This window comes from Lissotriton helveticus, chromosome 2_1 (genome assembly GCF_964261635.1).
Source record: "Lissotriton helveticus chromosome 2_1, aLisHel1.1, whole genome shotgun sequence".
Classification (NCBI taxonomy): Eukaryota; Metazoa; Chordata; class Amphibia; order Caudata; family Salamandridae; genus Lissotriton; species Lissotriton helveticus.
This window is the reverse complement of record NC_136059.1, coordinates 1,670,891,318-1,671,013,213: the sequence shown is the minus strand read 5'-3', so window position 1 is coordinate 1,671,013,213 and position 121,896 is coordinate 1,670,891,318. Positions and strand designations below refer to the sequence as shown.

Genomic DNA, 121,896 nt, shown 5'->3' with positions numbered 1-121,896 from the left:
TACAATGCCAATAGCTCCAACTATTTTCTTTTTTATAAACACACAAATCTGATGCTTAGCTCCTACCTATTTGTTCTTTTCTGTCACCAAAAACGCAAAGCTATACACAGTTCCATGCCACACAATTCCGCTCCACACGTTTCCAGTTCACACCACATAATTTAACACCAAATCACATAATACAACTCAACAACATAATTACACAACACACCACATACATCCATTCCACACCATACAATTCCACATTGTGCCACAAAATTCAACAGCACAACACATAATTAAATTGAACTACTTACCACTCCACAACACACAATCCCACTCTACATAATGCCACTACACTGAATGCCACTTAATTGCTAACCATATATTTCCCCAGCACACCATGCCACCTACTGCCACTACACAAATATACTCCACACGATTCCACACCACACATTTACACAACTAACTAATCCAATCCAACCCATATAGTTACACTACACACCACATACATATACTCCATAACACATAACAAAAATACATTGCCATTTACAAAGCCAATAGCTCCAACTCAAAGAAATGCGAATCTGGTTGCATTTCCAATGCTTGTTTTATACATATAGCTCACCCCTAAGGTTGCCCCAGACAAATCAGGGGGCAAGGTGAACTGCATTTAAAAGGCTTGACAAGTACTTATAGGTTTTACATGTCCTGGTAGTGAAAAACTTTCAAAGACGTATTTCACTACCGCAAGGCCTACATCTCCGATAGAATCACATTGTGATTAATTTATGACATTTTTATAAGAGTAATTACCAAATGGGAAATTATAAATGAATCCAGTTTGGTGTCTCTGGAATCACAATTTAAAATCCTAACATGTGGTTAAGTCGGATTTAAATTGCAATTCTGAAGATGCCACTTTTAGAAAGTTGCAACACAAAAAGATGGACGAAATTCAGAACATTGTCATGCATTCACCCCCAGTCACAGATCTGGGGCTAAATCCATCTGTTTTTTTGCTCTCACCCCATTCCAGTTTGAACCCAGCCTTATGCATATCAGTCTTGACCCTACTCCCCAAGCAAACAGGCCAGACCAAACTGCCAGGCCAAGACTTGCCCAGACCAGACAACAAGCATTCTGGGACAAGTTACAGGGTACCATTCCTCATCAGCTAGGCTAGCTTGAATCCAGTGGTGTAGCAAGCACTGGACCAACATCTGGCCATACTCATCCAACTTAGGGTGAAAGGTACAACACAAAAAACTGAAGGATAGAATGCTGAACATTGTCAAATGTTCATACACAGTCATAGATCTGGACCTAAATCCATTGTTTTTTTTTTTGTGCTTGCCACGCCATTCCAGTTTGGACCCAGCCATATGCAAATCAGTCTTGACCCTGTTACCCATGGGAACAGTCCAGCCAGAACTCCCAGGCCAGGTCGACCGCAGACCGGAAAACAAGCATCCTGGAGCTGGTCTGGGGTATCACTCCTCACCTGTCAGGCTAGCTTGAATCCCATGGCGTTTCGCTATATGCAGATGATGTCATGCTATATGTTCAAATCCTGGAAGAAAACCTTTCACCCATAATCCAAGATGTCATTAATTTCAGTGAACACTCTGGCCTCTGCAACAATTGGTCCAAATCAGAAATATTCCCACTCTCTGACTGCATTGAAAAAAATTGTTGCAGTGGAGCCCGGACATGGTCAGATGCCTGGGGATCCGCTTGATGCACGATTACGATGAGCTGATTAGAGCCAATTTTAGGGTGGTATTGGATAAATTATAAACACAAGTTTATAAGGGGCTGTGCCTGTCTCCCTCTAGGATGGACTGCATCTCCCTGATGAAAATGGTGGTATTCCGAAGCTCATTTCTATTCGCCAACATTCCAGCTGAGCTCCTGCAATGTTTTGTAGGCAGCTGCGCCACATTCTCCTTAGGTTTAAATGGGGGGATCACCAGCCTAGGATAAGGTGGGAGATCCTTTGTAAACCACTGTGGGTGAAAGGACTGGCACTCCTGACTTCTACCTTTACTATCTAGTTGCATAGGCACACTACTGGTGCTATTGGACCCCTTCTGCAGCCCCTGCAGCACATGCTCGAGTAGAGCGGGCAGAGGCTATATCTCGGGATGTAATGAGCAGGGTGTACCTCCAGCCACATGTGGTGCGGGCAGATGGTGATGTGCAGTATGGTCCGAGCCTAGAGCTTCTGGAGGGGAGGCTCGAACTAGATAGCCCATGCTCTCCTCCTATCCCCTGCTGGATAATCCTTGGTTGCTACCAACCTATGAACATGCAATCAAATCTTTACTACAAAGAATTAAGTTGACAAAGCTTGGTGACCTCTTTGAAAATGGTAGCTTCTTATCCCTGGACAGTTTTAAAGCCCCCAGAGATGATTCCGCCTTGGAGATATTAGCTTACCATAGATTGTGTTCTGCTGTTAAGGCGGGCTCTTCTACTTAATGTTAATGTTAATGTTAGGCTACATTTATAAAGCGCACTGACACCGGAGGTTTCCTGGCGCTGATATTGAAGTTGGGGCAGGAGGGGGAGCTAATGAGAGGTTGAGAAGAGCCAGGTCTTTAAGCCCTTTCTAAAGCTCAGCAAGGTGTCAGAGGTTTTAATGTGTAGGGGGAAGGAGTTCCACAACTTGGGTGCCAGGAAGCTGAATCTCCGGCCGCCCAATTTTTTTAACTTGATCACTGGGGAGGTGAGAAGATGAAGGTGGGCCGAGCGGAGATTACGAGTCGGACGGTGTGGGTTGATGAGGGATTTCAGGAAGGACGGGCATTTAGTATGCAGTGCTTTGTAGATTAGGCATCCAATTTTGAAGGCAGCCCTTTGTTCGATGGGCAGCCAGTGCAGCTTGGCCAGGAGAGGTCTAGCAGATTGCCATTTGGGGACTTTACAAATAAGTCTTGCTGCCTGGTTCTGCACCATCTGGAGACGGTGGAGCAGGGACCTGGAAAGGCCCCAGTAAAGGGAGTTGGAGAAGTCGAGACGGGAGAGAACGAGGGAGATGACAATTTGCACCAAGGCCTCGTGAGAGAGCAAATGAGTGATTTTCCGGATTTTGCGAAGCTGGAACATGCTAGCAGAGATAATGGCTCCGACGTGGGTTTTCAGGGAGAGGTCTTTGTCAATGGTGACGCCCAGACTTTTTACTGAATTCGAAGGAGTGGGGGCAATGCCCAGTTCAGCTGGCCAGAATTGGGGTCCCCAGTGAGTAGAACTAGAGCAAGGCAGAAGGAGTTCCGTTTTTTCCGGATTCAGTTTAAGCTGATTAGATATCATCCATTGTTGGATGTGCAACATTACAGCCTGGAAATTGGATATCGCATCCGCGATGTCTAAGGGAAAGATGATCTGCATATCATCTGCATAGTTGAGGACAGTGCAGTTCCAGTTGCTAAGTGACTGAATTAGTGGACGAAGATACAGATTAAAAAGTAGAGGTGACAGGGAGGATCCCTGAGGGACTCCGCAGGTGGTGGGTACCTGGGTTGCAGTGAAGGGGCCTAGATGGACTGTCTGCACTCTGCACGAAAGGAAGGACTTAATCCAGTCCTGTGCAGGGCCCTGGATGCCTGCTTGTCCGACACGGTGGAGAAGGATGTCATGGTCCACCGTGTCGAACGCGGCCGAGAGGTCCAAGAGAATTAGTGCCTGGGAGGACCCTCTATCGGCATTCTCCCGAAGAGTATCAAAGACTTTGAGGATGACTGCCTCGGTAGAGTGGGCAGGCCTAAACCCTGCCTGGTTGGGATCCAAGAAGCCGGAGCTCTCAATGAACGCGGACAGACAGGTTGTAACATGGGCCTCCAATAGTTTGGAAGAATAAGGTAAAAGAGAAATAGGCCTGTAATTGGCTGGGTTGGCAGGGTCAGCTCCAGCTTTTTTTAGGAGAGGAACCAATATGGCCTGTTTGAACGCAGAGGGAACCGTGCCAGTGCTTAGGGAAGTGTTTAAGAGAGGGAGAATACTGTTTAGTAGAGCAGAGAAGACTGCCCTGAGGACCGATGGGGGACAGCAGTCCTCGGGCGAACCAGATTTAATGCGGGTTGTGAGCTCAGTGAGAGTGCTGGGAGTAATAGCTGGGAACTGGGTGAAAGTGATAGGGTTGAGAGGGGAAGAGTCAGAGGAACTAGGGGGGATGGATAAGGAGATGGCGTTCTTGATATCAGCGATTTTCTGAACGAAATAGGTGTTGAGCGTATTACAAGTGTCTTGGGTTGGAACCTGGGTGGGAAGAATTCTTTGGTCAGAGGAGAAGTCATTCATGATTTTAAAGATTTCTTTAGATTTGTTAGGAGCTGAGTTGATTCTTTCGGAGATATGTGAGGCCTTGGCTTTTATGATAGCACTTTTGTATTCATTACGGGCTTTCACATACTCCGCACGGTTCTCCGTGGAGTAGCCCCGTCTCCATTTGCGTTAACATTGCAGAATTAGCCAAAATATTGCTTCTTACTGTGTATATCAAGAACAGGGATGAGGGTCATTCCATATCCTTTCTGTAGGCTGCTTTCATGGCTGTGGATGAAGATTCCCTGAGGGAGGACAGGGCGAAGTGGAAAGCCACCCTGGGATGTACACTTTCAGATAAAACATGGGTCTACTGTTGTATGCGGGTAAAAGATACCCCTGTTAAGTATAAACACAAACTGATACACTATAGGTTTTTTCATCAATATTATTATACACCTGCACGCTTAATCAGATTCAGGGGTATTGGACACAATGCATTCAAAAGGTGTGGGAAGGAGGATGCTGACTTTTAACTCTTGTGCTGGAGCTGTGTGAGTATTCGCCAATACTGGCAAGATATATTCCAAGTACTGAATTAAGTTATTGGAACTGAAATGGATCCCTCTTCCCAGGTTGCTTTGTTGGGGGGTATGTAAAGTCCGCTTATACGCTGAAGGATGCTGCAAACCTCATGTTTTTTTACAAGCTTAAAGTGTACGTCTGGTACAAAGGGAGCACAGAGACTAACTGTCAAAGAAGAGCATGAAACCCACCTACATCACACACATCCTATTGATGTCAGTGCGTTCCATGCTCCTCCAGTGAAGGCTATCTCTTTTAATCAGCTGGCAATACGGCAAAACACGCAGGAGGAGTGCACGCGCTCCTAAGGATGCCATTCACGTGCTTCTTAGAATGCCGCTTAATCCACTAAGAAATGACATGCTGAGGAAATCGTTTCTCATGTTTGTATTTTCACACAATTAAAAAGCCATTTACTTTATTTTCCCCGCTGTCTCTTACTCGCACACAACACGATTCATGTAACGTCTCTGTGCCCCTGATAAAGTTTAAATTCTGTGAACTTCACCAAGTATCTCCAACTGTACTCACGAAGGGGCATATTATCAAGCACGGCGTTAAAATTATCACCGGTTTAGCGGCAGAAAACTGCAGCTAAAGCGGCGATAATGGGTATGATAATATGCCCTGGAGAATTCCCATAGAAGCCCATGTTCACACCAGAACATGGACTTCTATTGGAATTCTCAAGGGCATATTATCAAGCCCATTATCGCATCTTTAGCAGCAGTTTAGCGGCGATAATTTTAACTCTGTTTCTTGATAATATGCCCCGAAATTTTTGCAAAATTCAATCTTCTTGATGCTAAAGCTGGAACTTCTTCATTTATTTTCGTTGCTAACTTTGCAAAGACTGCGCTGCGCTGAAGGATGCTTCATTCATTTATTGTTCAAGCATAATGACACACCTGGTACAAAAGGTGCACAGAGAATAACTTTCAGAACAGGGCATGGACCACACCTAATCACACACATCCCATTGATGTCTCTGAGTCCCATTCTACTCTAGTGACATCCCCACAGGATACTTGTCCGCATCTGCGAAAGTCAGGGTCCTCACATGCCTTTTACTAGCCCTAGCTAAGAGGGAGGTGGCTAGGTGGCTATGATGCAGTGGCGTAGCAAAGAAAGGGGGGGGAGTTTGCCCCGAGCAGCAGGAGTTTTGGGGTCTGCGACCTCCAAACACCCTACCCCACCAACACTTATGGCTGCAGCAGGGCACAAAGGCTTGGACCGCCACGGGCTAGTAGCTAAAATGTTACTATTGCTGCACCTCTCATATTGCTGGTAATTATAACTGTGCTCCTGCTTAGGTGCCTTTGCTACCGTATACTGTCTATGTACTCCTGAACTGCAATACCTGACACCGGTATATGCTGATTATCTGAGGAATTGCTGTGTTCTGTTTGGGATGCATATTATTCACTAAAATCGAATACAAAAAAGAATTAGTATTTCTGGAACAGATAAATTAGGTATAAGCATGGGCGTAAAATCCGCTCCGCTCGCGGATTTTTCGGATTTTCGGCAAATCCGCAATCCGCGAACGCTCGCGAATTTGTCGAAAATCCGTGAATCCGCTCGCGGCGGATTTTTTGCTTGGTTGCGGCGCGCGGCGTGGTGCACGGCGTTCACTTTCCGTCATTTTAGCGTTTGCCGAGTTGTTTTTCTTTGCGAGTGACGCGCCATTTTAGATCTTGCTGCGTGTTCCCGCGGGAGTTTGTCGCCCGCGAATACGTACTCGCGGCTTGCCACCTTGCACAGCACACCTCGCGAGAGTTCGCAATTGCGAACATGTAGTTGCGGCGGAAAGGAACAATCTCGCACTTGCGAAATAGAGATTTTGCAATTTCGCACAAGAAAATCACCAGCAAACAGGATAAACCTTCAGAAAATTATGATTTTTATCAGAATCACTCCTCAGGTTGACATTTGCATGGCCTTTTTTTTTGCAAGGAGTCCATTTTGGGGGGGGGGGGGGAAGGAAGGAAGTGCCCCACAGTCTCCAACTTCCTGTTCCTGTCCAGCAGGCTCCTCCCAGTGCTTTGTCCATCTCCTGGTCACTTTCATTTGGATCTGGAGCTGGAAGGATTACTTTTTGTGGGTGCTGCTGGATATTTGGATTTGAGGCCTTTTTGACTGTCTTTGGATCACTTTTGGATTAGAAATCAACTTTCACAAGTAAGTTTGTTTGGGGCATTACAGTTGCTGCAAGTACAATTTTGGAACTTTTTCAGAAAATTAAATAAATTATATTGTGGGTAGCCACAGTATCCAGTAGGACCAGGGTTGGTTATGGGTGCATGATACAACTGTTTTGTTGAATTTAAACACCATTGAGGCCATGGATGGGCTGGGATTGTGCAGATTTTATTGTTTTTTGTCGTTTTTTTGGGCCTGCTGGTGTGGCCCTTTGCCCAGGGGTGGTGAGTGTTGCATGGGCCTAGTCTTTCTGTGGGGTGTCTTCTTGAATTTAAACATAATTGAGGCCATGGATGGGCTGGGATTGTGCTTATTTTATTGTTTTTTGTCGTTTTTGGGGGGCTGCTGGTGTGGCCTTTTGCTTGCCCAGGGGTGGTGGTGGTGCATGGACTGAGTGTGCCTGTGGTGTTGTCTCACTCTCTTTGATGTAAACATCATGGATGGCATTGGATTGTGGTGATTTCTGGCTGTTTTTCTGTTTTTTGGGGGTGTACTGTTGATGTGGTCTGGCCATGTGGGTGGTGGTGGTGGCCATCTTGAGTGCTGGCTGGTACAGGCAACATGTGCTTGGGGTGTAAGGGGGCCATTTTGAGGAGAGGCAGTGTCTGAGGCCTGCACTTATTTTGCCTACTTTTCATCCCTTATGCCCAGGGGTAGTGAGTGTTGCATGGGCCTAGTGTTTCTGAGGGGTGTCTTCTTGAATTTAAACACCATTGAGGCCATGGATGGGCTGGGATTGTGCAGATTTTATTGTTTTTTGTCGTTTTTTTGGGCCTGCTGGTGTGGCCCTTTGCCCAGGGGTGGTGAGTGTTGCATGGGCCTAGTCTTTCTGTGGGGTGTCTTCTTGAATTTAAACACCATTGAGGCCATGGATGGGCTGGGATTGTGCAGATATTATTGTTTTTTGTCGTTTTTTTGGGCCTGCTGGTGTGGCCCTTTGCCCAGGGGTGGTGAGTGTTGCATGGGCCTAGTCTTTCTGTGGGGTGTCTTCTTGAATTTAAACATAATTGAGGCCATGGATGGGCTGGGATTGTGCTTATTTTATTGTTTTTTGTCGTTTTTGGGGGGCTGCTGGTGTGGCCTTTTGCTTGCCCAGGGGTGGTGGTGGTGCATGGACTGAGTGTGCCTGTGGTGTTGTCTCACTCTCTTTGATGTAAACATCATGGATGGCATTGGATTGTGGTGATTTCTGGCTGTTTTTCTGTTTTTTGGGGGTGTACTGTTGATGTGGACTGGCCATGTGGGTGGTGGTGGTGGTGGCCATCTTGAGTGCTGGCTGGTACAGGCAACATGTGCTTGGGGTGTAAGGGGGCCATTTTGAGGAGAGGCAGTGTCTGAGGCCTGCACTTATTTTGCCTACTTTTCATCCCTTATGCCCAGGGGTAGTGAGTGTTGCATGGGCCTAGTGTTTCTGAGGGGTGTCTTCTTGAATTTAAACACCATTGAGGCCATGGATGGGCTGGGATTGTGCAGATTTTATTGTTTTTTGTCGTTTTTTTGGGCCTGCTGGTGTGGCCCTTTGCCCAGGGGTGGTGAGTGTTGCATGGGCCTAGTCTTTCTGTGGGGTGTCTTCTTGAATTTAAACACCATTGAGGCCATAGATGGGCTGGGATTGTGCAGATTTTATTGTTTTTTGTCGTTTTTTTGGGCCTGCTGGTGTGGCCCTTTGCCCAGGGGTGGTGAGTGTTGCATGGGCCTAGTCTTTCTGTGGGGTGTCTTCTTGAATTTAAACACCATTGAGGCCATGGATGGGCTGGGATTGTGCAGATTTTATTGTTTTTTGTCGTTTTTTTGGGCCTGCTGGTGTGGCCCTTTGCCCAGGGGTGGTGAGTGTTGCATGGGCCTAGTCTTTCTGTGGGGTGTCTTCTTGAATTTAAACATAATTGAGGCCATGGATGGGCTGGGATTGTGCTTATTTTATTGTTTTTTGTCGTTTTTGGGGGGCTGCTGGTGTGGCCTTTTGCTTGCCCAGGGGTGGTGGTGGTGCATGGACTGAGTGTGCCTGTGGTGTTGTCTCACTCTTTTTGATGTAAACATCATGGATGGCATTGGATTGTGGTGATTTCTGGCAGTTTTTCTGTTTTTTGGGGGTGTACTGTTGATGTGGACTGGCCATGTGGGTGGTGGTGGTGGCCATCTTGAGTGCTGGCTGGTACAGGCAACATGTGCTTGGGGTGTAAGGGGGCCATTTTGAGGAGAGGCAGTGTCTGAGGCCTGCACTTATTTTGCCTACTTTTCATCCCTTATGCCCAGGGGTAGTGAGTGTTGCATGGGCCTAGTGTTTCTGAGGGGTGTCTTCTTGAATTTAAACACCATTGAGGTCATGGATGGACTGGGAATGTGCAGATTTTATTGGTTTTTGTCGTTTTTTTGGGCCTGCTGGTGTGGCCCTTTGCCCAGGGGTGGTGAGTGTTGCATGGGCCTAGTCTTTCTGTGGGGTGTCTTCTTGAATTTAAACACCATTGAGGCCATGGATGGGCTGGGATTGTGCAGATTTTATTGTTTTTTGTCGTTTTTTTGGGCCTGCTGGTGTGGCCCTTTGCCCAGGGGTGGTGAGTGTTGCATGGGCCTAGTCTTTCTGTGGGGTGTCTTCTTGAATTTAAACATAATTGAGGCCATGGATGGGCTGGGATTGTGCTTATTTTATTGTTTTTTGTCGTTTTTGGGGGGCTGCTGGTGTGGCCTTTTGCTTGCCCAGGGGTGGTGGTGGTGCATGGACTGAGTGTGCCTGTGGTGTTGTCTCACTCTCTTTGATGTAAACATCATGGATGGCATTGGATTGTGGTGATTTCTGGCTGTTTTTCTGTTTTTTGGGGGTGTACTGTTGATGTGGACTGGCCATGTGGGTGGTGGTGGTGGCCATCTTGAGTGCTGGCTGGTACAGGCAACATGTGCTTGGGGTGTAAGGGGGCCATTTTGAGGAGAGGCAGTGTCTGAGGCCTGCGCTTATTTTGCCTACTTTTCATCCCTTATGCCCAGGGGTAGTGAGTGTTGCATACTTGCATGTCCCTAGTCTTTCTGTGGGGTGTCTTCAATGTAAACATCATGGATGGCATGGGATTGTGCTCATTTTTCTGTGTTTTGTCGATTTTTTGGGGTGTATAACTGAACTGATGTTCCTCTGTCTTCCATTGCTTTTAGGTGCACAAGAAGACTCAATAGAACCACCAGTGCCAGGAAGAAGTCCTGCAGCGGTGTGTGCAGCATAACGTCACGCGACGTCACGTCTGGACACAGAACCCTCTGCAACTCGTGCAACTGCTGCCTGCTGACCTGCTCTGAAGAAGATGGCCCCAAAAAAAGTAACCCGTAGCTCCTCTAGCAAGAAAGGTGCCAGTAAGGAGCAGAAGAAGCAAGTTACCAAGGACACTGGTGTGCCGCCCGCCCCTTTTTTTGTGAGTAAAAAAAAAAGTATGCCTGCAGCAGCTGCAGCGGGATCTGCTGGGGACCAAGCTGGCAGCAGCACCCCCGCTCCATTGGGCTCAGTGCCACCACCACCACCACGCCAACTTAAGTCCAAGCCCTTGAGTGCTGCAGAGGCAGCCAGTATACTTCTTCAATCACCATCGACCAGTGATGTTGGCTCATCGCAAGAAAGCAGCAGCAATGTCCCTCAATCAACACAGGTTGTTGTAGCTCATCTGACGAGTGTTGAACAACCACAGCGGCAACAACAATCACATGTGCAAGTACAAGCCCAAGTACATGTGGAAGGAGAGGCAGCGCAAGGAGATGCGCATGCAGAGGTGCATGGAGGGTCACAACAAGTGCCCACAATAGTTGTTCCTCCCGAAGTAGGGGCACATCAGGAAATCGACAATCAAGGCGAGGTATCATTTGAGGAAGCCACTCCTCCTGATGATCCTTCATTGTCTTCCACAACCCTAGCAAGGAAGAGATCAAGGGTGGTGTCTACATCCTCTTCAAGCACACCTCCTTCTGATGATACGGATCAAACTTGGGAACCAGCACCACAGCCGTCTGAGAGTGAGGCACACCATGATCCAACAAAGGTACTTAAGCGTAAAAGGAAGCTCGTCCAAAGTCTCAGACTTATGGAGTGTGATGAGGCTCAACAAGAAGTGGCGGATACTGCTGCTGATGAAGACTCTGCCAACGACGACCCAGTCATCATAAAGGTCACTGCAGCCCCAGCGGGCATGCAGCAAACAGACATTTTGACCCTAGCCCGAAGAGCTGCTGCGCGTGATGATGATGATGATGATGTTGTCGATGAGGAGGCAGTGGAAACACCACAATCATTGGAGTTAAGTAGTACACCAACTCGTCCCGCTTCCATATTTCTTTCTGGCAAGAAGAGACCTGCGTCAACCTCGACCTTAATTAGTGGCGGTGAAAGTGGAAAACGTACAAAAGTTGGCCAATCCAGATCCTCCACTTCATCTGGCATTAGCTTCATGACCACCACCACCACCAGTATCGCCGCCTCCTCCAGGTCCCACAGACACTTCAAGTCCCCAGTTTGGGACTTCTTTACTGTTTGTCCCAAAAATCCAAGGTTTGCCATTTGTACCCTTTGTAAGCTTGCAGTTAGTCGTGGTAAGCCAGGTAGCAACTATGGTACCGGCGGCCAGAGTGGTCATCTTGACAGAAAGCACGGTGTCCAATGGTTTGCGCACCTAGCTGCGATCAAGAAAGGCCAAAATCAAGGAAACGTTGATGTTTCATCTGATGTTGACGAGCAGGAAGAAGACGTGTCAAACACTTCCCTTACACCCAGTACCCCTCTCAGCAGCACACCCAATGTGAGGCACACTAAGAGTGTTGGAGCGAGTGAGACACCAACGCACAAAAGTTCACCAGCGAGCAAAATTGGGTCAACGAAGTCATTATCAGCCCGTAAATGCTTGGTCCAGGCCAACATTAGAACAATGCTTACTTCAGACGTGCCATATGAACGCAACCACCCACTGACGCGTCTGTATAACACTAAGCTGGCTAAAATGCTAGCTGTGGACCTTCTACCTTTTTCTTTTGTAGAAGCGGTAGGTTTTCTTGAATTAGTTGCAACGCTCTGCCCTAAATGGAAGGTTCCGAGCCGGTTCTATTTTGCCAGAGTTGCGGTTCCAGCACTACATGAAGATGTGCTGCAGGCGATTGGGGCAGCTTTGCAGAAGAGTGCTGTTCACACAATACATCTGACAACAGACATGTGGACCAGTGGCCCAGGCGATGATTACATGTGCATCACTGCACACTGGGTCTCTTTTTCAGGTGTTATAGCAAAGCTAAACGCAGGTGTTGACCCGGACCAAGTTTTCAAAGCTGCTCGGAAACATGCAACACTAGCCATGTTTGCCTTGGAGAAAAGTCACACAGCAGAAAACCTTTTGGAAGAGTTTGACAAAAAGGTGTTGTCAATGCTATCCCCCCTAAAACGCAAGATTGGTTATGTTTCCACGGATAATGGCGCCAATGTAGTTAAGGCCATGTCACAGGGTCACCATGTTAGAGTGCCGTGTTTGGCGCACTGTATCAACCTGGTAGTTCAAAAATTCTTGAGTGATAAAGAGAGTCCAGCGTTCGAGGTAATGGCCACCTGCCGCAAAATGTGCAACCATTTCAGCCATTCTTTTAAGGCCCGGAAGCATCTGCGGAGACTGCTACTTCAACGTGGAATGCCAGTGAAAGCACTCATCCAGGAGGTGGCAACACGTTGGAACTCAACCTTCTACATGCTTGAGCGTCTGCATGAGCAGTATACGGTACTCGATCACTATTTCTTGACAGAGGCTACATCTCAGAAGGAGGACCTGCGGATGAGTAAGGCGCAATGGGCCATAGTTAAAAGCCTGACAGACATGCTTCGTCCTTTTGAGTTCTTCACGCGTGCAGTCAGCCAGGAGGACTGTAATTTGGGAAAAGCTATCCCATTGTTGTGCATACTGGAGCACCAACTGATGGCGGTTTCTTCTGAGTTTGAAAAAGATGAAAAAAAAAAAAAACATTTCATTTTGTCTGAGAAATTATTACATCGCCTACGTGGTGATGAACGTCTTAAAAACATCAACTCAGATCAGCATTACATTTGTGCTACTATTCTGGATCCACGCTACAAAAAGGCGCTGGCAGACAACGCATTCTTTCCTTTCGCTGATGCAGATGTTCAAAAGTACAAACATTGGTTAGCCTGGTCAGCCAAGAGGTTTGAAAAAGAACGGCAGGTTATTGAAGGAGAAGCCAGTACATCAGCATCAGCATCAGCAGGCCATCCGCAGTCACAAGAATCCACTTCTGCACCTGTGGCTGGGGCACAAGTGACCTCTCAGCCGTTAAAGACACCGGCAACTGGATCATCTGCACCACACACAATGACAACACTAACAGTGGCTGGGGAGGAGGATTGGCTAAGTTTGATGGGGTATGGTTCTCTAAAAAATGTCACAGGCACAGCAAAAAGTAAGCAAAGTGGAGGAACAGTTGATGACCTTGAGTCGATGGTGCAGGACTATCTGAATGACTCAACAGTGGTCTTTCTTAATGAGGAGCCATTGCAGTATTGGCATGGCAAAAAACAATTGTGGCCACAGCTCTACAACCTGGCTATAAACTATTTGTCTTGCCCACTCGCAAGTGTGTCTTCTGAACGTGTTTTCAGTGCTGCTGGTGGCATTGTAACTGCCAAACGGAGCCGCCTATCGCCCAAAAATGTGGAGCGGCTGACAATGATCAAGATGAATCAGCACCTCATACCACCAGATTACAAAGTGCGAGAAAGCACGCCACATGAAGACGATGAGGACAGCAACGTAGATGAGGGGATTTTTTCTCTGTTCGGTGCCACTGACCTCATCCAGCCTGAATTCGCAGAGTATGATGACGAAATCTTGTTCTTATTCCCTGACACCGAGCCCTGAAAATGAGACAATCAATCAAGAACTTTCTTTTTCGTCCTTATTCACTTTTATTCCTGTGTGCTTTGTGTCTCTCTTTCTTTGTTTTGCACAGTTAATTTAATTCAAACTTTAATCACCTAATCCCAAAAACAAGACCATCATCAGAACTGTCTTCACTTGTTTGCTTATTGATTTGAAGGTGCCGCAGTCTACATTCCTCAGGTTCACAAGTTCTGAAGAACATGCTCCTCTATCCTCCTCCTCCAGACTGCGATTTCCCTCCAAGCAGAGTGCTGGATTACGCACAATGAAGAAAGACTCAGCACTTGTGGGGGTGTTGTACTTCTTTGCGGGTGAGTTGACGGTTTTGGGCCCATTGCTGTGAAGCTCTAATAATGGACAAAAGTGTTTTGGACCAAATATGAGGTGGAAATTTCTTGCCGTTTTTGCTGACTTGCTTGCCTTTGAGGTGCTCTTTGGCGGGGTTCCGGGGGTTTGTGTGTAATTTTTGGTGTCTGTCGAAGCACTGCTGCGACAGTCTAATCTTGATTGCATTTGCTTTTCAGGAAATCCGTGGTGGAAAACAGGAGTTATGATGATTGATGATGACCTAGCTGCACAGCGCGTTACTTTGGACCGAAGGCCGAGAGATATTGTAAGTATGAGATTTAGCTTTTTCGCTGTTTGGGGGTGTTGTCGGGTGTTTTTTTGCGGGTGGGTTGGCGCCGGCGGGTCTTGCCTGGGGCATTCCTGGGAAGGTCTAATACCGGATACAAGTGTTTTGGACAAAATCCATAAGGAACAGCCTTTTTTTTGCCATTTCTTCAGACATCTTGCTCAATGTAGCCTTTTGGGGGGCTTCCTGCTGTTCGTGGGTGGGTTGCGGCCGGGGTCTCTGTCGAAGCACTGCTGCGACAGTCTAATCTTGATTGCATTTGCTTTTCAGGAAATCCGTGGTGGAAAACAGGAGTTATGATGATTGATGATGATGACGACCTAGCTGCACAGCGCCGCGTTTGGACCGAAGGCCGAGAGACATTGTAAGTATGAGATTTAGCTTTTTCGCTGTTTGGTGGTGTTGTGTCGCGTGTTTTTTTGCGGGTGGGTTGGCGCCGGCGGGTCTTGCCTGGGGCATTCCTGGGAAGGTCTAATACCGGATACAAGTGTTTTGGACAAAATCCATAAGGAACAGCCTTTTTTTTGCCATTTCTTCAGACATCTTGCTCAATGTAGCCTTTTGGGGGGCTTCCTGCTGTTCGTGGGTGGGTTGCGGCCGGGGTCTCTGTCGAAGCACTGCTGCGACAGTCTAATCTTGATTGCATTTGCTTTTCAGGAAATCCGTGGTGGAAAACAGGAGTTATGATGATTGATGATGATGATGACGACCTAGCTGCACAGCGCCGCGTTTGGACCGAAGGCCGAGAGACATTGTAAGTATGAGATTTAGCTTTTTCGCTGTTTGGTGGTGTTGTGTCGGGTGTTTTTTTGCGGGTGGGTTGGCGGGTCTTGCCTGGGGCATTCCTGGGAAGGTCTAATACCGGCTAGAAGTTAGTTGGACAAAATCCATAAGGAAACACCAGTTTTGGCACTTTTTGTAAGTTAGGGTTCGTTAGGGTTAGCCCTAGCAGCAGGATTGCATGTGTTTAGGGGGGTTCTATTGCAACGCGGTTCTGTTGTTGTAGAGCACTGTTGGAGCGATGCTGGCTATGGATACTTTTGCTTGCAGGCAAGTGGTTTGAATACAATCCACGGTCTGTATTTGGGTCTACTGTTACTTTCAAAGTACGTTTTGTAACCATTTTTCTGCTAGGCATCGTTTTTGGAGATATGATTGGGTTCTTCTACATTTTTGCGACTGGCTTTAGTAAGGGTCTTGGTGGGAGCATTGCTGGGAAGGTCAAATTTTGTTCTAAAACACAGTAGTACACCCACCTTGAGGGGAAAGATCCGCTATAATATTTTGGCCATACTTATTGATCCTTAAAAAGGTGACTCAGACAGAGCACGCAATTTCAAAAATATTGTACTGTCTATTAGGGAAATCAAAGTGTGACTTTTTGAACCACACAGCGTACATACCTTTTATTTATTTATCAGTGGTATTGTAATAGCACTTCCTGTTTTCCGTTCAATAATTACAGGCCGGGTTTCAGTCAACATCCGCCAGGCAGGCAGTGGACAGGGTGTCTCTTCTGTCAGTGGTCACCACCACATTGATGGACGAAGCGTCAGCTGGAATGGAGGAGTGCCGCCAATAAGAGGAATTGTTTGCTGCATGCAACTTACTTACCAATTTCAACAGGACAACTCCAACAACATACGCAATACAGATACAGTATCCATTGTTGTCTTTTATTCTATGAGTGTGACTGCATGTGCTTACCTTTACTTTGTAACCAAAGATTGTCTGTAAACTCTGTATCTTCAATTATTGTTTGTCCATGCTCTGCTTTTTTTTTCTTCTCTCAACAAAACCTACCCAAAAAGAAACCCCCATTCCCATCCATTTTACAAACCCTAACCCTCTTCCCCCGGGCTGTGTTGTTTTGCTTGATGTCTGACTAAAATGACATCAATAATTCCACACACTTGCTGGGGAGGATAAGGTGATAGCAGCAACAGGCTGGTGAAGGAATACGAGGATATCTTCTAGACTTACTCAGCTTCAGTACTATATCTTCTAGTAGTAGTAGCCAATGTCAAATAAATTCAACGCAAGTACTAGTTATACTTGCAATACTTTACCATTTGTTAGGCTACATTATGGCACTGTTCTAGTGTACTGTCACCTGCTATTTTCTCGATCGTACCGTAACCGTTGTAATGCTACAGTAAGGAGTACAAACAAGGTTTCGTTTTCTTTTTTTCCATAGGCATGCAACTGCCACTGTGTCACACCACTAGTAACACCGCAATGAGGAAATGTCACCCGCCCAGGAATGACAACGTTAATCCCCATTTCACCTGGAGCCAGCCCTGGGCCTAGCCCTAATTTCTAACACAAATTACAGGTAAGATAAGCGTTTGGTGGGAGGTAGTATAATGGAGTATTATTTCGGAGTAGACAAGAGTTTGACGGTTGTACTACTAAAGTCCTACGACTGTTCAGGAAAACAAAGTTACTGTTACACCCCCGCCCCCCACCCACCAGACTGAAAAGCAGTAAAAAACAGGTATGGTCAGATAAAGTAGTTGAAAAATATATTTATTTATCCCTAACAAAATAATCTCCCTCACCCACCCTAACCCCAACGATTGTCTCTGAAACGTCCCAAAACGATCCCAACTCCCAAATCCCACCCCCCAAAAGTCTATAAAAAAAGGGCAAGGGACACTCCACTACTGGAGGGTGCTGGTGCTGGTGCATGATGCGGCATGGGCATCATACTCCTTGCGGAGGGTGGCAAGCTCGGAGCGGAGGCCCTTAACCAAGGTCTTATACCTCAGGACCTCCTGCTCCAGGTTGGACATGCGGACTCGTAGGCGGTGTTGGCGTTCCTTGCAGCTCCTGTGGGGGGCAGCTGGTGTTTCGGGTGCTTGGCGGTGGCGGTCGGCTTTCTTAGCCCGGCTCGGTCCCGCTGGTTTAGTCACGGAGGAGGATGCAGTGGTCACAGTCGAAGATGTTGCCCCGCTCGACTGCGTGTCCTCCTCCTCCTCCAGGGCCACCAGCCGCCGATACTCGGCGACTGTGGCCTCCAGCCTCCGTTGCCGGGCCAATCTAGCCTGCTCCCTCCTTGTTGTTGATTTGGAAGGAGCAACTATATGAAGAAAGAAAGACATAGTCTGTAACCAATGCTCCTTATTAATAACACAAAGTGATTGAGCCGAAAGTTGGGTCACAGAGTACAAGTAGCAAATTGAAAGCACAGTACATAACTATTGAGGACAGTATCTATGTAACCCTCCCACTTCTGCATCCTTGCTCTAACAGTAGTGGTAGTTTAATGAACTAATTCTACGACCACTATGGACTTCCATTACAGTCGACTATGACAGTACACCAGTCTTATTCTTCTTCTTCTCTCTTGTTTAGGGAAATGGGTACGTTATCTTATGCAAGCCGGCAGAATGACATGGACACAGCACAGTGAAGTTGCACCCGAGAAAAAAAGTTGCACACCATGATGATGGAGACAGACTTGCGTTACTGTACCGGTCCAGTACATGCAGGTGGTGAAGCTATTACTTTTCTATTACGGGTGGCACTGAGAATACTCTGTTACAAGGGCTACTGCTTAATTAATTTACCTTTCACCCTACAGTGCAAATGAGTACTAGAAAAGGAAACTGAAGAAGCTAACTAATTTGATTATCTATCACTTCACATGGGACGTATTTAATGACAGATGAGATGACTTTAGGTGCTTTGCTTAATATTGAGTGAACACAGTGATACACCCACACATGAATGACGTACTACAAGTAAACTAAAGTTATTAAGAGAGGTACGGAGTGTCCACCGTAATAACCAGATATATGCTGTGAATGCAAACGCAATACAAAGTACTGCTACTATTCATGGTAGTATTGGACACATTTACAATTTCTTTTCCTTGCCTTCCCTGCACTGGGACGGACGTGCGGGTGCGGTGGTACATGCTCTTCAAGGTAACACTTACTTCACCTGGCGACCATCTACTCTCTCTAGATACACATTTGCTATGTAAGAGTCAGAGAATACCATGCTCCAGGCATCCATTCATTCAAAGTATACGCACACATACAGTTTCTGTTTCACCCACCCAGGCTGCTGTCCTTCCACCCATCCTTGCTTCATCATTGACCCAGCCATGCACCATACCATATTCTTTCCTTCCCAGCCACCTCTGGGTCCAAGCAAACACATATCGTTCTTCTTTGCCAGCCATCATACAAGTTCGCGTCCCACTTACTTACACCCTTCTTTCGCTTTTCGTTCATCCCATCCATCACGTTCGTCTAAGAACTTATTGGGATTCTTCTCACCAAAAACTTCACAGCTAAGTCGAAGTACATTTCGAGGAGGCTACTACCTGGTTGATTTGTAATTGTAATACACCCGTGCAGAAAGCACACTATGCAGTCTTCAATCTCAATAAGTAAGGAATATATAGCTTACCTGTTTCCGCCACCACCGTTTGATCCCCCACAGGAACGGCCACCAGCTCTTCTACCGCCGCATCCTCCCCAGAAGCCTCCGAGTCCAAGTCCAACACATCAGCCACCTCCGCGCTGGCCCCGTCACCAGATGTTACACCTACAAAGTACATTTAAGAAAGTTAGAATACACCACTCACTACTATATAATATTTGGTCTAGGAGAAATGTTAAAAAAACAGAATACAATGTAATAATTTGTGACTGTCTACTCCATAGTAAAAATGTCCCATTTTCCAGGGAAGGCTGTTGTCTTGCTGCACTTTTATGCACAACTGATGAATGCTTGCTTTTGATTTTTAACACGCACCACTTTTTCTCCTAACAGACAGAAGCTTGACTCCTGAGTCCTAAGAACACGACCAGGATCAAGTTCAAAGTAGGTGAGAGTACGGCTCGACCACAAGAAATGTGTCCAATTAATCGTCAGCACTAACCACTTTTCCGTTTACAGTTAAATAGTTTTATGACAAAGTAGATTTCAATAAATGTGTTTACTTTTAATAAAGCTTTTACACTTAAATAGACTCTGTGGTTTTTGTTCCTCTAGACTAGAGTGGATGAGCTAAAGGTTTTGGAATTTTTGCAAGCATGAGTGCCTCTGACACTTCTTGACTGTGCTGTGACTCCGTACTACTCTCTTGTCCTGCGTACGATAATCTAGAGATCATTGGGGATCTATAATCGGTGACTTCGGGAGCTGAATGACTCTGCCACACTATCTAGTCAGTAAGGAGACAGTGCATAGAGGTATTGCTGAATATAATGGGAGTCCAATGGAATTGCCAAATGTCCAATCTTAGTTAGCTACACAGACAGACTAATAAGAATAGTCTAGTAATACCACAGGGAGTCATATTCGAGGCAGGATAAGAATTTATATCCAGTCTACAAGAAGATCAAAGACGATTTAGAAAAAATCGAATGAGGAACGCTAGGAAAAAATAGGTACTGTTTAGTAAAATGTAAACTTACTGGGGCCAGCAAAGGAGCCCTCGCCTGCCCGATCCTGGCCTGCATCCTCAGCACCCTCCTCCTGTGTCCTCTTGCCCTTGGGGGGAGCTGATGTACAACATGAAAGAAAGAAAAACCATAAAACATGGATGAGATTTTTCAACCAAATCAAACATTTCAAAAGAACAATAACAACATATTTTGGAAAAATAGCAAATAGATAGACAACTATTCCACGGGATCTATCTCATGTGGTATACTACGTTATTCGTATTGCCTGATTTGCGGAACGTTGACTTAGAAAGTTCCTATGTAACTCAATAAACAGACTACTAAAGAGGTTTGCCTAGGCCTGGCACTGCAGGCAGTAGTGCACAACACGTGACAGACAAAGTCCATCCTGCTTGCAGATCAGTGAATACTCAAACTATCAATCCACCCGCCACCACCGCCACTATTTCTTCTGATAGCCATGTGACTGTCTAAAGGAAGGACACTGGACTTCAGTCTGTTGGGGCTGATTTATAAGTCCCTTGCGGAAGTTGCGGCTGATTTTCCTCCATTGTTGCGTGCCTTTTCTGACGCAGCGGCAGAACAAAAGACTCGCCATGGTGTTGGTGCGGCGTATATATTAAAAAAAAAAACACATATGGGCATATGGGCGATGCATCACGTTGTAAAGCCCTGCGCCATCAGGGGGCGTTCCGGCGCAAGGGAGGGCGTACCTGCGCAGGAACGAATCCTAAAAGTGGCTGAGGGAAATCTACAAGATGTCAATCAGTCATTTTTATGACAATGATGCATGACTCAAACCCTGCGCGCTTGAAGCCGACGTACGGCTTGATGCAGCATTGGGGAGATAGGGTACCCCAGAGCATTGCTGGAGCTGCGCCATCGTTGGCACGCAACTCCAGCAATGCGCTGCCTTTACGGCACAGATGCGTAAGGCTTCTGTGACGTTTTGGGCCAATGGGTGGTGGTGGCATGGCACACAATTACTGCCGCATCCCTGCTACTTTGCAGGGATGCGCCGGTAATTGAAAATATGACCCTTACTGTCTAGCATTACGCAGTTCTTTTCTTTACAGTACACTGATACATAATTTCTCAGGCCAATGAAATGCTTCTGAACACAACATACAAAACAAAGAAGCATAGTAGCAAGCAAGGCTACTGAGAAGGAGAGCAGTGCACCTGAAAATGAAATGCATAGAAGATTTTGAAATATAATTTACCTCAATGTAATCGGCAGCATTATTGCTCTTGGTAAAGAACAAAGATTTGCAAATAACAGAGCAGGATAAAACAGAGTAGTAAATGTACTACTACTACTACTCACCAAGCCCGGGGACCTCTACGCCGAGCGCGTCCAGCAAGTCCCGCTCCCGGTCCATGACATCGGTCCAGCGGTGGGTGGCCTGGTTATATGTGCGCCGGACCCCAGAGATCTTGTACATGGCCCGGCACACCTTCTCCCACCGCTGGCGGCGCTCCCGGATGCCATAGCCGGTCGCGATCTTGCCGCCTCCCAGGATCGTCTTGGGGAGGCGGCGCTGGACATGGAAGATCAGTGCCGCCACTTCCTCCGCGCTAAAGATCTCCCTCGGGACCACTTGCTCCCCCCTTAAACGCCCGCACGGGAGCCGGGCACGGGGTGCGGGACCCTTCCCCTTCTCAGGGTGCTTCCCGGCTCCCTTTACCATGGTCTGGGCAGAAATAAACTTAAATGATAAAGAAGAAATAGAATAGTGAAGAAGAAAATAAAAGAGTTTAAAAAAGTAGTTTAAAAGTAACTAAAAGCTGCAGAAAACACAAAAATATAGAGCTAGAAAAATAGAGGGTTAGATAATAAGTAAAATTAGATCAAAAAAACTTCAAACAAGCAAAGGATGGCAGAGATTGAGAGAGGATAGAGAAAGCATGCCCAGAACCATAGCAATGAATGAGAAACAAGATGGCCGCGCCCGTTCACGACCGCGTGGGTAAGTTCGCGCGAGATTTTCCTTGCGAGTACGCGCGAACTTGTACTCGCGAGCAGCACACTTTGCGAGATTACACATAGCGGGCGGAAACGGAATTACGTCACGCCAACAAGATGGCCGCGCCCGTGTACGACCGATAGGGTAACTTGGCAAACGAATAGCTAGAAGCGCCTCGCGAACACGCGCAAGATCACGCGAATATACACGTCGCAACAAAAACAATTTTGTATTCGCACGTATTCGCGGCTTCCGAAATCGATCTCGCACGGATTCGCGCCCCAAATAACGCGCAAAATTGCAAAAAAAACGATTTTAGCTAAAATGAAAGCAATGAGCAGGTGCAAAAGTTCAAACTTAACATTAGTAACATTCAAGGTAGTGCTTCCTGATGGGCCCCTCCAGAGTTTGCAACAATTCTATGACCCTGCTATGACCCAAACAGCAGGCTCATAGAATAGCACCATAAAGGTCCTGTAAAAAAAAAATTTCACTGCAACAAAAAGCAAATTACAGATAAGGAAGGAAGCAGGTGCCAGCCAGACTGGAACTTTCAAAATTACTGACACATTAATGAAACACAAATTAATTGATGGCAGTTGAAGAAGGGCAGGTGTGCTAGCTTTTTTCAACCACCATAATCTACAGTAATAAATAAACCTAATAGGTGCCTGTGAGGATGTACTAGAGGGTGGCATGGGTGTCCCAGAGGGTGGCAGTGGTGAAACAGAGGGTGCTGTGAACCTGTGATGATAAACCAGACGTAGAAACAACATAGTCGCGGCCGTTGCAAGCCGAAAAGTAAGTTCGCAATTGCGAACTTGTCCCAAAATCGGCGCGAACACGCGCCAACACAAAAAACGGAAAAATCCGCAAGTCCGCTAGAGTTCGCGGATCTTCGCGGATTGCGAATCCGTAAATACGCAAGTTCGCGGATTGCCAATCCGCAAAATCCGCCCATGCTTAATTAGGTACCTCTGCACAGTGCCACTTGTCATCAGGTATGTAATGGCAATTAGCTCAAGGCTTACTCTTATCAATGCATTTAGATGGCTTTTCAATCAAAAAAACGGTGCCAAGTCATGTGTATCTTCCACAATGACACCTCCCTCTGCCTCAAAAAAGATTTTTTTCAGAAGACAGATAACGCACAGCACCAACTACTGCAGCTTAGGAAATTAAAGTCCATCCTTCTAGAAGCAGACTTTAGAACGTATGACAATGTGTATCCTCTGCATGTGCTCTACACACAATTGAAACTTCAATTAAACAAAAAGTGTAAAAAAAAACAGGAAAAAGTTCTGTCGTTTTTGTTATTTTTTTCTCTTTTAATCCAAAACCGCCCAGCCAACACGTGTTTTGCCACTTGGGGAACACCCCACAACTTCTTCAGGGCTGTAGGGCTCTTTAAGTCCTGAATTCAAGTCCTCTCTGCCGGTTATACTTCTGACCTGGCTGGTCAATAAATCCAAACTGAGCTATGATTCCATTTGTCAGTAATACTCATGAGTCCAACCTTATCAGACGGCTGGATCGGAAATCCCTAGTGCGGAGACTTGTCCAGGTTCTCTGAGTAAGTTGAAGTTTAAAAATGGCAATCGCATCAGCGAGTATGCCTTCTTGGAGTAAGTGTTGACGCTGGAATTGCGTATTTTGAACCTGAAGCCGATTTGTGATCCCGTCGCCTGGGACTTCATCTCCCTAAATACACTTTCATTTTCCGGGTCTGGCAATGGACCCAGGCACTTAGCTATCCACTGCTGGGTTGCAGCATAGTAAAATTCATATTTGAGGGCCACTAGCCCACCAGCCACAATTGCGTTTCGCAATGTATGCATTGCTACTCATCTCTTGCCTGAGCCCCATATCAGCTCAGAAATTATCATATTTAGGTCCGGAAAACCCTCCTGGGCAGCTTGACTGGAAGGGCTGAAAAGAAACAAAGTATTCGGGGTAGGACCAGCATTTTGAAGATCTCTATCCTTCCCATGGGGGAGAGTAGCAGTGACACCCATAATTTAATTGATTGGTGCAGGGCTACAATCAGTCTGCCAGGTTTCCTTCTACTGAATCATAATTTGAGATGCGCACATTCACCCCCAGATACCTGACGGACTGTGGTCTTAGTCCTATCTCTACCAAAGTGAATTCAGTGTGCTATGCCTCTGGCAGTGTTCTAAGGGGAATAGACAAGATTTCCCCCGGTTGATGTTTAACTACAAGTTGTCCCCACACTTCTTCAACATACCATAATCTCCAGAAGCATCCCAAACCCTTTCTATCATATATACGGACATCATATACATACATGGAAATAATCTGCCATCATTCCCCCAAGTATATTCCCCAGTTCACCTTCCTGCTATGCAACAGACATGCCAGTGGCTCCATTGCAATGGCGAAAGTCAGGGGCAATAACGGGCACCCCTAGTTGGTTCTCCTGTCTGTGGAAAACTGGTTTCTATCACCCAGTTCCAGTTGGCAGTCATGGGGTGGCATGGTGAGCAAAAGAATGATGGATTTAATCCAGATCTCTTGACTGTGGGTGTTTGTTTTGATTTGTTCTGCATTCAGTCCATCAATTATGTGTCTTTGGTTGGGTGTACAGCAAGTACATCTCCTGCCAAAAGTATGGGCCTATTCCCGGGCTTTCCAACACTAGCATTAAGCAAGGTTACCTTAGGTTCTTATATGCCTTCTTAATGTCTGTTAAAAGTGCCATATGACTAGTATTGCTTGCACAGGCATTATCTATCAGGCAGCATAGGTTAAGAAATGTATTTCTCCCTGGCACAAAACCATTCTGGTCAGAATGCACTATTGTGGTCATCACATTGAGGAGTCTATTTGCTAGTATCTTTTCCAGGATCGTATTATCTAGGTTCAGAGTGCCAAGGGGCAATACAACCTGATATCAAAGACATTTCTTCCTGGCTTCAGTAAAACCACTATGAGAGCTTTGAGTGGTGATCCCAGCTAGGCACCCAGTTGTTTGGAAGTTTCATACATTTTAAGTAGGTAACCAGCAAGGATAGCTCTATAAGTTTTGTTGAATTCAGACAGAAACCCGCCTGTGCCAGGTGTCTTGTCCCTTGTCATTTTCTCTAATACCTCCCTCACCTCATCCAAAGACAATGGTTCATCTAGAGAAAACCTCTGGAGGAGGCCATGTGGTGGCACATCTATGCTATCCAAATACACCTGCTTCCTGTGTTGGGTGTGATCTAGGGGTGCAGCAAACAACTCATGGGAGTAATCTGCAAATGTAGCATTTATTTCAACGTGTGCGTTAACCACTGTCCCATCTGTGAATCCAATGGCACCAATTGGTTTCCTATTGGATGTGGCTCTTAACAGCCGGTCAGTGACCACTCAGATTTATTTCCCTCAGTATGTCGATGCTCTGACAACTATTCCCCATCTGCCCACCAGGTTCTTATGTTTCTTCATCAAGGCCACTATGGGTTTTGGGGGTTCGCAGTGTACTGAGCAAGTCTAATTTCCTTTCTGCGTATTGTATTTACTTTAGTTACTATTAATCCGTCCCATATGTTGTTTTTTATGCAAATCCTCCTCTGAACCACTGTAGGGCCTCCCATTCTATGTTTGTGTCTCTTGCAGTTCCTTCATTTTCAATGAGGAAGTCTGTATTGTCCCTAAATGGTATGTACGCCAGTGTGTATTAATTAGACCTGGACAGAGTTTGCGGAGTTCAGCTACGCGAAACTCTGCGAAGTGACAAAAAAACTCTGTTAATCTACGTGGAGTTCCGCAAGCAGTGGAGTGTTTTACCGTGCGCTGTTCGCACTGATCAGGTGTTTGTGCTGTGCTGTAAAATCAGCACGAACAGCATCACGTGCAGCTCAAGAGGGAGGTGCTTCTTTCTGCCGCTCGAGGAGAAGTTCTACTCGAGCAGCAGTTTCCTCAACACAAACGTAGATTCTCAAAACGAGTGGTAGCGAGCGTCCGCAACCGCCCGTAAAGAGAAATATCACTGGGAAGCAATCTAGCATTGAATTTCCCTCACTCGCCAACTTACAATTGGCGAGCGTGAAAGAGGAAAAACTCAGCTAAGTGAAGTTTTTGGGAACTTCGCAAGCTCCACAGAGTGCAAATTACTCCGAAAACAGAGCAGAGTTCCCCGTCAATGTCTAGTACTATATATTCAATTTCCATGGGGGTATTGGCAGTTTGGGTGTACCTCATCTCTGTACCAGCCTAAGGGGGTTGTGCATGACCAAGAGCAGCCTAGGCACTCAGTGTCTTGCACCCTGTCACCCATCAAGTGTTTATAGAAAGTATCCTGAATTTCTACCCTCAAGTTCGGTTTTAATATGACTTTTGCAACATGCTATTAAAAATTCTTTGAAGTCTCCATGGAAAAAATCTGTATAAATTGTGTGATGCCCATTTGTCCGCATACATGGGCACTGTATTTGCACACCCCATCTTTTGTTTTACACCATCCATGTTCCCCGACAAAGCTGATACTTTGGCCTCAACAGCTTGACCCACTGGGGCAACATTTTACCATTTAGATCTGTTTGATGGGTATTTATAGATCTGCTAGGCATTTCACCTCTAAGGTCTCTACTTTCCTCAGCCCTTTAGCTCTCTCAAAAATATGCATTCTTTCTAGAGGTGCTGTAGGTTACAGGGCAATAGAATTTCGGGGAAACAGACATCAACATTTGTGATTACATTTTGACATGAACAATCCATGCCATGGTAGCTAATATTTCAACATGTATTTAATCCATAACAAGAACACTCAACATGTGTTTCACTGGGGGCAATATATCCATAACCTCCTTCACGGAAGTCATTACTTGTTTGTAAGCAATCTGCCTGTGCAACAGTATTGAGACCCAGTCTGCTGTTAACCGAGCGTACCTCAAAAAAAGATCATGCCTTTATAGTTCATTGAAAATATTCTATCTTGGAGAAAGAACATCTGAGAAGTAACTTGTCTTCATTGGGAAATTCAACATTCAAGGTCTTGTTTGAAGCTGTGCTATTGTGGCCTTTATGGGAGGCGTAAATAATTATTTTGCAGTTTCTTCCCATCATGTGTAAGCCAATGTATATCGTTCAAAGATGCTCACAGCACACAGGTGGAAATTTGCTGCCCCTGATTGCAGCAGACGCTCCTACTCCTTGGTGCCACTGCCGGTTTTGCCAGTTCCTAGCCTCGATTTAGTCTTTGTTTGACAGGACTTTTGCAAATGCTTTAATATTTGAGTTTATCGGTGGCAAGTGTCTTACATTCTAACACAGTTTGCTGTCGGTGCTGGTTTGGGCACAGCTAATCACAGTGATCTATTGGTTTCCATCATTACAGAATTCGTTTAATCTATTCCCTAAAAGTCTTTGGCACGAGTGGATGCAATCTGAAATTCACAACTTTTATAAAATTCCTTTTTGAAAACCTCATGTCCAGGAATTATACATGTCAGTAAGTCTTTATGCACGTCTTTGATTTCATACCTTGAAAGCTTTGTAAGAAGCTTTGGGCCAGATGTATCAAGCGTTTTCCCATTCTCAAACATTTGCGAATGGGGAAAAGCCTTTTGGGATGTATCATCCCAAAAGGCCATTTCAAAATAGGGAATCACAATTTTTGCAATTACCTATTTTGCAAATGCATTTAAAGAATGGTAATTTGCGATTCTCTAAATGCAATACAGGAAGGTTTTTTTTAAATTGCGATCCTGCTTTAAGGAATTACAATTTACCACCAACTTTAAGTTGGTGGCAAATTGCAAATCCTTACAAACATTCGCAATTTTTCATTTTTCTATACATGCCCTTAGGGCATGTATGTGCCCCACATGTGTACACATGCATATTTCAGGGGTGCAATAGGGTGTCCTTTTGGCACCCTTGCACCCTTGAAATTGCATGTGCAATTTGTTAGTACCTATTGGATACTCGTAAATTGTGCATACAATTTCCATTCATTCCTTTGGGTGTCTAGGCCCATGGGAATGAATGTGAAGGCATTCCTTAATAGCGAATCACAATTTGCGACTTGCTATTAAGGAATATGTAGGAATTGCAAAATATTTGCAGAAACCTACATACATTGCATTTTGCAAGTCTATAATAGCGAATCGGTAAAATTCGCTGTATTAGACTCGCAAAGTGTAATCTTGATACATCTGACCCTATGTGCTTGACAGTTTATTTTCAGTATTTGTAGTAGCCTAAAAATGCTGTTTCACCCTGTGGCACAAGTGACCATTAGGGTTGCATGAGCCATATCTTTCATCTAAAACCCTACTTCTCACTCTAGTCTTTTGTCTGTCTAATCTCTTATGCAATTAGTCTGTTTGCCCTATCCTCTGTTTATATTGTTGGTTAATTTTGGAAAGGGTGTATTGAGCTTGCGAGAAAATAATATTGTTAATGTCATATTTTGCTCTCATACAAAGAGCTTGTTGATTAAATCTACATATAGTGATTTGACAAATGTTGGATGTTTTTTCGTTAATTATATCAGAAATAGAAGAAATAACATTGCCTGACTTAGTTTGGTGGTTGCACCCTAGTTGGCTACAATGACATGAGTGGCCATATAGACTTATAGGTTTGGGCACCAGGATAGGCTTTGCCCAGGTGGGATTTCGCCGGGAGAGTATAGCTGACTTAGGCACTTCTATGTTTTCCCCTCTCCTTCACTCTATTAAATTTCTGTTTTTAGAGCCCTAATTGCATAGAAACATATATAAGTAGATTCAATGTACTATAATTTTGAGGAGCAGAACAGCAGGAATTATTTCTACCACTTGAATGTGGAGTTCATAAGAGGAAAACATGCCCATTTGCACCTGCTTTCCAACAGAGGATTTATTTTTAGTCAAAGCACGAACTGTCTTTTGACAAAACCCTGTGACTACTTGAGGTAAATCACATTTAGATTTAGACCAAAGAAAGAGCTATTTGTTCTGGATAAAAGCACAAACTGTTTGTTTAGTAATAGCAGCATCAAGTATAAAAGCGTGAAGGTCAAGCTGCGAAGTGTAAGATTTATAAAGACTCTGTTTTAAAATGCTGGCAGCTACTCCCCCTGGTGGTGGTCAATATTTCATCTATATAACTGTTGTTATTAGCTAGAAAAACACAATTGAGGATTAGCAGGTGGAAGCGAGATAAGTGTAGATCTATATAAAACATCACTGAATGAAGTTGCCACTAAAAGTGATTCAGAAACTATCTGCCAGATTTCATCATGAACCCCTATCACCCCTTCCCCGAAAGTACTCATCGACATACCTAACTGAGCTACCGGGTGCAGCGGCCGTTGGTAAATTTGTGGAACAATGGAAGATGCAAAAAACCAAGAGTAAGGGTCATCACACATACTGAACTGGTTTAGTGATCTACAGATAAATATGCAGTGTTTGACAAAGTGGACTATGGTCTAATGAGTTAGTATTAGGCTGTAGGAAGTTTTGCCGCTCTATGTGTGCCTTTGTAAGAAACTGGGTTATTAAGTATCAACCACATTCCTTATCATGGTGAATCACAAAAGTTACTAATTTAACTTGTGCTTACCTCTCTGGTAGCTTGGGACAAAAGCAGTCAGGCCTAACTTAGAGTCATTGTGCAAAGTATTTATATCTGCAGGACACAAACTGTAATAAAGGAAAAACACAACACAAGAAAAATCTCAAACCAATTTAGAAAAAAAGAGAATATTTTAATAATTGAAAAGATAATACAACAAATTAAATCCAATTTGTAGAACCGGAGTTATGCAATTTTACATTTTAATAGAATATGTCACCTGAAAGCTTAAAGTCCGTTTTCGGTCATAAAAAGTACAAAACTTCAGGATTTCACCTTTCTTCGAAGGAGGTGCTCAACTGATGCCAGCCAAGCATCCAGGACCTACGGAAGCACATTTTAAGGATCACTCCAGCATAGGCCAGGGGAGCTTAGGCATGTCTAGTTGCAGATCCAGACAGGTCCATTGTAGCCAAGCAGCTGGTCAGTTGAAATATTACCCCTCGGGGTTGTTGTGTCTCTTTAGCTCAGAGCAGGCTGTCAGCCAACTGACCCTTGAGTCACTCAGGTTAACCTGGGATGATAGGAGCAAATCCCGTTTTTCTTCTATGAGCAGGGCAAGGCTCAAGCAGCAATTCCTCTGAGGAACAAGGCAGGCAACAAGCAGCAGGGTAGGTCTCTGGTAGCAGAGAGAGCTATCCTCTGGTGAACAAGGCAGGCATCAGGCGGTACAACAGTATTCTGGAGAACAAGGCAGCCCTTCTTCTGTAGTGTCCACAGGTTCAGAAGTGTATCAAAGCGTGGCTATGGAGATCCAGTATTTATACCTGGTGTCAGCCTTTGAAGTGGGGGGATTCATTATACTATCCCCACATCTGGTTCGGGAAAGTTCTTCCCTTCCCCTGTCAACTCTCCAAGAGCTCTGAGTAACAAAAGACTACTGTCAGGTTCCTTTGTGTCTGTTGGAGGTAAGCCCTTTGAAGTGTAAGTGAGGCAAGACACAGCTCTGCCTTCACCATTCTGGCAGGATGACCCGTTCTGTCTACACCTAATTCCCTCTGTGTCACTGCCTGGGAGGAACACACATAACCCAACAGCAAAGCCATTTACATTTATATGACCCAGAATACTGGCAGAAGGCATAAATGTCTGGACAAGGAAATGCCAACTTTCTAAAAGTAAAAGACACACAGATGATGGACGAGCAAAAAAAACAATGGATTTAGGACCAGATCTCTGTACTGGGGTGAATGTTTGACATTACACAGCATTCTGTCCACCAATTGTTCTTTTTTGCAACTTTCTAAAAGTGACATATTTCGAGATTGTGACTTAAAATCCAACTTTACCATTAAAAAGGATAGAAAACTACAATCCATTTGAGTTTAAAGAGCCTATCTCTATTTGCTCCCTATCCAAAGTGAGTACTTATTAAATGTAACAAGGTAATCCAGTGTTAGTAAATGGGAGAGACAGACCTTACAGCAGTGAAAAACCACGTAAGGAGTCTTTAGGACCTACCTTAGGGGCGGATTATATGTCTTAAAATGGAAAGTTTAGGCCTGGCAAAAGGTTTATTTTGACAGGTCGACATGGCAGTTCAAAACTGTACTGTAGACTGCTGTGGCAGGCCTGAGATGTTTTAAAAAGGCTACATTAATGGGTGGCACAATGAGTGCTGCGCCCCCACTAGTATCATTTAATTTACAGGTGTTAGGTACTGGTATTACCATTTACTAGGGACTTACAAGTAAATTAAACATACAAATCAGGTAAATGCCATTTAAACCATGTTTTAGGGACAGAGCCCAAGCACTTTACCACTGGTTAACAGGTAAAAAGGGTAAAAAGTCCTAATGCCAACACAAACGGGTTCAGCAACAGATGTCAAAGTTCTGGTGAAGACCCTGCAAAGGATGTACGTTGTTACAACGCATGCTTTTACCACGCATGCTTTTACAACGCAGGTTTTTCAACGCAAGTCGTTACAACGACTTGCGTTGGGGGGTGCTGGATAGTGAATAGTTTAATTTACTATTCCAACTCCAGTCCCCGTGGATAGTAGGGAAGGTGTTGGATAGTAAATTAAACTATTACCTATCCTAGAGCCCCCCCCAGCGCAATTCGTTGTAATGACTTGTGTTGAAAAACCTGCGTTGTAAAGGCACTGCGTGGTAAAAGTTGCGTCGTAAAGGATGTTTCCCCCTGCAAACCACCCTGTTTTCAACTGTTGGTGTCTGTATTTCCGTGTTATGGTATTGATAGGCATATGTGCACAAGGGCAGAACATTACAATCTATGAATCAGCTTTGGAGCCTCTTCAGTGAAAGTGTAGGGAGGCTTGCTGCCTAATGCTCATCAAACATGGCATGCAATACTCCAAACCCAATCCTGCTTTTGGACCTGACCCTCTCCACAGGATCACCCCTAATCCTTTTGCCTTTACCCTCCAATTTTAGCCATATTTGTTTTTGTTGTCCTTAGTACTATGTTCACATTACCACTGCTAACCAGTGCTGGAGCTGTCTCTTATAAACATGGTAGAATTGACCTACAATCAAATGGCATATTTAATTTAATTATAAGTCCATAGTAACGTGGTACTACATGTTCCCAAGACTGCTGTGTGTTGTAGGGATTGCCATTCTGCTGACCTGCTGCCTGCTGCTCTGATGGACTGTCTGTCCTGCTGTGCTGACCTGCTCCCCTGCTTGAGTGACTGCAAGTGGTTTGTCACTTGTAACAAGCACCTGAACACTGCCAAGTGGTGCCGCCAGAGTCCTGGATTCTTGGAAGTGGGTCTGAAGGTGCTCTGACAGCCCATCTATGGATCCAGCAGAACTGACCTGTCTCCTCAGCTGCACAGCGCAGACCTGAGCAGAATCGATGCATCACCTCTGCTGCATGATGCATACTTGATACCAAACCTTGCGTCACAAGCCCTCATAGTTGGTATCGTTAAACAATGCATCATCGATGCCAGACATCACATTGCAAACCCTCATTGACGGGTCTTTCATGACGATGCCCGACTTCGCATCGCAGCCCCGCAGCTCTTTGGAACTGACACATCGTCCCTGCTGCACAACGCATTCTTGAAGCAGGACCTCTAAATGCTTTGCATCCAGGAGTTAAGGTACTATTGTTCAGCAGACCTAACTGGGTGCCTGTAGTCAACTGTGTTCCATCACAGTCAGCTTGAACTTGTGACTTGGTCTCAGTCAAGTGAGACCAGATATCCACAGTTGGCGCTTTTTATTTTTTTGGTGCTTCTTTCAGTTACATCTTTAAAATTGCACATCTCTGGTTCTACTGATTAGATTTTCAGTCTTGATTTATTTATGACAATTTACTCCATTTGTCTAATCTGTTGTAGGATCATTTTTGTGGAGTATTTTCTCTGTGTTAGTGTTTAAAGGGCTGAACAAAACATTATACATTGCTTCAAAGTTAAGCCTCACTGCTCCGTACCAGGCTCATAGAGGGTTGAGCACAAGTGAATTTCTGATTTGCTTGTGACTTCGACGTGACAAGGACAGTGGTTCCTACTTGAGTAGGGTTTCACTTAGGGGTGGGCAGAACTTGTGGAATTTGATTCTGTTACATAAAAACTCTGTGAAATTCTGCAGAGTTCTACCAATGGGTGGATATGGGCATGATGTGCTGCTTGTGCTGTGATTTAGCCCCAGTAGCGCATTCCACGCTGAAAAACCAGTGCTAATGGCACCACACAGTGTGCCAGAGGGAGAAGCTCCTCAAGTTAATTTTATTGCCACTCTAATAGATTTTCTACTCAAGTAGCAGCCTTCTGATCGCGAATGGTCGTGACCATCAGAAGCTGCCCTCCTTGGAAAAATCTCAATAGATAACCTCCCTGCGACCGGAAATTGTGCTAAGGGATGCAAATCTGGCTTGCGCTTGACAATTTACCATTTTGGAGCTGTGCGTGAGGAAAAATTCCACCATGCTGATCTTGGCAAGACTTGCCCAGAACGTCATGTGACAAGAGTAACAAAGAGTTGCAAAAATTACGCCAGCCCCTAGTTTCATGCCCTCAATCATTACCCCAATTTCTTGAACCTACCAAGCACTTTTCAGAGATGAAAAGTCTAGCAGTTTTCACTGTGTCTATGCTGCCTGGTGTGAGTGGACAACATACAATGTGAGAGTGCCTGAACGGTGAAATATATTTTCCAGCAGTCATTGAACTCAGTGATATTGACCCATATTAGATTATCATGTATAATTTTGTTTGTGCTTCATCGTGTTCTTTCTAGGCAATCTAGGTACCATGTTGCTGTAGCCAGTATCTGGCTGATTGGGCATCCATAATCTGGCTGCTTGGATTCAGGATTTTATTTTGCAAACCACAATTGTTTCTTTGAAAGTCTGTTGGAAGACATTTTTTAATACAAAGAAATATTCTGGAAAATAATTGTTGTGAGAAAATGAAATTTCAATTATTTTGAGCAGTTGACTTGGGGCATTGTTAAAGACTTTAAAAGATGGGTTGGATCATGTTATGGAACATGTAAGTTTGTGTATATATACATGTATATATGTATGTATGTATATTTACATATATACACACATCTATGTATGTACGTGTGTGTGTATATATAAATATATATATATATATATATATATATATATATATATATATATATATATATATATATATATATATATATATATATATATATATATATATATGTGCATATATATATATATATATATATATATATATATATATATATATATATATATATATATATATATATATATATGTATGTATGTATATGAATGGCTTTTGTTATTTGACAGCTCGGTAAGGACTGCACTGTACTAGTCCTATGCTTAAAGACTTTGCTGTTTAAATGGCGAAAGACTTTGTCATTTTCTATCTCGGCATGGATAGCACTGTCTAATCCTGTGCTTAAAAACTTTGATAGAAAAACAGACATTTGAGGTGAGCAGATCTAGAGTGTCGCTGGTGTTGAGAGTGCTCTAACAGGAGCTGCTTTCCACCTAAACTGAGACCTACCCAGAGTTCTCTCCTTCTTTTTTGCATATATATATATATATATATATATATATATATATATATATATATATATATATATATATATATATATATATATATATATATATACATCAAAATTGCCTCACGACTTGAAAGCGCACTCCAAAGGCAGCAGGTTTCCAACCTCTTTATTTCTCAAGCTGGATGCCTCTTTGTTACAGAATTAAAGTCCGACGCGTTTCGAAGCTCACGCTTCTTCTTCTTGGGACACAACTGCTGAAGTCAACGAAAGGCTGCAACCATATTTCTCCTTTACGCATGCGCTCGCCAGTGAACAGCATGCTGGTAGTTGCAGTTGGTTATTACCCCTCTGGTGGAGTTCGTTCTACTTCAGCCCAATCATGGTGTTTGATGTTGTTCAAAGCCCTGCAGTGGGCTACAGAGATGGTATTCAGCTTGGAATTAGGCTGCCCGATGCTGTCAGTGAGTAGTCCGTTAACCATCCACCCAGACCCGCTACCTCATTTCCAGCGGGCGGTGCGCTTTCCGTGGCTGGGGCAGCCACGTAATATACATCCAAATTGCCTCACGACTTGAAAGTGCACTCCAAAGGCAGCAGGTTTACAGCCTCTTTATTTCTCAAGCTGGATGCGTCTTTGTTACAGAATTAAAGTCCGACGCGTTTCAAAGCTCACGCTTCTTCTTCTTGGGACACAACTGCTGAAGTCAACGAAAGGCTGCAACCATATTTCTCCTTTACGCATGCGCTCGCCAGTGAACAGCATTCTGGTAGTTGCAGTTGGTTATTAACCCTCTGGTGGAGTTCGTTCTACTTCAGCCCAATCATGGTGTTTGATGTTGTTCAAATCCCTGCAGTGGGCTACAGAGATGGTATTCAGCTTGGAATTAGGCTGCCCGATGCTGTTGGTGAGTAGTCGGTTAACCATCCACCCAGACCCGCTCCCTCATTTCCAGCGGGCGGTGCGCTTTCCATGGCTGAGGCAGCCACGTAATATACATCCAAATTGCCTCACGACTTGAAAGCGCACTCCAAAGGCAGCAGGTTTCCAACCTCTTTATTTCTCAAGCTGGATGCCTCTTTGTTACAGAATTAAAGTCCGACACGTTTCGAAGCTCACGCTTCTTCTTCTTGGGACACAACTGCTGAAGTCAACGAAAGGCTGCAACCATATTTGTCCTTTACGCATGCGCTCGCGAGTGAATAGCGTGCTGGTAGTTGCAGTTGGTTATTTCCCCTCTGGTGGAGTTCGTTCTACTTCAGCTCAATCACGGTGTTTGATGTTGTTCAAAGCCCTGCAGTGGGCTACAGAGATGGTATTCAGCTTGGAATTAGGCTGCCCGATGCTGTCGGTGAGTAGTCCGTTAACCATCCACCCAGACCCGCTACCTCATTTCCAGCGGGCGGTGCGATTTCCGTGGCTGGGGCAGCCACGTAATATACATCCTAATTGCCTCACGACTTGAAAGCGCACTCCAAAGGCAGCAGGTTTCCAATCTCTATTCATATTTAAAATAAACAAACATTAGAAATGCACAGAAAAAACCCAAGGTTAAAACAACATTATGGGTAGGTGAATTTCTCAGGGACCACATTAACGTTTTGAATTTAATAAAACACAGAAATTCAGCAGTTATAATTAGCAGCTCTAACTACAACTTGCTCCCCCACCATGTCACATATGTCATCACTCATGAAATGTTCTATGACATAATGTACGACATCGCTCCAGAACATTTTTCACAGTTCAGTTTATTCTCAAGTACAAATACCACCGCATACACCACCACCAACGTGCTTGAACTACCAAGTCTTGCTCACGGTTTTGTGAGTCCATTTTCAGTTTCGACTTTATATACAGGCTGCCCCATAGTCCATTATGAAGCATTGGAGGAGTTGTAATTAACAATATACAAAAAACTAAAAACGAATGGTTCAAATAATGTCCACATTGGTCAGGAGGCAACATAATTCCATGTAATCCCTAGTGAGTGTTATCCTCTACTAGATGGAACATGTAAGGCCTATTACCAGTATTAATCATTGGTCATTCTTACTTAAATTGCTGGCTACCTGCTGCCGGGACACGAATGATCACAACCTATATTGCATGTGTTTAATGAAGGGCGTGTGTGGATCATTTGTGCATATAACTGGACACTATCTATATTGATGTTGCTCCCTTGATTTCTCACCACAAGGGTGCATGTTGGGATGATTGCCTTCCACCCCGTGTCATGGTATTACAATTTCCTGTAATTGGCGTGTCTCGTATCTCCCATTATCCCGGTGCTCAACATATGGCAGGGGACCACAATATGAACCTTGGTCATTCTAAAAGTAATTACTGGCTGGTTGCAGTCAGGACATAAACAACTTCGACCCCTATTGCATATGTTTAATGAAGGGCGTATTTAAATCGTCCGTGCTTATAAATGAGTGGTGTCTGTAACAATGTTTACCCCGTTGATATCTCACCACAGGGGTTCTGGTCTGGCCAAATACCCTCCTCCGCATGTCACGATATTATTCCAATTTTTCAATGTCAGTTACGAAAAGCCCACCTGTCTGAATCTGGGTACTACAGGTTGAGATAAAAACTGTCGGGAACTGTGGTCCTCTACCGTACTGGGATAATGAGCAGTACTAGACATGCCCATTACAGAGGAATATTTTCATGACACAGGGAAAAGGGTATTTTGACCTGACCAGAACTCCAGTGGGTTCCGCATTTGGGGCAGAATCTCCACAATGAGAATTGTCATTGTGGAGATTCCATCCCGAGTACTGAGACATCCCCACAATTGCAGGGCCTATGTCACGAGTCCGCAGACCCTTTGTGAATCAGGCCCTGAATGTCCAGGGTTGAATACAATTTCTAGTTGTGTCAGTTTGGGTAACACGCTTCCCACAAAGGAGACAAATTCATTGTCTTCGCTTTCAATAGTTTTCCCAAAACATCAGACTAGGTTTTATGAATCTCTGTCTAGATTTCTCTATTTGTTGATTTGCACCCTGTTACTCCAAGGTTAGGGAGTTGAGGCCTTCAATCCTATCTCCTTCAGCTAATATTCTATCTCATGCTTCTTTGAGCCTCTGCTCTTGTAATTTCATGTCTTCCATCATGTTGCACGGGTCCATAAGATTGTATTTATTCTTCTCTTGATTCTTTTGACTATCCCCATAGCATATACATCCATGTTCTTATTAAGTGTTGCTTTTCGGTTGAAGAAACAGTCTTTACTCTCACTGTACTTTGAGGTTAGCCAAATGGTAAAAGACCTTTTGTCATCCCTGTTCTTTGCACCTTTAGCAATGAGTCTATTTTATGAAGAGAGTAGACATGGTATCCTAGTACATCAGGATTTGTTCCCATGCAGCCTTGTGTTTCAGGTCTGGCAATTTGGTATTTGATACCTTAATTTGTTCCAGGAATGCAAGGCTTATATAGTGATATGTGGATCTTGGTATGGCATATTGTCCTCTGACGTCTGTAGCCATCCAGTCAGATTTGTCTGCCTGCATATATTGTCTGGCACACTCTGGCTATATTGCAGCATGGTAGACATCAACCAGAGTATGATGCGTGGTATCACAGATTCCAGTTGGGCATGAATTTTGATGAATGTTTTTGCACAAAGTTGTTTGTTTGCTCTCATAGCCAGTTGGTTTCTAACCCTCTGTCAATGTTCATAGGCATGGTTGTTCACTCTGTTCAATGCATTTCATGTGCCTAGTCCAGCAAACCTGCATAATTTGGGTCTTCTCTGCTTATACACTGTCAAGTGCTGGCCCCAGTTTTATGATGATAATGAAATAGTCTTGCTGAGTGCATCGGATCCCTAAAAGCTTTGTGATGCTAGCAGATGCAGCCTGAATGGGGGAGGGTTAATGCTGAACAAATAACCATGGGGGTCATTACGATGGTGGACGGACTTCAGTCACAGAGGCCGCATATGGCATGTTTAACATTGTGGCGGGTGCTGCAGCAATGTTAGAAATGCACTGTTTGCATTTCCCTGCACAACGTGGCAGGCACCTTGCGGTGCCTGCCACATGAAGCAGGGAAATGTAGGGGCACACCATAGGTGCCCCCCAAGTACACAAACAATCAGGCCCTGAAAAAGGGGTCCCACAATGGGCCCCCAAAGTCAATCCCCACCAACCTTTCCATGGCAGGGTAGTTGGGGGTGCTGCAGCCAACTGGTGAAATCTAACTTACATGGACTGGGTACACTTTATACTATATACTAGGGACTTATAGGTATGAAAAATGAGACAATTAGGTGTATAGCAATTCTATCATGTTTAAAGAAGGAGCACAAGCACTTTACCGCTGGCTAGCAAGCTAGGCTCAACAAAAATAGTTAAAACTAAAATCTGGGGGAATACCATACAAAAGAGGGATATTCCCAAATATAAGCATTCTTCTTTTTGATATGCATTGTGGCCACCTAATGTACTGCTTACTGCTTACAGTTTCACAATCTCTATTACAATGTACAAACAAACATAATTAATTACCAGCAATTCTCCAAACAAAGGGTTTCTTTTAGTTGGAGGAGACAGGACTTATGCTATAAAGTACCTGATGTCCTGTCTGCCCTATTTAAAGTGCATAATCTAAAATGTGAATGCTGAATTGGCATTTAATGTCAAAAGTGATGTCATCTAGCTCACATGCGATGTTATCTATCACGGCATATGTGAGGTCTAGGAGAGCAGCTAATTTGGCAAGTTTTGGTTTTCATTTTGAGTGTGCCAGTGTTTGTAACTAACCACAAGGGACCAATGTTAGTGATTGTTAAGCGTTATCTCGCAACCGTAACAGCCTGTTAAAAACTGCAGCTAAAGTAAAATTACAGTTATGAATGAAAATCAAAAAACCTTCAGTTCATCATTTGTTGATTGCTCTACGTCCTATGACTCACACAGAAGACATGCAACCCTTAACTGGCACAACAAAAGCAATGCTTATGATCTCACTTACAATATAAAGAATTGTTTACATTGCACATGACACATGACATACCATTTTGAATAAACCAACTATAGACCTTTAAGGCCCGATTCACAGAACTAACTTAAGACAAAATCCTAAACTTACTACCATTTTGGTCTTCACAGAAGGCACTTACTCATTTTGGTATTCACAGAAGGCACCTACTCCTAACTTTAGGACTCCTAAATGCCTTCTGTGAATACCGAAAGTCTTAAAGTTAGTATTTTTCTCAATTTAGGAGTAGTAAAGTTAGGACTCCTAACTTTAGGACTCCTAAACTAAGAAAAATCCTAACTTTAAGACTAGCGGTATTCACAGAAGGCATTTAGGAGTCCTAAAGTTAGGACTCCTAACTTCTGTGAATACCGAAATGAGTAAGTGCCTTCTGTGAATACCAAAATGAGTAAGTGCCTTCTGTGACTACCAAAATGGTAGTAAGTTTAGGATTTTGTCTTAAGTTAGTTCTGTGAATTGGGCCCATAATTTCTATTTGGAAAACGCTCATTTGTTGAACCTCCATCCTTATTTTTTCCTCCTCAGACATGTCTGCAGAAAACTTGTCATGCAGAAACCTAGTCACTACTGCTAATTGATTGGCAACATTTGTTCATATTTGTCAAACTGTGCTAAAGTTAGAATCAAGCAATATGCCAATTTTAACTGAAGGCTACACCATAACCACAACTCATGGTTGCTTCGTAGGGGTCTCTGGAAGTCTAGCTGAAGTAGGGGGACATTTTGGAAGTGAGTGGCTCCCCTTATGATGTAGCAGTGGTGGCAAATAACCTTTGTTTTCCGCTGTTATTTCATAGCAATTAAAAAACAAATTGAGAATATTTGATTCATGCTAATGGTTCTCTGTGAGAGGCAAACATAACACCAAAATAATAAACTTAATATAATTATGGAAATGAAATTTAAAAAAATTGTATCTTTGCCAAATATATTTTGCATATGTTATTAAAATTAGCATGTAGGAAAATAGCATTAGCGTTACTAAATTGATATGTAAGGCAAACAGAAAATAGTGCTAAAGCTTTATCTGACATGGTAACTCACTTTAATCTTTGGAGCATGATTTAGCCACAGCCGGTAATGGAGAACCATCAAAACATAGCAGTTTGCTGGTCCATACATCCAGCATTTTAGCAAGACCATTGTGTGTACCCCATGCACAAAGAACAATTGATGGACAGAATGCAGAACAATATCATACATTCACCCCAGTACAGAGATCTGGGCCTAAAGCCACCGTTGTTTTGCTCACCCCACCTGTCAGTCATGCTGTGTTTCCTCTTATGGTTGCACCGCCTGTCGCTGCACCATTGACTCTGCAATGATCCACTGTTAGCTCCTCCATACATGGTTGCAGATAAGCAGCAGTTGAACCACCCAGTCAACTGGTGCACTTAAGTGTGATGCATTTAACACACCGATATACCGCCAAGGAAATGGCGTTTTACTTGCATGGAAATGTAAATGCCGTATCCTTAACACACGGGGGTAAAATGCTCTAGATGGATCAGATATGTTTATATTGATAATGCAATTGAGAAAAATTGGGACCCCTGCAAAGAAGACTAGACCCTAGGGCAGGGAAAATACATTTTGAGAAAAAGAAAGCCTAGGCAATTAAGTGGTCATGTATTGACCTATTGACCTATACTAGACACATCGACATTATTTATTATTTATTTATTTATTTTGTGTACTTGTTGAGTGCAGACCTGTCACCCAGAGGGCATCCTGCGCTTTGAACTTCGGGACGATTGCACTTCTCACTGCTCAGCCAATGTTCGGAAAGAGATGCGTTTTCAACGCTTTCCTAAACGGCAGGTAGTCCTTGTGGCTTCTCAGAGAGAGAGGCAGGGAGTTCCAAAGTTTGGCCGCTGCAACACTAAATGAGCGGCCACCCATCCTAACTCTCTGAAACCTCGGGACCACCAGCAGTTGTGCCGAAGAGGAACGAAGGGGCCGCGAGGCAGAGTACCAGGCAAACATATTCCGCAGTGGTATTGGGCCCTGTTGGTGTACTGCCTTAAACACCAGGCACGCGGCTTTATACAACACACGCAGATGTACCGGAAGCCAGTGTAAGTCTCTTAGAGCGAGAGTGGAAGAGCTGGACCTAGGATGAGAAAGAGCCAACTTGGCGGCCATGTTCTGCACCCGTTGTAACTTCCCCACCAGATTTTTTGGGGCCTCCAGAAGTAGCGCATTGCAGTAATCTAAACGACTTAGAATGATACTGCGGACTACTTCCGGCCTGGCCTGGGCAGGGAGAAGGGGCAGAACTTTACGCAACATGCGTAACAGCATCATGCACGTAGAGATGATTTTATTGACGTGCAGGTCAAGCTGTAGATTTGGGCCGAAGATCACCCCCAAGTTACGAGCTGATTCCGCCGCCGCTACTGGCTCGGGAAAGGAGGTAGGCCAAAAGTTCTCAGGAAGAGTTCGCAGGATCCGATCTATGGAACAGTAAAGCACCTCCGTCTTTGAGCTGTTGAATTGGAGGGAGTTGGCCCGTAGCCAGTCCGCTGTGGCAGCCATACAGCGTGAAATGTCGCCAGCGGAACCGCATTATTTCCTTCCAGAGAGAAGACCAGCTGGGTGTTGTCGGCATAATTAAAAGCCGAAACACCAAAAGATTTTATAAGCTGGACCAAGGGGCGAAGGTACAGGTTAAAAAGTATAGGGCTGATGGCCGAGCCCTGTGGGACCCCCTGTCCAACTTTCCTTGGCTCAGACCAGAATGGAGGAAGCGAGACCAGCTGTTGCCGGCTACCCAAGTAAGATATCAGCCAGTCTCTTGCCCCCTCTGTGACCCCACACTCCTCTAGTCTCCTGATAAGGGTCTGGTGGCAGACCGTGTCGAACGCGGCCGACATGTCGAGCAGTACTAGAAAGGCTGCCCGACCACTGTCGACACGCGAACAAAGGTTGTCCAGTACGGTTACCAGTGCGGACTCCGTCCCGTGCCCGGGGCGGAAGCCAAACTGTGCCTCGTCAAACCAACCGATGTTCTCCAGGAAACCTGAGAGCGAACGGGTCACCCATTTTTCCATGATCTTGATAGGAAATGGGAGCAGAGAGATTGGCCTATAGTTAGAAAGGCAAGCAGGGTCCAGCGTTGGCTTCTTAAGCAGAGGTGACACTACTGCTAACTTCCAGCACTCGGGGACCGATGCCAACTCCAAAGACTGGAGACAGATGGAATGCAGAGGCTGAAAGAGTTCTGCATGGAAGGCCTTCCAGAATTTGGGAGGTAGTGGGTCAAGCGGAGATCCCGAGACTACCGTGTGTGCCAAGCTGCAGAATTCCTCAAAGGAGGGACAAGGAAACAGTCTTAATTGAGGTCGACTGGAGGAGGTCTCCGCAGCTCCCAAGCAAGGAACTGGGTCACTCGGCTGGGGTCGACTGGGTGGTCCATCCGGAGCTCCCAGACTGGGGACAGATGAACCCGTCTGGGGTCGACTGGGCGGACCGGCCGGAGCTCCCGAGCCAAGAGTACCCTGTGTGAGAGCTGCAACAAACGGCTGGAGTCGGCTGGGTGACCCGTTCGGAGCTCCCGAGCCAGGGCAAAACCCGGCTGGCCGGGGTCGACTGAGCGGGCTGACCGGAACTCCCAAACCGAGGGCAGCGGGCAGAGGGTTTTTTAAGCCCTCTAAGATCTTTGCAGTCTTCTCCTCAAAGGCACCCGCCAGGGAATCGCACAGGGCCTGCGACGCCACGACCGTGTTGGCCACACACACTGGGTGAGACAAGTCCCTGATGATTTTAAACAGGGCTTGAGATTTATTAGGTGCCTTGTTCAAGGTGGATTCCAGAAAGGTCGCCTTTGCCAACTTAATTTGCGCCTTGTAGCCCTGCAATGCGAGCCTAAACGAGGCCTTAGCCGAGGGTGAGTACTGCTTCCTCCAGGCTCTCTCAGCACGTTTGCAGCTCAACTTTAGCTGTCGTAGCTCTTCCGTGTACCAGGGGAAAGCACGATTCACTCTCCCTCGAGACCTACGGAGGGGCACCAGCTTATCTAACGAGTCAATAATAGACCGACACAAGGAGAGGTAGCTTTCCTCCACCGAGTTGCTCAGACAAAAATTGTCTGGCAGTAAGGAGGGCGGTAAAGGTGACTTGAAGAGTCGGGACCAAGGTCTACCCAGTTTCGATAATCCTACCCCGGCAGCTTCAGAGGGATAAACCCCTATACAAAGGGAGAAAGCCACCAGTGCGTGGTCGGTCCAGCATTGGCGTAGGATATCATTGACCACTACTGATTGAGCATCAGCGAAAATCAGGTCCAGGACGTGACCTCCCCTGTGGGTCGCAGAGCCAACCAGTTGCTGCAACTGAATATCACCAAAAGCTTGGCAGAGTGTCGTGAACGCCCCATCCAATGGACCGCCCTGCCATAAGTTGAAGTCCCCCAAGACCAACAGCTTAGAGTGAGTATTCGATAGGTCATATATCAGATCAAGAAAATCTGATAGGGAGGGAGCAGAGCCCGGTGGGCGATAACATAACACCTCTGCGAGTAGTGTTCTCTCCAGGTTTATAATGGAGAATCCCATCAGTTCAAAGCCCGAAACCTCACTGATTTTAAGCTGAAAAAGACCCAACGATTCTCTATAGATGATACCAATTCCACCACCTCTGTTCTTCAGTCGAGGGGTGTGAATAATTTTAAAGCCTGGGGGGCAGGCCAGTCCCAGTTCGACTAGACAGTCCTCCCGGGTCCAGGTTTCTGTTAAAAATAGCACATCCAACCCTGAGGATTCAATCAAGAAGGCAATTTCTATGTGGTGCTTGCAAAGCGACCGAACATTAAGAAGTCCGCAAGACAGCGATTGAGAGGGGCCTAGAGCAGTAACCCTCCGAGTCAGGGCGCCTGAGTCGGTCTTAGTTCCAATAAGGCAGCCCAAGAATAAACTAGACGAGGAGAGAACGATGGACCAGGGGGAGCGGCCCTGTGTGCGCCCGTTGCGACAATTTATTTTCAGTATTTGTAGTAGCCTAAAAATGCTGTTTCACCCTGTGGCACAAGTGACCATTAGGGTTGCATGAGCCATATCTTTCATCTAAAACCCTACTTCTCACTCTAGTCTTTTGTCTGTCTAATCTCTTATGCAATTAGTCTGTTTGCCCTATCCTCTGTTTATATTGTTGGTTAATTTTGGAAAGGGTGTATTGAGCTTGCGAGAAAATAATATTGTTAATGTCATATTTTGCTCTCATACAAAGAGCTTGTTGATTAAATCTACATATAGTGATTTGACAAATGTTGGATGTTTTTTCGTTAATTATATCAGAAATAGAAGAAATAACATTGCCTGACTTAGTTTGGTGGTTACACCCTAGTTGGCTAAAATGACATGAGTGGTCATATAGACTTATAGGTTTGGGCACCAGGATAGGCTTTGCCCAGGTGGGATTTCTCCAGGAGAGTATAGCTGACTTAGGCACTTCTATGTTTTCCCCTCTCCTTCACTCTATTAAATTTCTGTTTTTAGAGCCCTAATTGCATAGAAACATATATAAGTAGATTCAATGTACTATAATTTTGAGGAGCAGAACAGCAGGAATTATTTCTACCACTTGAATGTGGAGTTCATAAGAGGAAAACATGCCCATTTGCACCTGCTTTCCAACAGAGGATTTATTTTTAGTCAAAGCACGAATTGTCTTTTGACAAAACCCTGTGACTACTTGAGGTAAATCACATTTAGATTTAGACCAAAGAAAGAGCTATTTGTTCTGGATAAAAGCACAAACTGTTTGTTTAGTAATAGCAGCATCAAGTATAAAAGCGTGAAGGTCAAGCTGCGAAGTGTAAGATTTATAAAGACTCTGTTTTAAAATGCTGGCAGCTACTCCCCCATGGTGGTGGTCAATATTTCATCTATATAACTGTTGTTATTAGCTAGAAAAACACAATTGAGGATTAGCAGGTGGAAGCGAGATAAGTGTAGATCTATATAAAACATCACTGAATGAAGTTGCCACTAAAAGTGATTCAGAAACTATCTGCCAGATTTCATCATGAACCCCTATCACCCATTCCCCGAAGGTACTCATCGACATACCTAATTGAGCTACCGGGTGCAGCGGCCATTGGTAAATTTGTGGAACAATGGAAGATGCAAAAAACCAAGAGTAAGGGTCATCACACATACTGCACTGGTTTAGTGAACTACAGATAAGGTGCAGTGTTTGACAAAGTGGACTGTGGTCTAATGAGTTAGTATTAGGCTGTAGGATGTTTTGCAGCTCTATGTGTGCCTTTGTAAGAAACTGGGTTATTAAGTATCAACCACATTCCTTGACATGGTGAATCACACAAGTCACTAATTTAACCTGTGCTTAAACCTCTAGTAGCTTGGCACAAAGCAGGCAGGTTTAACTTAGAGTCATTGTGCAAAGTATTTATTGTATGACACAAACTGTAATAAAGGAAAAACACAACACAAGAAAAATCTCAAACCAATTTGGAAAAAAGAGAATATTTTAATAAATAAAATGAGAATACAACAAATTAAATCCAATTTGTAGAACCGGTTTTATGCAATTTTACATTTTAACAGAATATGTCACCTGAAAGCTTAAAGTCCGTTTTCGGTCACAAAAAGTCCAAAACTTCAGGATTTCACCTTTCTTCGAAGGAGGTGCTCAACTGATGCCAGCCAAGGGTCCAGGACCTACGGAAGCACATTTTAAGGATCACTCCAGCATAGGCCAGGGGAGCTTAGGCATGTTCAGTTGCAGATCCAGGCAGGTCCATTGTAGCCAAGCAGCTGGGCAGTTGAAAGATTACCTCTGGCGCTTGTTGTGTCTCTAGCTCAGAGCAGGCTGTCAGTCAACTGACCCTTGAGTCACTCAGGATAACCTGGGATGATGGGAGCAAATTCCGTTTTTCTTCTATGAGCAGGGCAAGGCTCAAGCAGCAGGGCATTCCTCTGAGGAACAAGGCAGGCAACACACAGCAGGGTAGGCCTCTGGTAGCAGAGAGGGCTATCCTCTGGTGAACAAGGCAGGCCTCAGGCAGTACAACAGTCCTCTGGAGAACAAGGCAGCCCTTCTTCTGTAGTGTCCACAGGTTCAGAAGTGTATCAAAGCGTGGCCGTGGAGACCCAGTATTTATACCTGGTGTCAGGCTTTGAAGTGGGGGGATTCCCTATACTATCCCCACATCTGGTTCGGGAAAGTTCTTCCCTTCCCCTGTCAACTCTCCAAGAGGTCTGAGTGACAAAAGACTACTGTCAGGTTCTTTTGTGTGTGTTGGAGGTAAGCCCTTTGAAGTGTAAGTGAGGCAAGACACAGCTCTGCCTTCGCCATTCTGGCAGGATGCCCCATTCTGTCTACACCTAATTCCCTCTGTGTCACTGCCTGGGAGGAACACACATAACCCAACAGCAAAGCTATTTACATTTATGTGACCCAGAATACTGGCAGAAGGCATCAATGTCTGGACAAGAAAAGGCCAACTTTCTAAAAGTAAAAGACACACAGATGATGGACGAGCTAAAAAACAATGGATTTAGGACCAGATCTCTGTACTGGGGTGAATGTTTGACATTACGCAGCATTCTGTCCACCAATTGTTCTTTTTTGCAACTTTCTAAAAGTGACACATTTTGAGATTGTGACTTAAAATCCAACTTTACCATTAAAGAGGATAGAACACTGCAATCCATTTGAGTTTAAAGAGCCTATCTCTATTTGCTTCCTATCCAAAGTGAACACTTATTAAATGTAACAAGGTAATCCAGTGTTAGTCAATGGGAGAGACAGACCTTACTGCAGTGAAAAACCGCGTAAGGAGTTTTTCACTACCAAGACATGTAAAATTCAAGTACAAATGTCCTAATTTTCACATATAATGCTCCCTACCCTGTGAGTCTTTAGGACCTACCTTAGGGGTGACTTATATGTCTTAAAATGGAAAGTTTAGGCCTGGCAAAAGGTTTATTTTGACAGGTCGAAATGGCAGTTCAAAACTGTACTGTAGACTTCTGTGGTAGGCCTGAGATGTTTTAAAAAGGCTACATTAATGGGTGGCACAATGAGTACTGCACCCCCGCTAGTTTCATTTAATTTACAGGCGTTACGTACCGGTATTACCATTTACTAGGGACTTACAAGTAAATTAAACATACACATCAGGTATATGCCATTTAAACCATGTTTTAGGGACAAAGCCCAAGCACTTTACCACTGGTTAACAGGTAAAAAGGGTAAAAAGTCCTAATGCCAACAAAAATGGGTTAAGCAACAGATGTCAAAGTTCTGGTGAAGAACCTGCAAACCACCCTGTTTTCAACTGTTGGTGTCTGTATTTCCATTTCATGGGATCGATAGGCATATCAGCACAAGGGCAGAACATTACAATCTATGAATCAGCTTTGGAGCCTCTTCAGTGAAAGTGTAGGGAGGCTTGCTGCCTATTGCTCATCAAACATGGCATGCAATACTCCAAACCCAATCCTGCTTTTGGACCTGACCCTCTCCACAGGATCACCCCTAATCCTTTTGCCATTACCCTCTAATTTTAGCCATATTTTTTGTTGTTGTCCTGAGTACTATGTTCACATTACCACTGCTAACCAGTGCTAGAGCTCTCTCTTATAATCATGGTAGAATTGACCTACAATCAAATGGCATATTTAATTTAATTATAAGTCCATAGTAAAGTGGTACTATATGTTCCCAAGACTGCTGTGTGTTGTAGAGATTGCCATTCTGCTGGACTGCTGCTCTGATGGACTGTCTGTCCTGCTGTGCTGACCTGCTCCCCTGCTTGAGTGACTGCAAGTGGTTCGTCACTTGTAACAAGCACCTGGACTCTGCCAAGTGGTGCCACCAGAGTCCTGGAATCTTGGAAGTGGGCCTGAAGGTGCTCTGACAGCCCATCTATGGATCCAGCAGAACTGACCTGTGTCCTCAGCTGCACAGCGTAGACCTGAGCAGAATCGATGCATCACCTCTGCTGCATGATGCATACTTGATACCAAACCTTGTGTCACAAGCCCTCATAGTTGGTATCGTTAAACAACGCATCATCGATGCCAGACATCACATTGCAAACCCTCATTGACAGGGTCTTTCATGACAATGCCCGACTTCGCATCGCAACCTCGGAGCTCCTTGGAATTGACACATCATCCCTGATGTGCAACGCATTCTTGAAGCAGGACCTCACAATGCTTTGCATCCAGGAGTTAAGGTACTATTGTTCAGCAGACCTAACTGGGTGCGTGTAGCCAGCTGTGTTCCATCACAGTCAGCTTGAACTTGTGACTTGGTCTCAGTCAAGTGAGACCAGATATCCACAGTTGGGGCTTCTTTTTTTTTTTGGTGCTTCTTTCAGTTACATCTTTAAAATTGCACACCTCCGGTTCTACTGATTAGATTTTCAGTCTTGATTTATTTATGACAATTTACTCCATTTGTCTAATCTGTTGTGGGATCATTTTTGTGGAGTATTTTCTCTGTGTTAGTGTTTAAAGGGCTGAACAAAACATTATACATTGCCTCAACGTTAAGCCTCACTGCTCCGTACCAGGCTCATAAAGGGTTGAGCACAAGTGAATTTGTGATTTGCTTGCGACTTCGACGTGACAAGGACTGTGGTTCCTGCTTGAGTAGGGTTTTACTTAGGGGTGGGCAGAACTTGTGGAATTTGATTCTGTTACATAAAAACTCTGTGAAATTCTGCAGAGTTCCACCAATGGGTGGATATGGGCATGATGTGCTGCTTGTGCTGTGATTTAGCACCAGTAGCGCATTCCACACTGAAAAACCAGTGCTAATGGCAGCACACAGTGTGCCAGAGGGAGAAGCTGCTCAAGTTGATTTTGTTGCCACTCTAATAGATTTTCTACTCAAGCAGCAGCCTTCTGATCGTGAATGGTCGCGACCATCAGAGGCTGCCCTCCTTGGAAAAATCTCAATGGATAGCCTCCCTGTGACCGGAAATTGTGCTAAGGGATGCCAAATCTGGCTTGCGCTTGACAATTTACCATTTTGGATCTGTGCGTGAGGAAAAATTCCACCATGCTGATCTTGGCAAGACTTGCCCAGAACGTCATGTGACAAGAGTAACACAGTCGCAAAAATTACGCCAGTCCCTAGTTTCATGCCCTCAATCATTAACCCAATTTCTTGAACCTACCAAGCACATTTCAGAGATGAAAAGTCTAGCAGTTTTCACTGTGTCTATGCTGCCTGGTGTGAGTGGACAACATACAATGTGAGAGTGCCTGAACGGTGAAATACATTTTCCAGCAGTCACTGAACTCAGTGATTTTGACCCATATTAGATTATCAGGTATAATTTTGTTTGTGCTTCATGGTGTTCTTTCTAGGCAATCTAGGTACCATGTTGCTGTAGCCAGTATCTGGCTGATTGGGCATTCATAATCTGGCTGCTTGGATTCAGGATTTTATTTTGCAAACCACAATTGTTTCTTTGAAAGTCTGTTGGAAGACATTTTTTAATACAAAGAAATATTCTGGAAAACAATTGTTGTGAGAAAATGAAATTTGAATTATTTTGAGCAGTTGATTTGGGGCATTGTTAAAGACTTTAAAAGATGGGTTGGATCATGTTATGGAACATGTAAGTTTGGGTATATATACATGTATATATGTATGTATGTGTATATGCATATTTACATATATACAAACATCTATGTATGTATGTGTGTGTGTGTGTGTATATATACATATATATATATATATTATATTACTATTGGCGGTCAATAATAGGTAGTTATAGTTAGGTCTGCTTTTCCATTAAAGAACTGTTTTTGGTTTGCTAATAACTTTGTCCCCATTTGATGAATCTCCATGAACTTCCCCCCCAAAAAAGTAAATCTACCTCAGCTCCTTCCGGAAAGTTTCCGGGTGATCAGTTAAGCAAGGACCGAGAAAAAAGGGGGTCCCAAACCCTAAAATCTCCATGCATTTTTAATAGAATTCTTTAAAACAGATTATAACAAAAACTGCCAAATGGAATTACACCAATCCTGGCAGGAAGCTAGACCTTGGTCCACAGGTTGTGCTTTTTGTAATTAGGTGTAAATGTTTTCAGTAGTTTTTAAGAAATTAAGGGTCAAAGATAATTGTATATTTTGGCCATTGGGCTCGCGAGTGTCCCACGAGCATCCCACAAGAGTGTGAAATCAAAAATGGAGGCCTTTGAGTGGTCAAGAGGCTTGGTTTTCCCATGAGCCTTCACTCTCTTGTTGTAGCAAGAGGTTCCAGTGAGCTCCTGTGTGTGAGCTCTCTGATTAACTAGCTGTTAGAATGTTAGAAAATAAATGGGAGCAATTACTGTTTAGTGTGAAAAATTGATAATATAGACATGCTGTCCCATAGATTTAGAGTGGAGATGTCTAAGGGATAACTACTGTGAAGATAGTAAATGTATATTGTTTTAAACACCTTTTTATGATCTTGCAGGGCTTTTGATGGATCATGAACATTGAAAGATAGATGAGTTCTCAACACACTCTATTGGTAGGAATACATATTGTGGCGCTTGTTTTGAGAGGTAGTGGGTAAGAGATAAGTTCTGTAATGAATAGGAGGGTACATTATTTTTTTAAAGTTATGATCTCATGAGACTCACACAGGATCGTGAAAAATAGGAACGTAGTAGGTGATGTTTTAATACGCTCTGCTATTCATACTTATTACTGTATAAAGGAGTCTTATTGGAGATAGTGTTTATCAGACTCAACTATTTATGCTCATTGGTTTGAGAAGAGTTGTGAGTAGAGTTAAGGCTCAACCAAACACCCTAAAACACACACCAATCATCTGAGATTGAATTCTGAAAGGAGAGCCCAGTCCCCCCAAGCCATACTACACACACCTATCATAACAGAGACAGGCACACCTTTCATCTAAAAGCAAAGGTCTGAAAGGATAGGGGAGTCCCTCTCTACACCCTACTATGCATTCCAAACATAACCGAGAGAGGTCTCAGCAGAGAAGCCAGTCCCTCTCCACACAGTACTGTGCACAACCATCATTACAAGAGTAATGATACCTAAAAAAAGATTGCTGGTGATATGTATTGATATTAGAGTTACAGTAACTGACCAAATAAATAATTTCTGTTGAATGTTTATCTGTTGGATACTCATACACATTTTACGGAGATTTTGCAAACTGTGCGCCATATACTATTTTGCTACAATAAAAAATAACATTATTTTACTAAAATAATGTCACAGCACAACATATATTATACAGTCACTCTACCATACTTACAGTTACAAAAATTATTAATTGACTTAAAACAAAATCTAGAAATTCACTGAGTTAAAGTAATGTTGTAGTTAGGTGTAGTAAAAATATCTCTATTCATATTTAAAATAAACAAACATTAGAAATGCACTGAAAAAACCCAAGGTTAAAGCAACATTATGGGTAGGTGAATTTCTCAGGGACCACATTAACGTTTTGAATTTAAAAAACACAGAAATTCAGCATTTATAATTAGCAGCTCTAACTACAACTTGCTCCCCCACCATGTCACATATGTCATCACTCATGAAATGTTCTATGACATAATTTACGACATCGCTCTAGAACATTTTTCACAGTTCAGTTTATTCTCAAGTACAAATACCACCACATACACCACCACCGACGTGCTTTAACTACCAAGTCTTGCTCACTGTTTTGTAAGTCCATTTTCAGTTTCGACTTTATATACAGGCTGCCCCATAGTCCAATATGAAGCATTGGGGGAGTTGTAATTAACAATATACAAAAAAATAAAAACGAATGGTTCAATTAATGTCCACATTGGTAAGGAGGCTACATAATTCCATGTAATCCGTAGTGAGTGTTATCCTCTACTAGATGGAACATGTAAGGCCTATTACCAGTATTAATCATTGGTCATTCTAACTTAAATTGCTGGCTACGTGCTGCCAGGACACGAATGATCACAACCTATATTGCATGTGTTTAATGAAGGGCGAGTGTGGATCATTTGTGCATATAACTGGGCACTATCTATATTGATGTTACTCCCTTGATTTCTTACCACAAGGGTGCATGTTGGGATGATTGCCTTCCGCCCCGTGTCATGGTATTACAATTTCCTGTAATTGGCGTGTCTCGTACCTCCCATTACCCTGGTGCTCAACATATGGCAGAGGACCACAATATGAACCTTGGTCATTCTAAAAGGAATCACTGGCTGGGTGCCTTCAGGACATGAACAACTTCGACCCCTATTGCGTATGTTTAATGAAGGGCGTATTTAAATAGTCTGTGCATATAAATGAGTGGTGTCTGTATCAATGTTTACTCGCTTGATACCTCACCACAGGGGTTCTGGTCTGGCCAAATACCCTTCTCCGCGTGTCACAATATTATTCCAATTTTTCAATGTCAGTTACGAAAATCCCACCTGTCTTAATCTGGGCACTACAGCTTGAGATAAAAACTGTCGGGAACTGTGGTCCTCTACCGTACATTGAGCACTGGTATAATGAGCAGTACTAGACATGCCCATTACAGAGGAATAATTTCATGACACAGGGAAAAGGGTATTTGGACCTGACCAGAACTCCAGTGGGTTCCGCATTTGGGGCAGAATCTCCACAATGAGAATTATCATTGTGGAGATTCTATCCCGAGTACTGAGACATCCCCACAATTGCGGGGCCTATGTCACAAGTCCGCAGACCCTTTGTGAATCAGGCCCTGAATGTCCAGGGTTGAATCCAATTTCTAGTTGTGTCAGTTTGGGTCACACGCTTCCCACAAAGGAGACAAATTCATTGCCTCAGCTTTTAATAGTTTTCGCAAAACATCAGACTAGGTTTTATGAATCTCTGTCTAGATTTCTCTATTTGTTGATTTGCATTCTGTTGCTCTAAGTTTAGGGAGTTGAGGCCTTCAATCCTTTCTCCTTCAGCTAATATTCTATCTCATGCTTCTTTGAGCCTCTGCTCTTGTAATTTCATGTCTTCCTTCATGTTGCACGGGTCCATAAGATTGTATTTATTCTTATCTCGATTCTTTTGACCATCCCCATAGCATATTCATCCATGTTCTTATTAAGTGTTGCTATTCGGTTGGAGAAACAGTCTTTACTCTCACTGTACTTTGACGTTAGCCAAATGGTAAAAGACCTTTTGTCATCCCTGTTATTTGCACCTTTAGCAATGAGTCTATTTCATGAAGAGAGTAGACATGGTATCCTAGTACATCAGGATTTTTTCCAATGCAGTCTTGTGTATCAGGTCTGGCAATTTGGTATTTGATACCTTAATATGTTCCAGGAATGCAAGCCTTATATAGTGATATGTGGATCTTGGTATGGCATATTGTCCTCTGAGGTCGGTAGCCATCAAGTCAGATGTGTCTTCCTGCATATATTGTCTGGCACACCCTGGCTGTATTGCAGCATGGTAAACATAAGCCTGAGTATGATGCATGGCATCACAGATTTCAGTTGGGCATGAATTTTGATGAATGTTTATGCACAGAGTTGTTTGTTTGCTCTCATAGCCAGTTGGTTTCTAACCCTCTGTCAATGTTCATAGGCATGGTTGTTCACTCTGTTCAATGTCTTTCATGTGCCTAGTCCAGCAAACGTGCATAATTTGGGTCTTCTCTGCTTATACACTGTCAAGTGCTGGCCCCAGTTTTATGATGATAACGAAATGGTCTTGCTGAGTGCATCGGATTCCTAAAAGCTTTGTGGTGCTAGCAGATGCAGCCTGAATGGGGAGGGTTAATGCTGAACAAATAACCATGGGGGTCATTACGATGGCGGACGGACCTCAGTCACAGAGGACGCATATGGCATGTTTAATATTGTGGCGGGTGCTGCCGCAATGTTAGAAATGCACTGTTTGCATTTCCCTGCTCTACGTGGCAGGCACCTTGCGCTGACTGCCACATGAAGCAGGGCACAATCAGCCCCTGAAAAAGGGGGCCCGCAATCTCCGCCAACCTTTCCATGGCGGGGTAACCGGGGGTGCTGCAGCCAACTGGTGAAATCTAACTTACATGGACTGGGTACACTTTATACTACATACTAGAGACTTATAGGTATGATAAATGTGACAATCAGGTGTATAGCAATTCTATCATGTTTAAAGAAGGAGCACAAGCACGTTACCGCTGGCTAGCAAGCTAGGCTCAACAAAGATAGTCAAAACTAAAATCTGGGGGAATACCATACAAAAGAGGGATATTCCCAAATATAAGCATTCTCTTTTTGACATGCATTGTGGCTACCTACTGTACTGCTTACTGCTTACAGCTTCACAATCTCTATTACAAAGTACAAACAAACATCATTAACTACCAGCAATTCTCCAAACAAAGGGTTTCTTTTAGTTAGAGGAGGCTGGACGTATGCTAAAAAGTACCTGATGTCCTGTCTGCCCTATTTAAAGTGCATAATCTAAAATGTGAATGCTGAATTGGCATTTAATGTCAAAAGTGATGTCATCTAGGTCACATGCGATGTTATCTATCACATCATATGTGAGGTAGAGGAGAGCAGCTAATTTGGCTAGTTTTGGTTTTCATTTTGAGTGTGCCAGTGTTTGTAACTAACCACAAGGGACCAATGTTAGTAATTGTTAAGTGTTATCTCGCAACTGTAACAGCCCGTTAAAAATTGCAGCTAAAGTAAAATTACAGTTATGAATGAAAATCAAAAAACCTTCAGTTCATCAGTTGTTGATTGCTCTACGTCCTATGACTCTCACAAAAGACATGCAACCCTTAACTGGCACAACAAAAGCAATGCTTATGATGTCACTTACAATATAAAGAATCGTTTACATTGCACATGACACATGACATACCATTTTGATTAGCAATAAACCAACTATAGACCTTTAGGGCCCGATTCACAGAACTAACTTAAGACAAAATCCTAAACTTACTACCATTTTGGTCTTCACAGAAGGCACTTACTCATTTTGGTATTCACAGAAGGCACCTACTCCTAACTTTAGGACTCCTAAATGCCTTCTGTGAATACCGAAAGTCTTAAAGTTAAACATTTTCTCAATTTAGGAGTAGTAAAGTTAGGACTCCTAACTTTAGGACTCCTAAACTAAGAAAAATCCTAACTTTAAGACTTTCGGCATTCACAGAAGGCATTTAGGAGTCCTAAAGTTAGGACTCCTAACTTCTGTGAATACCGAAATGAGTAAGTGCCTTCTGTGAATACCAAAATGAGTAAGTGCCTTCTGTGAATACCAAAATGGTAGTAGGTTTAGGATTTTGTCTTAAGTTAGTTCTGTGAATTGGGCCCATAATTTCTATTTGGAAAACGCTCATTTGTTGAACCTCCATCCTTATTTTTTCCTCCTCAGACATGTCTGCAGATAACTTGTCATGCAGAAACCTAGTCACTGCTGCTAATTGATTGGCAACATTTGTTCAGATTTGTCAGACTGTGCTAAAGTTAGAATCAAGCAATATTCACAATTTTAACTGAAGGTTACACCAAAACCACAACTCATGGTTGCTTCGTAGGGGTCTCTGGAAGACTAGCTGAAGTAGGGGGGCATTTTGGAAGTGAGTGGCTCCCCTTATGATGTAGCAGTGGTGGCAAATAACCTTTGTTTTCCACAGTTATTTCATAGCAATTAAAAAACAAATTGAGAATATTTGATTCATGCTAATGGTTCTCTGTGAGAGGCAAACATAACACCAAAATAATAAACTTAATATAATTATGGAAATTAAATGTAAAAAATTGTATCTTTGCCAAATATGTTTTGCATATGTTATTAAAATTAGCATGTAGGAAAATAGCATTAGCGTTACTAAATTGATATGTAAGGTAAACAGAAAATAGTGCTAAAGCTTTGTCTGACACGGTAACTCACTTTAATCTTTGGAGCATGATTTAGCCGCAGCAGGTAATGGAGAATCATCAAAACACAGCAGTCCATACATTCAGCATTTTAGCCAGACCATTGTGTGTACCCCATGCAAAAAGAACAATTGATGGACAGAATGCAGAACAATGTCATACATTCACCCCAGTACAGAGATCTGGGCCTAAAGCCACCGTTGTTTTGCTCACCCCACCTGTCAGTCATGCTGCCTGTGTTTCCTCCTATGGATGCACCGCCTGTCGCTGCACCATTGACTCTGCAATGATCCACTGTTAGCTCCTCCATACAAGGTTGCAGATAAGCAGCAGTTGAACCACCCAGTCAACTGGTCCACTTAAGTGTGGTGCATTCAACACACCGATATACCGCCAAGGAAATGGCGCTTTACTTGCATGGAAATGTAAATGCCGTATCTTTAACACACAGGGGTAAAATGCTCTAGATGGATCAGACATGTTTATATTGATAATGCAATTGAGAAAAAATGGGACCCCCTGCAAAGAAGACTAGACCATAGGGCAGGGAAAATACATTTTGAGAAAAAGAAAGCCTAGGCAATTAAGTGGTCATGTATTGACCTATACTAGACACATTGATGTGAACAGTGACTCAGTGTACTCAACATTTATATTAACAATCTAATTTTATTAATATTGATTCATGATAAAAAAAAGTTTCTTTTTCTCAAAATATATTGATAATGCAACCATATCTTGTGAGAGCATTTCCAGTGCTCACCTGTCACTGTTCATCACAGGTTTACTCAAGGGGTTACAGTCACTATAGTTGAAAATCCAGCTTACATGGCAGAACACTCAAACCAGGTTAGGAATACAGGGGCATATTACCAAGCAATAGCGATAATTATCGCTATTGCTTGGTTAGAGATAAAATTTTACCGCTAAGCTGCGGCGATTTTTATCGCAGATAAACCTTGGTATTAGCAAGGTTTATCGCAAATGCGATAAAAAACGTCCGCAATGCATGAATATGCCTGAAAAGTCAGCGATATTCATGCATTGCCGAGCTAATGCTCTTAGCCATGTTATCCACCTCCCATTGGATAACATGGCTAAGAACTGCTCAGGGCAGGTGTTAGCTTTTGGAGATATTCACGCTTAGCGCGAATATCTCCAAAAGTTGGTAATTGGAGATAGCGATGTTAGCGACTGTTTCCAGTCGCTAACATCTTGGCACGCCCACTTTGCATATCATTAGTGATAAATATCACTGACATGCAAAGTGGGGCCCAAGATGGTCGCTATCTCCTACTAGCTGTCGCTAACTGGTGTTAGCGACAGCTAGGTAATAGGGAGATAATTTTCTCTCCGCTTTCTTGGCTTTTAAAGCCAAAAAAGCGGAGATAAACCCCCTTGATAATATGCCCCACACTTTCTGCCACTTAGCTGGACGAAATTTCTGCAGCCAAAACTCACCATCAGTCCTCAAATGTTCTGCTGCGCAATTCATATTAACTTTAAATATACAGATGTGAAATGATTATTTTTTTCATGGGAAACCTTGCTCGTTCTAAAGGCAGAACGTCATCCTTAAATGACGTTGAAGTAGTATTATGACTTAAATAAGGTAGGAGTAAAAAGCGAGAAATTAGATCTTATCGAAAAGATGTTACCGAGATATTGGGCATAATCTATTGCTGGATGCCAAAATCCTCTAGTTTCTGAATGAAGCACTAGATAAGGATGAGATTCCATCATAAGAATTACTTCCACCGCAGAGATAGCGCGGGGCAGGAAATTACACAAGGGGATTCTATTCCAGAGTTGTCCCTTTCCATTGACATCAGAGGCCACAGCGTTAAAGAAAAGCCCGTAAAACAAATGTATTCGTACATTGTGAAAAGTATGTTTCACACATGAAATATATCGAAAGAAGCTGAAAACTATTGTTTTGACTCAGGGAATCATAAATCTGCACTCGTAGATGTAATTTTCCTCACTGGTGAAGGTTTATGATTTTTCTTGTTCACAAAACTAGTTGTGCAGCTGTAAAGCTACATCAGTCACAGCTTTTCAGGCATACAACCGAGTGAGTCATGGGATTTTCCTATAGGCTGCTATGTCATCAAAGCGTAGTGTAAAGGTGCACTCTGTTGAAATCCATCTAATGTGCAAAATTACACATTTCTTTTTTCTTACTTTCTTCACTGGTATAACATGTTCCCCTACACCCTAAAACATGTTTGGAAGTGATCTATTTCTCTTCCCATGCTGAAAGTGAAGTTAATCCACCTTTATCAGAAGTTGATCTCAACATATCCTATATGGGATCTAGTCAGATAGGTATTTGTGAAAGCCCACAAACTCATGGCACTGTATGCATTGGCAACTTTCCTGGGCTGGAAAGCCACATTTATAAAACCATTTAAACCTGACATTAGTTCATAGTTGACAGATATAATTAGACCCTGTTAGAAATTGGGTTTCCAGTTGGCAGAGATATACACCCTGTCCAAGTAGGGACCACAATCCTAGTCAGGGTAAACCAGTTACACACCTCAGATTAACCTGTGCTCACCCTCTGGTAGCTTGGTAGCTTGTTACAAAGCAGGCAGGATTAATTTAGGAGGCAATGTATAAAGTATTTGTGCAACACTTAAAACAGTAAGACAGTGTAAACACCATACAAAATATTCCACACCAGGTTAGAAAAATAGATCCTAATTTATTGAACAAAACAAGCCCAAAACAACAAACTCCAATGAGCAGAGCCAGAGTTATGGATGTTTAAAGAATATGTGCAAATAAAGTGCTTAAAAGCATAAAACACCAACTGGGGCTATCTGGTGGCTTTTGAATGGGGTAAATTCAAACGTTCAGGATGAACACAATGGAGTGCAGGTCGTAAATTGGGACCAACCTTGTCACTCTGAAAAAGTACCTTGGGTTGAGGATGTGCTGACGTCGAGGGCTAGATGCGAGGAGCAAGGAGGCGATGCATTGGTTCCAATCCTTAGGATTTGTAGGTAGTGCATTGTTGTCAAGCTGCACACTCTGGTATGTGTCATCATCAAACAGCACTGTATGTAGGAGATGCATTTCCATAGAGCCCTGCAGCTACTAATGCGATGTCTTTGCCCTCGGTGGCAGCGGTGATGCATCGGCGTCGAGGGGAGATGCACAGGTTCTGACCAGCGTAGCAATGACAATGCATGGGTTTCGCAGGCACAGCACAGAAAATCTGCTTCCAAGGGCCCACAACTGGATTGGCACCACTTGGCTGGGCAAGATTCACATCTGGCAGAGTCCAGGTGACGTGACATGTTTGTTGAAAGTCTTTGATGTCCATGAGACTTCAGAATACAAGGCAACCCAGAAAGCCCTTGCAGTCACCTTGGTACTGGGGTGTAAAGATGCAGGCCAAGTCCTTCTCACTCCAAGGCAAGGAGGGCAGCAGGCAGCAGGGCAGGTTCTGCAAATCAGGAGTCCAGCAGAGTGACAGTCCTTTCAGAGGCACAGCAGTCCTTCTTCCTGGCAGAGCATGCGTGGGCGGCCGCGCATGCGCATTACTATCCAAGATGGCGGTGCGAATCGCGCGATGACGAGAGGGAGCCCCGGGGACGCGGCGGACAAGGTAAGTGGTTTTTAATCATTTCTAAAATTTTATTTAAGTATTTAGGGAGGGCGGGAGGGAGGCGGGTGGCGCGTAGTGGGGCTACGCGAAGTGCGTAGGTGGGTGTAGTTTCTCGCCCACTTCGCGTAGCTTAGCGAAGCCCCACTACGCTCACTACGCCCAGGGTTACTCTTTACAGCTGTAAAAATAGGCTTATGGTAAAAGTCAATGAGGCATGTGTGGCAGATCATATAAATGCCCTCTCTTCTAAGGAATGTCTTCTTGCACAGTGTCCAAGCAGCTTCTGCCCAGGAATCAGAACTGAAGCATCCACAGTTAACATTCTAGGTTGTGAAGATGTCAAAGATCATCACATAAATGTCTGAATTGCCTGTGGTATTCCCTAGGGCTTGAGCCCACTTACTCACCCAGGTCAACATGTGGATGGATCTTGTCTTCAAGAATATAAAAGCCTTTGTACATCAATATGTGGTTGGCAACCACATCAGCCACAAACCCTGAAACATAAATATCAATTTTCTCTATTGACTCAAAAAATGTAGTACTTGAATGCCAGAAAATGTCCTGATACTTACCCAGGAAACACATTTGTCTGATTCACAAACTGCACTTTTTTGAATGTTTACACTTTGAGTAAATTTACTACATTTTGATATTCACACACTGCACTTTTGTAGTAAGCTACACTTTTTAGTAGCTTACACTTTTGTAGTGACTCCAGCAATACACATAGCCAACAACTGTGACTGACAAAACCTTCAGCAGAAGTAATAGAGGTGGTGACTTAAAATAAAACCCCATAGGAAATATTTTACATTATTTAAGGTAGTTATAAGTATCAAAAATATAAATTAATGTTAATAGTATATAAAACATTTTACAAATGTATTATTTGACTATAAAATATTGAATACATATTACATGAATATTACATAACAGTCCTTTACCACAGCTGCAATTATAACTTGAAGCTCTTTTGAAACTTACTTGTGGATGGATCGTGAGAGGTAGATTCACCTAGCCGGTAACCTGTCTGGAGCCCCGTTGATGTGGACTGCGGGCCCCGGTGGTGTCTATATAGAAAGCAGCGCTTCCTGGTTAGACAGGGGGGTGGAGACTGGGCGTAGTAACGCGAACCACGTGGTCCGTGGTTACCAGGGCAACCATAACCACGTAGTCCATGGTTACCCAAGCGACCGCAACCGCGTTGTTTTGTTCTCAGAGGCCATCGAGTGTATGGCTCAGTAAAGGAACGGGCGTGGGGAAAAGGAAGAAAAAGAGGTGTATGGGACGGAAAGGTGGTCAAAGTGTGTCCACGTTCCAGGATTGAGTGAAGGGACTAAATACTGGCACCGTAAGATTTATGGCTGTTTTGTAAAGCGAGTCAACATGGCAGCCCAGGGTGAAGGAGGTATAGTATTTCAATAGAAATATGGGATGAGTATCAGCCGCGTTCACATGGAATGTAACGGGGCTGCAGACGTGGTATATAACCACCATGTACAGATATCTACTACTTTCGTATGGGTCCCTTGGTAGGTCTAGCGTTGGACCTTAAAAACACAGAGATACCAGCGTTTATGTGCAGCATTCACAAATACAGGTGTCATACATGATGTTTAAGAAAATTATCAGGCATCCTCAGTGGCCATAGATATTACGGTGATGTGTCCATTACCCATAATGACTATCACTCAAAAGTACACAAAGATTCCAGCGTTTATGTGCAGCATTCATAAATACAGGTGTAATACATGATGTTTACGGAAATTATCAGGCATCCTCAACGGCCATAGATAATACGGTAATGTGTCCATCACCCAAAATGACTATCACTCAAAAGTACACAGAAACGGACACGTTGATCTTAGATTAGTGTGTAAAGTGTAGTCTATCTATTTTGGAAGGACAGAGTTCCATGGTATATTATCATTCAGGCCGGTTTTGTGCAGAGATAATCTATAAATCCAGCGCTGTTCCTTTTTAAACAGTCGTTGCTGTAGTCTATCACCTGAGATTATTTGTTCAATGATAGTCCATCTCATATCGTTGGGAGTATGGTTCAGTGTGAGATAGTGTTCGGTGAGTTTAGTCATTGATTATTTGCACCTAATGGTGCTCCTGTGCTCACATATTTGCTGTTTAACTTTTCTGCTGGTCATTCCGAATCTCTGACAAAATTTCGATTTCACTAAAATCGACCTACACAAATATCGTGTCTTAAATATAGATTACAATTACATCGACATCCTATACTTATTTATAAATTTACTAAAACATCGATCTCACTATATCGATATACAAAAATCTCGACTAAAATAATTTCGATCACACTGATATCGAAATACAAAATATCGACAATTATTAATATACATACCACTATACAAAAACATTGATTACCAAAATATAGACATCAATAATATCGACATTACCTAAATATCGACTTTTCAAAATCATTCTTACAGTTTATTTAAACATTATACACATTAAATATATTAAAATTATACTATTAAATAACTATATATCTCTACAATAATATTATTAAATTACGAAATCTATGGTAACAATCACATATTACATTTCTTATATATAAACATATTTATTTAATATTATAAATGTTTTAAAGCTATACTATTTAATTATATTATATTTAAAATACTTACTAATACACAAACTCTCTAAACAAACATTTCAAATGCAGCAAATTTAACTATTAAAAATAAAAAAATTCAAACTAACCAATAGGAACTGTTTTCTATGCTTCTAACCAATCACAAACTAACACTAATTAAACATACCCTATAAAAAAAGCTACAATTAAGACTCAAAAACCAGCAGAAATTATTCAGCTTCAAGGAGAAATGCACTTATTTCTACTACTCTAAATATTGCTCTCATACAAATATACTACAAATCAACAAAAAGTAAGTAATTTTATTCTGCTGTATAAAAAGTTACATTATTTGCAACCTGCCGTTCATTCTAAATATCTAAAACTGCTTCTCTATCTATCTCTACATATATCCTAAACAGATTCAAGGTTAACAAACAGATGAACATTTTGAAGAAAAGTAAGTTTATTTAATTACCTTTTTTAACACAAAATAAATGCCAAATCAATAGTAAAACATGTTATAACTAACTCATACAGGCCTACTTAAATGTCAAATTTTTGTTTTTTATTAAACACAGTTTTCAAAGACTTACTATGTGAAATGCTTGTTTAAAAAATTGTTACTTCTATTATAAAAACTAAACTAAAGTTTCATCATACTATTACTTTTTTCCACAGATACCTTAACTAATTAAAGCTGCAACATAACAACAAACATTCTACCATCAACAACGAAAAATAAAAAAATAGGTAAGCACCAAAAACATGCCCAAGTGCTAATATTTGTATTTTAAACACTCACAATGTTTAGATTTAACTGTTTGTATATTTAAAACTGTTTTTTCTTTAAATGATATATACATCTGAATAAATGTTGCTAACGTTTTCATAATAAAACATTGTACCTTAGCAAATGTGTCATAAAAATACACATATAAACATTCACTAAAATATTCTTCTTTTTCTTTCAACAGACCACTACAATCTATTAAAGCATCAATCAACAAAAAGATCTCCTTTGAAAATATACTACTTTGGAATAGGTAATTACCCACAAATGTTACATATGTATTTTTTTCCTCTTCTAATAAAATGACTATTTCTAATAATATTTAATACACCTTTTCTAGATTTAAGAAACCAACAATGACAGAAGATGCAAGATTTATCTCATCTCAGAAAGGGAAATATTTGTTATGCTATATGGGGTATACTTATACTCAGGAAAAACAAAAAGACCTTAAAGTTAACTGGAAAGGTACTAAGTATTATTCCAACAAATGTTATGGTCGTGCAACAACTAGAGAAACAAGTGTGATTAATACTACTGAACATAACCATCCACCTAATATCTCAGAAATAGAGGTTAGATCTACCCTAGACAATATTAAGGAATTAAGCAAAACCTCTGACTTACCGACTAGTGTAATACTTAAGGAATTAATACCTAGAGTACCTAGAGAGGCAAGAGGTCAGTTACCAACAATAGCTGCTATAAAAAGAACTATTGCTAGAACCAAAAAATCTAGTAGACCAACAATAGCAACACCAAAAACTTTTGAACAGGTCATAATTCCACCTGAGCTTAGCATAACTCAACAACAACAAAGATAAAAGGATAATAATGTTTGCAACAAACACCAACCTCAAAAAATTAACTGATAGTCAAACATGGATGATGGATGGCACTTTTAGCATATGCCCTAAACCATTCTATCAATTATATACTATATATGGCCAATTCCACAATACCTGCATACCATTCATTTATTGTTTGTTACCAAACAAACAAACTTCTACATACACTGAAATATTAAACAAAATCAAAGAAGAAACAAGCGACTTCTTTCCCCTAAAAATTATAATTGACTTTGAACAAGCTATGATAAATTCCATCCTTAAAATATATCCACACACATCCATACAAGGATGTTACTTCCATTTTAACCAATGTATATGGAAAAATATGCAAAAATTAACACTTAGTGTTGAATATGCAACCAATATTACCTTCACATACCAAATAAAACACCTCATTGCCCTAGCATACGTGCCAATAACCGATGTGGCTGAACACTATAATCTTTTAATAGAAAGTCCTTTCTATACACAAAATGAACAAAAATTGTCTCCACTTTTGGATTATTTTGAGGATACCTGGGTGGGGAGACTACACCGGTCAGGCCACAGACGACAGCCTAAATTCCTAATTCCTTGGTGGAATGTATATCTACCAACCCTAAATCAAGAGGCCAAAACAAACAACGCAGTAGAGGGTTGGCATAATGCCTTTCTATGTTCAACTGGGCGAACAACTCCTACACTACACAAGCTACTAACAGCAATACAAAAAGAACAAAGTTTCCAAGAGTTAAGAATGGAGCAATCCGTTCTACAATTAAAACCCAAACTATCAAGACAAACACCCCAAATGTACCAATATTTACAACAACAAGTACAACTTTACCCCACAACAAGAGGACTAGAATACTTAAAAATGATAGCCAAAACACTAATCTAAAAATAATAACTCACAAAAAATCTGAACATTTAAAAAAGCCTTAAATGTAACGAAACCATCTTATTCACAAATTATAAGATATTATTATTTTCTAAAAATTATAAATATATAATAATTTTTAGACAAATAAAATATGTAACTCAACCATTTTTTTTTTAAATTGAACATTTCCCAACACACAACATTTAATAACATAAATGCATTTACCTTTTGACAACAACGTAATTAGCAAATCCAATGATCCATTACAATCCATGCTGTAATAAATCCACAGACATTCTAGCAGCCATCCCTCCAGGATATTATATACTCCATGCTAATAGGCCTACCGGCAAACTAGGAGGCGGCGTAGCCGCCATTATCAATCTCTCCCTCAGGTTCACTTCCCTCTCCCTCCTTAACATCCCTCAGGTGGACTGTCTGGGAATTAGACTCGTATCTTCTGTCTCCCCTCTTACCTGTGTTTTGGTTTACCGTCCCCCACAATCTATGCCCAATTTTTATTCGAACTTTGGTGACCTGCTCTCCCAGCTCACCATCAACAATTCTAAACTCCTAGTCCTGGGAGACTTCAATTACTGGCCATCAGACACCCATGAAAGCCCCCAATCCCTGGCTTTCACCGATCTTCTAACTGGGCTTAATGGTATCCAACACATTCATTTACCCACTCACTCCAAGGGCCACACCCTTGACCAGGTGTGGACATATAACCTTGAAATCAAGTCGCTCACGATCTCACCTTGCCTCTGGTCCAACCACCATTTAATCTCTTTTCTTCTCCTGGTTCCTCCCCCGCCCCCTCGCAGCCGAGGCCCTTGCCTCCAAGCTCGCAACTGGAACAAAGCAGACCATGACCTATTCCTCACCTCTTTATCATCCTCGGTTCCGGCCGCTCTTGGCCCCATTGACTCCCAAGAAGCTGCACTAGTCGACTGGCTAGAATATGCCAGCGACAAGGTTGCCCCTCTTAAACTAATAAGATCCAAGCGCCCCCACGACGCACATCGATGGTTTTCTGATAGCCTTAAAACCTTAAAACTAGGTCTCCGCCAGGCCGAGCGCCATTGGCGCAGAAACTACGACCCCGTAAAGAAATTACCCTTTCTAAAATTATTGGGAGAGTACAAACTAGCCATTTCTGCTGCAAAAACCGCCTACTTTTCCACCAAAATCCTTAACTCTGCGCAGAAATCTAAAGATATCTTTGCTATCGTAGACGAGCTCTCACACCCGGATAGGGTAACTCTCAAACCTCTTCCGTCTCAAGCACTCTGCGACTCCCTCAACTGTTTCTTTATAGAAAAAATTATTAAAATTAAAAATAGCATCTCCTCCACTCCCCCGGCTACACCTCTAACTGAGGTTGCACCCCCTGTCAACCCTCATTCTTTGACTCAGTTCCCCCCGATATCAGAAGAAGTCTTCATCAGTCTGCTTAATAAAGTCTCCTCTGGCTCCCCCACAGACTGCTGCCCCCCCGCGATTCTCCGGGCTGCCTTTTCAGCCTGCCCCACCCCTCCACTGGCCCTCCTGAACAACTCCCTTCTGCTCGGTGAGGTTCCCAGTCAGTTTAAGAACGCGGAAGTAGTACCCATCCTGAAGAAACCCAGCGCCGACCCTACGATCATGGCCAACTTCCGTCCCATTTCCCTCCTTCCCTACCTTAGTAAGGTACTTGAGTCATATGTCACCAGCATCCTCAGTTCCTTTGTTGAGGACTCCAACTTCCTGGACCCCCAACAGGCTGGGTTTAGACCAGCCCATTCAACTGAGGCGGTCATTCTCTCTGTTATGGAGGAACTCCGCAGAGGTGCTGACTCTAACGCCAGCCAAGCCTTAATCCTCCTGGACTTGTCGGCAGCCTTTGACACGGTCGACCACTCCATCTTGGTCGACCGTGTCAAGGAGGCTGGTATTGGAGGGACGGCCCTTGATTGGGTTTGTTCCTTTTTGACGAACCGCCACCAATCTGTTCGAATTTCCCAATTCTCGGCGGACAGGATGAAACTCACCTGCGGAGTCCCGCAGGGCTCGTCTTTGTCTCCACTCCTTTTTAATTTATACCTTACCCCCCTGATCCGCTCCCTCCGGGGCAGGAATGTCACTGCATTTAATTATGCAGATGACATTCAGCTCATCTTCAACCTTGACTCGCAGGAAGCGGCCCAGGATTTCCAGTCCACCCTTTGCCATATCAGCGACTGGATGGGCGCTCACCACCTTAAGCTTAACCCCGACAAGACGGAGCTCGTTCTTGTCGGAGGGCCAGCCAATCCATGGAACTCCACCTTCTGGCCCCTCTCCCTTGGCCCCCCTCCTAGTCCCGCTGAAAAAGTAAAAAGCCTAGGGGTCTACATCTCACAAGATCTTTCTATGAATCATCAGATCAGCGCTACAGTATCCTCCTGCTTCCACCAGCTCAGAAAAATCCGGAAAATAGCTCACTTCCTGACCACTGAAGCTCTCACCCTGGCGCTGTTGGCGCTAGTCATCTCTCGGATCGACTACGCCAACGCCCTATACGCAGGCATTCCACAATATCAAATAAAGAGACTTCAGTTAATCCAGAATCAGGCCGCCCGCCTTATCCATCGTCAGCCAAAACATCACCACGTTCGTCCCCTCCTCAAAGCCCTTCATTGGCTTCCTGTGTTGGAGCGCTGCAAGTTCAAACTTGGCTGCCTAACCCATAAATCCCTGGCCGGTATCGGCCCCTCTTTCATCTCCTCTCTTCTTCATCCGTACGTCCCCCCCAGACACCTCCGTTCCTCCCATCACGCCCTCCTCCAGACACCTAGGTACAGGCGTAAAAAGCACGGAGGTCTTAGATTCTCCTTCTTGGCCCCCTCACTCTGGAACTCCCTACCTTTAGACCTCAGACTCTCCTCTTCCTATCCTCACTTTCGCTCTCTCCTAAAAACTCACCTTTTCCGCGGTGTCTATACATAAAGTTCTTCTCTCTTCCCTCTTTGCCTCCTCCTGGGTTGGTGATCAGCGCCAAGAAACCGTCCGGTGAACGCAGCGCTATACAAATCCTTTTTTACATTACAGCATATAAAAAAAAGGGCCCAATACAATGCAAAAATAGTGCTGTTCGAAATACATCTGAAATCCCAATTATTAGATAACTCTGATTCCCGAAAAAGGCTCTAGAATGTATGAAACGCTCCAGAAACACAAATAAATCAACGAAGTGTAAAACACATAGCAGTTACAACAACTGAAATGCACTTTTTTTTTTTTTTAAACGTAACAACTCGGAAACGGAAATGGGTGTTTCCAAAAACGTACAAGAGAAAAAAAATAATACCCATCTACATAAAACTTAGAATAATACATTATTAATAACTAGAACATACATATATGTAAGCAAAAAATCATAAAAAGTCACAAACACAATAACTCCAAAGCCGTTACTGAGAATACGCTATGAAAATGTAAAAACATTAATAACGAATACATAAGAAGTTAACCCTAACATAGTATTCCACAAACAACAAATAACAAAGTACTACCTTCAAAATTACCTTAAATTAGTTAAAATATAACAAATAGCACTCTTACCTTCTCAGACGTGAAGTAACTTCCAACCGCGAGCTTGAATCTTCCAAAATGACCCAAAAAGACTAAGAGCGGTTACAAAATGAAACTCCCAAATGATACTATTATCCAAATAACAGTTAAATAAATGTCAACTGAATTTGTTTTAGTAATAGAAATTTGTTAAAACTGTATAAATATTTCGGCTGTATTTATCCCATGTATTATTAATTTTTCTACAAAAATATTAAATTGATTTAATATTTTTATTATTACATTAATTAATAATATATATTAATATTTAATGTTATAATAAAACAAACGATATTTACTTTACATTATAGAAAATAAAAAGTGTTATTTTTCATTACTTATATACAAATTCTGACTAATATGTTTAATATATTAATATTAATTTTATAAAATTAATATTAATAAATTAAAAATATATAACAGATATTATAATTTAACATGTTTGTAAATTATACATTGTATGATATGAACTCTAAATATTATCAATGTTGTTAATTCCAAAGATATCTACATATATAACATATATTGAAGTTCACATGTATATGTAACAAAAATATTACTATATCATTTATTAACAATTGTGATGTATTGTAATTTCTCTTAAAATGTATATACTCTATATAGTATAATGTTCAATGTTTTATGTTTTACTATATAATTTACATATACCACAAATGTAAATTACTGCAAAGATATCTAAATAAAAAAGAAATTTGTGCTAAATTAGATATATTATTGTGTTTAAATTGTATAAAATAATTTTTTATACATGTATTATTTGCTTTAATTACTATATCAACAAATAAAGAAAAAATGTGTTTAAAACTGTGTCATTTTTATCTACTACCCATTATTAAATAATTAATACCAATATATAAATTTGTAAAAATGTTTACAATATATAATTAATTTTATTATTATTTTACATATATAATAAACTATTACTATCAATTTACTATTCACACATAAATATACAATTAATTAAAATCGATACTGGACACTTAACATTAAACATTTACTTTTCCAAATCCAAAATAAAATTTTCTATTATTAATAATAAACACTTAAACTATCAAATTAACAATTGTAACTCAAATATACATTTAATTAGGGTAGTTGCTGTACACAGAACCTATTTAATTTACTATGCCAACTGCTATCTACATTTAATTAGGATATATGCTGCACACTCAACCTATGTCTAAAACCTAAAAATACCCCTGTACCCCAAAACCCAAACCTAGCCCTGAAACCTAAAATACCCCTCTACCCCAAAACCCAAACCTAGCCCTGAAACCTAAAAATACCTCTCTACCCCAAAACCCAAACCTAGCCCTGAAAACTAACAATACCCCTCTACCCCAAAAACCAAACCTAGCCCTGAAACCTAAAAATACCCCTCTACCCCAAAACTCTAACCTAGCCCTGAAACTTAAAAATACCCCTCTACCCCAAAACCCAAACCTAGCCCTGAAAACTAAAAATACCCCTCTACCCCAAAACACAAACATAGCCCTGAAACCTTTAAAAACCACTCTACCCCAAAACCCAAACCTAGCCCTGAAAACTAACAATACCCCTCTACCCCAAAACCCAAACCTATGCCTCAAAACTAAAAATACCCCTCTACCCCAAAACCCAAACCTACGCCTCAAAACTAAAAATACCCCTCTACCCCAAAACCCAAACATAGCCCTAAAACCTAAAAATACCCCTCTACCCCAAAACCCAAACCTACGCCTGAAAACTAAAAATACCCCTCTACCCCAAAACCCAAACATAGCCCTAAAACCTAAAAATACCCCTCTACCCCAAAACCCAAACCTACGCCTGAAAACTAAAAATACCCCTCTACCCCAAAACCCAAACCTACGCCTGAAAACTAAAAATACCCCTCTACCCCAAAACCCAAACCTACGCCTGAAAACTAAAAATACCCCTCTACCCCAAAACCCAAACATAGCCCTAAAACCTAAAAATACCCCTCTACCCCAAAACCCAAACCTACGCCTGAAAACTAAAAATACCCCTCTACCCCAAAACCCAAACCTACGCCTGAAAACTAAAAATACCCCTCTACCCCAAAACCCAAACCTAGCCCTGAAACCTAAAAATACCCCTCTACCCCAAAACCCTAATATAGCCCTGAAACCTAAAAATAGCCCTCTACCCCAAAACCCAAACCTACGCCTGAAAACTAAAAATACCCCTCTACCCCAAAACCCAAACCTACGCCTGAAAACTAAAAATACCCCTCTACCCCAAAACCCAAACCTACGCCTGAAAACTAAAAATACCCCTCTACCCCAAAACCCAAACATAGCCCTAAAACCTAATAATACCCCTCTACCCCAAAACCCAAACCTACGCCTGAAAACTAAAAATACCCCTCTACCCCAAAACCCAAACCTACGCCTGAAAACTAAAAATACCCCTCTACCCCAAAACCCAAACCTAGCACTGAAACCTACAAATACTCCTGTACCCCAAAAAACAAATTAAATAAATGTTATAATTTTTTTGTCAATTTTATAATTTAACATTTCATATTTAAAAAGTAAAATTTCATATTACAAAATAAAATTTTGGAAATCTATTTTATATAAATGTATTTCCTAAAATAAATATTTTAATTTAAATTTTTCATACACTCCCCACCCTTATCCCCTATAAACCCAACATCCCGCTGCTAAAATATTTTAGAATTTTCTAATTTCGAAATTCAGATTTATGATTTTAAATTTCAATTTTCAAATTTAAATTTTGGAAATCTATTTTATAAAAATGTATTTGATAAATTATTTATTTGTATTTATATTTTTCATACACTCCCCACCCTTATCCCCTATAAACCCAACATCCCGCTGCATAATTTTTAAATAATTTTCTAATTTCTAATTTCAGATTTAAAAATTAAAATTTCAGATTTCAAATTTAAAATTTCGAAATCTATTTTATAAAAATTTGATAAATTATTTATTTGTATTTATATTTTTCATACACTCCCCACCCTTATCCCCTATAAACCCAACATCCCGCTGCATAATTTTAAAATAATTTTCTAATTTCAAATTTCAGATTTAAAAAATAAAATTTCAGATTTCAAATTTATAATTTCGAAATCTATTTTATAAAAATGTATTTGATAAATTATTTATTTGTATTTATATTTTTCATACACTCCCCACCCTTATCCCCTATAAACCCAACATCCCGCTGCTAAAAAATTTATATATTGTCTATTTTCATATTTCTATGTTCAAATATTTAATTTCGCATTCTAATTTCTCTAACATATTTTTTAACATTTATTTTTTTAATATTTATATTTTTAAAACACTCCCCACCCTTATCCCCTATAAACCCAACATCCCGCTCCTAAAAATTATAATACTTTATATAAATAATTTATATTATAATTAAATATTATAGCACATTTATATAAAAAAAAATTAATATTGATATATATTAGAAACATATATTTAAAAATATCGATATTTTGACATTTCGACATTATATATGTCGATATTTCTATCATCGACATTACTTATCTCGATATTAAGTAATATACATTCAAATCGATATTTTAGACAACGATATTTAGAACATCGATATTTCTTACCTTCGATTTTTCTGACTCGATATTAGTGCAAATCGACATTGTTGACTCGATATTTTGACTGTGCACCGGTCATTCCTATGTATTGTAAATTACAAGGACAGGTTATTCTGTACACTTCATTGGTGCCATTGCAGTATGTATGGGACCGTATGGTCCATATTTTCCCAGGTTCCAAGGACAGAGTTTTGGTATTCTTTGTTAAGTGGCATACACTACAATTACCACATTTGTGGTGGCCTATGATGTTAGGTGGGCCCCAGGCATTCAATATTGTGGATGGTTTGTCACATGTCCCTTTTGGTCTTGTGTTAACAACACAGTCTCTTATGCTCCTTGCCCTTTTCAATGAAAAAAGTGGCTTGTCCCATTTGAGATTACCAGTATTCAGGACTTCAATTCTAACAAGTGCCAAAAGCTAGCACGCAACCAACCGCGAGGTGCACTTCTGGAGAATATACAGAAAAATAATGATGACACCCCCCTGACATGTGTTACCACATACAGTACTATTTACAACAAGGGGTGGTGATGGACAGAGTCTCTGAATTAAGCAGAGTACTCTCACCCAGTCAAGAGATCAGGGCTAGATCCAACACCGTTTTTTAGCTCATTGCACCATCCCAGTTTCAGAACCTGGCTGTATGCAAATTAGTCTGTCCCTGGCCCAGTGCATCATGGGAACAGGGCAGACCAGACTACAAAAGCCAATTCTTACACTGGGAAGGAAACAAGCTTCCGGGGACCGGTTTCTGCCATTTCAGGCGTCTTCGGCCCGGCTTGCTTGAATCCTGATGGTGCAATGAGCAAGGGACTCACATCTGAGTATACTCTTCCACGCTTAGGGTGGACAAAATTATTTACAACAAGGGGTGGTGATGGACAGAGTCTCTGAATTAAGCAGAGTACTCTCACCCAGTCAAGAGATCAGGGCTAGATCCAACACCGTTTTTTAGCTCATTGCACCATCCCAGTTTCAGAACCTGGCTGTATGCAAATTAGTCTGTCCCTGGCCCAGTGCATCATGGGAACAGGGCAGACCAGACTACAAAAGCCAATTCTTACACTGGGAAGGAACCAAGCTTCCGGGGACCGGTTTCTGCCATTTCAGGCGTCTTCGGCCCGGCTTGCTTGAATCCTGATGGTGCAATGAGCAAGGGACTCACATCTGAGTATACCCTTCCACGCTTAGGGTGGACAAAATTATTTACAACAAGGGGTGGTGATGGACAGAGTCTCTGAATTAAGCAGAGTACTCTCACCCAGTCAAGAGATCAGGGCTAGATCCAACACCGTTTTTTAGCTCATTGCACCATCCCAGTTTCAGAACCTGGCTGTATGCAGATTAGTCTGTACCTGGCCCAGTGCATCATGGGAACAGGGCAGACCAGACTACAAAAGCCAATTCTTACACTGGGAAGGAAACAAGCTTCCGGGGACCGGTTTCTGCCATTTCAGGCATCTTCGGCCCGGCTTGCTTGAATCCTGATGGTGCAATGAGCAAGGGACTCACATCTGAGTATACCCTTCCACGCTTAGGGTGGACAAAATTATTTACAACAAGGGGTGGTGATGGACAGAGTCTCTGAATTAAGCAGAGTACTCTCACCCAGTCAAGAGATCAGGGCTAGATCCAACACCGTTTTTTAGCTCATTGCACCATCCCAGTTTCAGAACCTGGCTGTATGCAAATTAGTCTGTCCCTGGCCCAGTGCATCATGGGAACAGGGCAGACCAGACTACAAAAGCCAATTCTTACACTGGGAAGGAAACAAGCTTCCGGGGACCGGTTTCTGCCATTTCAGGCGTCTTCGGCCCGGCTTGCTTGAATCCTGATGGTGCAATGAGCAAGGGACTCACATCTGAGTATACCCTTCCACGCTTAGGGTGGACAAAATTATTTACAACAAGGGGTGGTGATGGACAGAGTCTCTGAATTAAGCAGAGTACTCTCACCCAGTCAAGAGATCAGGGCTAGATCCAACACCGTTTTTTAGCTCATTGCACCATCCCAGTTTCAGAACCTGGCTGTATGCAAATTAGTCTGTCCCTGGCCCAGTGCATCATGGGAACAGGGCAGACCAGACTACAAAAGCCAATTCTTACACTGGGAAGGAAACAAGCTTCCGGGGACCGGTTTCTGCCATTTCAGGCGTCTTCGGCCCGGCTTGCTTGAATCCTGATGGTGCAATGAGCAAGGGACTCACATCTGAGTATACCCTTCCACGCTTGGGGTGGACAAAATTATTTACAACAAGGGGTGGTGATGGACAGAGTCTCTGAATTAAGCAGAGTACTCTCACCCAGTCAAGAGATCAGGGCTAGATCCAACACCGTTTTTAGCTCATTGCACCATCCCAGTTTCAGAACCTGGCTGTATGCAAATTAGTCTGTCCCTGGCCCAGTGCATCATGGGAACAGGGCAGACCAGACTACAAAAGCCAATTCTTACACTGGGAAGGAAACAAGCTTCCGGGGACCGGTTTCTGCCATTTCAGGCGTCTTCGGCCCGGCTTGCTTGAATCCTGATGGTGCAATGAGCGGGGACTCACATCTGAGTATACCCTTCCACGCTTGGGGTGGACAAAATTATTTACAACAAGGGGTGGTGATGGACAGAGTCTCTGAATTAAGCAGAGTACTCTCACCCAGTCAAGAGATCAGGGCTAGATCCAACACCGTTTTTTAGCTCATTGCACCATCCCAGTTTCAGAACCTGGCTGTATGCAAATTAGTCTGTCCCTGGCCCAGTGCATCATGGGAACAGGGCAGACCAGACTACAATCACTGGCCATCAGACACCCATGAAAGCCCCCAATCCCTGGCTTTCACCGATCTTCTAACTGGGCTTAATGGTATCCAACACATTCATTTACCCACTCACTCCAAGGGCCACACCCTTGACCAGGTGTGGACATATAACCTTGAAATCAAGTCGCTCACGATCTCACCTTGCCTCTGGTCCAACCACCATTTAATCTCTTTTCTTCTCCTGGTTCCTCCCCCGCCCCCTCGCAGCCGAGGCCCTTGCCTCCAAGCTCGCAACTGGAACAAAGCAGACCATGACCTATTCCTCACCTCTTTATCATCCTCGGTTCGGCCGCTCTTGGCCCCATTGACTCCCAAGAAGCTGCACTAGTCGACTGGCTAGAATATGCCAGCGACAAGGTTGCCCCTCTTAAACTAATAAGATCCAAGCGCCCCCACGACGCACATCGATGGTTTTCTGATAGCCTTAAAACCTTAAAACTAGGTCTCCGCCAGGCCGAGCGCCATTGGCGCAGAAACTACGACCCCGTAAAGAAATTACCCTTTCTAAAATTATTGGGAGAGTACAAACTAGCCATTTCTGCTGCAAAAACCGCCTACTTTTCCACCAAAATCCTTAACTCTGCGCAGAAATCTAAAGATATCTTTGCTATCGTAGACGAGCTCTCACACCCGGATAGGGTAACTCTCAAACCTCTTCCGTCTCAAGCACTCTGCGACTCCCTCAACTGTTTCTTTATAGAAAAAATTATTAAAATTAAAAATAGCATCTCCTCCACTCCCCCGGCTACACCTCTAACTGAGGTTGCACCCCCTGTCAACCCTCATTCTTTGACTCAGTTCCCCCCGATATCAGAAGAAGTCTTCATCAGTCTGCTTAATAAAGTCTCCTCTGGCTCCCCCACAGACTGCTGCCCCCCCGCGATTCTCCGGGCTGCCTTTTCAGCCTGCCCCACCCCTCCACTGGCCCTCCTGAACAACTCCCTTCTGCTCGGTGAGGTTCCCAGTCAGTTTAAGAACGCGGAAGTAGTACCCATCCTGAAGAAACCCAGCGCCGACCCTACGATCATGGCCAACTTCCGTCCCATTTCCCTCCTTCCCTACCTTAGTAAGGTACTTGAGTCATATGTCACCAGCATCCTCAGTTCCTTTGTTGAGGACTCCAACTTCCTGGACCCCCAACAGGCTGGGTTTAGACCAGCCCATTCAACTGAGGCGGTCATTCTCTCTGTTATGGAGGAACTCCGCAGAGGTGCTGACTCTAACGCCAGCCAAGCCTTAATCCTCCTGGACTTGTCGGCAGCCTTTGACACGGTCGACCACTCCATCTTGGTCGACCGTGTCAAGGAGGCTGGTATTGGAGGGACGGCCCTTGATTGGGTTTGTTCCTTTTTGACGAACCGCCACCAATCTGTTCGAATTTCCCAATTCTCGGCGGACAGGATGAAACTCACCTGCGGAGTCCCGCAGGGCTCGTCTTTGTCTCCACTCCTTTTTAATTTATACCTTACCCCCCTGATCCGCTCCCTCCGGGGCAGGAATGTCACTGCATTTAATTATGCAGATGACATTCAGCTCATCTTCAACCTTGACTCGCAGGAAGCGGCCCAGGATTTCCAGTCCACCCTTTGCCATATCAGCGACTGGATGGGCGCTCACCACCTTAAGCTTAACCCCGACAAGACGGAGCTCGTTCTTGTCGGAGGGCCAGCCAATCCATGGAACTCCACCTTCTGGCCCCTCTCCCTTGGCCCCCCTCCTAGTCCCGCTGAAAAAGTAAAAAGCCTAGGGGTCTACATCTCACAAGATCTTTCTATGAATCATCAGATCAGCGCTACAGTATCCTCCTGCTTCCACCAGCTCAGAAAAATCCGGAAAATAGCTCACTTCCTGACCACTGAAGCTCTCACCCTGGCGCTGTTGGCGCTAGTCATCTCTCGGATCGACTACGCCAACGCCCTATACGCAGGCATTCCACAATATCAAATAAAGAGACTTCAGTTAATCCAGAATCAGGCCGCCCGCCTTATCCATCGTCAGCCAAAACATCACCACGTTCGTCCCCTCCTCAAAGCCCTTCATTGGCTTCCTGTGTTGGAGCGCTGCAAGTTCAAACTTGGCTGCCTAACCCATAAATCCCTGGCCGGTATCGGCCCCTCTTTCATCTCCTCTCTTCTTCATCCGTACGTCCCCCCCAGACACCTCCGTTCCTCCCATCACGCCCTCCTCCAGACACCTAGGTACAGGCGTAAAAAGCACGGAGGTCTTAGATTCTCCTTCTTGGCCCCCTCACTCTGGAACTCCCTACCTTTAGACCTCAGACTCTCCTCTTCCTATCCTCACTTTCGCTCTCTCCTAAAAACTCACCTTTTCCGCGGTGTCTATACATAAAGTTCTTCTCTCTTCCCTCTTTGCCTCCTCCTGGGTTGGTGATCAGCGCCAAGAAACCGTCCGGTGAACGCAGCGCTATACAAATCCTTTTTTACATTACAGCATATAAAAAAAAGGGCCCAATACAATGCAAAAATAGTGCTGTTCGAAATACATCTGAAATCCCAATTATTAGATAACTCTGATTCCCGAAAAAGGCTCTAGAATGTATGAAACGCTCCAGAAACACAAATAAATCAACGAAGTGTAAAACACATAGCAGTTACAACAACTGAAATGCACTTTTTTTTTTTTTTAAACGTAACAACTCGGAAACGGAAATGGGTGTTTCCAAAAACGTACAAGAGAAAAAAAATAATACCCATCTACATAAAACTTAGAATAATACATTATTAATAACTAGAACATACATATATGTAAGCAAAAAATCATAAAAAGTCACAAACACAATAACTCCAAAGCCGTTACTGAGAATACGCTATGAAAATGTAAAAACATTAATAACGAATACATAAGAAGTTAACCCTAACATAGTATTCCACAAACAACAAATAACAAAGTACTACCTTCAAAATTACCTTAAATTAGTTAAAATATAACAAATAGCACTCTTACCTTCTCAGACGTGAAGTAACTTCCAACCGCGAGCTTGAATCTTCCAAAATGACCCAAAAAGACTAAGAGCGGTTACAAAATGAAACTCCCAAATGATACTATTATCCAAATAACAGTTAAATAAATGTCAACTGAATTTGTTTTAGTAATAGAAATTTGTTAAAACTGTATAAATATTTCGGCTGTATTTATCCCATGTATTATTAATTTTTCTACAAAAATATTAAATTGATTTAATATTTTTATTATTACATTAATTAATAATATATATTAATATTTAATGTTATAATAAAACAAACGATATTTACTTTACATTATAGAAAATAAAAAGTGTTATTTTTCATTACTTATATACAAATTCTGACTAATATGTTTAATATATTAATATTAATTTTATAAAATTAATATTAATAAATTAAAAATATATAACAGATATTATAATTTAACATGTTTGTAAATTATACATTGTATGATATGAACTCTAAATATTATCAATGTTGTTAATTCCAAAGATATCTACATATATAACATATATTGAAGTTCACATGTATATGTAACAAAAATATTACTATATCATTTATTAACAATTGTGATGTATTGTAATTTCTCTTAAAATGTATATACTCTATATAGTATAATGTTCAATGTTTTATGTTTTACTATATAATTTACATATACCACAAATGTAAATTACTGCAAAGATATCTAAATAAAAAAGAAATTTGTGCTAAATTAGATATATTATTGTGTTTAAATTGTATAAAATAATTTTTTATACATGTATTATTTGCTTTAATTACTATATCAACAAATAAAGAAAAAATGTGTTTAAAACTGTGTCATTTTTATCTACTACCCATTATTAAATAATTAATACCAATATATAAATTTGTAAAAATGTTTACAATATATAATTAATTTTATTATTATTTTACATATATAATAAACTATTACTATCAATTTACTATTCACACATAAATATACAATTAATTAAAATCGATACTGGACACTTAACATTAAACATTTACTTTTCCAAATCCAAAATAAAATTTTCTATTATTAATAATAAACACTTAAACTATCAAATTAACAATTGTAACTCAAATATACATTTAATTAGGGTAGTTGCTGTACACAGAACCTATTTAATTTACTATGCCAACTGCTATCTACATTTAATTAGGATATATGCTGCACACTCAACCTATGTCTAAAACCTAAAAATACCCCTGTACCCCAAAACCCAAACCTAGCCCTGAAACCTAAAATACCCCTCTACCCCAAAACCCAAACCTAGCCCTGAAACCTAAAAATACCTCTCTACCCCAAAACCCAAACCTAGCCCTGAAAACTAACAATACCCCTCTACCCCAAAAACCAAACCTAGCCCTGAAACCTAAAAATACCCCTCTACCCCAAAACTCTAACCTAGCCCTGAAACTTAAAAATACCCCTCTACCCCAAAACCCAAACCTAGCCCTGAAAACTAAAAATACCCCTCTACCCCAAAACACAAACATAGCCCTGAAACCTTTAAAAACCACTCTACCCCAAAACCCAAACCTAGCCCTGAAAACTAACAATACCCCTCTACCCCAAAACCCAAACCTATGCCTCAAAACTAAAAATACCCCTCTACCCCAAAACCCAAACCTACGCCTCAAAACTAAAAATACCCCTCTACCCCAAAACCCAAACATAGCCCTAAAACCTAAAAATACCCCTCTACCCCAAAACCCAAACCTACGCCTGAAAACTAAAAATACCCCTCTACCCCAAAACCCAAACATAGCCCTAAAACCTAAAAATACCCCTCTACCCCAAAACCCAAACCTACGCCTGAAAACTAAAAATACCCCTCTACCCCAAAACCCAAACCTACGCCTGAAAACTAAAAATACCCCTCTACCCCAAAACCCAAACCTACGCCTGAAAACTAAAAATACCCCTCTACCCCAAAACCCAAACAAAGCCCTAAAACCTAAAAATACCCCTCTACCCCAAAACCCAAACCTACGCCTGAAAACTAAAAATACCCCTCTACCCCAAAACCCAAACCTACGCCTGAAAACTAAAAATACCCCTCTACCCCAAAACCCAAACCTAGCCCTGAAACCTAAAAATACCCCTCTACCCCAAAACCCTAATATAGCCCTGAAACCTAAAAATAGCCCTCTACCCCAAAACCCAAACCTACGCCTGAAAACTAAAAATACCCCTCTACCCCAAAACCCAAACCTACGCCTGAAAACTAAAAATACCCCTCTACCCCAAAACCCAAACCTACGCCTGAAAACTAAAAATACCCCTCTACCCCAAAACCCAAACATAGCCCTAAAACCTAATAATACCCCTCTACCCCAAAACCCAAACCTACGCCTGAAAACTAAAAATACCCCTCTACCCCAAAACCCAAACCTACGCCTGAAAACTAAAAATACCCCTCTACCCCAAAACCCAAACCTACGCCTGAAAACTAAAAATACCCCTCTACCCCAAAACCCAAACCTAGCACTGAAACCTACAAATACTCCTGTACCCCAAAAAACAAATTAAATAAATGTTATAATTTTTTTGTCAATTTTATAATTTAACATTTCATATTTAAAAAGTAAAATTTCATATTACAAAATAAAATTTTGGAAATCTATTTTATATAAATGTATTTCCTAAAATAAATATTTTAATTTAAATTTTTCATACACTCCCCACCCTTATCCCCTATAAACCCAACATCCCGCTGCTAAAATATTTTAGAATTTTCTAATTTCGAAATTCAGATTTATGATTTTAAATTTCAATTTTCAAATTTAAATTTTGGAAATCTATTTTATAAAAATGTATTTGATAAATTATTTATTTGTATTTATATTTTTCATACACTCCCCACCCTTATCCCCTATAAACCCAACATCCCGCTGCATAATTTTTAAATAATTTTCTAATTTCTAATTTCAGATTTAAAAATTAAAATTTCAGATTTCAAATTTAAAATTTCGAAATCTATTTTATAAAAATTTGATAAATTATTTATTTGTATTTATATTTTTCATACACTCCCCACCCTTATCCCCTATAAACCCAACATCCCGCTGCATAATTTTAAAATAATTTTCTAATTTCAAATTTCAGATTTAAAAAATAAAATTTCAGATTTCAAATTTATAATTTCGAAATCTATTTTATAAAAATGTATTTGATAAATTATTTATTTGTATTTATATTTTTCATACACTCCCCACCCTTATCCCCTATAAACCCAACATCCCGCTGCTAAAAAATTTATATATTGTCTATTTTCATATTTCTATGTTCAAATATTTAATTTCGCATTCTAATTTCTCTAACATATTTTTTAACATTTATTTTTTTAATATTTATATTTTTAAAACACTCCCCACCCTTATCCCCTATAAACCCAACATCCCGCTCCTAAAAATTATAATACTTTATATAAATAATTTATATTATAATTAAATATTATAGCACATTTATATAAAAAAAAATTAATATTGATATATATTAGAAACATATATTTAAAAATATCGATATTTTGACATTTCGACATTATATATGTCGATATTTCTATCATCGACATTACTTATCTCGATATTAAGTAATATACATTCAAATCGATATTTTAGACAACGATATTTAGAACATCGATATTTCTTACCTTCGATTTTTCTGACTCGATATTAGTGCAAATCGACATTGTTGACTCGATATTTTGACTGTGCACCGGTCATTCCTATGTATTGTAAATTACAAGGACAGGTTATTCTGTACACTTCATTGGTGCCATTGCAGTATGTATGGGACCGTATGGTCCATATTTTCCCAGGTTCCAAGGACAGAGTTTTGGTATTCTTTGTTAAGTGGCATACACTACAATTACCACATTTGTGGTGGCCTATGATGTTAGGTGGGCCCCAGGCATTCAATATTGTGGATGGTTTGTCACATGTCCCTTTTGGTCTTGTGTTAACAACACAGTCTCTTATGCTCCTTGCCCTTTTCAATGAAAAAAGTGGCTTGTCCCATTTGAGATTACCAGTATTCAGGACTTCAATTCTAACAAGTGCCAAAAGCTAGCACGCAACCAACCGCGAGGTGCACTTCTGGAGAATATACAGAAAAATAATGATGACACCCCCCTGACATGTGTTACCACATACAGTACTATTTACAACAAGGGGTGGTGATGGACAGAGTCTCTGAATTAAGCAGAGTACTCTCACCCAGTCAAGAGATCAGGGCTAGATCCAACACCGTTTTTTAGCTCATTGCACCATCCCAGTTTCAGAACCTGGCTGTATGCAAATTAGTCTGTCCCTGGCCCAGTGCATCATGGGAACAGGGCAGACCAGACTACAAAAGCCAATTCTTACACTGGGAAGGAAACAAGCTTCCGGGGACCGGTTTCTGCCATTTCAGGCGTCTTCGGCCCGGCTTGCTTGAATCCTGATGGTGCAATGAGCAAGGGACTCACATCTGAGTATACTCTTCCACGCTTAGGGTGGACAAAATTATTTACAACAAGGGGTGGTGATGGACAGAGTCTCTGAATTAAGCAGAGTACTCTCACCCAGTCAAGAGATCAGGGCTAGATCCAACACCGTTTTTTAGCTCATTGCACCATCCCAGTTTCAGAACCTGGCTGTATGCAAATTAGTCTGTCCCTGGCCCAGTGCATCATGGGAACAGGGCAGACCAGACTACAAAAGCCAATTCTTACACTGGGAAGGAACCAAGCTTCCGGGGACCGGTTTCTGCCATTTCAGGCGTCTTCGGCCCGGCTTGCTTGAATCCTGATGGTGCAATGAGCAAGGGACTCACATCTGAGTATACCCTTCCACGCTTAGGGTGGACAAAATTATTTACAACAAGGGGTGGTGATGGACAGAGTCTCTGAATTAAGCAGAGTACTCTCACCCAGTCAAGAGATCAGGGCTAGATCCAACACCGTTTTTTAGCTCATTGCACCATCCCAGTTTCAGAACCTGGCTGTATGCAGATTAGTCTGTACCTGGCCCAGTGCATCATGGGAACAGGGCAGACCAGACTACAAAAGCCAATTCTTACACTGGGAAGGAAACAAGCTTCCGGGGACCGGTTTCTGCCATTTCAGGCATCTTCGGCCCGGCTTGCTTGAATCCTGATGGTGCAATGAGCAAGGGACTCACATCTGAGTATACCCTTCCACGCTTAGGGTGGACAAAATTATTTACAACAAGGGGTGGTGATGGACAGAGTCTCTGAATTAAGCAGAGTACTCTCACCCAGTCAAGAGATCAGGGCTAGATCCAACACCGTTTTTTAGCTCATTGCACCATCCCAGTTTCAGAACCTGGCTGTATGCAAATTAGTCTGTCCCTGGCCCAGTGCATCATGGGAACAGGGCAGACCAGACTACAAAAGCCAATTCTTACACTGGGAAGGAAACAAGCTTCCGGGGACCGGTTTCTGCCATTTCAGGCGTCTTCGGCCCGGCTTGCTTGAATCCTGATGGTGCAATGAGCAAGGGACTCACATCTGAGTATACCCTTCCACGCTTAGGGTGGACAAAATTATTTACAACAAGGGGTGGTGATGGACAGAGTCTCTGAATTAAGCAGAGTACTCTCACCCAGTCAAGAGATCAGGGCTAGATCCAACACCGTTTTTTAGCTCATTGCACCATCCCAGTTTCAGAACCTGGCTGTATGCAAATTAGTCTGTCCCTGGCCCAGTGCATCATGGGAACAGGGCAGACCAGACTACAAAAGCCAATTCTTACACTGGGAAGGAAACAAGCTTCCGGGGACCGGTTTCTGCCATTTCAGGCGTCTTCGGCCCGGCTTGCTTGAATCCTGATGGTGCAATGAGCAAGGGACTCACATCTGAGTATACCCTTCCACGCTTGGGGTGGACAAAATTATTTACAACAAGGGGTGGTGATGGACAGAGTCTCTGAATTAAGCAGAGTACTCTCACCCAGTCAAGAGATCAGGGCTAGATCCAACACCGTTTTTAGCTCATTGCACCATCCCAGTTTCAGAACCTGGCTGTATGCAAATTAGTCTGTCCCTGGCCCAGTGCATCATGGGAACAGGGCAGACCAGACTACAAAAGCCAATTCTTACACTGGGAAGGAAACAAGCTTCCGGGGACCGGTTTCTGCCATTTCAGGCGTCTTCGGCCCGGCTTGCTTGAATCCTGATGGTGCAATGAGCGGGGACTCACATCTGAGTATACCCTTCCACGCTTGGGGTGGACAAAATTATTTACAACAAGGGGTGGTGATGGACAGAGTCTCTGAATTAAGCAGAGTACTCTCACCCAGTCAAGAGATCAGGGCTAGATCCAACACCGTTTTTTAGCTCATTGCACCATCCCAGTTTCAGAACCTGGCTGTATGCAAATTAGTCTGTCCCTGGCCCAGTGCATCATGGGAACAGGGCAGACCAGACTACAAAAGCCAATTCTTACACTGGGAAGGAAACAAGCTTCCGGGGACCGGTTTCTGCCATTTCAGGCGTCTTCGGCCCGGCTTGCTTGAATCCTGATGGTGCAATGAGCAAGGGACTCACCTCTGAGTATACCCTTCCACGCTTAGGGTGGACAAAATTATTTACAACAAGGGGTGGTGATGGACAGAGTCTCTGAATTAAGCAGAGTACTCTCACCCAGTCAAGAGATCAGGGCTAGATCCAACACCGTTTTTTAGCTCATTGCACCATCCCAGTTTCAGAACCTGGCTGTATGCAAATTAGTCTGTCCCTGGCCCAGTGCATCATGGGAACAGGGCAGACCAGACTACAAAAGCCAATTCTTACACTGGGAAGGAAACAAGCTTCCGGGGACCGGTTTCTGCCATTTCAGGCGTCTTCGGCCCGGCTTGCTTGAATCCTGATGGTGCAATGAGCAAGGGACTCACATCTGAGTATACCCTTCCACGCTTAGGGTGGACAAAATTATTTACAACAAAGGGTGGTGATGGACAGAGTCTCTGAATTAAGCAGAGTACTCTCACCCAGTCAAGAGATCAGGGCTAGATCCAACACCGTTTTTTAGCTCATTGCACCATCCCAGTTTCAGAACCTGGCTGTATGCAAATTAGTCTGTCCCTGGCCCAGTGCATCATGGGAACAGGGCAGACCAGACTACAAAAGCCAATTCTTACACTGGGAAGGAAACAAGCTTCCGGGGACCGGTTTCTGCCATTTCAGGCGTCTTCGGCCCGGCTTGCTTGAATCCTGATGGTGCACTGAGCAAGGGACTCACATCTGAGTATACCCTTCCACGCTTGGGGTGGACAAAATTATTTACAACAAGGGGTGGTGATGGACAGAGTCTCTGAATTAAGCAGAGTACTCTCACCCAGTCAAGAGATCAGGGCTAGATCCAACACCGTTTTTTAGCTCATTGCACCATCCCAGTTTCAGAACCTGGCTGTATGCAAATTAGTCTGTCCCTGGCCCAGTGCATCATGGGAACAGGGCAGACCAGACTACAAAAGCCAATTCTTACACTGGGAAGGAAACAAGCTTCCGGGGACCGGTTTCTGCCATTTCAGGCGTCTTCGGCCCGGCTTGCTTGAATCCTGATGGTGCAATGAGCAAGGGACTCACATCTGAGTATACCCTTCCACGCTTAGGGTGGACAAAATTATTTACAACAAGGGGTGGTGATGGACAGAGTCTCTGAATTAAGCAGAGTACTCTCACCCAGTCAAGAGATCAGGGCTAGATCCAACACCGTTTTTTAGCTCATTGCACCATCCCAGTTTCAGAACCTGGCTGTATGCAAATTAGTCTGTCCCTGGCCCAGTGCATCATGGGAACAGGGCAGACCAGACTACAAAAGCCAATTCTTACACTGGGAAGGAAACAAGCTTCCGGGGACCGGTTTCTGCCATTTCAGGCGTCTTCGGCCCGGCTTGCTTGAATCCTGATGGTGCAATGAGCAAGGGACTCACATCTGAGTATACCCTTCCACGCTTAGGGTGGACAAAATTATTTACAACAAGGGGTGGTGATGGACAGAGTCTCTGAATTAAGCAGAGTACTCTCACCCAGTCAAGAGATCAGGGCTAGATCCAACACCGTTTTTTAGCTCATTGCACCATCCCAGTTTCAGAACCTGGCTGTATGCAAATTAGTCTGTCCCTGGCCCAGTGCATCATGGGAACAGGGCAGACCAGACTACAAAAGCCAATTCTTACACTGGGAAGGAAACAAGCTTCCGGGGACCGGTTTCTGCCATTTCAGGCGTCTTCGGCCCGGCTTGCTTGAATCCTGATGGTGCAATGAGCAAGGGACTCACATCTGAGTTTTGTCCACCCTAAGCGTGGAAGGGTATACTCAGACATGAGTCCCTTGCTCATTGCACCATCAGGATTCAAGCAAGCCGGGCCGAAGACGGCTGTAATGCCAGAAACCGGTCCCCGGAAGCTTGTTTCCTTCCCAGTGTAAGAATTGGCTTTTGTAGTTTGGTTTGCCCTGTTCCCATCATGCACTGGGACAGGAACAGACTAATTTGCATACAGCCAGGTTCTGAAACTGGGATGGTGCAATGAGCTAAAAAACGGTGTTGGATCTAGCCCTGATCTTTTGACTGGGTGAGAGTATTCTGCTTAATTCAGAGACTCTGTCCCTCACCACCCCTTGTTGTAATTATTTTTGTCCACCCTAAGCGTGGAAGGGTATACTCAGACATGAGTCCCTTGCTCCTTGCACCATCAGGATTCAAGCAAGCCGGGCCGAAGACGGCTGTAATGCCAGAAACCGGTCCCCGGAAGCTTGTTTCCTTCCCAGTGTAAGAATTGGCTTTTGTAGTTTGGTTTGCCCTGTTCCCATCATGCACTGGGACAGGAACAGACTAATTTGCATACAGCCAGGTTCTGAAACTGGGATAGTGCAATGAGCTAAAAAACGGTGTTGGATCTAGCCCTGATCTTTTGACTGGGTGAGAGTATTCTGCTTAATTCAGAGACTCTGTCCCTCACCACCCCTTGTTGTAATTACCACATACAGTACGGCGTCCAATTCTGTAACCAAATCTATCAACAAACATTGGCCAGTCCTCAATACTGGTAATCTCAAATGGGACAAGCCACTTTTTTCACTGAAAAGGGCAAGGAACATAAGAGACTGTGTTGGTAACACAAGACCAAAAGGGACATTTGACAAACCATCCACGATATTGAATGCCTGGGGCCTACCTAACATCATAGGCCACTACAAATGTGGTAATTGTAGTGTATGCCACTTAACAGAGAATACCAAAACTCTGTCCTTGGAACCTGGGAAAATATGGACCCTACGGTCCCATACATACTGCAATAGCACCAATGAAGTGGACAGAATAACCTGTCCTTGTAATTTACAATACATAGGAATGACCAGCAGAAAAGTTAAACAACAAATATGTGAGCACAGGAGCACCATTAGGTGCAAAAAATCAATGACTAAACTCACCGAACACTATCTCACACTGAACCATACTCCCAACGATATGAGATGGACTTTCATTGAACAAATAATCTGAGGTGATAGACTAGAACAACGACTGTTTGAAAAGGAACAGCGCTGGATTTATAGATTATCTACGCACAAAACCGGCCTGAACGATAATATACCATGGAACTCTGTCCTTCCAAAATAGATAGACTACACTTTACACACTAATCTAAGATCAACCTGTCCGTTTCTGTGTACTTTTGAGTGATAGTCATTTTGGGTGATGGACACCTTACCATACTATGGCCGCTGAGTATGCCTGATAATTTCCGTAAACATCATGTATGACACCTGTATTTATCAATGCTGCACATAAACGCTGGAATCTTTGTGTACTTTTGAGTGATAGTCATTCTGGGTAATGGACACATCACCGTAATATCTATGGCCACTGAGGATGCCTGATAATTTTCTTAAACATCAGGTATGACACCTGTATTTGTGAATGCTTCACATAAACGCTGGTATCTCTGTGTTTTTAAGGTCCAACGCTAGACCTACCAAGGGACCTATACGAAAGAAGTAGATGTCTGTACATGGTGGTAATATCCCACGTCTGCAGCCCCGTTACATTCCATGTGAACGCGGCTGATACTCATCCCATATTTCTATTGAAATACTACACCTCCTTCACCCTGGGCTGCCATTTTGACTCGCTCTACAATACAGCAATAAATCTGATGGTGCCAGTATTTAGTCCCTTCACTCAATCCTGGAACGTGGACACACCTCTGACCACCTTTCCGTCCCATACACCTCTTTTTCTTCCTTCTCCCCACGCCCATTCCTTTACTGAGCCATACACTAGATGTACTCTGAGAACAAAATAACGCGGTTGCGGTTGCGTGCGTAACCGTGGACCACATGGTTATGGTTGCCCTGGTAACCACGGACCACGTGGTTCGCGTCACCACATCCCGCCTCTGCCCCCCAGTCTAACCAGGAAGCGATGCTTTCTTTATAATCACCACCGGAGCCCGCAGTCCACATCAACGGGGCTCCAGACAGGTTACCGGCTAGGTGAATCTACCTCTCACGATCCATCCACAAGTAAGTCTCCGCCAGGTAATTATCAGGCAGACTTTGGCTTTCTCGATATAGCCATACTTATGCACCACCTCCTGTCACGCCTTTCTTTTCCCTCAGGTTGTGGCAGTTATTAGTGCGGGAACGGGGACACCCATGATGCCGACAATTCGAGTGCTTCTAGTAAGCGCTGCTTTTTCTTTTCTTGTTGTATTTCTTCCTCACTTGGAATGTTTGCCTCTGGCCAGTAGCACACTGTCTGACAGGCGCCTGTGGTATTAATTGTGTTTTGCGAAAGGTTTCAACAGTTGTACATACATATGTATGTTATTGGGCCAATACACGCTCTACTCACTTCTGTGAGTAACACGAAACCCACTGATATTTTGTATGAAATTACCCACTCATGACTGAATCGACGGAGACGTGATTGATTCGAAATTAACACAGTATCAAGTGGATTGCATAAATCACTTCAACAGACTATGTCTGTCACATAGCAGCACGATTGTCTGCACACTCTATGATAAATGGACTAAGGAATTGTCCAAAATACACTATGTTGTCCTCACATGCGTGGATGTTTCTAAACGAGGTGCATCTCAAGCACAATATATGTTTATTGTTCATGTACCATGTGTTTGTTGCCCCAACCCCTTCCCTCTTTTTTTCCACAGGTCTTTTTCTAAGAATCTTGGAGAAGAACACCACTACTTTTAAACAAACCACGATTTTGTGGTTTCTGTTTTTTCACATAGTCTTGGGCTGGGTACACCTTAGAGTGTGTACACCACCCAGACTACCATCACTGGTCCTGATGAAAACCTTATAATCACATCATGGTTGAAACATGTAGACCAATATTTTAATTCTCTACACGACTTTTTATGACACCACCAGCCTACCTAATCAGGCAAAGGTGTCCCACGTTGTTTTATCCGTTGCCCAATCACTCCAGAATAAATTCCAGGAGTGAGTAGTGTTGGACAACTTTTAATCACTCACTGACACTTCTGCACATATAAAACGAAATTAAACCCGCTCCACTGTAGTCAGATGTCGAAGCACACCCAGATGGCACTCGGCTGTCCGGGTGGGACCCTGATGATGAAGCATGTCACCGACCAGGTTGGTGAGTGAGGGATCTTCTAAAGGACAAACTCTGACCCACGCTGTTTGGCACTGCGTGCACCTCGATATTTTCGAAATAAAGGCAGTATATAGCCTCTAGGGGGTACTCCTCCATTTGATGTTAAACATTATTTAAAGGGGACCAGGAGTTTCCTCTCTACTTATACTCAAACACCCTTTTTCTCTCATTCTGTTTTTCAAAAATAAACCTTTTTTGCCAGGCCTATACATTCCTTTTTAAAATTTGTGAGTGGCTCCTAACGTAGGCCCTAAAGGTTCATAGGACAGGGTGCATGGTGTTTGAAAAGTAGAGGTGTGATTAATTTTTAAATATCCTGATAGTGAAAGCCCCCAAAAGTCGTTTTTCACAACAGCAAGGCTGGCTGTCCTATAGACTAACACTGGGTTTATTTTATTACATTTATTAAATGACAATTTCAGTTTGAGAGCAGCTACATAAATACTTGCCCCACTCATTTGAATAGTAATTTAAAATCCTCTTTAATGGTAAATATGGATTTTAAATTACTATTGCTACACAGTTGGTGCTTTCCTGCCTAAACTAAATGTGCCTTTCTGCCAGTGTCCAGAATCACATGACTGTTAATGGCTCTGCTGTCGTCATATGTGTATTCCCCTTCCAAAAACGAGACCATTAGGTAATTGGGTGTGGGGAAGAGTGTTCTTCTCCTAAGCAGGATGGCTTGAGGAGTTGTACTCATCCCTTTCTTAGCTTCAAAGGGTAGCCTGATGGCTGCCCCTGTACTCTTTCTGTCTTCAAAAGATGTCTGCCCTGTCTCTGGCAAATGCATCTCAACCCTAGCTCTGCTTCCCTTTGTTTTACTAGCCAGGCTGGATCCAGACCCTGGGCGATGGGAAGAATTATCCAGAATCCATTTGGAGCAAGTCAAAGTATGTGTCTTCCACCTACAGGACAGCACTGGGTTTAAAAGTGGCAACCCGAGAAGATCTCATCAGCACACTCCTGGAACCAGAAGAATTACAAGAATGACTGCCCAGCTGTCTGAAAAAGGAAGACTAGACCTAATTGCCTTGAACTCAGCACCCCAGAAGTTACTGCAATGGACATATGTCTGAACTTCTTTTTGAGCTACATGGGCACAACAAGCTTCTAGAAGCCTCTCCTACTTTCTAGGCGACCAGATCATCAGGACCTGACCTGGTCCCCTCAGCTGGCCTCTGTGGGAGTGATACCAAATGGGATGTGTCTCCGCACTCGTGTGTTATCAATTATGTAGTAACAGTTTGTATTATTTTCAATTACGTGATTGGTGTTTCATGTGAATCCCCCACTGAGCTTATTGGGGGTAAAAATACTGATTCCAATATGTGTTTCCTGAGTCCCAAGATCCACACTCACATAAGCACTCAGAATTGGGTTCATTCAAGTTCAAAATAAAGGTGTTTTCATCTTATTCGTGTATTTGTTTTCATTTATTTTCCAACCATGTGTCGTTATTTGATCCTCATAACTTTCATCATTTACTTAATTCATTTCACAATACATCTGCCTGATGCATTTCGAGCTAACAGCTCTTCATCAGGGGACTTTTCATCTGAAAAAATATGTCAAAACATGTGTGGGTACATGGCAAATTATGCTTTCTTAAATCGACATCAATACAACTGTTTAATGTTAAATTACGGTCCCCGGTTTCCTGTAAATCCTGTATACTGACTCCTTATAACCCTTTACTCCAGACCTCTGATTTAGTAAACATTGTCATGCGCAACAGTTGTATTGATGTCGATTTAAGAAAGCATAATTTGCCATGTACCCACACATGTTTTGACATATTTTTTCAGATGAAAAGTCCCCTAATGAAGAGCTGTTAGCTCGAAATGCATCGGGCAGATGTATTGTGAAATGAATTAAGTAAATGATGAAAGTTATGATGATCAAATAACGACACATGGTTGGAAAAAAAATGAAAACAAATACATGAATAAGATGAAAACACCTTTATTTTGAACTTGAATGAACCCAATTCTGAGTGCTTATGTGAGTGTGGATCTTGGGACTCAGGAAACACATATTGGAACCTCTGTGGGAGTGAGTCATGTACCCTTGGCTGGAGTCCAAGTGCACTTCTCCCAGCCTAACTGAAGCTTCTCTCAGATCAACTGCGAAGCAATGCCAGGCCCTAAAAAGTCTCACAGCTCCAGACCGTTTACCACACTGGACCTAACGCTGAGCTCTGCAGACCCTCCCTGCACAGCTGAAAGCTTCATCAGGTCTGACTTTGAGCGATGCCAAACCACACAAAGCACTGCCATGCAGGCACCCCATATAAAAGCTGAGCAAGGAACCAACACTTAGAAATGGCAAGCCCTGCAGTGCCACGCAAAGCCTTCCCAGAGGTTTCATCCGATCCGAAGCAGCACAACACATTGTCATGTAGTTTCACCAGGTCTGGCGCTAAATGATACAGAGCACCATAAAGCAAAGCTGTGCAGGCTATTCCCAGTGGGATGAACTCAGTCCTTTATCCTGCCCGTGCTCCATCGAAGTCACCCTGAACTTGTGACATAATACGGTCCAGAACGACCAGATACCGCAGTTGATGAGTCTCATTTTTTGGCACCATGTTTTACCTATAACTGTATGAACTTATAGCTCCAGTTCTGATGATTCATTTCTTGTCATTTTGGTGTAATTCTGTTCATTATCCTCAAAAGATTTTTATTGTGTTGTGTTTCACTTTATTACTGTTTGCGTACTGCATACATACTTTAAACATTGCCTCTATGTTAAGTCTGACCGCTTTTGTTCCATGCTACCAAAGAGTTAAGCACAGGTTTATTTAGTGACTTTTGGAATTCACCCTGACAAGAAAGTGTTTATTACTTGAGTGGGGTTGAACCCCTCTCAACTAATAACCCAATTTCTTACAGAGAGGTGTTGCCCACAAATCTTTGCATCAATGCTAATGTCACTCAGATTTTCAAACGATGACTTGATTTTTTCCTAGCTTTATGTTTCTGTATATTGATAAACATATTTTTAGCCTCATCACATTGTGTGTGACCTATTTATATATTGTTGACTAAAACATTCAAACAGTCAGAGATTTTTCATCGAAACTCCCCCAAAAAATTACACATTTAAAGAAAAGTCTCAACTTCCACTCAAGAAAATATTGGTATTTCTGGTTTTATCTGAACTACTTAGTTAGATGTTCTACTAAAAATAATGTTATCCAACGTAAAATAATCTGCAAAAATTAACAAGTTTATCATTAAGGGGCTAATTAGGATGTTGGAAGGACTGCAAATGGAAGGACCGCAACCGACCAACAGTCAGTTGCGGTCCTTCTATCCCTGCAGTCCACCTGCCGCATTAGAGGCAATGGCATCTGGCAGAGGAGCCATCCGCTGCTGTTCCGACAGGCTCCTTGAACCCATTGGAGTATAGGAAAGACACCATAATCCCCTAATGACGGCAGAGCCAGCCTCTGCTCCGCTGTCGGGATTATGATGTCATTTTCAGACAGCCTTTCCACGTCAGCTTTTCTGGCCTCTCCGGCATGGAAAGGCTGTCGGAAAATGAATTTGGGGGGCTCCTAGAAGGACCCTATTCCCCCCTGGCCCTGCGCTATGGGGCCTGACATCCCTGCACCATGTGGCAGGTACCGCAGAACCCATTTTACTATGGAAGCTTGTGCTGTGGGCCTTTTCCGCCCATTGCACAAGCTGCTATAGTGAATGGATGTTTCTGACTGCCCAATGGGTGGTCACATCCTAATACTGAGATTGGAACCGCTGACCTAAGCTCAGGTGGTTCCAGACTGATGCCTGACATCCTAATGAGCCTTGAGTGTTTACAGCCGTGAGCAAATATTTTGCCTAGGCACTAGTCTCTTAAAGTATAGTACAGATTAGAAACTCTTTGGTCTACACTTCAACACATCTGCTGCAAATAAGAGTGAGCAGCCTTTCAGTGCAGTCATGCTGATCTCTTATCAAGTATTACTTGTTCAGTTCTCTTACTAACGAACATGGAAACCATAATCACGATATGGTCTAGTAGTTACATTGTGATCTATAAACTACGAGTCTGCTTTAGAGTTTGTCAGTCTGAGTACTCTGCCACAAATGTGATGGAGTACTCTTTTGGCCGAACCCTTGGTCCTCCTGCCTCGTTTAGAAATGTTTGGACCCTATCTTTTCTATCCACAGAGTCCCTCTTGGCCCTATTTATGGTAGATGGTGCAGTCTTGTTTTTTCCTCAGGTGAAACTTGGCAGTGAGGGACAGAAAAAAACATAAAATGACCCCCCCAACCTAAGAGAAAACTCTCAGGGTGTGGAGAGAAAACTTTGTTTTGCATTTCAGAAGAAAACTCCCACTTTGGAATGTTGTTTCTGAAAAACAAAACCTTTGCAAAAGTTTGGTGGATGGCTTTCAAAACTGACCGCAGTCGTCCACTAATCATTTTGTACTTTGAAGGGAACCGCTATAACTGTAGTTACTTTCAGAGTACAGATACGACTGCCAAAGGTAATCTCACCCTGATGGGCAGAGTACCATTTTCCAACGTCTAAATCAGGCCCTAAGTTATCTAAGGCAAAATTAAATAATCACCCATCCAACCAACTTGGAGGCCATTTGTGTACTGGGGTATGTCAAATTCCCGTGGTGCAAATAATGAATACATGTTCAGGTGAGCACTTAAAGTGGGCATTTCTTCACTTCCATAATGCATGGGGCCAAAACCCATCAAAATGAAGGAATCCTATTGCCTGTGTGCTGCATGCTCCATATAGCTATAGTATACACGCTGGCTTAAAGGGGGTGCATACTAAGTGCACCCCTTAGGTGCTGCATAGTTGGATCTTCAAAGAATGTAACTGAGTGGTGTATGAATGGAAGGCGTAGTCTCAGGCTGTACCTCCTCAGTGAGGATTATTTCCTCTTCCTCACGGAGCCAGAGGTGCTCTTTCATAGACGCTGTAGTGCAGCAGGCAGCACCTTTGGTGAGTGCCTGCACAAGGTAATGTGTCTGTTTGTTTAATGGGGTGCATGGCCATGTTCGTCTCTATAGTATCGGGTGAGGGGGTGACATATAGCTCTTTGCGAGTATGTCATCTGGAATCTAGCCTTCACTTCTTCACTTGATCAAGTTTATGAGCCTGAAACCCCCTTTGTGTCGGATTTTTAAAAAATCGCAAATGTGATTCCACGGGAGAGCCTATATTTGGGGGTCATTATTATTTCCTTTTTTTAATTTAGAAAGTATTACAGGAGCATTACTTAGAAGCTGTGACTACTGAAGTTCCCCATGAATAGGTCTGGAATGGTTTTATGGTTTTCCCAATGCTCAAATTCATAGGAATGCTTGTTTGAAAATATATTTAATTATGAGTTATAACCTGAAAAAGTCCATGTATGCATAAAGCTTTTTTATCCACAGGTGTGGGCAAAACTGTTGCCTAACAGTACTACCTTGTTGGACCGGTCCCATCCCACTCTAGATTCAGACGTATTCTTGATCCTCACAAGAAAATATCTACAATCATATCCAAAGTAAGAGCATACCTTATGAATGCCTGTAAATATCAACAAACTTGCAGGTTTGTTTGTGTCCCCCTACTTTCCAGGGCATACGCACTCTGGAATTCCCTCTTTCTATATATGGTGTAATTTGATTTGCATGTGTAAACAGGGCTCAAGTCCTAAAAAAAGAAGTGGGGGGACTCTGTCACCGGAACTGATGTCACAACAGGAAGTGATGTCACGAAAGGTGGCTTGCACCATCGGGCTCATTGCCTCCCCTCGCTCACCCCTTAGATGCGATTGCATCTGAGAAGTCAGCGCGTGAGCAGCGTGCTGAGAGCTCCGAGCTCCTCGTCCTAGAGAGGCCAAAGAGTGAAGTCCAACTGTTTGGCAGGGGGGACGGCGTCCAGCCTGTAAAATAAGTGGGGGGACGCCGTCCACACGCGTGGTACCCAGACTCCAGCCCTGTGTGTAAATCCAAGTTTTGTAAATACAAACATAAATGTATACTTCTCAAGGCTGCCATTTGTGAACTTAAGTGCAATTTAGCTGTGAAAATAGCTTTGGACAACATAACTTCTGTATCCCAGTTTCCTCATTGACAATATGAGTATTTGGAGGCAGGCTAGCCAAAAATAGGACGAGAGTGAGTGCTAATCCTCAAATATTCAGAGAAAAGTTTAGTACTGCCTGCATGCCAGTCGTCAATTATTTGCACCGGAAGTATTTTCCAGACATTTACAGATTATAAAACTATCAACGGTAATCTTTTTGTCCTACTGTTAAAATCACTTTACTCTGTCATTCTACGACTACTTAAATTAAAGTGTTAAAGGAAAGTGCCACTATGAAAACACTTTTTATTAAACACTGCGTTAGTATTTGGCAATCCTTAGAGAATGTGCCCAGACAGAAGCAGCATCTGCTATTTCTTGCAATGATTCAAAAGATTTTACTTCAGGTTACCCTGATATCGCGGCAGCCCGGCCTCGAAAGCGCAAATTGAAAATAAATATAGTAGGGGCAGATTGCTTCACAGTGGCAGCACACATTCTTAGAGATGTAAAGCAGAATAAACATGCAAAGAGGCTATCCTTAAGTAACCAATGGCGTGAAAGGGCAGCGCGCTCACTTCCATTCGTAAACCAGCACTAACATCAGCTTTATAGATACCATGTTGCTGGAGCAGGTTTTAATACTTTTTTTCAATAAACTCGGAAGGATCCACCAGAGACCTTTTCATTGTTGACGTCCAGGTAAAGCCACAGAGCCCCAGGGACTGTGAGGATGTCAGCTGATATTAAAAGAGGCTTGACTAGATAATCCCTCCCCACCCCCCCTTAAAGCCTCAGCCAGGTGTGAGGTATGCAGTAGCATCACAGGACATTGTTTGCAACAAGGAGACTGTATCCGTGAGAGTTCACTGATGTTATGACTTTGTCCAAAGGCCTCACCATTAATCATTAAGTGGAATTACTGCAGTTTATTATGGATTCTTATATGGATCAAGGTATTCATCATTCTCCCGTTTTGCGAGCCCCTAATAGCGATTCATAAGGAATCGCTATTAAGGACTTGCAAAACGGGATTCATGTAGAAATTGCATAAAGAAATGCGATTCCTACACATTCCTTATTTGCGATTAGCAAATTGCTAATCGCAAATAAGGAATAACTCCCCATTCATTCCTATGGGCCTAAAGGCTCATAGGAATGAATGGGGAGTTATTCCTTATTTGCGAATAGCAATTTGCTAATCGCAAATAAGATAGCGATTTCAAGGGTGCAGCACCCCTGAAATGTAATCTACATTGGTGTTGCGCACACACATGTCCAAAGGACATGTGTGTGTGTAACATGCAACTTAGAAAAATGCATTTAAATGCATTTTTCTAAGTTTTCGCTATTTACCACGAGGTTTGACCTCGCGGTAAATAGCGGCCCAAAATAGCGATTTCGGTATTTTAAAATGGTTCATGAATTGCATTTAAGGAATCTCAAATAGAGATTCCTTAAATGCAATTCCTCGCAAATATGCGAATTCTTTAATTGCTAATTTTGCATTTGGGATGATGAATCCCAAATGCTAAAATTGCACTCGCAAAGGGCCAGATTCTCAGAATCTGGCCCTTTGCGAGCGCAATTAAGCTTGATGAATCAGGCTGTATATTGCTGCAGAGTTTGCGGTAGGTGCAGAAACTCAAAAGTGCCCACAACACAGTGAAGATTTTCAATATATTTAGTGTTAGTAACCGATGACGAATAACCCTTATCTAGTCACCTTAATTATGTTGTATTGCAGAAGGTCTGCTTACTTTCAGTGGCATAACGCAAAATTATGGGGAGCCCCCGGCAGAATGTGGTGGGGGTCCCTGAAGCCCTCAAATCTCACAGATATCCATAGGTTATAGACTGAACCAGGGACCCGTCTGAGGCGTGGGCAGGTGGGCCCTGGTCCCCCATGTCTTCTTTATGTACATCTTTGCAACTCCAGAACTGTAAACAGCAAACACAGTTGCCATAATACAAGATTGCTCGGCCAGTATTAATTCCTCCATCATTTCCAGTTTTTTCAAAGCCTCCTAAAGTGAGGGGATTCTCACTATGTTAATTAATGTTATATTTCAGTGACACACACTGCACTAAAACACAGGCATGTAGGGCGGGGGACCTGTCACAAATGCACATCTGAATTCATACTGCTTAAATACAAGCAAACAAATTAGGCCTGAATGAAGTTTTAGTCATGTTGGTGACATTTCTGCACATCCAGTAATGCTTGCACACACATCCGCACGTCCTGAAGTGATATCTACATACACACACCTGGTCAAAATATACTCACCTCAGTAGTATTTGTACATCATGTAATATTTCAACACTCGTACGGCTAACACACACATGCACACACACACACACATATACACACACATAGACAAGACATAAACACTGCAGGAATAGCTGCAAACTGAGTTATATCTTTGATGTAATTTTCACATTTTTCTCCTTATGTGTCCACATTACATTTCATATATTTCATATATTCATTTATTTGCCCGCACCTATCTAATTTATTAAACACATGTGACATTTAGCATTGCTTGCACATGCATATCATATAACATTTGCTTTATTACATTTTGATAGTACAGAAATAATGCATTTACGTACATTATAATGCCTTATAGATGTTAGTGAAAATGCAATAAGATTAATATTTAATCCTTGCATTTGACATGATTCGATATGAGGTCTGCCCTTTTCAAAAGAATAGGAGCATGTGGATTTTTGAAAGTGTCTATTCATGGTGAAAAGAGATTTGTGATCTACTAACAACAAGCACCTACTTTTTTTTGAAAAATATTTTTATTGATTTTTACATAGACACGGTGTACACAGAAGTATGAACATATTTAGCATTACTTGCACGTAGAACACTGCGCCGGTAAATTGCATAGCCTATTTTACGTGGGTGATCTTAATCATCCTTGGTGTTTGGTTCAAGTCCGTTGTGCTGGTTATCGTTATAAACATACTCCTGGTATGGCTCTGGCGGCGCTATGTTTGTTCATACACATATAACATAAAACATGTAACATATAGGTGTTGGCCGTTTGTTGGTGATCGGCGTACTACATCCTGCCTGGTACTTTCCCTGATGTACACGTTGCCTAAGGCGGTTTGAAAGGGTCTAGCGCTTTGTCTAGTGATGCCCACATCTGTCTAGTTGGTTTCCTCCATGGAGTATTTCTCAGTGCTGTGTTGTCTGCCCCTCTCAGGAATGTCACCCAGTTTATCCACCCCTTAAAAGTCGCTTTGGCGGTGTTCTTCCATTTGGACAGTATAACCTTTATGGCGCTCATTAGGAGAAAGTCTAGAAGGTTCCTGGCTTGCTGTGTGGTGATCTCGGTGTTAAAGAGGGCTGTTGTCAAAGTGTGGAACATTCTCTTAAGGTTGCAGCCTAGTGTTTGGTTGATGAAATCGAAGACTTTATCCCAGAATTTCTTGACCTTCCTACACTGGAATAATAGATGGGCAAGGTCCCCTATTGCCTTGTTGCAGTTCCAACATTGGCTGTTTTCTCTGAGATTAAGTTTTGCCAGCTTTGTTGGGGTCCAGTGTGTCTGGTGCAGTAGCCAGAATTTGCTCTGTGCTAGAACTGGTGAAATTATATTATGCGAGGGGGAGGTCCACAAGGATATTAGTTCTTGTTCTGTGAGTGTTCTGCCTATCTGGGTTTCCCACTACTTTATGTTTTGTCATTGAGTTTTGAAGTAGTTGATCGAAGGAGTTTGTATATGTGAGATATTTGGTGCCCCGTTTTGTTTAGGTTTTCTGTGAATTTGAAAATTGAGGGGGTTAGGCTGCTGAGGTTCGCCTTTGTGATCGCTGTCTTAATGGTCAGAAAGTTGTATAGCTCTGCTTCTGAGAGTTCAAACCTTCCCTTTAAGGTGTTGAAAGTAAGGGGACTGCCAGCTTCTTCTAGGTGTGCTGGGTGTGAGATGCCTAGAGCTCTCCATGTTTTTATTTCTAGGGTTTTCCCTCTGCATCTTATTTTCGGGTTATTCCATGGTGCTATCCACTTCGAGTTCCTAACGCTTACTTCTAGTTTCTGATCTAGTTTGAGGAGGGCCGATCATCTATACCCGCACTCATGGCCATCATTGACACCTATGCCTCTCACTCAGGCTACAAATTAAACCGAGACAAATCAGAATGCATGCCCATGAACATATACACGACTAAAGACGTACAGGGGAAGTCAGGGCTAATGTGGCAAACAAAATCTATAAAATACCTAGGTATCAACTTTGGTAGAGACCTAAAGATCACTCTAGACCTAAACGAAAAAAGGACACTTACAAAGATAAGAGAAATGCTGGAAAACTGGTCACCCAAATGTATTACCTGGTGGGGAAGGATAGAAACAGTTAAAATGATGGTTACTCCTATAGCTAACTATTTGGCTAGCATGCTCCCCCTAGCAATGACTGAAGAATTCCACAAGAAGATAGATCAAGCAATAAACAAATACATCTGGAGAGGCAAAAAACCCAGAATTGCACTACCAAAACTTAGACTGAGAAAAGAACTGGTAGGCCTGAACCTAGCGGATCTAAAGACATTTCAGACTGCCTGTATAGCCAGACAAGGGCTGCACTGGGCTTCCCAAAACCAGAAATATACACCAACATGGCTAGTCCTACAAAAAGCTATTCTAGACAACACAGACCCTCTAACCCTCCTCACATCCAACAACAAGCACCTACTAACAACAAATAACCCTGTGAAACTTACAGGACTGATCATTACCCAACTCGCACCACCGTCATGCAATGCTTAGTTTGTCTGTGTGCTACAGTCTACCTGTTTTCACCAGGCTGTTGCTAGTAAGTTGGCATTGAGTCTTAACTTGCACAGGGTTTTGGAAACCTAAATTCTGGGCAATATTTAGTATGGAATTATAAAAAATGGATCATATTAACCTCTCATGAACAGTGAATGAGTAGTAGCTACATACACAAATAATTAAAGTGGCAGGTAAAATTTCACATAATTGTGTCAAAGGAGAATATACATTCAAGGAATTTTGATAGGTCATAGGTAGTGTTAATCTGTTTCTAGGTATTACTCCATGTGTCCCTTCAATATCTCTTTAGTCATCAGACTTCCATTGTACTGAATTACTCACGATTCGCTTCCTGCACTCTCATGCACACCACTAGGGAGTATGCGAAAGGAACATCAAAGTATTCAGTAAGCAGAAAGACAAGAAAAGAAAGGGTGAGATTGAAATTAAATAAAAAGAGAATAAATACAACCTAAGAGCAGGGGGGAGAGTCAAATACTATATAAAAAAGTTGTCTCCATACAGTGTTCAGAAAGAATCCCAAAATACCACAGCGTAAAATAAGCACTGGGTTTCTTACCAATCACTGTAAAAAAAGTGACTGCTTGGCAACCCAAAGATCGTATTTTCGTGAGTGTAATTTTAAATGTGATTCATCAGTGCACAAACGAACTGTTTTTACTTAAAATGAAAACTATTTTTGTGAACACAACGTGTATTTATTTATTATAAAAAGAAGCCTTTTGGGGAAAGTGTATTTTTAGACAATGGCAAATCAATATTTCTCAACAGCATTCTTTTTGGTCTTTTACCAAAGCAAACATCTGATATTTGGAGATATAGGTCATAATAAGATGCTTGATTCCAGTGTTATTTATTTTACTTAAAACTCTGTTATGCGGAATGAAAAAGGGTCATAGTTTGGAAAATTACAAACTAATTTTAATGGGAATATTTGTGGTAAATAGTAAAAATTAACTAAAAACGTAATTGCTGAAATTTGAAGACAAAAAGTGTGAACTTGAAGAAAGTGATAAGATAATGTTAGTGACAAAATAATTAGTTAATAAAACCGCTCATTTGGTGTTATGTAAAGGATGTCCAAACCAAACTCTACATTCCCTGGTGATGTAAGGTACTACATCAAAAACAACTCTCATACTTTGCTGAAACATAGAACATTTCTGGTTGATAGAAAAGCCTTGGGCGCGCAAACAACCTCAGTCTGGAATCCAAGAAATGAAATTATAGCCTGGTTGCTTCTCAAGCATCATCTGAGGCATTGCTGAAGCTATTTAGCTCTCTGTCCCAGAAGACTTTAGGTGTATTCATGACCTCCTTAAGTTTAGAAAAAAACTGAAAACCTTGTCTCCAATTGTTGCTACCTGTGATCTTGCTAAATTCCCTCATCCATTCTAACTAACTGAATCTTTCTCTTGTAATATCATCTGTGTTCTACCTTCTTAATGATTGTATTAAGCATTCCAATTCCAAACTGCAGTTTACATACCTTGCATGCCATTGTGTTCCCCTTTATGTTCTCTGTGAAGATAATTGGATTCTCTATCTGTGTTATCATGTCAAGCACACTAGATGTGTGTTGGACCCGGCCCCTCTCTGCAGGGTCACCCCAAGCTTTTCACCTGCATCCTTCCTGTTTTCTGAACCTGTTTTTGCTGGCTTTTAGGACTCTGTGCACTTTACCCCTGCTAACCAGTGACAGATAAAGTGCTTGCGCTCTCTCTAAATATGGCAAAATTGACTTATACACAATTGCCATATTTAGTTTACTTGTATGTCCTTAGTAATGTGGTATTACATATCCCCAGGGCCTGTACTTTGAATGCTTTTAATGGGTATGCAGCACATATTGTGCCACCCACTTAAAGTCGCCACTTCAAAAATGTCTCAGGCCTGCCATTGCAGCCTGTGTGTGAAGCCTTACTCTGCCAGTTCGACCAGGGAAAACAAACTTTATGCTAGGCCTAAACCTTTGTTTTGAATATGTGTAATTCACCCCTAGGGTAGGCCCTAAACAGCCAATAGGGCTGGGTGTGTTTTATTAAAAAAATGGATATGTACTTTTAAGTTTTACATGTCCTGGTAATGAAAAACTCTCAAATGTATTTTTCACGATTGCAAGGCTAAACTCTTCCTAAGGATAACATTGGGTTACCTTATAACATTTAATATCAGTTAACTTTTGATTGGGAACAGATAGAATTGTCATATTTGGTGTCTGAGGAATTGTAATGCAAAGCCCTCTTTAGTGGTAAAGTCAGATTTTAAGTCACAGTTCTGAAAATGTTTCTTTTAGTAAGTTAACATTCTTTCCCTTAACCATTCGGTGCCAGCAGCCTATTCCAGGGTCACATGACAAGGTGCAGTTAGCAGTTGGTCTTTGCGTATTCTTTCCAGACTGCCACACAATAAATGGTCTAGGTATTGTCAGGATGGGCCATGTTGACTTGATTAGGGAGGTGGATCTTTCACCTGTCACACTTGGACTTCAGAGATGTTGCCCCAGCTCAACACAAAGGATTTCGTAGTAGCCTATTGTTCCTAAAGACGGACTGGGACCAGGACAGGGAGTCAGGAAAATGCAGACACTTCTGTTGAGAAAAAACTCCAAAATGTTCTCCCACTTTAAAGTGGCCTCAGTCCCACTCTTCTGTACACTCCTGGACCAGTGGATGCAACAGAAGAAGAACTGCTCACCTCCCAGAAGAGTTCCCTGTTGCTTGAGGCCAACCCTGCTGTCTGAGAAGGAAGACTGGACCTACAGCCTTCATCCCAGCTGACAGACCTCCTGTTCTGAACTACAGGGACACAACAAGCTCAAAAGGTCTCCCTGTGGCTGTTTAACTGGCCTGCTGCACTGGACCTGCTACTGTTTCTCAATGAGCCCTGCTGGACTCTGCTGGAATGAGTTTCTGATCCCCCAGAGGTGTCCCTCAGGTTCTGGACCCTTGGTGTGGCATCAGGTGAGCTCATCCTAAGAGAAAAGGAGAAATCCTGAAACTTTGATCTCTTCGTAAATGGACCCTACAGTATCAACAGTCCGTGGAGACCACCAACACGAAGCTCCAACAACGACCGTCCATGATGCTGGACATGATCTTCATGCTGCAGTGATCACCATCTGCAATGCTTACAAAAAAGAATATATAACGGGGTCAAGGGGAAAATTTATTGACCTAGTATCCCATTCCCCTAATTAACATCATAAATCACAAAATAGGGATACCTGGTCAAACCATGAGTGTTGTCGTACAGAAAACTATGGAAAGAAGTGACAGCATGCTACAAGAAGCGAGTCATATCTGGCTGAGAAATTCCCATCCGACCACCCTTACTGGCGGAGTATCGTCATGTGGGAGTTAGTGCTTGATCCTATTGCCGCCCGAACCCTCAGATGATGGTGCGGGTATGGATCATTCATGAATACTCTAGCCAAGATAATGCTCGAGGAGTGGAAGAAATGGAAGAAATAGGGTGCAGTGCTCTAGTGACAGTGAAAATAAAATTGACTACTCAAACAAAAAATATGTTTAATGGAGATTGTTGGAGTGTCAAAGTTAAAACCACGCCCTGTAGTGGGAATTAATAACTACAGAGTGGCGCTGTGCAGGACGGTCAACATGTTTCAGCCATATGGAACAATTGTCCGGCTTGCTTCAGGACCCAAAAGGATGGAACAGCTACTGCATTTTATAAAAGTGTAGTGAAAAAAGGAAACTTAATACGTTACAAATACAGGAATCTCAATGGACCTTGGAGCCCCAATGTGTCCAGCAGAACTAGAATTTCTTATCCTGTTTGAAAAAGGAAAAAAATCACATATGCATATATATAGATATATACATGGCCGCTTGAGACACATAGGAATTGTACAGGCAACACACAAGCATAAGTAAATTGTCCTTAGCAACAATTTATAGAGTATTAAATTACTCACACAGAGAGGAGTTACCCTCTACTGAGATACTCACCCAGCTTTATGTGGGAGAAGGCCTCACCTCGCCCGGCAACCTACTCGGGAAATTGAGGCCCGCTCTATTTTGCAGTACTTTAAAAAACATGCGCGATAAGGAATACGGCGTCTGACGAGACTAATTGGCAGTCTTTGAGAGTAAATTTGACCAATTAGCATCACTATAAATACAGAGTAGGCTGTCTGTTCGATACCTCCACTTCCACTCGGACGACCGAGAAAGGTACCGACGGACAGGTGAGTCTCTGGGGTTTAGGTGGTTGCAACCTCTTTGCTGCAATCTTTTTGCTGCTGTCTTGTAAATTAAATAGGCTTTTTTTCATCTAAATCATCTAAACCATAGTAATCTAGGTCTGGTGTTTAGGTAGTTCTTTACCTCTTTGTAACTACCTTATGAATCAAACAGGCCTTTTTTCTTCTAAGCCATAGGAACCTAGGCTCAATGTTGGACACTGGCTCTGCTCTAAAATATCGAGAGAGAGATATATATATATTTTCCCCCCCCTGACATATCTACCCATATGTTTTATTAAGGTTAGACCAAGTAAGACAGGAGGGGCTGATATACTTTTGCCATTTTCCATCAAACATTGGCAAAACCACCTAGAGCTCCTATCTATTCAACAGAGTTGACAGTAGCTGATCCTTCTAATTAAAACATTTTTCGGCTCATGATCTGATGGTGTGCTGTATTTTACCTTGTAAAGTAGGTTTTTATGCGATGCCAGCAAGCTTTACACACTGTATATTTTCAATGTGTGTTTTCTTTCCCCCCTTTTTTGCAAAATAGAGCGGGCCTCAATTTCCCGAGTAGGTTGCCGGGCGAGGTGAGGCCTTCTCCCACATAAAGCTGGGTGAGTATCTCAGTAGAGGGTAACTCCTCTCTGTGTGAGTAATTTAATACTCTATAAATTGTTGCTAAGGACAATTTACTTATGCTTGTGTGTTGCCTGTACAGTTCCTATGTGTCTCAAGCGGCCATGTATATATCTATATATATGCATATGTGATTTTTTCCTTTTTCAAACAGGATAAGAAATTCTAGTTCTCCTGGACACATTGGGGCTCCAAGGTCCATTGAGATTCCTGTATTTGTAACGTATTAAGTTTCCTTTTTTCACTACACTTTTATAAAATGCAGTAGCTGTTCCATCCTTTTGGGTCCTGAAGAAAGCCGGACAATTGTTCCATATGGCTGAAACATGTTGACCGTCCTGCACAGCGCCACTCTGTAGTTATTAATTCCCACTACAGGGCGTGGTTTTAACTTTGACACTCCAACAATCTCCATTAAACATATTTTTTGTTTGAGTAGTCAATTTTATTTTCACTGTCACTAGAGCACTGCACCCTATTTCTTCCATTTCTTCCACTCCTCGAGCATTATCTTGGCTAGAGTATTCATGAATGATCCATACCCGCACCATCATCTGAGGGTTCGGGCGGCAATAGGATCAAGCACTAACTCCCACATGACGATACTCCGCCAGTAAGGGTGGTCGGATGGGAATTTCTCAGCCAGATATGACTCGCTTCTTGTAGCATGCTGTCACTTCTTTCCATAGTTTTCTGTACGACAACACACATGGTTTGACCAGGTATCCCTATTTTGTGATTTATGACCATCTGCAATGCCCGGTATACTCTTTGCACTACAGTGACAGCCATTCAGGACACTCCCTACTCCTCGTGGCCTCCTCCAATCGAACGGAACTCTTTGCACTGGACTTCAGAATGTAACTTTTTCAGTGAATTTAACCTGATCACAGTATTTGGCCCGCACTCAACCGTCTTCAGCCTGAATTTGTGACTTTCACAATGTCTGCACGTCGAGATGACCGCAGGTGGCGCTTTAGGTGCTTTGTGCTTTTAGGTGCTATACTAACCTTAAATCTTTGAAACTGCATATCTCTGGTTCCACTGATTTGATTCCTATTGGTTTGATGTCAAATTATTTATTAAATGTTACTATATTTTTCTAAATTGGTGTGAAATTCTTCTTGTGTTGTGTTTTTACTTTATTACTGATTGAATGCTGCATACATACTTTACACATTGCCTCTTAATTAAACCTGACTGCTTTTGTTCTAAACCAGCAAATTTAAGCACAAGTTAATTTAGTGACTTTTTGTGGTTCAACCAGTTGTAGGTTCATGTAAGCCAATGAATTACAGCTAATCAAGAGGAAATGATATCCTAGCTTTAAAGTTACTCTACATCTTTAGATTGCTTGTGATAAAATTAAGATTGACATTTTATACAGCCCTCACTCTCTATGAAGGGTAGTTGATCTATGTAATCCAACGAATTGAAGAGTAATTCACAGTTAATTGATATTTACTTTATCTTTGTCCAACATTAAGGCCTATTTAGACTTGAAATTAAGATTTATAGATTTTCCTAACAGGCTACATGAATACTTAGTTCTGTGTGGGATCTTTCATATCAAGGATTACTGTGTTCCTACACGAAACATTAACTCATCTGCAAGTGTACAATTGGGGAATGTTTTTGTAGCAAATTAACTCACAGTTCATACAGACCAAAGTTTAGATCTGTGATGGGATTACCCATTTTTTTGTCTATTGATGATTTATAAAGTGAACTATTCAATATAAGTGACTTCTCTGCACAAGTTGAATCTATATAAGACAATTAATTAATTAAATAAACATATAAATATGAGCACCATTGAAGTAGGTGAACATTAAAAACAAATAGATTCCAATGCACATTATTGTCCCCTAAATGCATATTTGGATGATTTAAAGACATATTTGAGTTTTACCCTGTCGTTAATGGTGCAGGTAACCAAGAGCTGTAAGGTATCAAAGTGAAGACTTGTCTCCTAATTTCAGTGTCTTCGATTGGTAGAAAGCAGAGTGCAGACTCAATGCCCTCCGGAAGCATGCATGAGTCATTCATTGCTTACTTGCTTGATATCCAAATTCAGAGATTTATGACCAGCAAATCAAAGGCTAAGTTAATGCAGTTGCTGCACATATCATTGTATGAAACTACAGATCACAATTGTGAATCCAGGCATGGCTGCTACCTCCTCTCGTTTTCCATGAGCAATAAAAAAATTAATTATAACATTTATTATTGAAGGAATATGGGTCATTTAATTTTTACGCATCTGCCATAAAAGTAGTTAGTATGCATGATCACATGTAATGTACTGCTCTTTATTCAAATAACTAACTCAGGAAATGCACCTTTTAGTGAGGCAGGCAATTAAACTGCAAACCAGAGGTTTGATTCCGGCTAGGTCGACTCATCCGTTCATTCTTAATATCTATTATCGAAAAATATTAATTTACAATTCAGGTGCACTGCTTAGCTCTAAACCTGCGACTTGCAAATTGTAAACCCATATCTTCAGCTAAGACATTTTTAGCCAATCTTTTTAAAATATTATTTATTTATTTTTGTGAGCTAAAAGTGAAGGGGTAATGTTGTGCCGCTACTTGTCTACCTGTCACACCAGAGGCATGGTGTAGGATACCAGGTTAATATGTTAATATATGAGGGGCTGCAGTTTGAATGTGAGCCGTGGCTGCTCTCCTCATTCCTATTAGGAATGCATGTTTTGGGGCATACTCTGGCCTCTGTTGTTGATGGCTGCCTCCGAGTGAGCTCTGTGGGGACTGAAGATCCAGAGAGGTCATACAACACCCTCTGCATCGCAATTCCTGTCGTTCGCTGTAACTTTGCAGGGGTGAATATGAGGAGATCTTGGAACTGATTGAGAGGTGTGGTGAGATCGGAATAGGAGGCGAATCCAATGCCTAGAGAGCCCTGCAGATGGCTATGCCACAGTGCTTCTGTGACAGTAACGGTAAGCTACGCTGAGATGATGCATTACCACAGTCCGACGTCAGCTGCGCCAATATAGCTTTCACTCCCTTTGAAGATCAGACTTCTTCTGTGTGCACACTATTTCTTCCTCCTCATGACTGACAGGTGATAATATGGCTGCCCGCAAGATGAGGAGGAGCAGGGAATGACGAAGGCGTATGTCTGTGAGAGCCTTCCTAGCAAGGGCCTGCATCTCTCCCTTATTACTGCAGCCATCTAAGGTGCTCCTCTCACCACTAGTACAGCTGTCTGCAATTATGGTGTCCTTAACCCACTGGCTTGTGTGACTCATGCAGGAGCTCCCATATTTGGGTAATTTGCTCATCTTCACCCTCCGTTCTGCAATACAGGGACTGATACATTGGCCTTGTGCCCCTTTATCTGCTGTTGTACAGGAGTCACTAGGAATATCTGACCTGTAGACTATCACCTGTTTCTCTTGGCCAGTCCCACCAATACGAGGCACAGTACTGAGGATTGGCGGCAGCATCGCTACCATCCACCAAGACTCTGCTTCACCCGCCTTTGCACTTACCCCTACTGTGTTTTGCGTGGCGTGGAAGCCAGCCCTCCCTGCCTCCTGAGTGTAGACTATGAGTACACCTCATAGCTGACATGGCACTATCTGCTTCCAATCTCTTCATATAGACCACTGGATGAGACGTAGTAGGATATAGGGGCCATGTGTGGTCATCCCCTGTTTCTGTTTTAAGTCCCACAATTACATATTATCACTCTTTGGCCCTACCTGATTTGCATTCCCTTTGGTCTGTCTCCCCCGACAATGGCAAAGACCAGAGAGCACACAAGATGGTGGCCTCCAGAAAAGACACAAGCGTAGTGGGGGAAGCAAAACAACAACGATGCCCCAAGACACCACCATGGAGGTGATCTTCTGAGAATTCATGGCGGTGGAAGCCATGTTTGGGTCTATGGGCACTAAAATATCCACCCATTCCTCTGAAGTGGAGACCATCTGTCCCAAAATCAGCCTCTTTCACAAAAAAGTGGAGAGTCTTGAAAAAAGAGCGAGGGTATTGGAAACCAAGTCAGAATACACAGAAACCTGGGATGCTGACACCTGGCACCTCTTTAGGAAAGTGGTGGATTTAGAAGACACGGACCGGAGAGACAATGTGCACGTTGTTTTCAAGAACTTGGCGGGAGATGACATTAAAAGATTCCTTTTGGACTTCATCCCATGCATCATGGGCTTATTCTTTGACCCACCCTTGGATTTTCAGCAGGCGGTTTGGATTCCAACTTTCTCACCCACCATTGGAGGCAGGCCAATAATTGCTTGCCTATTGCGCCATGAACAAACATAACAGATTCTGATGGCAGCGCAACAACATGGTCCGTAATATTTGGACAGTCATAAAATTCAAATAACTGCAGACTTTTCTAGAGAAATCAGCATGAAACGCAATACAAACTTTTTGTTGCTGAGACCACAATTGCAGCAGTAGGACATTAAATATGGGTTGCTAGAAAACCCGGGGGAATGTGGATCACCATTGATGGGAACTGAAAAACCTTTAATGATCCTGAAGACTTGCAGCATTTCCTAGATGGCTTGGACGAATCCATCATGGACACAGACCGGCCCTATCCAGACGACTCTATCAGCTCCAAGCGCTCATTATGAATAAGGGGAAAAAGCTGGTAGACTCTAAGCTGCACAACGTAAACAATGAAAGACAGCAGCAGTGATCCCTGACATTCGCAATGACACTGGACAGCTGCTTAGAAACTTCAGGATCCCTCCTCAGAGTTTGCTGAATGCTACGAAGCCCTAATCGATTCAGAGACTAGTGGGGACACTGAGTGGAAGAAATTACCAAAAACTTACCAGAGGAAGCCCTTGCTCGTTCACTTGACACTGAGAAAGCGTTTGATTGGATTCAGTGGCCCTGCATATTTAACACCCTTAAAAAGTGTAGACTGGGTGATGACTTCATCACCAAAGTTAAAAGGATTTATGGGAGCCTTACAGCCCAGGTTTATTGTGGAAGCTTCTAGCTGATGTAGTGTCTTATGAGTTAGCAATGACAAGACATGTTTGGCTCCTGATGAACTCTATAGAACTATTACACAAGTGTCCAGGTGTGATAAATAGAGTTCATGATCAGAACATTGAGAATGCAGTTACACACACAGGAATAAAGACATGGAATGCTAAGCTCCATGTGTTTTGCATTAATTTACTAGTAACCAGGGTAAGGGACACTACAACTGGCGATGAAATAGGGGATACGTAACCCAAAGTTTGTCAGTGCTCTCCCAGAGAGTTTTCCATGATCCAGCAATCCGCTTGTGTGTGCCCCATGTGCCACAGTTGAAGTAAAAATCGCCATTTGGTGCATGTGGAGTCAAAAGGCCACTCCAGCCACTGTGATATAATTGACAATGGAAGTCTTACTAAGAAGTTTATTCATCGTTGACCAGAAATCTGCTACTAAGGCTGTGAAAGAGGTACTGCACCACTATACAACAATGAGCTATAAATCGTATGAAATGATAATGTTAAGGCGGGATCAACTAGGTACCGAGAAAAGCTCGAAGCAGCAACAAATAGGGGCGAGAACGCGCTAGCAGTGAAAATACCTAATACAGGAAAGCGCTAAAGCAAGTGAAAACCAGATTGAGGAAGTATTGTGGCACTCATACAAAAGCTGAGTAGAGTCATAATACCACCGCTGTGGGTCTGTGTCCCAAGTGGAATAACTGGAGTTGTGAATATTGAGCTGTTGATCCCTGGTGCGGGCACCACCAAAAGTATCCGTTGAGTTTTGCACGAATCGAAATTCCTTCATGAGTTGACAAGCTCCAATGGCCACAGGAAAAAACTCTACCTATTCCAACTGCCCAAACTCATCACTTGGGCTTGCTGATGGTATGAATGGTGCACGTCCAGGTGAGCAGCATAGACTCACAACATCAGTAAGTTACACAACTGGTTACGCAGCTGCCTCTTTCCTGAAACCACCAACTCCATTCGACACTGCTAAAAAGCCAAATATTGATGACTGGTGGACTGCGTGGATAGAAACATTTAATGATTTCATTGATGCACTGGAAGAAACCGACAAGAAAACGATTGTCCCATGCCTCAAAAATCTGGTGGTGAATGAGTAAAAGAGGTAATAAAGAAATTACTGCAAACTGACTAAGTCACATACCATCTTATCATAGAAGTGTTAAATCTCAAGTTTAATCCAATGCTGAATATCGATTATGAAAGATATATTTTTAGTCAAGAATGACAGAAAGCTGGTGAAACAATCGATTCATTTGTTGAGAGACTTGATATGCTCATCTCATCAAACCTTGTAAGTTCACTAATGAAGAAGCTGTATGTCTCTGAGTTATTGACGGATGTCTGTCTGATTCATTGAGGCGATTAATGTTGACAGAACCCCTTAGTCTGCCGTGAGTTCTCATGGCTGCCAGAGCTGAGGAATGAGCTGGCCAACTAGCTGCTGACATGGAGGCCGCAGGTGCCTGGAATGAGTCAGTCATGAATATGAAAAGGAATCGGAAACACAAAGCTGAAGCGCACAAAGTGATGTATCTAAAGAAAAAGAAAGTGTGCTTTAGATGTGGATTTTTATTTCCACATGAAGGTAAATGTCCTGTCTTTGGACAAGTATGTAAAGGTTGTGGAAACGAGAACCATTTTGTAACTGTTTGCAAGGCGAAGGAAAAGCTAAGTGTGTCAAGAGGAGAAAACAAAATGGGTGCTCGAACATTCCAGAAGTGACGTTCTACATACACAAGGCCAAGCAGCAACATCTGCTGAGGTAAGTTGACACCAAACGAAGGCAATCGTCATCTAAATCATTGTCCAAAAGTTCTTCAGTTTCCTTGTCAAGTGACAGTGAGGAAGAAGTATGTACAATGTCAATGTTTACCTCAGAAAAAAGTGCACATTTAGGACTGGCCGCATGCAGAGAAAAAAACAAGTCAAAGAAAAGTCAACGAGTAAAATCACATAAAGTCATTCAAACATGGTCAGAAAATTACACTAAAAATAAACGCTTGCTCCATACCTTTTATTATCGACAGTGGTGCATCAATAAACATTGAGGAGAAATACAACGAGCTGTCTCCATTGCCCCATCTTACACCATCAAAAACTAAAGTGTATACCTGGTCCACATCGACGCCATTAATGAGTCAAGGTTCATTCGTAGCAGCCATGTCATACAAAAGGACAAAAGTATAAGCACCTATTCATGTACCTCAAGGTACTATGTTAAGTGCCTGTTTATTCAGTTTCAATACTACTGCTGATATGGTACTGATTTCTGTGACCTACAATATGAATGCACATCATGAAATAGTAAGTCAGTTCCCAATGTTGTTTCATGGATTGGGAAAACTTAAGACCATGAAAGTGCAACTGCATAGAAATTAGGACGTTTGTCCTGTTGCTCAGAGAAACAGACCACTTGCATTTCATCTACAAGAAGCTGTCAAGAAAGAGCTTGAGACATTACTAAAGCTTGATATCAATGAACGATCTACTGTTACAACTCTGTGGGTTTCGCCCATAATTGTAGTTCCCAAAATGGATAGTGAAGGAGCTGTATGCATCTGTGTTGATATGCCTCAGGTCAACAAGGCCATTAAAAGAGAATGACATCCAGGTCCGCACATTTCTGACATGATCACATAGTTGAATGGCGCTGAAGTCTTCCCTTGCCTTGATATGAACAAAGGGTATCATCAATTAGAACGCAAAGAAAATTGCAGGTAAACTACCCCCTTTTCTAGCCATATTGGTTAGTTCAGATATAAATGATTAAGTTTTAGTGTGTTGGCAGCTGCCACACTTTTACAAGATGCCATTCGACATACCATACAACCTGTTCTGAATGCTTTCAATTACAATGATGACAAAATAGTTTTCAGGGCTTCACAAAATGAACATGATAATGCTCTTACCCAAGTGTGTTGTTTACTTGCTCATGCAGGATAGTTTTGAATGCTGAGAAAGGTGAGTTTCACAAATCAAACTTAAATTATTTTGCCATATCTTTTCTAATGGGGGAATGATGCTGGATCCAACTAAAGTACAAGCATTGTCAGCAATCACTCCCCCACAAGATGTTACCATGTTATGTTCATTACTTGGCATGACCAGTTACTGTTCCTGATACATACATGACTTTGCCACGGTAAGTGCTCTCTTAAGAGAGTTAACAAAAAGAAATGCTTCCTTTTACTGGGTACACAAATCTGAACAAAGTTTTAAGAAATCAAGCATGCATTTGAGAATACCTCTGACCTGAAACTTCATACATAGGTTATTCTTGACACCATCCTGGATGGGTTGGGTGCGAACCTTCCCCAGCACAAAGGCCACCAAAATGCTCAAAGGCATATTGAGGGATAAGCAAGAAGAAGTTTGTTACAAACTGAATGAGCCTATTTGCAACAAGAGAAAGAAAACTTAGCAGAGGTGTGGGCTTGTGAACATTTCCACGTATTCCTATATGGAAAACCTCTCACTTTTGTAACCGATCTTCAAGCATTGCTTCCCTTCTTTGGCATCCGAACAGCCAAGATGCTTCTTAGAAGTGAATGTTGGGGTTGCAACTAAAGGAATATGACTACACTGTGGTGCACCTATGAGGGAAAGATCGAAACCCCGCTGACTACTTTCACAAGTGCCAGTACAGTACCCTTGTAACCCTTCCAAAGCAGCCGAAGCCTACATTAACTTCATCATAATGTCAAATACACCTGCTGCTATTTCATTAGAACAATACATTACTGCTCACAAGGAAAGATAGTGATGTGTTGATGCTAAAAGACGTTATTGCACATAAATCTTGTAAACAACACATTTGACCTCTCACATGTGACAACGGATATCAGCAGTTCACAAATATAAAAGATGAGCTGTCCTTTACTCAAGAAGGTATTGTCTTATGAGGTTCAATAATTTTCATACTTGAGAGTCTGTGACAACACACAATTGAAGTGGCCCATGAAGGATATCAAGGAATTGTTGCCACAAATTGAACTCTTTGAGATCGAGTTTGGTTTGCTTATCTTCATGAGAGAATTGAAGACCTGTCATTTGCTCAGTTGCTTATCTCCTAAAACGAAACATAACTTGAATATGTCTGATTTGCCAAAATATGTATGAGAGAGAATCGCTGTTGACCTTTTTGGTCTTCTTGAAAATGGACATCACCTGATGGTGGTCATCAATGAATACTCCTGTTTTCCATTAATAGAAGATCTCTCTTTAACCACTCAAAAAATAGTTAGCGAGAGGATAAATGGCATTTTTGAGCATAGGGTGTTCCTTCAATTCTAAAGTCTGACAATGGCCCACCATTCAACAGTCAAGAATTCAGAGACTTTTTTAATCACCTCAATGTGAAGTATCAGAAAAGCAAACCTCTCTGGATACAATCAAATGGCATTGTTGAATGATTAATGCTTTGTGAGCACACTTAAAAAGACCGTCCAGCATGCTTGATTTGACGTCCACTCTCCATGCAGCTCTTCAAGCTTACCGACAGGTGCTAGTCCTGCCACCTTGATGTTCGAGAGAGCTATGATGACCAAGTTGCCACAAGGGACCAACAGAAGATCTACAACAGATAGCAAACTTTGTCAAACAGACTTGTGCTGTAAGCAAAAGATGAAATTATATGCCAACAAACGTCGATGTGCCAAAAACATTGCTATCAATAAAGCTGATAGAGTATTGATGCAACAACAGAGAAAATGCAATTCCGATGCAAACTTAGATGCTGAGCCTTTCAAAGTTGTGACTAGTAAAGGACACCTGGTGACTGCTCACTTTCCTGGAAAATTCATTAAGTGAGATTCTTCACACTTCATCATTCAGCAGTACCTGATGTCAGAGATTGGTTCGATTGAGACTGTAGAGAGCCCTGCTTGCATCTGTCTCCACGTGTAATACTAAGCCCCGTGGGTGGCATAATAATTTACTAGTATCCAGGCTGGGGAGGACACTGCATCCGACACCTTCCCTATCCATCGAGGCACTCATCATGTATACTCCCTGTTACCCTTCTTGTTCATGCTCGCAAAGGAGCTCCTAGGTGCGGCCATATGGCAAAACACCTCTATAAGTGGTGTACTTACACCATCATTTCAAGATCATATTGTATGTGGATGACATCTTACTAAATGTAAAAATAAATGTAAATGTAGTATACTTGTAAAGCGCACAGCTGCCCCAGCAACGGGGCGTCCCGGCGCTGTATAACTCTGGGGAACCCGTCCTGGCTTTCCCTGTGGGATGGTCCCTTGCTGGGAGTCCCCAAGGTGGAGCCAGGCATCCCCGGAATTGGTGGGGCCGTTGTGGAGATTAGGCAAGCTAATGCCCAGAGTTGCCGAGTGGAACCCCTGATTAGAGTAAGCACCGAAGCGAGAATTATCGAGTCCGCTGACCAAGGTCCACCACACCACTAACACTTACAAATCTCCACCTTGCCCTACTCCCCTCATGTCTTTCATACCAAACTTTGCAACCACATCTGGCTTCAAAATCAATTGAACTAAAAGTGAGGCCTTACCCGTGTCCCATGTTACAACTTCAGCATCCGTTATTGACTACTCTTTTCAATAGAAAGCAGAAGGGCTCTGATACCTTGGCATCAATCTCAAAAGAACTTTGGTGAAAATGGTACCCAACAGCATAGGCCCACTGGTAACTAGGGATCAGGTAGAATATGCAAAATGGACACACCTTTGCTTGTCACTATGGGGCGGGATGCAAACGATGAAGATGTTCATTGTCCTGAGGTTCACGTACGTACTGGACATGTTGCCAGTCCCAGTTAGACTATCCCTGCTGATAAAAATTGATTGTGATATCAAGGCCTATTTATGGGGCAATTATGGGCCAAAACTGAAAATATGCAAACTGATGGATCATATGCAGAAGGACGGCCTTTGCCTCCCATGCATGGAACAATACTACACTGCCTAGCAACTGTCACAATTAACCGTGCTGCGAACAAATGCAGCAGATGCTCTGTTCTGAGTAGTTATTGAACGTCTTCTCTCCTAAAATGTCCCAAGGCTACAGCTACTCAACAAACATAAAACCTCTTTCTCCTTAATGCAAAACCCAAAAGTATACTCCATTATGTAATCCTGGTTGCGTGCCTATAAACACCTGCGGACTGATGCTTGGTTGCACAACCATGCACCTGTCTGGAATATTGCTGCCATTAGCATAGGTGAAGACACTGGCGTGACAAAACTTGATGGGGCCCCCTGCATGGTACGTGGAGGGGCCCCTTTTGACTCAATCTGGAGCTTCCCAGTCAGAGTATTTGTGTTTAACGGGTCCCCTGGAGCATGGGGGCCCTCTGCTTAGCAGGGGCTGCTGGGGCCTGTGTTACGCCACTGGGTGAAGACACCATATATTGGGGCTTGTGGCACAAAGCGGGAATACTGACTCTCGACCACCATAAATTGCAGAGTGACCTATGCTCCCTGTCACTCTGAACTGAATTTAATCTACCCACACACCAAAGGTGGAAATATGCCCAACAATGTTGCCTATGGAGCATATTGGGGTTGCTCCCTTGGAATTGTGTGATTCTCTGGTGGAATGTTATTTGATGTATTGGGGTCTATTTCATGATGTCCGGGTTCTATAACTTACAGATATCCCACCTTTATTGTAAAGCGCAAATTTCTAGGCTGCGAGAATCTTGGCAGAGGGCACTACATAATGATTAAACTGAATCAGACTTTACAGCCTTGATTGAAGACGTGGATAAAGGAGTCTGATCATCCTGAATGAAGTTGTGTCTGTTTAAGATGCTCCAAGACTGGTATTGGACTTCACAAAATATTCAGCACGACTACTACACCATTCTAAATGTTGGAGATGTGAGCAAGAGGAATGTACCATATCGTCAATGACTGCCCACACATTCAGAAGTACAGGCGATAGGTGGAGTGCATTTTTAACAGGGTCCTTTGACTGCCATTGCTCTTGCCGAGAGAGTCGATCATGCTACATGATACAAATGATCTACCCTCTCTCACTAAACATGCGAAGCACTTACTGGTTACAACGCTCACTTAAGAAAAGATCTGTGTTCTTCAACACTGGAGTTAACCTCATCTCCCTACCCATGATAAATGGATAACCCACATGTATAATGTGACCCCGTACAAGAGGGTCATATATAGAGTGCAGGCAGTAGGGGCACCTTTCTGCACAAAAAGCAATCACTACAGGCATTTTCCTTTTTCAATGTGTGCTGTAGAATGCAGCACGTATCGAAAGACCTCCCCTGGGAGGTGTAACATTGACAAGCATTTCCAGATATACAAGTGCTCGTAAATCTGGAAATGTGTCTCGTTCCATGGGTGTTGCGTGGGAACACCCACAGCAACACCCTTGGAACGCCCCTTCCACGCAAAGTGCTGCGTGTGAAGAGGCCATATTTACAAGGAGAGCTTTCCTCTCCTTGTAAATATGGAGAAGTGAAATGTGCCTCCATTAGGTCACAAAAAGTGAGGTACTGGTGGCGCAGGGGGGAGTAAGTATTACCTTTTTGATATTTTAATAACTGCTCGTTGCTGTCACAGAAGTGAAACACAGATGCTTGCATGTATATACGGGGTTAAAAAGACAACACTAAACCAACTGGATATAGGGGAGAATATAAACTGATAGACTGGATAGATGGTTCAGTAGTTGAGCTTCGACTACTTTTTTTTAATTGTCTGTGTCATTACATATTGTATGCCAATTGGGATTACTGTAAATATGCAAACAATCCTGTATCGCTTGCATGTCAGCACTGAGCACAAAAATCGATTTATGTGCAGATGTTTAATAATATAAAAAAATAATTAATTGCCATATTTCTATTTTCCTGTTCTTCTGTGAGGGTTGTTGTCCTTAACAAATGCAAATGGGTTAGCATCAAAACTGTTCTTTATACTTTGCTTTCTCTTCTACCAACCTCTTTAGCTGTGTTTTAATCGTTTTGAAAATGTAAATTCTTTTTCTTCCAGAATTATGTCAACTATGCGGTGAAGTGCTTGGTGTCAAAATTTACCAGCGGAGTATTAGGTCGCCCTCTTTTATATAATGTCTTTGAAAATTCGCCATGCAATCATTATTTTACTATTTGACAGATTGTGAAAGTATGTGGCTGTTTTTTAATTTTTTTTACAGAACTGGTAATGTTGACACTACAAATATAGCTGGAACGAGCTACAGACTTCGAAAACGTACTCAAATAACAACATTTCATATCGTAACAATGATGGGCATTTATGTTATTACTTTTCCAAATACCTTTTTGGCATCTTCCCCTTACCATTTTGTCTTTGTACTTCTTTTATTTGCTGAAAATGCACATGCGTGAGCCATGACCGTGCCTGCTGGTGAGAAATGTCTGAGCAATATGCTTGCAGATGGAAATTATTTTGGGAATATCATGTGTCTAAATTAAATTTGATTCAAGAAGCATAACTATATTTTCTCAAAACCACATGCCTTTCTGCCACAGGATTAAAACTCACATTTTCAAATCTTCATGTTTGTTTCAAAGAGGGAGCATCACGACTACATACATGTCAAACATGTCCTACTGAGAGGGAGTAGCGTCTGGATGCTCTCCTGGCAAGGGATGTCTTCCAGCGTAAATTCTCACAAAGCCCTCCCATTGAATGTCTGTCCAAGCTCGGGAATGAACAGCTGGTCCAGAGCGGTTTCAGTGAAAGTATCCTCAAAAACCGAGCCTTGCAACCAGGGACCCGTCCCTGCAATGCCCCTGCAACGACTAAGTATCTCTAGTGGACCACAGTGACTGCTGGGGGTTTGCAGAATATCTGGACTCATTCCGACTGGGGGACATGAATTCTAGCGTGAGCGCTTAGGTGACACAGACTCTGTGCTTAGCAGTTAGTCTGCCAGCCCCCACCTCGTTCCCAGCGACACCGTAGATCCCCTCCCAACCAACCCCCTACCCAGACATGGAGTTGACCAATCAGTCATAGGACCAGTCTCACTCCTGCACTCCCGCACCCTTCATCGCTGCCCTGCATGTGGCAGGAAACCCTGCACGGCTGCTGCTAAGGAGCTTCCTGGGCTGGAGTGACTGTGACAAGTCTGCCATGCTGTGCACCCCTGGACCGGGAATTGCACCCCGCCCACCCGCATCGTGAAGAAGGCTACAGCAGAACAGCTCCTTACATCATTCTTGATCTCGGCAGTTGCTACTGACTAGATCTGACCTTCTAGGCGGCCACGACTCCCAGTCGGTCCTGTGGACCCTGCCTGGGGGCTCGGCCATGCTTCGGATGCCTCTGCCCATCTGTTGATCTTGGTGGCTCAGGTGGGCTGCTGGGGGCACTCCCACGCCTCAGGGGAGGGGGGCATTAACCCCAGTGCACCGATTACCAAAGAGTCTGGCACCATTGACAGCAAAAAAGGACCACATAGCTGGATGGTGTTGGCCATCTTTGTGTGAGCTCACAACCTTCCCCCTCCCTGCACAATCTATCCTGGAAATAACCCAACGAGGAGAAACTACGGAAAAACTGCACTCCCTCCATCCAGCTACAGACAGCCATTTTGGCGGCCCCCCTTCCAGTAAGCGAAATAAAAACTGTTGTAGGATTACGCTCCTTCCTATTATGGGAGGACATTGAAAATGAGGAAGGGCTACACACCTCCATTCCAACTCCACCCCAGTCAGCCGCTTCACCGAATCTGGGGCAGACATCTTGGAACCCCCTATTGATACTCAACGTGTATACTGGCCAGATTTGAAATTAACTCCTAGAGCACTACACCAACACCCAGAAGCAGCCTCATGGCTACTTTGCACCCCTCTGCAGGCTTTACCTAGACCCATTATGCCTACCAACAAAGTCACCTGCTCAGTAATGCATCTGGTTTGGAAGGCCACTTCCCGGTCTCTGTATCTAGTTCAGGAGGGCACGTCTTGTACCCCATAGGTAGTCCGGGAGGCAACATCCAAGCTCATTTCGACATCCTGGATGAAGTATCTCAATTCTGCATACAGTGCCAAAAATAGGCCATTGTGACAATCCCATGCTACTGCACCCAGGGACCCCCTGGTTGGACAGACACCTGTAGTTACCTGCTGCTCCACCCGGGGGCTCCCAGGAAGGGCGGACACTTTTAGTTTACCATGGCAACTATCCCTGTGGTGAGTTCCCTCCCATGTCAAGCCCGCCCCTACTTCCCCCACTTGCTCGTGGCAGCCTCCAAACTTCCACACCACACACAACTATGGCATCCTGCCACAATGGATGTATGACGGTACAACGCGTGACGTTACAACGCGTACCTTTACGATGCAGGTTTAACAACGCAAGTCGTTACAACGACTTGCGTTGGGGGGCACTGGATAGTGAATAGTTTAATTTACTGTTCCAACTCCAGTCCCCGTGGATAGTAGGGAAGGTGTTGGATAGTAAATTAAACTATCCCCTATCCTAGAGCGCCCTCCAGCGAAAGTCGTTGTAACGACTTTTGTTGTAAATCCTGCGTTGTAACGGTACCACGATGTAACGGATCCGTTGTAAAGGATGTTTCCCTGCCACAATACTGACATAGAAAGATACAGCCCCAATTCATATTACATAAAACTTCCTCAAAACCTGTAGAAATGCCACAAAAACGTACAACACAAAATCTTCAAAGAACATCCAGAGACACTAATAACAGATATTTACTACAGTCCAGCATATGGAGGCTTTAAAATGGACTTCATCTTCTACACCAAGATCCGCCAAATGTAGAGAGAACATCCTCCAATATCTTCGTGTAATCAATACAGCCAATGTCCAATATGCAACCAAACTCACCATATTCCAATCCCAGAACTGAAGTACAGAATGTCCATAACCATTTATAGAAAAGGAAACATCCTAATCCAAGTCTCTGAACAAAATGTATCCATCTTCGACTGCCACTTCTCTGCACTCTGTGCCTCCATGCCATCCACTTCCATCACCACTCTTCATCCCCCCAGAGCACTTACCCGCTGTACTCCCAATTCCCCCTGCATTGTCCCCTCCTCCACCCTGTATAGCCTCTCCCACCGCCAGACGCCCTAAAGTTGTGGTCCTACCGCAAGTTCTATTCCCCCCTCAATGGCCCAATTCCTCAGGGACATATTAAGGATTTCGATGGTCCTAGGCCAAACATAATTTGGGGGCCCGTGTTCAGAACAGCTTTGAATGCATGCCCTCTTTGGCCAGGTCACTGACAGTGCACAGGCACACTGGTCCAAATTCTAAATTTATATGTTTCTAATATTCAGGGTTAGTGATTTGTGTTTTCAATAATATAATACTGCAGCCGCTTGCTAATATTATTCCAAATAATCTTTGTGATTTCCTCTGATTT

The 121,896-nt window shown here is 42.6% G+C and overlaps 1 protein-coding gene across 1 annotated transcript; it reads left to right on the top strand.

Annotated features, from left to right (window-relative positions):
- The first annotated feature begins 6,892 nt into the window (after positions 1 to 6,892).
- On the top strand, positions 6,893 to 90,863 carry LOC144820302 (uncharacterized). The gene is made up of 3 exons (XM_078677882.1): positions 6,893 to 7,011; positions 10,174 to 13,038; positions 90,613 to 90,863. The coding sequence occupies exons 2-3, from the start codon at positions 10,320 to 10,322 to the stop codon at positions 90,861 to 90,863; spliced, it is 2,970 nt and encodes a 989-aa protein (XP_078534008.1). The 5' UTR covers positions 6,893 to 7,011; positions 10,174 to 10,319.
- Positions 90,864 to 121,896: the final 31,033 nt, after the last annotated feature.

What these genes read in the sequence shown, in the direction of transcription:
- LOC144820302 (XM_078677882.1), top strand. Translation starts at nt 10,320, where the DNA reads ATGGCCCCAAAAAAAGTAACCCGTAGCTCCTCTAGCAAGAAAGGTGCC. An exon ending in ATTATTACATCGCCTACGTG is followed by an intron (nt 13,039 to 90,612) that starts GTGATGAACGTC and finishes TTGTTTTACTAG; the next exon opens with CCAGGCTGGATCCAGACCCT.